The sequence below is a fragment of the Acomys minous genome, assembly GCF_964271855.1.
Source record: "Acomys minous genome assembly, chromosome: 2".
Classification (NCBI taxonomy): domain Eukaryota; kingdom Metazoa; phylum Chordata; class Mammalia; order Rodentia; family Muridae; genus Acomys; species Acomys minous.
Genome location: NC_140484.1, coordinates 132,447,225 through 132,569,120, shown reverse-complemented (window position 1 = coordinate 132,569,120; position 121,896 = coordinate 132,447,225). Strand labels below are relative to the sequence as shown.

General features: G+C 42.6%; 2 protein-coding genes and 1 pseudogene across 6 annotated transcripts; 1 reads left to right on the top strand and 2 right to left on the bottom strand.

The window, feature by feature from the left end:
• Positions 1–486: 486 nt before the first annotated feature.
• P4HA3 (prolyl 4-hydroxylase subunit alpha 3) lies at positions 487–36,450 on the bottom strand. 3 transcript variants are annotated; one of them, XM_084773402.1, is made up of 13 exons: positions 36,145–36,450; positions 29,442–29,584; positions 28,003–28,226; positions 23,477–23,626; positions 20,878–20,929; positions 17,380–17,543; positions 16,828–17,004; positions 11,746–11,810; positions 9,333–9,492; positions 7,312–7,374; positions 3,243–3,311; positions 1,928–2,017; positions 487–1,184 (listed from the first exon to the last, which is right to left on the bottom strand). In XM_084773402.1, the coding sequence occupies exons 1-13, from the start codon at positions 36,342–36,344 to the stop codon at positions 933–935; spliced, it is 1,809 nt and encodes a 602-aa protein (XP_084629528.1). In that variant the 5' UTR covers positions 36,345–36,450; the 3' UTR covers positions 487–932. The 3 variants fall into 3 exon arrangements, with proteins under 3 accessions (XP_084629528.1, XP_084629526.1, XP_084629527.1); XM_084773400.1 differs by having other exon boundaries at positions 972–1,184; positions 1,928–2,024; positions 36,145–36,448; XM_084773401.1 differs by lacking the exon at positions 16,828–17,004 and having other exon boundaries at positions 972–1,184; positions 1,928–2,024; positions 36,145–36,449.
• Positions 36,451–46,839: 10,389 nt separating this feature from the next.
• PGM2L1 (phosphoglucomutase 2 like 1) lies at positions 46,840–92,680 on the bottom strand. 2 transcript variants are annotated; one of them, XM_084772002.1, is made up of 14 exons: positions 92,038–92,679; positions 71,238–71,405; positions 70,356–70,462; positions 69,348–69,432; positions 66,811–66,894; positions 63,539–63,732; positions 61,669–61,858; positions 61,272–61,369; positions 60,200–60,377; positions 58,064–58,157; positions 57,267–57,396; positions 56,858–57,047; positions 54,993–55,126; positions 46,840–52,935 (listed from the first exon to the last, which is right to left on the bottom strand). In XM_084772002.1, exons 1-14 carry the CDS (start codon positions 92,146–92,148, stop codon positions 52,833–52,835), a joined length of 1,866 nt encoding a protein of 621 aa, XP_084628128.1. In that variant the 5' UTR covers positions 92,149–92,679; the 3' UTR covers positions 46,840–52,832. The 2 variants fall into 2 exon arrangements, with proteins under 2 accessions (XP_084628128.1, XP_084628129.1); XM_084772003.1 differs by lacking the exon at positions 71,238–71,405 and having other exon boundaries at positions 92,038–92,680.
• Positions 92,681–100,291: 7,611 nt separating this feature from the next.
• Positions 100,292–105,824, top strand: LOC311578344 (U6 snRNA-associated Sm-like protein LSm3; annotated as a pseudogene). The gene is made up of 2 exons: positions 100,292–100,330; positions 105,209–105,824. The product of its transcript is annotated as a U6 snRNA-associated Sm-like protein LSm3 (transcript).
• The last annotated feature ends 16,072 nt before the right edge of the window (positions 105,825–121,896 follow it).

The window sequence follows — 121,896 nt, the reverse complement described above, 5'->3', positions numbered from 1 at the left end:
CTTCTGCAGGAAGGAGCGCCAGCCTTCGCCTACAAAGGCGGCTGCCCATTTCAAACCAGCCCCTTTGGGGATTCTGAGAGGCCAAGGAAGCCCCTTGGCAAGTGTGGAGATGCAGCGAGATGCGGCTCTAACAGAGGCATCATCGACAGAGAACAGGGGCCGAGGAGGGCAAATGGCCCAGACTAAAAGGGAATGAAGTCTGCTCAACTCACAGGAGCATTGGCAAGGAAATGCTGCGGTGAATACAACAGAGAGGCCGGCAAGAGGTGGTCAGGGAAAGGGTCCTCTAAAGGGACCTCACGTAGGACGAGGCAAGCTCCTCTGAGGATGTGGAGGGGCAATAAATGAGGGCGGCCTGAGAGAAGAACAATGTCAGCAGGTCCAGCACAGGGGGACAGAAGTGGCGAGTCAGGGCTGGGCCACAGGAGTAGCACTACTTTGATTTTTCTCACTCAACATCATAGAAGACTGTTCTGTTACAAGAGGTGATTTTCAAAAACTTTTTAATGACAACAAAAACCATTATAAAAAAGAAATCAAAATTGCTTTCCACTTTAAAAAAAAAAAGGCATCACATGATATACCCACTGGTGATGGGATGGAGACCTCTGAGTCAGGCTCTCTGGCTGGAGCAGCAGGAGTCAGCCAATACGTTGTTAGCACATTTGTGTGTATGTCTGTGTGTATATATGGGCATATATGTATGTATGTGTGTATGTGTGTGCTTGTGTGAATGTGTTATGTATATGTGCGTTGGTGTTAGGCAAATGTGTATGTATGGTTGTATGTGTGTATGTGTGTGTTCAGTGCTAGTGAACAGAACCCAGACATTTGCACATGCTAAAGTAGTGTTCTATACTGAGATCATCCTTTTTAGCCCCAAGGGTGTCTGAGCCCCAGAAACCTGTTAGGCCTCTGTTGTATTGTCCTTTCTACTCTAAGTCTCCCAGCTGGAGTAGAAACAAATGCAAATTCTGGCAAGTTCCTGGTAAAGACCTTTCCTCGACTCCCACCCACAAGGCTTTGGGAGGGCATCCCTCAGGAATCTGCGTTCCCCCTCTGGCCGTGGCTTTGGCTCCTTGCCTCTCTGACCAGCTGCCACCTGCCAGGGCTTCAGTCTTCGGGGCTGGTGCCACAGGGTCTTCGGAACTCCTGTCCATACTCATGTATCCACTTGTTGGCCACTGGAGGAGAGCAGGGAGGGGGAGGAGGCTCAGCAGGGAGATGGCCACCGGGCTCTGCACTGGCTCACAGGATGGGGGCGCAGCCTAGAAGCCTACTGTTCCTTTGCCTACTCTAGTCTCGGCCCAACTCTGCACAATCCGCTACTTGAAGCATAGCAAGTCCGTCCCAGCAGATGTTGCTAATGGAGAGAGAGTACTGGTTTTCCCAAGCGTGACACTCAGGTCTTTCCCTGAAATTGAAGCCATTGCTGGGTAACAGGTGAGAAAGGGTGTGCTGCTCCTGGTGTCCCTGTCAACATGAGTGTCGTTTCCACTTGCCTTTCTAGCTTCCGAGAGAGGTGCCCTTCAACACACAGGCCCGTGAACACATCCATCCGCCATGGGCAGGCCCACCCAGCCCCTGCCTTTCTGCTTCTTGTCTAACCACCACCTTGGGGCATAAATGGCGGCTGCAGGTTTGACAGCGGTTGCCTTGATGAAGAGGGAGGGAGGGAACCCTGCTGCTTACCCAACACAGCCTCCTGGTCAGGTCAGTTAACCTTGGCTGACACTTGCTCTGACCCAGGCCTCCTGCTCTTCATAGGCCCCAGTCTGCTGGGGCCCCTAACTGATAATCTATTCTTGTCACTGGTTCTCGGCAGTGCCACAAAGCCTTCAGAAGGGCAGCTCTGCCCATCTCCACCCACTCCCATCTCACTCTTCTATGCCCCCCCTCACCCCATATTCTCACCCCCAGGCCTTACCCCACTTATCTCCCACCAGGACGGGACAGCCAGCATGAAGTGTGTCACCATCCCCTTCTCCACTCCTGTGCAGGTTCCACCAAAACAGTGCTGCATTCTGAAAACAGAGGGCCCAGCCCCAGGCGGGCAGGGAAGTCAGGCCAGAATCCCAGACTTTTGGTAGGCGTGTGAATAAGGACACTGAATTTATGCCATTAGGTAAGGACACTCTTTTGCCTCCGTGCAGTTTTGAGCAAGCAGGCATTGAAAGACACAGGAGGGTGAAAGTTGCCACTCAGCTGAGGGTCACCGCCTCATGGCCTGCTCTGCTCCAGGCCTGGGCATGTGGAGGCAAGCCACACCCAGCTCTGCTCTTGAGGAGCACAAAAGAAACAGATATGAAAGGACATATGCAGCATAGGACAATGCAGAAAGTGCTGGGAGCCGCATAAACACAGGCTCATAGGGTCAAGACCCACAGGGTGGAAGAAGATATCCCACATACACGACTGGAAGCAAGTGCACCACAGCGCTCCGTCCTTTAGGGCCTTGAGATCAAGCCCCTGTGCTCAGACCCCATAGCCTGTGTTCTCCTCCATGCACTGGGTTCTCATCCACTCCCTAAGACCCCTTCCACCATGGCCATTAGACAAGCAACGCGTGCGGCAAGGAAGGAGCATTGGACGAGCCCAGGCCCTGGGCGCTCATCAGCCGCTTACTCGGTGCTCAGGATGCACCAGGCCCTGGGCGCTCATCAGCTGCTTACTGGGTGCTCAGGATGCACCAGGCCCTGGGCGCTCATCAGCCGCTTACTGGCCCTGTCTCTGTGCTGGAGACGCTCTTTATTTCCTTCCCTGGTTACTAAGGGCACATTTGATCCTTCTAAAACCCAGAGGAAATGGTCACCCATGAACCGACCCTCTCGGCACCGGCTCTCTGGAGAGCCATAGCTGTCACTGCAGTGTCCCAGCTGTTATTCTCTGAGCTCTAGGGGCAGGGTTCTGGGCCTTGCTCTGAATCTCAGGGCCTTAGCTCTGCGGGGGAGCTAGTTATTGTGGAGAATCCGAAGAGGACTCAGAGTTCTAATCTCCAAGGGACCCACAGTGACAAGGAAGACAGCCATCATCACCTACTTAGAACAGACAAGGAAATAAGACAGCAGACGAGACCACAAGGACATGCCGAAGCGATAGATAGGAATTGGAGGCTGTCTTTGGGATTCAGGAAAGATTTCTTTTTACCTATCTCCCCCCAGGCGTCAGCTTGAAGGAGAGGGGTGAGTCCTACACCACTACACACTGTCACAGCCCCATCTTTAGGGCCAGGCCCCACTTACCTTAACCACAGGCACGCTGAAGTTGCCGTAGATGAAGGCCGTGGCTCCACCAGCCTCTACTGAGCTCAGCTATCATGCAAGACGAAGAAGACAGAGTTAATTAAGATAGCTGCTGACAGTCCTTCTGTGTCACGTGCTCATGGACGTAGAGGTCATTTCTACACAGACTGTATGAAAGGGCCCCTAGGGCTTCTCACCACAAGATGAGATTTTTAGAATACCGCCCCCCCCCCTTTTTTTGGTTTTGCTTCCGGCTACCATCTTGATGGCGGGCTATAATAAGTAGACTGAAACATTTTAAATACATTTACTTTTTTAAAAATTACATGTAGGGGTAGGAGAGCTAGCTCAGTGGTTAAGAGCACTTGTTCCTCTTGAGGACTAGGTTTGGTTCCCAGAACCCTCATGGCATCTCACCATCACTTGTAACTCCAGTTCCAAAGGATCCAAAATCCTCTCCTGGACTCCTTGGGTACCAGGGATGCATGTGGCACACAAATGTACATGCAGGCAAAATATTCATACATAGTAAAACAATTTGTGTGTGTACACATGTATGCAGGTGCCCTTGAAGTTCAGTAAAGCTGGAGCCACGGGCAGTTGTGTGGTTTCTGATGTGGCTGTGAGAACAGAACCCTGGTTCTCTTCAAGAGCAGTGCCCGCTCTTAACTGCTGCGACACCTCGCCCGCACCTCAAGTATTTTTGATTGAATCTATTTCTCTCTAAGGATCTAAATTAGGAAAGAGTAGGCATCATAGGAACTGTTCACTTGCCCCACTAAAGTCCTCAGGCCACTCAGATTCCTTCCCGGTTACCTAAGCTGAGTGTGCTGACTAGTTTTATGTCAATTTGACACAAGCTAAAGTCCTCAGAGAGGAGGCAGCCTCAATTAAGAAAATGCCTCTATTAGATGGGGCTATAGACAAGGTCATTTTCTTAATTAGTGATTGATGGAGGAGAGCCCAGCCTGTGGTGAGAGGGCTATCTCTGAGCTAGTGGTCCTGGGTACTATTAGAAAGCAGGCTGAGAGGGCTGGAGAGATGGCTCAGAGGTTAAGGGCACTGACTGCTCCTCCAGAGGTCCTGAGTTCAATTCCCAGCAACTACATGATGGCTCACAACTATCTATAATGTGATCTGATGCCCTATTCTGGCCTGCAGGTGTACATGCAGACAGAGCACTGCATACATAATAATAAACAAACAAACAAACAAATAAATCTTAAAAAAGAAAAAGAAAGAAAGTAAGCAGGCTGAGAAAGCCATGGGGAGCAAGGCAGTAAGCAGAACCCCTCCATGGCCTCTGCATCAGCTCCTGCCTCCAGGTTCCTGCCTTGTGTGAGTTCCTGTGATGTAGAAGAGTAAGCCAAGTAAACTTTTTTCTCCAAGTTGTTTTGGTCCTGGTACTTCATCATAGCAATAGTAGCCCTAAGACACTGAGGAATAATTTGGTATTATACCCCATACGTGTGTGTGTGTGTGTGTGTGTGTGTGTGTGTGTGTGTGTGTGTGTGTGCCCGCACACCCACACGCATACGGCCAAAGGTCAACCTTAGGTGTCAATTCTCAGGCACTGTCAATCTGGTTTTTTAAGACAAGGTCTCTCTCTGGCCTGGAACTTGCCCAGGACCTAGGCTACCTGGCCCCTGAGCCGCATGGTTCTACCTGTCTCTGTCTCTCCAGAGCTAGTCTGGAAGCCTAGATTTTTGACATAGGTTCTGGAGATCAAACAAGGTCCTCATATTATGTGAGGCAAACATTTTTACCGACTGAACAATTTCAGCTCTGGAAGTATTTTCTTAATATAAATCTTTGTATTTTCAGAGAAACAATACAAACATTTTCAACATATGAAAGTATTAAGAAATAGCATCCCCGGCCGTCTTACCATCGAGGAACACACACACAGTCACAGTTCACACTGACCAATAGTTGGCATTTATGGCAGGCATCACACTAACCCTGCACAAATATATTGTCTCACTTGGTCCTGAAAAGGATCCTATGAGTTAAGACTGTTATTATTAGTCACAGTTTACAAATGAGGAAATCAAGTCTCAGTTTTATGAAGGTCACATAACTCTTCCCAGACAGAGGCAGGATTGGAGCTGAGCCAATGCCCTCTGGGCCGAGTCCCCTCATATGCTACGGTTACAAACATGCAGGTCATTTCTGAATGTGACTCTAAACTCTGCTGCCCTGAGCTCCTTGATGTGTAAGACTATCTTTGCATTCTGGTTTGTGTCCCTGGGAAAGAATGCTAGGTGAAAAGCATTTGCATAAATACATTGTTTCTGATAATGCTTTTGCACTGCCCACACAACACAGGAGAGCTGGCCCTGCCCCACCTGCCTGGAACACAATAAGGGTTGTGTTCTTTAACCCTACGGCAGTCAACCCTGCTCCCAACACCACTACCTGTGTTACACAGCAAATACTAGGAACTGGGATGCCAAGACTTAGAGGAAACGGAACCGGCTTGCTGGTTCTAAGTGTCCTTGACTTGCCCATTCGCCTGCCCATGTTCAAGGCCAGTGAGTACACCAATTGGCTTCTGTCTTCAGGAAATGAGAGATACGTTCCTTCTGTCTACTTTCCTCTGGTTCATATCTGGACTGATCTTATGTCCAGTCTGAGCAAAAGATCACTAACTGGTTAGCTTTTTGCTCAGTCCTTTCTGCATTTCTTAAAGACCATTTCCTCCTTCCCACATTGCTTGCACTTCTTGTGAGCCTGAACAACTGTCTGGAGAAGTCTCTGGCATCTCTGCTGGTGTGAAGAAGCCAGCCTTGGGCATAACTGGGCCTATCTTAGGTCCCTACAACACTGACTGGCCTTACGACACTCTTTCCTATACTTGCTTGGAAGGACACAGTGATGGGCACAGAGCTCTGTGACACTTTCTGGGTAGTGTTCTCTTACTACAGGAAGTATGCAACTGGGCCACTGGGAGACACATTGGAAGCATTGCCATGGAGATGACTCTGAACGCCAGCCTCTGAGTGCCTTTCCTGGCTAGGCCTGGAGGCCAGATCCAGCCCTCAGGGAAGAGGACATGCCGAGGGACTGTGTTCTTCCACAGAGCCTGAAGCCAGGCCTTGCACTTGGCATGTTTACCCTTCCGCTGACTCTGAGCCTCATCTACACTTGATCTTAGCCAAAAGACCAAGGCGCATTAATAAATCTCCCCGATAAGCGATGCTTCTAAAAGTCTCTTTAAGAGATGGGGGATTGGGATTAGGGTGGATTTGTGGAGAAGAAAGTAAACCCTCACGGTCTGAAGGATGAGGATAAGGTTGGTAAGGGCTGGGACTGCATCCCGTGGACCAGGCTAGGGACCTAGAGAGGAGGCCAATTGAGCACTGTTTTATTTAAGGGCGTGGACTCTACAGGAGACAGGAGGAGTTTTTTCACTGCATGGCAGAGGTACTTACTGACTTTATATGTCATCACTCTGCCCCCTCGGAGTCCAAACTGCTCCTTTCTCTTTTCTTTCTCCTCCAAGTCCTCAGGCTCACTGATGGGCTTATGCTTTTTTGGTACCAACCAGGCTTTGGGACCTTAAGGTAAGAGACAACTGTATTCTCTTCCTGTGTTATTCAAGTCCTCTGGTCTCCTGCCTCTCTCCATCCTGACCCACAGCCTAGGCAAGGCCATATTTAGATCTTCACACTGCCAACTCTCAGGAGTCTTTCTGCTATCTCCTTATGTCCATGCCTGGCCCCTGCCCCCAATGCTGTCCTGAAGTTTACAAAACTCCTAGAGATCTCTGTGTTCAGTACCAGATAAAACCAATATATGAAGCCAGGTGTGATGGTGCACACCTTTAATACCAGCACTTGGGAGGCAGAGACAGGTGGATAGCTGTGAGTTCAAGGCCAGGCTGGTCTACAAAGTTAGTCCAGGAAAGCCAACGCTACACAGAGAAACCCTGTCTCGAAAAACCCAAACAAAACAAAAAAACAAAAACAAAAACCCAATATATGAAATCCCTTTGAAACCCTATATAATAAAATAGTTTAATTGGCCACTAAGTAAGAAGCCCCAGTTTTCCCAGAGTGAGACTCACGTAAATCATAAATGTTGCAATTCGGTTCCCAGACTTCATCCTGTACAGGGGACTGCTGGGCGACTGCGTCAGAAGCAGAACAGATGGTTAATTTGTATAAAAATGACACCAGAGTGACAGCCATGGCTTACCATTAGTATAGGAAGGGATAAAATGGGGGTGTCGAGGACAGCATAGAACCCCAAGCTACCCTGAGCTACTCCAGGTAGAATGTGTGCCCATCATTGCTGGCGAGCACTCAACATACTGTTTAATTGGACATTAATTTTGGGTCTGCACATGAGTGAGTTCTATATAAGTCAAACAAATGATTTGTCAAGTAAAAAACTAGACAAGGGGTTCTGCACTTTGGGCCCTCTGTAAAATAAAGAAAATATATAATATATTGTAAAAGGTAATTATAGAAATATGAAATCATAAGATTGGTGGTCCAAATTGCCCAAGCCACTCACTCATTCTTTAATCAAGGGACAACCAGAAATATAAATTACATATCATAAAACTGACTCACTGTAAATACTGTTTGCTGAATTTTAGCAAATTTTATGAGTTGCCCAACCTTGACCACAATCTAGTTTTAGAAATTATCATCTGCTCAGCTGGGCGTGGTGGCGCATGCCTTTAATCCCAGCACTTGGGAGGCAGAGGCAGGTGGATCGTGGTGAGTTTGAGGCCAGCCTGGTCTACAAAGCGAGTCCAGGGCAGCCAAGGCTACACAGAGAAACCCTGTCTCAAAAAACCAAAAAAGAAAAAAAAAGAAAAGAAAATTTCATCTGCTAATAAAGGTTTATTATCAATCATGTCCCCACAAACCTGGCTGTCTACTTTCTGTATCTGCATTTTGTCTTTTCTAGAAATTTATGTAAACAGAATTATAAAATATGCAGTATTTTCTGCCTGGCTTCCTTCTTTAATTTGTCGCTCTCTGTCTCTCATTCTCTGTCTCTATTCCTTTCTCTCTGTCTCTGTCTCTCTCTGTCTCTGTCTCTCTGTGTGTGTGCACGTGATGTGTACATGTGTGATGTGTACGTCCCTGATCATAGGCATCACATGATGGAGCACACATGTGGTAGTCAGAGCACAGCCTTGGGTGTAGGTCCTCCTTCTCCACCTTGTTTGAGACAGGGGCTCCTTGCTGTTCGCCTGCTGCAAGTGCAGCTGGACAGAGTCTTCCAGCAGTCGCCTGTCTCCATCTCCGATCTTGCCCCAAAAGTGCTGGGGCTAAGGTGTGTTCTTCTGTGCCCTGACTGCTTTTTAATGTGTATTCTAGGGGTTCAGACACAGGGGTTCATGCCTGCATGGCAAACACTTCACCCTGAGTCATCTCCGCAGCCACTGGAATACTGCTTTGTGAGCGGTGTGGGAGTCTGATAAAGCTGGAGCGGTAGATTACTTGTGGGGAGGTACTTTTCTTTTCGCAGTGGTGTGAACCTTTTCCTGTGCTTATTGGTCACCTGTATATCTAACGTGTCTTGCTCATTTCAAAACTATCAACATATTATTTGTATTCATAGGTTTCATTATGCTATTTCTATGATTTGATCGTGTCTCCCCTCTTGGGGAGATCCTTTTAATCCTCAGACATATTTTGAAGAGAAACAGAGGAGGAGTGGGTCTGAGGAGAGGAGAGGTCGGTGGGCGGGGGTGGGGGTGGGCGGGGGGTGGGCTGGGAGAAATGGAGGGAAGAGGAACTGCAGTTGGCATGTAACATATGAGAGAAGAAGAAAGATGAAGAATAATAAATAACTGCTACTGGGAGTACGGGAGAGCAGCTGAGGTCATGAAGCAAGGCAAGGGATTTGAGGACCATCCTCACTGAAGAGTCCTTAAGGGAAGGAGGAGATAGGATTTTATAACAGGCCACATTCTTCTCCCACTGGAAAATTCTGGAGAAGAGGAAAGTGGTGGCAGATAAGCAGATGAATCCAATAATCAGCAGTACCAAGGCAGAGCTGTGCCTCTGAAGAAGAAGGCACTGCCCCCCCCCACCCCAGAGGACTGGCCATGGACCCCACCATTACCGTAGCATGGTCAAAGTGGGGCTCATAGTGCCCTCCGATCCCATAGTTCACCACCTGGAGATGCTCTGCGTAGGGAGGCTGGATGTCAAGGCCTGTGAGGGCAGCAATGCGCTGCTCAAGGGTCACCAGCATTGGGTCAACCGTGTCCTTCAGCCAGGCACTAAAACACAGCAAGGATTGGGGCATCAGTGATCTGATGTTGGAAATGACTATGTGATGTGAATGGATGGATGGATAGACATGTGGATGGATGAATGAATGAATGAATGAATGAAGTCCCTTACCAGAGGGAGAGAGGGAGGGAGGATGGAAGGAGAGAGGGAGGGAGGGAGGGGACCATGAATGCCTAACCACCCACTCATCCTCCATGTCCGGCCAGCCCAGTCAGCTTGGCCTACAGTCTCATTCCCATAGCTAACATTCTCTGAGGGGATGCTGAGCTGAGCTGGGTGAAAGCTCACAGGTCCCAGGCTTGTGACTCAGAGAGGAAAATGACAAAACCTCATCCTTAATGTCGCTGTACTGTGAAGACGTCTCCCACAGAGGAAGCAGAGTGTGCCGTGAGGAGCAGCCAAGACTTAAAGTGACAACTGCTGGGTGTGGTGGTGTGCACCCAGCACTCGGGAAGCTGAGGTGGGGAAGGTGGCTTGAGGCCAGGAGTGCAAAAGCAGCCCGGGGAACACAGCAAGACACTGATACCCCAACCGAAGGGAGGGATGGAAGGGGAAGACACTACAGCAGCAACATTTCCTCATCTCTGCGTGATGCTGTCAGGGACTTAACCTCTCTAAGAGGCGGCGTACCCCTCTATAAATAGGAGCAACGGTTATATCTACTTCCAGGGTTTTAGAAGACTGAGAGAAACCATTGTGGAGCTGTCTTGTAAGGCATGTTGCTGACTGCTGTGATACCCAGGGCAGTCTCAACTCTGCTTCAACTCTGGACGAACCAGGACAGGCAAAGCCCAGTTCAGGCCTTACTCCTGAATGTCTTGTTGAGGTTCTTACAAAGTAGGAAGTTTGAATTGAGGTCCCTGGACAAAAGAGGCCATGTTCTCTAAGCAAAGGCAGCGACACCCCTGATGGGTTAATTTCTTCCATATCCATGGCACTCAGACTAATAAACTACATGCTCTTGGATTTGCAAAGATACCCAGGACAAAATTAGCCACTGCTTTCAAAGAAGAAAAGCACAGAGGCTAGAGAGATGGCTTAAGAGCACTTGCTGCTCTTTCAGAAGACCTGGGTTCAGTTCTCGGCATCTACAGAACTGTCTGTAACTCCAGTTCTGGGAACTGCAACGCCCCCCTCTGCCTTCTGTGGGCATGCACATGGTGCACATACCAACACGCAGACACTCCGAGGCTCAGAGAACAGCTTTTAATGTAAAATGTCCCTGGTAAGGGATTGGCTGGAAAATGTTCCCCACAGGTGCGTGGGTTTGAACACTTGGTCTCCAGGTGATGATGGAGGTTCTAGAACCTGGGGGTCGGCCTTGGGGATCATAGGCAGGTCCTGCTTCCAGCCCCATCCCTGAATCTGCTCCACAGAGATGGAAGAAGAAGAGGCTCCTCTGCCCATTCCTGCCACCACAGAACCACCAGCCGCCCTGTCCTCCTGCCACCATGGACTGTACACCTCAAACCAGCCACCAAAACCAACCCTCCTCTTCAGTGGCTTCCTGCTAGGTTTTTGCTCACAGCAAGAAGTAGAGCGCGGAGTCCCTAGATGTGCGAAGTAGAGCGCGGAGTCCCTAGATGCGCCAGACAAAATCACTTAAGCTCAAATAATCCTGAGCCAAAGCTCATCTCTCATGCCCCTCTTCCCCCAGAGGACAAGGACACACCCAGGAGGTCTAGCCTTTCTCTAGGACAGTGATGCCGCTTTCTCACGTGCCTGTGACTGCTTCCTCTTGCTCTCTTCCCAGTCCTGTGCTCACTGTACAAAGAAACGGGCGAGGGTAAGGTGGGGGTGCATGATAGGACTGGGCGCCCACATTGGAGCCTGCTTCTCAGAGAAGCCAGAAGGCCCACGAAGTCCGCTCCTGTCTTTTGCCAGCATGGTGCTAGGAATGCTTTGCGTAGGAGTCAGGAGGCAGGAATGGAGTCTGTAAAGTCAAATTACAGATGCGTGTGGGACCGCATTCTCTGAAAAGAAGCACGGATGCGTGTTTTCTGCTTTAAGGCGCAGGAGTTTACCAAGCCTTCTCCTAGTGACCTCTCAGTTAATCTCCAGATAATACTACAATTTGATAAAGGCACTGGCGTGGCAGCCTGGAAGCTTCTCTCATAACAGATTTTGACGTGAACTACAGGCCCCCTAGTGGTCCCAGAAAGCTTGTTGCTGACCTGACCTAGCAGTCAGCTTTACCCTCAGACCCAGGACGGCGTGACTGACCGCAAGGCCCTTCCTACCTCTTGCTGATGCGGTACTCCACTTGAAGCTGCTTTTCCCCGGAAGCCACCACTGACCTCTGGAGCTGGTAAGAAGCACAAGAGAAAGACCAGGTGGTTCTGATGAAAAGGGGCAGCCCATCCTGCCCACAGACACGCCTCCCTCTAAAGTGTAACAATCATCAATTTCTTATTTGTTAGAGGGTACTTTGTGCCGGCACGAATATGTCCTTTGTGTTTAAAGAGCTAGTTCAATGGAAGCATCACGGAATCCCTTTTGGGGGCTGTGACTGAGTTGTAGAAGAGCCTACCAATTACTTTTTCTTTCTTTCTTTCTTTCTTTCTTTCTTTTTTTTTTTTAAAGATTTATTTATTACATATACAATGTTCTGCTCGCATGTGTGCCTGCCCACCAGAAGAAGGCACCAGATCTCCTTACAGATGGTTGTGAGCCACCATGTGGTTGCTGGGAATTGAACTCAGAACCTTTGGAAGAGCAGACAGTGCTCTTAACCTCTGAGCCATCTCTCCAGCCCATCCTACCAATTTCTTATCTCAGTTTGTTATCACAGGGTCAGGCCTGGGGCCTGAGCTAGGGCAAGCACTTCATGTTTGTCAAATTAAATGAACACTTCTAACAACGAAGGTGGTGGCCTGTTCCTTCTTAAGAGTCCTAGCCAAAGCCCTTTCTTACAGAGGACCACTGCTAAGCTGCAACTGCCCATATTATGAGAAAACAAGCAAGCAAACAAACAAACCCGCAGGATTGAGGTCACTAATTTAACTGTTTCTAGTTTGTTCTGGATACATCTGTGTATAGCATTTATGTTCTTTTTTTTTTTTTTTTTTTTAAGTGCATCCTTATTGCAAACTCACTGTTCTAGGGGCAGCACTTGAGGCTGTGTCTGCCTCTGTCTGGTATCTGATTGAGCCTCTGTAGAGGGTAAGGACTTGGCCTGGCAGGGAGCAGATGCTCAGAAATGGTTAAAAGGACAGCCTCGTGCGTGAAGCCAGCTCCCCTAGCTCCCCCAATCTCCCCTATCTCTGAGAAGTGAGAGAATAGGTAAAACAATAAGTTTTACCCAATGGAAGCCCTTCCCTTTGGGAGCAGAGCCCCTCCCCATCTCTAACATGGCCGCCCTCCCTGCTGCTAAACCAGGCAGCCTGTTCCTTTCCCCTGTGTCTGTAGGTCACTAGACCACTCCTCAGAGTTCTGGTTGGCCTGGTGCTCTGCTAGGGTGTCCCCCGGTGGCTGGCAGGGCCTCTGTCCTTTCTAAAACCAGGAGAGGAGAGTTTTTAAAGAGAAATGTCCTCTTCTGTTATTCTAGTGCAAAATCAATGTTTTTTTTTTTTAATTCTACCACCCCACCCCCCATTAGGGAATTACTTTGTACCTAAGTCCTTTCACAGCTCTGTCAATAAGTCATTCATTTTTGAGAGCAAGTATTTATTGTATTTTTGGTGTTAAGCACTGTGATGGACATTAATTATACATATGTATGTATGTTGTATGTATGTATGTATGTATGTATGTATGTATGCATATATGTATATTAAACCAGACAAAGTCCCTGTCCATAGACTGATGGTATTGTAATGGGCAGACATGGGCTGCTTTGGATATACAGAGACAAGCCTCTTTCTCCTTCTTCTGAGGGACCAAGAACCTTCCCAGAATGCCCACATTCATGCTGCAATCATACAGATTGAAAGAAAGCAAGGGGAGAGTGTTTCAGGCATAAAGAAGAGAAGGAAGGACAGAGGGAGGGAGGGAGGGAGGGAGGGAGGGTGGGGAGGAAAGCAGGAGGGAGAGAGGCCCAGTGAAACTTGCCTGGAGGCCCAACACTCAGGAGGCTGAGATGGGAGGATTCCCTGAACCCAGGAGTTTGCAGGCAGTTTAGGCAAGACAGCAAAACCGTTCTCAAAGTATAGCAACAAGGGCTTAGAGAGATAGCTCATTTGATAAAGGGCCTGGTGTGCAAGCAGGAGGACCTGAGTTTGGTCTCCAGCATTCATGTAAAAAGCCAGGTGTAGGGCTGGAGAGATGGTTCAGCGGTTAAGAGCCACTGACTGTTCTACCAAAGGACTCAGGTTCAATTTCCAGCACCATATGGCAGCTCACAACTTCCTGTAATTCCAAAATCTGACACCCTCATACAAACATACATGCAGGCAAAACACCAAGGCATATAAAATAAAAATAAATAAATTATTTTTAAAAACAGCCAGGTGTGGAGATAAGTCTGTAATCCCAGTGGTGATAGAGATGGATCCTTGGAGCTCACTGACTAGCCAGTTTAGCTAGATTGATGAACTCCCAGCTCAAAGAGAGATGCTGCCTTCAAAACATAAGACAGGGAAGTTAATGAAGAAAATCTTCAAATTTAATCTGGCATCATACAAATGGGCATGCACATATGAACAAATACAAGCACCACATACATGCATGCGACAAGTTCACAATATTCTGGCAGCAGTGAGCATAATAGGAGTTGGGGAGACAGGACATTAACCCACAAAATGTCTAGTGTTACCCCAGCCAATACACTATGGCAGAATCGACATAAAAATTAAGTGCTGTGCAGCTGTCATCAAAACCTTTGAGTTCAGAGAAGAGGTGGCTTAGTGCATGTGGCCCCATAAACGTGCCCTGAGAGGTACTCTGAAAATCGATGCAAGCAGGCCAGACCTGCAGCCAGTGCTGGGGAGAGAGGAGGCTTGGGGGGGAGGGGTACATGGTTTCCATTGAGTTTTTGAGGAGGAAGGGCGAGGTAGATGGGCAAGGAAGTGATGGGAGGAGGCTTCAGGAGGGAATAATGAGGAGGAAGAGGCAGATCAGGTACCATGGAAGCTCAGACACCATGGGGACCATCCACCCACAAACCCTCAGTGTATTCCTGGAATAGTCACAGGCCAGACGAACATCAACAACTCCAGGAAGAGGTTGCTGGGAAAGGGGGAGTGGCAAGGTCTGTGCATGCCCAGTAGATGACCCTGCTGTGAGGAAGTCAGTAAACATCTCCCGATGGGTGATGGGTCACCTGCCCCATCACCATGGCAACAGAGCTGTTCTAAGGAAAAGGCTGGTGCTGGCCTGATGCCACTTCTGGCTCCCAGAGTCGCTGATATCACTGACAATGAGTTGTTATCATCCATATCAGAGCTAATCATCTTAAAACAAAACAAACAAACAAAGAAACAAGCAGAACAGACCTAGGCTGGGCTGGAGGACCTTCAGCGTGAACCGAGGACCGCTGTTCTCACTCCCACCCATTTCTGCTCTCAGAATTTTCCTTAAAACCACAGCTCCAGTCAACACACCCTCTATTTACCACTTGCCCCCAGCTCCTCCACAGCCCATGGGATAAAGCCTAAGCTGTGTAATGTGGCCTTTGCTAGTGACATCTCATTGTCTATCCCCCAATGGTCACCTTCTGTCCTGTCCTGTGCACATTAGCCACCAGGCCCCTCCAACCAGGCCCATACAAGTATGTGGCTTTGTCTTCCCAGAATAGCCTGGCCTTCTCTCTCAGTGAAAGAAAACCTGCTCCTCTCCTCCTCCCCAGGGCTCGCCTCAGGTCATCTCAACCCGGCACAGTTGGTCACAGCACCATCTTTTCTTTGCACCAGTGGCTCTCAGCCTTCCTAACACTGTGACCCTTTAACACTGAGCCCCAACCATGAAGTTATTTCCATTGCTACTTCATAACTGTAATTTGCTACTGTTATGAATCGTAATGTAAATATCAGGTATGCAAGACAATTGATATGTGACCCCTGTGAAAGAATCTTTGACCGCCCCCCCCCAAAGGGGTTGAGACTCAGGTTGGGAACTGTTGCCTTAAACAGAGGAAAAAGCTCCTCACCTCTTTGTAAAAGCAAAGGGTCTGGGCAGGCTGTGCTCTGTTGATAGATAACAAAAGGTCGCCCTGGATGGAGAGCATACTAAAGGACATGGTGTCCGGCTGGAAAGAAATAATCCTGCACCAAATGACTAGGATGCCTTTAAAGAAAGTACACAGGATTGTAGAGGTGAGATGGATTCTGTTTTCTGGATATTTGGCACATTTCCTAGTAGGGGCATTGGCACATCCCTTCTCACTGGCACCAGCTTGGCTCTGTCACTTGCTATGCCTTCCTTCCCCCTGGGAAGGATTAGAGATGTCTTCTTGCTTTGACTCTTAGAGACAGGTGTCTTACTATGTAGCCCTGGCTGTCCAGGAAGTCACTATGCAGACCAGGCTGGCTGCATACTCACAGAGATCCTCCTGCCTCTGCCTTTGCTTTTACCAGTCATGTGGGTGGAGGTGATGTTTGCACTTCCAGATGGAAGCTTTAAAGCCAGCTCACCGTTGCCATTTCTGCCTGACTCCCCTCTTCTCTAAGCCTGGTAATGTCCCCAGCAGAGGCTCCACTTCCAGGCTGGGTTTCAGATTGAGACTGTCTGCTGCGGAGCTTCAGGCAACCCAGCACAAACGTGTACTGTGCTAAAAGGTTCAGGGGCCACTTCCTACCCAGCATCCCTTAGCCTGAGTCTACTAATAGAGCAACAGAGTGGCAGTTGGCAACTCTAGACTCAGTCCTGACTCTAGCTACAAGTTTACCTTCAACCAGGTCCCCTTTTCTGGGCCTGTTTCCTCTTTTAACAGAGTCCTGGAAGCTGAATTGGACAGTCCAGATCTACTCTGTCTGTAAATGTGCACTAGTATGCCGCTCCTTATCACTGTCAAGTTCTTTTCTTCTATTAGTTATAAGGAAAAGTTCACAGTTTGGGACGTCTCCTTTGTGTTTTCCGAGATCACTTTGATTTCCAATGATACACCCAGGTCTCTATCGGCTGGATTTTAATGACTGTTTATAGCTCTGCATTCCACATCCGTAAGAAGATATTACCAGCACAAACTGAGCATCCCAATCCCCTGGCACCTCATCTCAATCCTTTTCCACTAGAGGTGAGTACAGCCAAGCTTTTCCCTGCTGGTGACTGACTGGTCTTATGAAATGGTTGGCATTTTCAACTGCTGGGCTAAAAAATTGCCTTGCTATTCGAGCTATCTGTTCTTCAGGCATGAAAGGACACAAAGGGGATTTGGAGATGCTCACCCAAGGCTCTGCAAGCTCTCGGATTTTCTGAGCTTCGGCATCACTGACAAAGTCATGGTAGAGAGCTACAAAGGGTCGCAGGTGGATGACCTCTTTGCGGGCAGGCTGAAGCAGCAGGTAGGGGCTAGAATTGGTCTCGTAGGAGCAGTAGAGGCTGGGGATTTGGTAGTGTGTGGGCTGGAAGGAAAGAGTAGAGTCGATGTAAGAAAAGAAGGGTAAAGGCTCCTGGGAGCCATGGCATCAAAAACCCATACAAGAAGATGGAGCCCCAGGACTGGAGAGATGGCTCAGCGGTTAAGAGCACTGACTGCGCTTCCAGAGGTCCTGAGTTCAATTCCCAGCAACCACATGGTGGCTCACAACCATCTATATATAATGTGATATGATGCATACTGTATACATAATAAATAAATCTTAAAAAAAAAAAAAGAAGATGGAGCCCCTCCGTGTTGTACGGTAAGTTGTATTGTCGTTAAGGCATCAGTTTTACCCTCAATTTATCCCAACTCCAGCCAGTCCTCCTCCCCTTTCTCTCTCCCTGAGGAATCCCACCTGGGAGCCCAGGGTCTGGCATAGCCCCTCGTAGGTGTCCCTGGTCTGCAGGTGGGGCACGTTGGGCCTCTGAACGACCGTCTCAGCTGCCGCCTGGTGAGCATTCTCTGCCAAGAGTCCTTCATATTTCAACACGTTCCTGGCCATCCTCTTATTGTCTGGACCTGTGGGAAAACCCAGACGTGAAATAACACAGTGAACAAATACTGGCCCCAAGGAAGAACTCTCAAGATTTCCTGCAGCTGACCCCAGCTTCCAGGAGGCAGAGGCAAGAGGACCTCTGCAAGTTCTAGGCCAGCCAGGGCTACATTGTGAGACCTGGCCTCATTAACAACAACAACACAACAACAACAAAACAAACACACCAAAACCTTCCAGGAGCTTTCCTATCACCAAGGACTGACACTTGGATACTTTAAGTAACTTCTCATGTCAGTGTCCTTCCTCCTGAAAGAGCATCTTTCATTAAAAGCAATGACTGGCCCGGGGCCTGCTGGACCCGAGCATGGCTGTCCACTTCCTTGGACAGGGGACCATGATGGTCAGTTTGATGTTAGAAAAACAGCGCCACCATTCATGCACCCACTCAGTTCCCAGTCCACTTAGGAGATGTTCAAAAGCAAGTGCGATGGCAGATACTGGGCCGGGCTGGGCCGGGCCGGGCTGGGCTGGGCTGGGCTGGGCTGGGCTGGGCTGGGCTCCGGGAGCGTAGAGTCTAATAGCTGCTTGGAAGAGAACGTGGCAAATATGAGCAGTAGAAGGGAGCTCAGCCATGACCTAAAGTACAGGCCCAACATGTTCTTATTGTTTATTACATTTCTCTCTCTGTCTCTGTCTGTCTGTCTGTCTGTCTCTCTCTCTCCCCGTGTGTGTGTGTGTGTGTGTGTGTGTGTGTGTGTGTGTGTGTGTGTGTGTGCGCGCGCGCGCGCCTGCTTTCAGAGGCCAGAGAGGGGATGTATATAATTAATCTCTTCTAATAAAAGGAGAAGTGAAGCTTTGCAGAACAGAAGTCATGGACCCAAACAGCAGCAAGTTGGGCCTCTGAAAGCCAGAGAGAGACCAGGGTCTTCAGTGGCCACACCCTAGTTACTGCCAATGGTAGCACACAACCGGGGTCACTAAGGGACGGAGATTTGAATGGATCAAGCACAAAGAAACAAAAGGGCGTTGACTTTAAATTTTATCTTCTGTTCTGCGTATGTGTGTGTACGCCTGTTCTTGCACTTTTGTGAAAGCACGTGGAAGGGTGCATGCGCAGGCCTGAGGTTGCTGTTAGGCGGCAGTTTCCACTGCTCTTCTGCCTTATTCACTGAGTCAGGCTCTCTCAGTTGAACCCAGAGCTGCCCATTATGGCTAGCTTTGCTAGCGACCTTGTTTTGGAGATCTCTTGTTTCAGTCTTTGCCTCTGAAGGCTGGAATTACAGGTGGGCCACCACGTACACCTGGCGTTTTATGTTTTTGGTTGTGAGCCTAGCCTTTAACGGCTTAAGCCATCTCTCCAGCCCACACCTGGCGTTTTATGTAGGTTTCTGTTGATCTGAACACAGGTCCTCACACTCACAAGATAAGTGCTTTCATAAGAGCCAACAGCCCAGCCCCTTAATTTTCTTTACTCTACTAATTACTAATACATTTCCAGACCACCACGCCCCGGTCTTTGTCAAAGTAGCAGAAAAGAGCAATGTTCAAGGTCTCCCCCAGAGCCCACAGTGGGCTGGTTCCAGGGTCTCTTTGGATACCATAATCCACTGATGTGCAAGTCTGTTTGTAAAATAATGTGGAGTTTGCAGACAGCTTTACACACCCTCCAACATGCTTTACATCACCTCTGTTTTATTTATAACACCAAACACAATGTAAATGCTATGTACACAAGTAAGGAAATAGCTGTTACATTGCACTGCTTAGGGAATAACGACAAAAGGCTACACTTGTTCTTGACCAACACCACTGTTTACATGTATTTTTTTAAAATACAAAATTGGTTGAATCCATGGATCCAGAACCCAGAGATAGATATGGAGGGCCAAACACACTAGGTGGATACATTTAAAAGTTATAAACAATTTCAATTTAAAAGTACTCCATAGCGGCTGGGCAGATGGCTCAGTGATTAAAAACACTGGCTGCTCTTGCATGTGGGTTCAGTTACTAGCACCTCCGTGGTGGCTCACAACCATCTGTAACCCCAGTGCCAGAGGATCTGACACCCTCTTCTGATCTCCACGGTCACCAGGTATGCGCACAGTGAACAGAGAACATGCAGGGAGAAACACCCGTGCACATAGAATAAAAAATCAAGTATGAAAAAGAAGTCCTCAAATTCTTGGTGACTATTGGTGATTTTACATGTTACTTTAGTAGCTGAATGCTTAAAGCCATCTACTACCAACACTAAGCAAAAATGCCGAGGCTGAGCTCTGCAGCATCTCCTCCTTTGGCTGTTGACACAGGCATTCCCTGAGGGGCTGGAGCTGGACCTGGCCAGGATGCCTGCCTAGCCAAGCGCGGGCTGGTTTTCAGGAAGAACTGATAGCTCTCAGTACACGGTCAAAGACGTGAATGGCCCTCTGAGTCCCTCCCTTCTCTCACACACAGTGCGCATTGATTTTATTCATTCCTGGGTTTCCTTCCAAAACCCGGATCTTCAAGCTGCCTCTCTGCAGAGACTGGCTCTGAGCCTGGACTTGTTCTTCTCGAAAGAACAAGTTGGGAAGGTGCAGGTTGACATGTTCGAAGTATTTTTTCCAACTAACTCATGAATTTCCCCCTTTCAGTGATCTGTGTATAAATAAAATGAAATTAGAATGATTAAAAAAAGGGACATCTGGGACCTGGGGAGGTGGCTCACAGAGTGTTTGCTGTCTTGCAAGTACACCCAGATACACAGGGGGACACGTCCTCCCCCCCATTTGAAATCCCAGCTATTGGGGGTGAAGGCAGGCCGACTGTGGGATCTCAGGAGCTTGCTAGCCAGACAGCTTAGACAAAGCAGTGCACTTCAAGTTCAGTGAAAGACTTTGTCTTTAAACATAAGGTGGAGGGACTGGAGAGATTGCTCAGTGGTTAAGAGCCCCGACTACTCTTCTAGAGGATCTGGGTTCAGTTCTCAGCACCTCCACAGAGGCTCACGACTGTAAGTCCAGTTCCAGAGAACTGGGATGTCTTCTTCTGATTTACCCAGGCACCAAGCACACAAGTGGTGCACAAACATACATACAGATAAAATACTCATACACATAAAGATACTCAAAAAGTAAAAATAAAATTTAAATTAAAAAGTAAGACATCAATCAAGGAAGATACCCAGTACCCTTCTCTGGTCTCCGTGCACAGACGTAGGCAATCACACACACACACACACACACACACACACACACACACACACACACACACACACACACGCACACATGCACACAAGTACACACACTCAAACTATATTTCACTTGCAAGAATTAAAGGTCAGGGCAGAGTGAAATGGATCTTAGCATCGCTTACGGTAGAGAAGGAACTCTCGGGAGAGGTTGAGGGCACACGAAACATTTCCTGCCTTATTTAAAAAAAAGAAAGAGAGAAAATGTCAATAGAAATGAAGATATTTTCTCCAATCGAATCACTTAATAGTTTTTAAAACTATAAAATATTCTTACCACAGTAGATAATAGTGTTCATTGGAAAAAAAAAAAAGCAATGGGCTGGAAATGCAGAGGATTGTTGTGAGTTTTTGCAGCCCTGTTACAAATCAAGTCTCCTCGTTAACAAATGAATTTTTACCACGCTGACCAGCAGAGGTAGAAAGTTTGGTGCATAGCTTGGCGGCGAGTCCTCGCCTGGTATGTGCTATAATGATCACATTGTAAAATACATGAGGGATGAGACTTAAAAAAATCACTGGCCAGGTGTGGTGGCACACACCAGCACTTGGGGAGGGAGGGGCAGGCGGATCTTTGTGAGTTTGAGGCCAGCCTGGTCTACAAAGCCGAGTCCAGGATAGTCAAGGCTACACAGAGAAACCCTGTCTTGAAAAAACAAAAAACAAAAAAACAAAAAAAGAAAGAAAGAAAAGAAGAGAAAGAAAAAGAAAACAACAAACAAATAAACAAAAGCCACTCCATTGAAACCCAGCCATTCAAGCTCTTCTGACTGTATACAGTTTTTGTGTAGGGACAATCATATTTTTTCATATCACTGTGGTTTCCTTCTAATTTTGCATCATGAATACGTTTTAACATTGCATAGTATTCATGGAAATTACTTTAGTGGCTGCATTTTTTCCACCCAGAATCATTACAGATGACCTGCTCTCGGAAACACAAATTGTTCCTCATTATTTATTACTGTGAGTTATTCTGTTCTACACTTAACAGAGGACTGGATAAATAGCCTGAGAGTATTCTTTACTTGCCAAATCCTAACTTAAAGGCGTAGCTTTTTTTAACAGGCTCCACTTGTACTCTCTTTTACCTTTACAGGTAAGGAAACTGAGGCTTGGGGAGATAAAAATCAGTGGCTCAAGTTTTCCACTGAATTTCAACTTTGCCTGTGTGACTCCATGGTGTGTGGATTAATGTCTGACTTAATTGTTACTAATTTTTAAAATTACAAACATAGTTTATACGGTTCGGGGTGGAGGGCCACCTACCAGATTTACTGGGGAGAAGTGGGAGGCATAAATCATTAATAAGGCGAAGTCTCCTCTGTGTTTTGTTACTTTTGCAAATTTCAAGTAGGATGGAATGTGCTGTGAGAGTCCACAAGGCGAGCTGGGGAGCGACGAGAGGCAAGAATGACATCATAACGAAGGCGACTCTTGAGCTGAGCCTCCCTATGAACAGAATCTCACTGGACACATTGGATGTGGTGTGGGGAGAAAAGTGGGAGGAAGGAGAGGCCTGCCACCAGATTTGAAGGAAAATAAAACAAATCCCTGGGCACTGTGTTTGCCATCCCATTTTGGGGATAAGCTTGCTTTAGTCTATTTTTTTGTGAGCCTCTCTATGATGCTGGTTCTCCGTCTTCTTCCTCTCCTAAAACTCAGCCGCTTCTTTCCCTTAGCAACCTCACAGTTAATCATTTAATACATAGCAACTGCCCAGAGCGAGTAGGAGGGGCACACAGAGGTGTAGCTAAGACACAGCATCAAGCAGGACCATGGAAGGAGCAGACTGTTAGCCGCTCCGAGGATAAATCTGTTTTCTCAGCAACTTGTGGGTTTGATCGCCCAGATGCACTTTCTTTCCCCTCCCTCAGGAAAACGCAAAGAAAATGCACAGATAGGGCTGGGGTTGTAGCTTCTATGGTTGAGCACTTGCGTACCACACCCTACGTCCAATTCCCAGAACCCTCAAAAAAAAAAAAAAAAAGAGCAGGGAACAGCCTGGATTATTGACTTTGGAAAACTCTGTGGAACCTGCCAAATGATGTGGTTTTTTTCCCCCACAATTGGTGAGAAATGAGGTTAGTCATCTGGGAAGATGGGAGCTGCTGTAGGCTGGGCAAGGGACGTCTGCGGGCAGCAGGTCAGCAGCTACGGAGGAGAGATGGGAGCTGCAGGAGGCCTTCAGGTTGGTGCGATGGAATGAAGACGTCGCCTCTGTAGCCAACAATGGCCACACTACGGCTGGACTCAGTGTCACGTGGGAGAGAATAGTCACGCTTCGCTCCTTATGGCACCATCATGCTATGTTATCAGCGTTACTGAGAGTGCAAGGAGTGCCCTCCATTGACCGAGGTCCCACCACATACCTATGTGGGTGCTGCGATAGCACGTAAGAGAGAAACCGCGTTACGAGAGGTGAAGACTGCAAAGTGGTCCATGCTCTGGGTAGCACACTAGACTTAGATATGGATGTGGCTTCTAAGTGCACCTCTGTGAGCTTCCTGAGAGGTTAAGATATTTTTTTAAAGCTTGATTTACCTACATTCACCTATGGTGGGGATAAAAATAACAGCCTTACATTTTGTCCCCTGCCCCCAGGAAGATTAAACAAATCCGAAAATTATGTCCAACATTGTACTGACTGTGATAAAACAAAACACAACAAAGCAAAACAAAAACAAACAAACAAAAAAAAAACGAGCTTCATCACTCTTCTACCTGGAAACAGGCGAAGGCCAAATAGTCTAGGGCATCTTCCAGACTGGCCTCATCCTCTGTCTTCCACTCTCCATAAGATCTTCGGAAGAGACTGACAGCTTCCTCCAACCATGGGATGGCGTGGTAGTAATCCCCCATGTCATAGGCTACCTACAGGGAGCACAAGCCACAGATACAGCTTTAGCCCACAGACTAAATAAATAAATAAATAAATAAATAAATAAAAGGAAAGTATCTGATTACTCAGAACAGGAGGCATCTGTACCTTAGAAGGCTGGCTACTCTCAAATTCACTTTCAGTTTAGTATCTACTATCTAATGATAGCATGAGGCACTGCACTTATTGAGAAAAGACAGGATTTTGTATCTGAGGAATTTATGATTTAGGAGACAAGAGAGATGAACTCATGTATATACAGGTCGGGGCAGAACAGGGCGGGACTCTAAGGAACTTGCGTAGTACACTGTGGCGGTGAGGAGAAGGGAAGACACTTGGGGTCTCGGCAGGTTGACAGAGTGGCATCTGAGGCAGACCTTTCTGGAAGAGGGAGAGGGGTTTCAGTGAGTGGAGGTTGTGAAGAAGTGCCTTTTAAGAAGAGAGAATGGCAGCCCGGCATGGTGGCGCATGCCTTTAATCCCCGCACTTGGAGGCAGAGGCACACGGATCACTGTGAGTTCGAGGCTACTCTGGTCTACAAAGCGAGGCTAGAACAGCCAAGACTACACAGAGGAAATCTTGTCTCAAAAATAAAATTAAAAAAAAATTTTTTTAAAAAGAAGAAGAAAAAAGAAAGAAAGAAAGAAAAGAAAAAGAAGAGAGAACAGCAGCATTAACACTCTGTTCACGTGATTCCTTGGGGTCTAGCATGAAGAAAACAAAAGAGTGGGCCTGAGGAGCTGTGCCTACCCTACTGCAGGCCTGTGTGCGTTCTCAGAAGGAGACTGCTGGTAGCTCTGTGACGGTAAATCACATCTAGTTTATTCAATACTCTCAGATGACTATACATACGGTGCTTCTTATCCTTAGAGAAACGAATCAATGCAGGCTCGTGAACGAACCGATCACCATGGCACAGCACAGTCAGCACGTAATGACGGTGGACAGTGGGAATGCTGTGGTGGCTGAGCAGCTCATTTCCGGTTAACGGGTGGAATGCTGGGCCACACGGCAGCATGGAGCAGACCTGGCTCCCTCTCCTAGCAGCTTCCAGTTAAGTAGAATACCAGACCTTTGGGGAGAACTTCCTGGAAGTCAGTATCGAGGCAACGTGAAATCATAAAGTGACTGAGCTGGAACAAATCTTCCAGAATGATCTCACTGAGGTGTAACTGCCAGGCAGGGCAGGACCTGGAGATCTGCTAGTGTGCAGGCAGAATGAAGGAGCAGCCCGCGTCTCAGGTCTGCCTTTAGCCTGTGGCCTTGCCCTGCTGGTCCCTCACACATTTCTTGATTGTAAAAAAACATTGAACTGAGTGATGGAGAATGATGATGATGACAACCTAAACATGTCCTGTAAAATTAACTGTGTGTGCTGTGTGTATATGTACATGTGTGTGGTGTGTGTGGTATGTATGGTGTGTGTATATGTACATGTGTGTGGTGTGTATGGTGTGTGTGGTGTGTGTATATGTACATGTGTGTGGTGTGTATGGTGTGTGTGGTGTGTGTATATGTACATGTGTGTGGTGTGTATGGTGTGTGTGGTGTGTGTATATGTACATGTGTGTGGTGTGTATGGTGTGTGTATATGTACATGTGTGTGGTGTGTATGGTGTGTGTGGTGTGTGTATATGTACATGTGTGTGGTGTGTATGGTGTGTGTGGTGTGTGTATATGTACATGTGTGTGGTGTGTATGGTGTGTGTGGTGTGTGTATATGTACATGTGTGTGGTGTGTATGGTGTGTGTGGTGTGTGTATATGTACATGTGTGTGGTGTGTATGGTGTGTGTGGTGTGTGTATATGTACATGTGTGTGGTGTGTATGGTGTGTGTGGTGTGTGTATATGTACATGTGTGTGGTGTGTATGGTGTGTGTGGTGTGTGTATATGTACATGTGTGTGGTGTGTATGGTGTGTGTATATGTACATGTGTGTGGTGTGTATGGTGTGTGTGCTGTGTGTATATGTACATGTGTGTGGTGTGTATGGTGTGTGTGGCACATGTATAAATGTGTATGTGTGTGGTGTGTGTAGTCATATGTGTGTGGCATTATATGAGTATGTATAGTATGTGTGGCATATATGTGTGCATGTTTGGTGTGTGAATTTGTATGTGTGAGGCATGTATATGTTTCTATATGGTGTTTGTGGTATATGTGTGTGTTATGTGTGCTGTGTGTGTAATATATGTGTGTGTGTGGTGTGTAGGTATGTGGGGAGGCAGTGTATGTGTGTATAGTGTATAGGTGTATGTGTGGTATGTGTGTGGTGTATAGGTATGTGTTTTATGTGTGTGTATGTATGTATGTATGTATGTATGTATGTATGTATGTGTGAGCCCAGAGTTTCATGAATGTTAGGGAGCTACAACCCAGTCCTCATCGTTTATCTGATATTTTCATAGGGAATCCCAAGTCCTAGCAATATGCTAGAGTGACATAACTGGGCTTATTTCAAACACAAATATTTAGACATTTTAAATAAAATACATAAAGCACAAGATCACATGTTTTCAAGGAAAAAAGTTAAATGCCAGGTGGTAGAAACAAAAATTTAGCTGAAAACTTAAGCGGCAAGCGCATTAGCAGATGCTTAAGCTGTGTAGGATGTGGGAGGCTGAGGCCAGCCTGAGCTACAGAGCGAGACAGGAAGAAGAAAAATCAGCCAAGAAGACAAGCAGCCACGGGGCACAGCAAGAGTGCTAATAGCAGCCCTTCCTTCCTCACCGTAGCTGAGCACATAGCAACAGGAGACTAAATAAACCGCTTGTGGTAATAGTCACAACAATAAAAATGAACTACCGAACTGGAGAGGTGGCTCAGTGGTTAGAGCACTGGCTGCTCTTGCAGAGGGCCTGGGTTGAATTCCCATCACTCAGATGGAGGCTCACGAGTGTTTATAAATCCAGTTCCAGGGCATCTGACACTTCCTTCTGACCTCTGAAGGCACCAGGCATGCGCACAGGTACACAGATATACATGTGAGCAAGACACTCATACACATAAGATAAAGTAAGGAGATATTTTAAAAAATGAACTACTAATACATACATAAATGCATTCTATAATATAAGCTCCAGAATGAAAAATCCAGCCTCAGAAGATAATGTCCTGCGTGGCAGAGGACACTGGTGACCTGGGTGGCGATAAGGTGGTAAGAGTGAGAAGGAAAATTTTGTAATTAAATATAGCCAAGTTTGAAAATGTATTTCACTTCATTTATAGAAATAACTGTATATATATGTATATATATATGATAAATAAATAGATAAGGCTACTTTTGATATTTTTCTGTGTACTGCCCTTACATTTGAAATGAATTGTCTTTCAAATAAATACAGAAATAAAGATTTCCAGCAAGACTTTCTGGAAGTTGGCTTACTAACTTTTCAGCATGTGGCTTATGGTTTTCAATACATGGCCAAGAGGCTTCAATAACAAGCATCTCCTGGGACTGCGCACCCAGCCACGTGAACTAGCTGAGTGCATGACAGGACTCTGCTTCTGCTCAAGACTGCAGAGGAGAGAGAGGGAGAGAGAGAGAGAGAGAGAGAGAGAGAGAGAGAGAGAGAGAGAGAGAGAGAGAGAGAGGGAGGGAGGGAAGCAGGAAGCAGAGAGGCTCACTCTGCATAGATCTGGGAGACTGACTCCCCAAGCTTGGAACTAGGGCCCACGAAACCCATTGTTAAGTTTGGTAGTAATGAACACTGGGTAGAGGTGGGAGGGGAAAAAAACCCCAACATTTTCCTGCAGTAAGCATCTTCAAAAGGAAAAGGATTAATAATAATTTACCTCATTTTGAAGGTAAAGACTGGCAAAGAGTATATTAAAAAACAATTCTGTGTGAACAAAAATAAGCAAAATACACCCATACAGGGAGACCCCTGAGGTCTAATGGTTGTGTGGCACTAATTTAACCCACACTTCCAAGTACTTAGGGAACACTGCAAAGTGTCCTAGAGCCTCTCAAGAGGCTGTGTCTGTGATCTTACCGTCACATGACCATCTGGAATCCCTCTTCACCCTTTCCGCTGTTTTCCATCCACCAGATCATATGCCAGCAGGGTCTATAGTTAGAGTTTACATTTTTGCCTGGTTTATGTCTATCAGCCTGGCATGTTTAATGAAATCATTTTGTATGCATAGGGTTTAGAGATAAAAGATGGGGTTCAAATTTGACCCTGTTAATTTGCGTTGTGCAGTCTTAGTGATGTACCCTGTCTGAACCTCAGTTTCCTCCCCTGAAAACAGGAACGACAGCCAATGTCGACAGTTGCCACAAACATAGGGGCTACATAAAGACAGTTGAGACAAGTCCATCCCTAAACCACTAGAACTGAGCAGTTGGCCCTCTTTCCTTGTCACCTTGCCAACTTGGAAGCAGTCATCCGCTGTGAGGGAGAAGAGCTGCCGTGGACTGTACAGGTCAGTGATGGAGGAGCCGGTGACCTTCTGGAAGACACCTCGGGCCAGGCCCTTCACGTTGAGCATGTACACATCCTGCAGCCGCATCAGGGCCCTCGCTGCTCCCTCGAGGTCCTCAAAGGCAGGAAGGTCTCGCTCTACTTTCTCATAACCGTCCTTCAGAGCTGTAAAAGTAGTGGGACTGTGACCCAGCCTCCAAACACAGGCTGTGGGCATTTACCCAGCAGAAAGCTCAGTTCCTGGCATACAGTGGGCTCTTTTTGTTAAAGGTGTGTGTATAGGCGTGCACGCACATGCACGTGCATACACACAACAGGTAACCTCAGAAGCCACAAGAACAACACATGGGATGCCCCTAGAGCTGGAGTTAAAGGGTGCAGTGGTGCATGCCTGTAATCCCAGCACTCTGGTCCATGTCTGTGAGTTCGAGGCCAGCATGGTCTACAAAGTGAGTCCAGGACAGCCAGGGCTACACAGAGAAACCCTGTCTTGAAAAACAACAAACAAAAAAAGGCAGTTGTGAGCTGCTGGGATGTGGGCACTGGTGTCTGAATTGGGTCCTTCTAGAAGAGCAGCAAGTGCTCTTAACCACTGAGCATCTCTCCAGCCACCTGTGTAGATTCTTACTATGACCGGCAAATAAAAGGCATTCAAAAGAGTAGGTAAGAAGAAGTGAGGCACACAGCTTTGTCGTATTGTCCTGTCCTACACGTCTCTAGAAATCTTGCCCTTTAGCAAAAAGCAACTCTTCTTCACCTGCCCCAACCTAGCAAACTTCTAACAGTGCAGGGTAGAATGAATTAGGGAAGGGGCTTGTTAGAGATCACAATGCATTATTCTCATTTCCAAGTTTAAAAACTTTATAGAAGCTACTAGAAGACCATGACTTTCTGCACGTAAATAAATGCCCAGACACATATTTAACTGGGTGGATAGACACTTCTTCACCTGATTGTAGTTGAGATCAAGTGAAGTAATAGATGTGAGGCATTTTTTTAAAAAAAGATTTCTTATTTATTATTATGTATACAGTGTTCTTCCTGCATGTACACCTGCAGGCCAGAAGAGGGAACCAGATCTCATTATGGATGGTTGTGAGCCACCATGTGGTTGCTGGGAATTGAACTCAGGACCTCCAGAAGAGCAGTCAGTGCTCTTAACCTCTGAGCCATCTCTCCAGCCCTGTGAAGGCATTTTGTAATTCAAAACCATAAACCTATTAGTAAGGAGGCTGACTCTATAGACTTAAAAAGGGTGTGGGAGTTCAAGTAGTTCCAGTCTACTCTGCTAACCCTCATCGCGGCTCGACAGACTCTCTCTCCTTACCACCGAGTCAGGGGCTAGAAGCTTCTCCCATATTTGACAACCATCCCCATTACCTCGGATGTTCTCAGTGGCCTCCAGGCTATGTACCACATTCCTCCAGTCAGACTGCAGGCGTTTGATGAGAGTGAAGGCAAGTAAAGGATTCACGACAGGGATGTTCAAGTCCTCGTGCAAAGAAAGGACCTTGTCATAGAATCTGAAAGACACGAGGAAGAATGATCTCACCCCCAGACACAGCTGCTGTACCCCAGGAAGGCTGGCATGATGAGCACGGCTACAGTTAAGAGCCAGGCACAACCTGCTCTTGATAAGGACCTCCCTGTGGGCCTTATTCTCTAGGCGGGGCGTGGTGGTGTAGCAACGGGAGCGCTGGACTTCTCGGAACTCATGTAAACAGCTCAACTAAAGAAGCCGTGCAAGCGTTAAGAAGCATGGAAACTATAAATAACACATAAGGGGGGGGGGAGTCCATTCATTTATTCACCGAATGAGCCAGTGTGGACCGTTTAGTTGCACTATGCCTGGGACCACGATAAACATTAGGGAAGACATGCTCCCCCTCAGTGGGTGTACAGACACAAAGTTTTTTTTCTTCTCTTATACCCAATACTGAGTGTCTGAAAGGGACTCAGAAGCATTCTGGAACAAATGACAATCAGTGTGATGTATGCTAAGAGAGCATTGAGCATGCAAAGCTATGGTAATTAGAAGAGGTGACACCTGACCTGATTCTTTAAGGATCTGTTTAAATATTTTGGTGACTGCTGCCTACTGGATTTTAACCATGCACTGGGAATTCTACTGAATACTTTGAATATATCACCCCTTTTAAGAGTTGTTGCACACAACAGCCCTTAGTGTAGACTTTAAAACTTAGATTTATTTTAATTTTATGTAAATGGTGTTTTGCCCACTTTGTGTCTATGTACCACATGGGTGCAGTTCTGGTGGAGGCTAGAAGAGGGTGCTGTATCCCCCAGAACTGGAGTAAGCCATGAGGGTGCTGGGAACCAAACCTGGATCCTCTGGGAAGCAGCTAGCGCTATTAATTACGGAGCCATCTCTCCTGCCCATTTAATGTGGATTTTATTTTGGCCTACTAGCAGTGGAGGAAACCAAAATAAGGCTGTGCTCTTAGCAAAGCCAGCACTAAGACCAAATATATTCCATTCAGAGCCTGAATTCTGGGTTGATTTTGCCATGAGTCCCATGGAAATAAACAAAGAAGGGAAGGGAAGAAGAGGGGGTTTTGAAATAACGGGAACCAATGTGTACAAAGATGCAAAAGCTTGGCATATAATTACTCATTCAGTGAACTAATATAGAATCATTACTGTCTAGATGCCCAACTGCATGCTGGGCACTGGGATACAAAAGAACGATGGGCCCCACTGCCCACTATGTTCATGGGCTGGGAGGGGTGGAGGTGGTAGTGGCACACTCCTTTAATCTCAACACTTGGGGGGGAAGAGGCAGGCCAGCCTGGTCTACAGAGTGAGTTCCAGGACAGCCAAGGCTACACAGATAAACCATGCCAAAACCAAAACCAAAACCAGAACCAAAACCAACCAACCAGACAACCAAACAGACAAAACGTTCATTGACCAAAGAGTACTTGTTCTCATCATTTTGTACCTGTATTAGTTACTTTTCTATTGCTGTGATAAAACACCATGACCCAGGCAACTTATTAAAGATAGTATTTAATTGGGCTTATGGTTTCAGAGGGTTAGAGTCCAAGATAGCAGAGCCATAGCATGGCAGAAGAACAGCTCAGAGCTTACATCTTGACCCATAATCATGAGGCAGAGAGAGCACACTAAGAATGAGAGGTTTTTGAAACCTCAAAGCCTGCCCCTGAAGATACATCTCCTCAACAAGGCCACACCCCCTCAAATAAGGCCACACCCCCTCAAACAGGGCCACACCCCCTCAAACAAGGCCACACACCCCCAAGCAAGGCCAATCCTTCCCAAACAGTTCTACCAAGTGGGAACAAAGTATTCATAGCTATGAACCTATGAGGGCTATTCTCATCCAAGTCACTGTAGCATCCATATTCAATACTTTTTGTGTGTGTTTATGTGTGATCCTGGGGATTTAACCTAGGACTCAGTGCCTGAGGCAAGTACTTTACCCCTATGTTACATGATTAGATCTCTATTGATTTTGAGATAAGGCCCAGCATGACCATATACTCATTTGGTAGCCAATGCAGGCCTTGAGCTTCTGATCCTCGTGAATTAGCCTCCCATTAAAGGCCTGTGACAACACGTGTCTCTATGAAATAATGAACAAAATCTAGTCTTCTAGAATATAGGGGCCAAAACCCTGAATAAGACAGTGAGATTGGGTCCAGTGCCACAGTCCAGTAGGTGAGCAAGATACAACTATGTTGTAGATGCAGCACTGGGCTGAATAAGACCTGACAGAAAGCAAGGGGTGCTTAATTTGGCCAGGGCAGGAGAGAGTGGAACCATCAGGACTTGTTTCCATGGGTGAATTTGTCAGAAGGTGGGAAAAGAAGATTCAGAAATGGAAGCAACTGAAGCAGAAGGACCAAGGAGGTGGTCAACACGAGACAAGAAGAGTGTAAGCCACCACAGTGACCCTAGGGAAGAGAATGGGATAGAATTCAAGGGAGCAGCCTCGGCATCAGCACAGAAGCTGCTGGTAAGCCTGGCAGGAGCAGGGAGGGAGGCTGTCTGCTCACTTCCACTCTTCCAACATGGTGACACTAGCAGAAAAGGCTGGAAGCGGTGGGATGTGGGGTGATCATCTTTCTAATTAATTTCTTCCCGGGTGTTCTACAAGTGTTCATATAGGCAAAAGATGCCGCTCCCTTTCCTGCTGTACTGTGATTATCCCACGTTTAACACAGTGGTGGCATTTATATCACTGAAATTTATTGATCATGTTGAACAGGGCAGGTTATAGATACTTCTTATCCTCTAAGACAGTAGCTCTCAACCTGTGGATCATGGCCCCTTTTGGGGGTCAAATGACCCTTTCACAGGGGACATCCTAAGTCCATCTGAAAACACAGATATTTACATTACGATTCATAACAGTAGCGGAATTACAGTTATGAAGTAGCAATAAAAATAACTGTATGGTCGGGGGTCACTACAACGTGAGGAACTTTATTGAAGGGGCTCAGCGTTAGGAAGGTTGAGAACTGCTGCCCTAAGTGCTTTATCTCTCCTTATCCAAAAAAATAATAATAATTTCAAAAATCACTATAATAACAACAAATGGAGGTAGAATGTATGAACATGGACATGCGCTCACGAGACACTGAGTCTTGTGGGGAAGGTGGGGGGCTTGGCAGATGGGATGGTGAGAAGAGAAGAGGAGAGGAGAGGAGAGGAGAGGAGAGGAGAGAAGGGAGGGAGGGAGGGAGTGGCAGGGTAGCGTCGGGCAACTTCAGCACCCGATGCAGGGCAGTCTGACGAGTCCCAAACAGTGAGGCTCTCAACTGAGAAAGGAAGCCGGAAACAGACAACCACTGGCTCCTAAGCTCCCAAGAATTCAAGTGTTCAACGAAAATGAAGGAAAGGGACTCTGGGCCTGGGTGCCCGGAGCAGGACACAGAAGCCTGGCAAGACCCATGGTGTCTCCAATCCCAAAGACCGTTTGTGAGCTGTTCTGTTGGGGTTTCAAATGCAGGCCAGGCTCAGGGTGTAGTATCATTTTACTGCCCATTACTTCCTTCTCGGGCTCCATATGGAACCACTTAGTGAGCTGCCAGACAGAAAAGAAAAAAAAATGCACATGCATGGGCCCGAGCCAAGTCCAGCTTAAAAAGCGAAGTGTCTCGGAACAACTGAGGCTGAGCACAGAACGATTTTTATAAGATAGTTGGAAAAGGGGGAGCTGGGAGGAGCCCCGAGATGAATTCTGACCCAGTCACCTACCAACACTCTTCTCTGTGAGGTGAGAAAGTTGGTCTATCTGGAAGGTCTCTTTGGATCTATTCATTTTCTACTCTGATTCTTTCTATCACTTTCCACCGTGGAGGACAACTGTTTAATAGGCATCCAAGCAAACAGAGGCACCGCAGGAAAGAAAGGAGGCTCGGGAGTGAATATGACTCCTAGTTAATCATCACACCACGAGCACTGTGTACATATTATACCCTTGCCTTCTTTGCACCCCACTTCGCACCCTGATTTGTTTCAGACCAGGGGTTTATTCTTTGCTGCAGCCTATCAAGCAATGCAGTGGTCAAATATGACTCCCCCCCCCCTTTCACACAGGAAAGGAAAGGGGGAGGGAATTCTACATACGTTGATATCTGAGGCTGGCTAGGAATGCAAAACTTGGCTGTATGCCCAGCCTCTGAGCAAACAGCCCCTTCCCAGAGACCGAGGTACTGGTTGCTGAAGGCAAACCTCAGGCTTCCCTAAATGGCCTTTTTGCTTTAACAAATGCTGCTGAGAGTGGAAAATCAGATCCTTTCCTTCAGGAATCTGCACATGGCATTTGCAACCCAATCCCTGCAAAAAGCTTCCTGGGTAGATTACTCAACCCCAATACATGGGGCCAATTCAATATGTTTCTCCTTTGAAATTGAGAAATGGCCTCGTCATCACTCTTCTGAGACGTTCTGAGTGCTTCACTCTGAGCCCAGAAACAATTCCACTCTTTGACTGTTGATAGTTTTAAACGGCAGCAGTAGACTAGAGAGGAGCTCCGCAGGCGTGCAGATGTGTGCTCTCCTAGTAAGTGGACAGGGACTCCAGCTGGCTCTCCATTGGCGGCGAGGAGCAGCTTCAGCCGCCAGACCACCGCCTTCCCTGACTTAGAAATCCAAAAGCACACACCGAGGGCCTTAGAAATAACACTTCAAGACATATAAAGTCACCAGATCGAGACTATAGAAAAATGAACCCGAACTGCCCGAATTCTTGGTTTTAAAAGCAAACATTCCAGTTGGAGTGTTTCAGAGCGGGACGGGAGCAGAATCAGAGCCTCTGCAACATCAAACTGAGCTTGATGAGATTAAATGTTTGTAATCACCCAAGGAAAAGAAAAAGAAAAAGAAAAAGAAAAGAAAAAAAGAAAAAAGAAGGAAAAGAAAAAGAAAAAAATAAAGAGTTAATATTTTCCCTAGCAATTTTCTACATGTTACCATGGGAATAGCATTACTTTTTTTAAAAAAATCATCTTGTATAGATTAGTAAACTAAAGCCTAAAGTTGTAACAAAATCAGAGTCACAAATCCAAACAGAAATCTGTTGAGCTCCTGAGTCTAGACGCTGAGCCACTGTGTACTCTGGCCACTGACAAAACCCAACGTACAGTGGAGCTCTATCTGGGTCCTGACATATCAGATAATGCGAGCAGGGGGCACGTCAGAACGTGATGGAATGGACATTGGAAAGTAATCAAAACAACTATGTTCTAGTCCTAGGTCTGCCATCTTTCATTAAAACTGAGTGATAGACCAAATGATTTCTTACTTGCTAAGAGTGTAACGCCAACCTATTTTAAAGCACTATGTGAGAAATGAGGTTGCTGTGAGGCTTCCACTGTGACAAAGCTGTGACAAGACCTCTCTTACACTTCCATACCCAGACTGACCCTTTCCCCCGGACCCACAGTGTCCCACACACCGTTCCCTCTGCAGGACGTGCCTCCTCTTCTTTTTAGTGTAGACAGGTCTCTTTTATTAGCTTTTCCTAAACGTGTCTCCTACTTACGCAGTGATTTTCTTAGTGTAATAATGACCTGGAGTTGTTTGCTTGGTTTTTTTTTTTTTTCTTTTCCTTTTTCCTTTTAAACAAACCAATTTGGATAATGCAACCCAGACAAATGCTTGTTAGCACACAAGTCATCGGTTACCACCAATGGCTATTTGAAGAGCAGACTGCAGGATTAAGCCAACTCTTATGAAACCGACTGTCCTCAGTGACCGTTTCTTATAAACATTTATGTGAGTGGAGCAGGGAGGGTTCGGGTGTTGGCATGGGATGGATTAGAAGGTTAAAGTCAAGCTAGAAATCAAGTGATCTGCTTGTGCGCTGTCTAGACAGCCTGTGAGACCAGTTGGATTTACGTGGAAACAACTGCTTCTTACAGCCCATGGGCTTCTCCGTGTCCAAAGCAAAGAAGACACAAAACATGTGTTCCCACCGCTTACAACAGTTTACCTCCCAGTCTTTAGCACTATGCTGCTGGCTACATAAAATAAATAATGTTGGCTGTGCATTTATGCACACTACCCTCAGTGTTGCCTGACATGAAAAGGCTTTTCAAAGTGTTTTCTTGGAGTCAGGCATTTTAATATACATATAACCTCTCAGCTACTACTTACATTCAGAGAGCTTTTACCCGCGGAAGAGGAATAAGACCTGTAATGGTCACCATACTGTTTGGCTGTGTCTGAGGTAACTTGACCAGAAAACGGGGGGGGGGGGGAGGGGGTCACTTCCAGCATGTCACAGCATTTGTGAGATCGAGATCGAACTAGATTCTAGAATCACCACGCTCTACACGTTTTCATAGTGCACCAACTTGGATTGTGTGAGAGTGGATGTGTGTGTGTGTGTGAGAGAGGGGGGGGAGGGAGGAGAGGGAGAGACAGATACACACACACACACACACACACACACACACACACACACACACACACACATACACACACACACACCACCCCCGCCCACTCCTCAAAATGTCTCAGGGTCCACCAGGACAGTTGGATCTGAAAGTCACACTGGTCCTTCCCGGGGCTCCGTTGCGCGCTGCCCTCACCTGGTCAGGTCCCGCAGCCGAGCCTCCTCGCCGCGCAGGTAGCGCCTCAGTGTCCCCAGCAGCCGGCGCTCGGGTGCCAGGGCGCGCGCCACGCTGGTCAGCGCCGAGAACGTGTCCTCCCGCTCCTTGGCCCCTGCACGGTCCCCTGCTCCGAGCGCCACTAGCACCATCAGTGCCGCCAGCCGCGCCCCTGGGCCCATCGCGGGGTCGCGCGTCCCTCCGTGCACCCGCCCGGCGCGCCGCTGCGGCCGGCCAGCCCGCCCGCCGCTCCCGCCCGCAGCCTCGCGTCCTCCCCCCTCGGCCGCCTCCGGTGCTCAACTCAAGATGCTCCTCAAGGCCGGCCCGCAGCTAACTCCACACTGATTCCAGCGTGCCTATCACACTTGGGGAAACTGAGGCAGAGCGGGTGAGCAGTGAATTCACTAGTTATGGCCGTGCTGCGCCATCAGCGAAATAACCTGGTGGGACAGGGGCGAAAACCACAAAAAACCTCTGGATCGTGAGGGGGAAACGCCAGAGGGTGACAGGTAACAAAGGTGACTGAAGCTCAGGTGGTGGGGGAAAAACGCTTCATAGAGGACAGGACCTCCGGCGATCTTGAAAGATGGCTAGGACCAACAGAAGCTGAAACTGTGGGATCGAGTCACTACACAGTCACACAAAAGTATAATCTGTATATTCTACTAGGCTGCTTGTTGCTTTCACCCCGTTACTCAGTTGCCAGGCAACGTTCATTCATTTACTCATTAAGTGTTCAATAACATCTGTGCTACAGTAAGTGAAGATGCAGCGCGCCGCTCATAACAGGAGACAGAAATATGAAATACCACAAAACACGTCATGAATAATCACCGGCCGTGCAATGGGTGAGGACACCCAAGAGGGGGTCCACTTGGCATGGGATGGTGGGGAGAGGGCTTCATAGAGCTAATGAGTGTAGTTCCTACAGGATCTTGACTTCAGGCCATCCTGGATTATTCTCGTGCGCTCAGTCCTTCTAAAAAGACAAAGAAAGACCCAGGACAATAACAGCAAAGTCAAATTTGAAGCTGCTGCGTTGTTGACTTTGAAAATCGATAAATGGCCTGTGAGTAACAGACTGTGAGCAGCTTCTAGAAGGCTGAGGTTAGAAGACAGCTCTTTCCTAGTCTGCACAAGGAACAAATTCTTGACGGTTCTTTAATTTTAGCTCAGTGACACCCATTTGTTATGGTCTGAATTCGAAATGCACCCCTACCAGTTCGGTTCCTTCTCTTGAATTCTTGCTGGCAAGCAAGCTATGGAGCTTTGGGGAAGTAGGACTTCCATAGTCCACCAGGCTAGGCCTTAAGGTTATAGCCAGGCTTCACTTCTGCTCTGAGCCATCAGGTTCCTGGGTGATGTGAGCACCAGCACTTACTCTAGCCACCACCTTGAAGCAGGTCCCGCCATCACACCCGCCATCACACCTTCCTTTTCACAATGGATCCCATGAGCCAAAATAAATCTTTTCTCCCTTACATTATATCTTTCAGATATTTGTCACAGTGATGAAAATGTATCTAATGCATTACTTCAAAAAATTCTCAACTCTGATTCAGTAGGATAACTGATTTGAGTTATTATAACATACAGAGTTTGTGATAATTCATTTAAACAGTAGAAACCAGGGCTGGTGAGATGGCTCAGCAGTTAATAGTACTCACTGCTATTTTTGAAGACCTGAGTTGGTTTTCCAGTGTCTCCATCTGCCAAAGTCCAGCTTTGACTGGCCAGGGAAAACTGGAAAGGTGTATGCAGGGTCAGCTATGGTAATTACTCCGCAAACTTTTTTTTCTGCAAGGTGCAAAACTTAATTACCAGGAGCTCTTTAATTCAGAAAGAGGCAGCACAGAGCTGCCAGCACCTTAAGGGCTCTTTGCGAGCTGGCTAGAAAGAAGAAAGAAAAAAAAAAGTCCACGCACACATATATTCATACAATAGATGAAGTAAAGAGGCATCAACACCTTTTATTTTTGTACTTGGGTTTATATACGTTCTCATCAAAAACTCTCTATGTAAGCGGAAAAGATTACCTCATAGCCATAAAAGCCATTAATCACAAAAACAGATGGAATCAAAGTTACAGCAAAATAATAGATTACATGTTTTTCCATTAAAACTCATACCTAACCAAACATTACTTACGCCTTCATTCCACAAGCTCATGTTACGTTGAGAACAACAGTTTTTCATGACATAGTTGACAAGGATTAAGGTTAACAGGGTCCAAAGGCTTACAAGAAGATATTGTTTATATGTCTTTCCATTAATACTGTATCTGATGGAGGCGGGAAAGATGGCTTTGAGGTTAAGTACACTGGCTGGTCTTCCAGAGGTCCTGAGTTCAATTCCCAGCAACCACATGGTAGCTCACAACCATCTATAATGTGATCTGATGACCTCTTCTGGCCCGCAGGCAGACCACTGTATACATAATAATAAAGAAATACATCTTTTTAAAAAAATAAAAAAAGAAGTTAAAAAAGACTGCACCTGACTAAACATACTTTAACTATCTCTTGGCTCCATGTATTCATAATAATATTTCTGTCTTTTATTCTACAAGCAGTTTTCCATGTCATAGGTTAACAAAGTTTTTTTTTTTGCCAAGAAACACATGCCAGATTTATTTTTTAAAGTCTTGTATAGCTAAATATTTTCTGTTCATGGCTCGTCTTATCATGGTACACACTGAGACCTGATGATATCATCTCCTAACCTAGGGCAAGTGTTTTTCTTGCATTGTAAATCTGTCTCAAGTCTACCTTCTACCTAGTGCAATTTACATCCCAGTGGCATGTGAAGGTTCACAGACTATGTGGAGCCTTCACTATTCTGCAAGAGGGGCTGGAAGTTACTTGAATCAAATCAATAATTCTATAAAATCATTATCAGGAATTATAAAATTACCAATTCGTCCAAACAGCATTATTTTATCAAAGTATATATTCATATTGGTTCTACCGGAAATCTGCCCAACTAGAGTGGGTAATTACCCAGGAAACCACAGGCACACTCAATTACACCATGCCAGATATATGAGACAAGCATGGAAGCAGCAAAGCAGTCCCGGGACAAAGCCCCTGTGGTCCTTGCCATCCAGGGTACATCCATCATAGACCATGCAAAAATGGTGAACTGTTTCCAGGAAGCTCACTTGCTCACTGCACCCTTGCCTTCCAGACTCTGGCATGTGTCCACATCAGGTGGCTCACAACTACCTGTAACTTCAGCTCCAGGGGACCCGACTAAGATGGCCGTGTGGTTTTTGTTTCTTAGTTTCTTAATAGGGTATGTTATAGAAATTGATTGTTAAACTAACCTTGCATGCCTAAGGTAAATCCTCTTTGCTCACAATGCACACTCTTGTTGACATGCTGCTGGGTTTTGTTTGCTAATATTTTGATATAGATTTTTTGTATCTGTATTATAAGAGAAGTTAGTTTATAGTTTTCTCACATTATTTTTGTCGGGTTTTCATATCAGTGTGAAACCAGTCTCAGAGAATATGCTGGGAAGTGTTCCCTCCCTTCCTACATTTTAGAAGAGTTTGGAAAGGCTTAAAAATTGTTCTTCTTTGAGTATTTAGAAGAATTCACCATTATAGTGAGTTGATTTTAAGCTTTCTTTTGGGAACTTTCTGATTCTCCATTCAGTCCCCATAGCAATTGCTTCAGAGCAAGTTGGAGGCAATTACTCCTCTTACTTTTCTTCCATCAAAGACTTTTATTTCTAAAGTTAGTCTTCACTGGCTATAAAATTCCATGTTAACATTTCTTTTCTTTTGGCACTTTATATTTTTTTCCTGTCCTCTGTGGAAAACACGTAGCCATTTCAATCATTGTTTGCTTAAAGCAGTGCACCATCTTCTCTAGCTAGTTTCAAAATGTTTGCGTTGTTTTATTTTTCAGCAGTTTAATAGATATAGTTTTCTTTGAGTTTATCCTGTTTAGAGGTCACTGAATTTCTTGCTTCTGTAAGCTGTGCCTTTTATCAAATTTGGGACCAGGCCTACATTTCTTTCCCTGAATTTTCTTGACATAAATTTGATATTTTCTATCAGGCTTCTGAGACTCAGATCATTTTTTAGAAAACTATTTTCACTCATCCACATTACATAATTTCTATGAATCTGCATTTAAATTGCCCAGTTCCTCTGTCATTTCTATTTTGCTATCAACCCTAACATGTCCATTTGTTTCTGTTCACTCTTGCCTCTTAGACCATTTCCTAACATTATGTTTCCAATAACTTGTGTTTTGTCTTCATCAACATTTATCAGTTGCCTTTTTTCTTTTTATTGCATTTTTATGCTAATTGAGATTTTCTTCAGTCTTTGTATGCTAAGTAATCCTAGGTTAAACACTAGATAATTAGATTTTTTTTATATATATTTTATGAGCTTTGATCATACTGATTTTGGGTAATGATTCTCAACCTGTGGGGTCAGGACTACTTGGAGGATCTCATATCATATATCTTGCATATTGGTATTTACATTATGACTCATAAGAGTAGCAAAATTACAGTTATGAAGTAGCAATGAAATAATTTTATGGTTGGGGACCACCACAACATGAGGAGCTGTATTTAAGGGTTGCAGCATTAGGAATGCTGAGAACCACTGATTTAGACAGCCCTGTTTTCTTGGTGTTCTCCATGCCCCCTTGCTTTTTTTTTTCCTTTTTTCTTTTTCATTTATTTGATCTCTTTACAGCCTGACCACAGCCCCTCTTTCCTATCCTCCCAGTCGCACCCTCACTTTCCCTCCTCCACCTCCCCTCTCCTTTTTCTCAGAGAAGGGGAGGACCCCTAAGGGGTATCAACCCACCCTGGCATCCCAAGTCACAGCAAAACTTAAGTGCATCCTCTCCCACTGGGGTGTGTAAATGCAGCCCAGGTAGGGGGAAGGGACCCAGGCACAGGCAACAGAGTTGGAGACAGTTCCTGCTCCCATTGTTAGGGGAGCACATGTTCACCATGCTGCACATCTGCTACACGTGTAGGGTGTCTAGGTCCAGCCCATGCATGTTCTTTGGTTGGTTGTTTAGTCTCTGTGAGCCCCCATGGCCCTAGGTTAGTTGACTCTGTAGGTCTTCTTGTGGTGTCCTTGACCCCTCCCGCTCCCTCCATCCTTCCCCCACACTCTTCCACATAACTCCTCAAGCTCAGTCTATTGTTTGGCTGTGGGTCTCTGCATCTGTCTCCATCAGCTGCTGGATGAAGCCTCTTAGAAGACTAGGCTCCTGTCTGCAAGCACAGCAGAGCACCATTAATAGTGTCAGGGGTTGGCTCTCTTCCATGAGATGAGTCTCAAGTTGGGCCAGTCACTGGTTTGCCATTCCCTCAATCTCTGCTACATCTTTACCCTAGACTTCTTGCAGGCAAGGAAAATTTTGGTCAAAGGTTGGGTGGGCTGGTGTCCCCCTCTGTGCACTAGAAGCCCCACCTGGGTACAGGAAGTGACCACTCCAGGCTCCTTAAACCCCCCACCTCCCCACCGCTGCTAGAAGTCTCATCTAGGGTCACCTCCATAGACTCCTGGGAACTGGCCGACAATTGGAATTTTATGTCTGGCTCTTCTTTACATTCTGGCATGCCATTGGTCCAGGTGGACTTGGGTCCAATATACCGACTTGCCTCTGAAGCTGTAACACCAATGCTACTTCAGCTTTGGTGACATTCAGATGCATCTAAATTGTGCACACAGTTGGCTAGTTTGGGATAGGGACAGTGGTGGACCCTGTGCCTCAGTACTCAAACCTATGCCATGCTCTTAAGTATCAAATCTATAACCACACAGTGTAAGATTTCACTCTTGATGCTCTTCCCATGTCAACCTGACATGTCCCAGTCCCTTGAGTCCCCTATTTTGGTTCTCAGGTCAGAAACCTGGAGCTTCCATTAACCTGCACTGCTGTTTATTTCCCAGGACTGAGTACAAGTATTGTACTGAGTCCAGAGTCCTCAAACCCCCCTGCTTCATGCATTTTGTCCAGGTTTTTATAGATGCATGCAGTGGGCAAAGCAGGGTAAGACAGACCCTTCATCTTGCCTACAAGAACATCCCACAGCATAGGAATTTGCTTAATTCTATTATTGGGGAAGATTTTTTTTTTTGGAAGTCTCTAAGTCACAACATAAGCCACAGATCAATTACAGCCAAAGCAAACTCGAACTTAACTAAATTATGCTACAAATACAAATAATTTTATGGTGTTGGCATAGGTTTTCTACTGGGCCTCATGGCACACATCTGTTAATTACAGCAATTGAGAGGTGAGGCCCGAGGATTAATTCAAAGGAGTCTCTGCTACATAAGCGAGCCTGATCTACATGAGACCCTAACTCAAATAAAAATAAAAATAAAATAAAAAGGGTAATTTCTAAGCACAGCTACACTCTCCGGGCTCAAGTTCCGGTTTGGTATTTAGCAAGCTGGTGGGGTTCTTGTTTGGACTCCATTTTGGGAGCCTGTATTATTAAGCCATCCCAGCTTCTGAAGGTCAAAAAATGAGAAGTGTTTTTAGCTTTGAGGAAGTGTTACTATGGTCAGGCTTTTTATTTAAAAAGAAGAGAACAGAAAACTTTTAATAGATATAAAAGGATTGAGGAAAGATCAAGATTTTCAAGTAAGTCTGAAGGAGGAAGAGCGAGCAGCAGCTTAAAAACCAGCCACTCATTCCCCTGAGCTCATCTGCGCCCCTCCCCCGCTCCCTCCCTCCCAGTGTGCTGCTGCTTCTTGGTCTTGTCATTTCTGGCTCTTGCCACACACGCTCTTTCCTGACTCATATGTAATTTCTGACTACCTCCTTTTCATCCTTTGAGTCATTTCCTTGGGGGACATTTTGTCTGCAGGCTCAGTTAAAGTCCCCATATTTTTCCTTAGAAACACACCCTGTATTTTCCATTAGGAGAATTTATCGAAATCATAATTTCTTATTTGTGTGGGAAAGAGACCATAGGCCTCGGGCAGGCAGGGCTTTGCCTAGGGGAATGCCTGACAACAATCAGTATGCATTAGAAAGGAAAGAATAAAGTAGGAAACATTCACAACTATCCATCCACTTCTCGTCATTAAAGGTCCACCACACCAGCCTTCTGCCAAGCATTTTATGATGCTTATCTCCTTTTTTCCCCTCATGACGAATCCACGGTATATATTAGTTAACTATCTCACTGCTGCAACAAAAATACCTGACAAAACCAATGCAGGGAGGAAGAGTTTGGCTTCCAGTTTCGGGGCATACACATAGCCCATCATAGCCAGCCACCACACCTCCTCTGAGGCCTCCAGCATCTACTGCTAGGGCTCAGATCATTTTTTTTTTTTTTAGTCCATGACCACAGGCCATGGAATGGCACTGCCCAGAATTAGGATGGATCTTCCTGACTCTTAACCTAATCTAAATAATCCCTTACAGATCTGAGTTTTGTTTCCATGGTGATTCTAGATTAACCACCACAGGGCTGGAGAGATGGCTCAGCCATGAACAGCACTTGTAGCTGTTGCAGAGGACCTGGGTTTGATTTCCAGTGCCCACATGGCAGCTCACAACCAATGTGTAAGCCCAGTTCTAGAGGCTCTGATGCCCTTTTCTGGTCTCTGTGGGTCCCGGGTACTCATGTAGTGCACATACATACACACAAGCAAAGCATTCATACACATAAAAAAAAAAATAAATCTAAAAACATTTAAGTTAGGCATCATGAAATACGGATTGCACGTTGCAGTTGAGAACACTGGGAGGTGAAGGGGCTCAGCTGCAGGACAGTAAAGTCTGAGCATGGACGACAGAGTCTTTGAGGTTTAGTTGCACGCTCTTTCTACTCCGTAATTTTTATTTTGTGTGTATGGGCTTTTTGCACGCATGTATGTCTGTATATCACATAGGTACCTGGTGCCCAGAAGAGGGCAAGCATCCCCTGGAAGTGGAGTTAGATTGCTATCTGGGTGTGGGAATTGATCCCAGATCCTTTGAAAACGACTGGTGCCGTATCTCCAGCACAGAAACATTTAATTTTATTAGTTTATTTTTATTGTGTTAATGTATGTGGGTGTTTTGCCTGTATGTATGTATATGCATTACATGCATGCTCAGTGTCCATAGAGGCCAAAAAGAGGCTGCAGATGCTCTGGAAGTGTACTCATGGGTAAGTGTGAGCTGCCATTTAGGTGCTGGGAATTAAGCCTAGGCCAGTGCTCTAAACTGCTGAGCCATCAGTTCCTGGGGTAGCCGCTCTTCTATATTCAGGAAGAGTTCTGGGATCTGAGTTCAACTCACTCTCTCTATTAAAAGAGGAAACACTAATCTCTACCCTGGCTCCAGAGGCCAATAAGGAGGAGAGTCAGACATGTTGTGAAGACTCTTAGGGTGATTCCAGGCTGAAGAATTGCTACAGGAGGAAGTGGGTACTGTCAGGGTTTATCTAGTCTTCAGGGCTTTCAGATACAGCTGTCTCCAGGACCCAAACAGCCAGTTTACTAAAACACAACATCAACCAATGCATCAAGTCACATTTCCTTTCAAAGCAGATAGGTTCTTTCCAAAGGTATCTTTTATGAGAACAGAGATGTTCTCACACTGCCCCCTAGTGGGACTTAGAAGCCATACACACCCACCATCCTTGGTAAGCATTTGTTATTGGCTTAGGAAAAAAAAGACTAATTTCTTTTTGTACAGTACAGTCCATGATTTCTACATCTGCTGCTTTAACACAGTATTGGAAACATTGGAAAAATGGTGAATTATTGAACATGTAAAGATGTCATTTATCTTACTTTATTTTGGACACAGGGTCTCATTTTATACCCCAGCATGCCCTGAACTCACGACAATCCTCCTACTCCATCCTCCTAAAGGCTGGGATTACAGGCAGGAGATAACATGCCCAGGACAACAGATTCTAAAATGCATGTAAAATGGTTCAATTCAAATCACAATACCCATAGAAAATATTGTATCCTTTTATATATACAGATGTCATATAAATGTAAAAATCTGGGAGTGAACCCTCACCGATGAGGGTGGCCTCATAGCAGATATGGTAGATTGTAAAAATAGCCACGATCCTCAGTCCTTCCCCACCCAAGCACTTTGTTGTGTCACTTTTTTTTTTTTTTTTTTTTTTTTGTGTTCACACCATTCATGAGGCTAGGGCTGGAGATGGCTCAGTGATTAAGGGTACGTGCTGCTCTTACAGAGGACCTGTCTAAGGTGGGTTGTAGAGATGGCTGAGGTTAAGTGTGCTTGCTCTGAAAGCATGAGGGCCTGAACTGGGTCCACAGCACACATGTGCAAAGCTACCATGAGCGCCTGTAACGGCAGCACTGGAGTGGGGAGACAGAAGGATCACTGGAGCTTGCTGGGTTCTAGTGTGGGAGAGGAGGGTGTTGCCAACAGTGAGCTCCAGGTTCAGTGAGAATTAAGGTAGAGAGTGACAAGGCCACCCAATGACTTCCGACTCTCTTCTTACAAATGTTTGTGGGCGGCCATACATACACACACACACACAGACAGACATGCCAAAATTCTGGGTAGGAGGAAGGGAAAGGATTTGCCCAATTTCAGCGATTTCCCTTTTCCACCCTTACCATTTTATTCTTAGTCTCTTGGTACATTTCTGTTATAATGTGTTCTCATCTTCTTAAGCATTGTGCTACAGATTTATGAACTTATTCACTGTCGTGCTCATAAGTTCTCTCTCTCTCTCTCTCTCTCTCTCTCTCTCTCTCTCTCTCTCTCTCTCTCTCTCTCTCACACACACACGGAAGTTTAGAGGGATCTGAGCATCAGTCCCATGTGTCTCTGTGATCTCTAAGCACTTACTTGCCTGTGTGTTCTTCTATATAGACGTTGGGAGGGATGCGCCATCATTGAGGATATTCTAAATAGCCGTTCTCAGGTCCTAGTGGAGTGTATTACTTTTCCCGTTGTAATAAAGTGCCCTGACAAAAGCAATGTAAGGAAGGAAGGTTTACGCTGGCGTACAGTTCAAGGGGGATATATCACATCATGGTGAAGACGACGTGGTGGTGGGATGGCCATTGGCAGTCAGGATGTGGACTGAACTCAAGTAGCTTGCCCTCTGCCAGTGACCTTTTCCTTCAGCAAGGCTCTACCTCATAAGGGTTCTATAACCTTCTCAAACAGAGCCACTAGACGAGCACCAAGTGTTTAAACACAAGAGCCTGTGTAGTGTATTTCATAATCAAACTGCAAAAGGGAGGAAGCAGCAGAGTAGAAAGATGTCTTGGCTCCACCACTGTGTACTCAAGTGGGTAGGTCCCTGACTATGGGGAGAAATGTTAAGACTAAATTTGGGATCCAACCCCTCACACAGTTCCTAAGGTTTTTGCCACCAGTGGGAGGCATTCACATATGGGAGGAGTGGACAACCCGAAAATCTCCTTCACTCAGTCAAACCTCATCTGCTCTCATCTCCTCCCCACAGGAAAATCAGTTTCCCCTGTAGCCTCAGGCTATTATTTTAATATGAGTTCTCAACCTCTGGATATTCCAGGTGAGCTAATCGAGGAACAATCTACAGAGTGCTGAGCCAAAATATGAATTTAAACTGCAAGCAAATGTGGGTTATGCCCACATTTTAAGAACATCAGTTTAGACAGCACACATAATTTATCTTAGACAATAAAAGTTACATAGACATGTATGACTATGAAGAGACCTGTTTATTACTGAGAAATTTCATTTGGTTAAAACCACAGAAATCCATACACGAATACATAAAGTGCAAATTCTCACAGGCTAACAGTATTTCCCTGTTATTTTTACAGGGGAAGATGGGATATTGACAGAAACTGTTAAAACAAGGGCACAATTCTGAGCTACTGTTAGAAAATTAATTTACTCTTAGTCCTGTGTTTTATGTCATAGTAGATGATGTACACCAACAGCTTATTGTAACCTATAAAAGGTCTCACCATATACAGATGCAGACTCTTCCCACACTTTTTTCCTTCTTTTTTCGCCTGAATGACTCCAATAATACACGTGATGAATCCCAATACTGGACAAAATGCATCAAGCAGTATCAAGTCTGGTGTGATGCACTTGAAAGGTGAGGCTACTGTGCTCAAAGCAGCATCCAGACCAGTGATATTAAACCCACTTAAGATACATTCTTAGCCTTCCTGGCCAAAACCCTGTTTTGTGAGCAAAATACTATATGTTACATAGAGCTCTTATGTAGAAAGATGCTTTGCACCCTTCAAAGGAACTGAGTGTGCTGCATAGGTTTATGTCAAGTTGACACAAGCTTGTCAATTTAGAAGAGGAAACCTCAATTGAGAAAACGCCCCCATCAGACTGGCTTGCGGGGTATTTTCTTGATGATTGATGTGGGAGGGCCCATTTCACTGTGTGTGGTGCCACCCCTGGGCTGGTGGTCCTGGATGATATCAGAAAGCAGGCAAGCCATGGAGAGCAAGTCAGTAAGCAGCACCCCTCCACGGCCTCTGTTTCAGTTCCAGCCCTGAGTGTTTCCTCAGTGATGGACTTATGAGCTCCGAGATGAAACAAACCCTTTTCTTCCCAAGTTGCTTTTGGTCATGGTGTTTATCACAACAATGGAAACCCTAACTAAGACACTGAGTATTTAAAGTTGTGCATACTTAGTAAACATTGCTTACTGGCTAGCTCAGTAATATTTTAAAAACTGAATTGGGAAATTACAGTTTTATTACCTTTTAAATTTTTTCCTTTCTTGCTATTGCCACCAGTTAAATACTGCATAATTGATTTGGATTAAGGAGAGTAGATACTAAAAACAATAAACCATGATCTTTGCTCTCGGGCAGATGACAGCTGTGTTAAGTAGCGCCCGTGAATTAAACAAAACAAACTGGTTTATACATCAGACAATATTATAAGGTTCAAGGGTAATGTAGCTGTTGCCGGTCAATTAATCTGGCATTAATACTTTGGAAGGATAGGTTAGAAAGGCAGAGAATATCCTGGAATGTGTATTTATTATACTAAGGTCATTGTGTGTCCTTCCAGGAAAAAGCAGTGATTGCAAGGCTGGAGGGTCTGAGCCCGAGAATGGAGGGTCACATGATAAACTTGTGTTCCTCTCTGGTGTTTTCCTTTTTCTAATGGTGCTGGGGATATTGCACCTAGGACCTTTGACGTGTTAGGCAGGCACTACCAGAGCTACGTCCACAGCCTGTGTTTCTCTCCTAAAGATTGAAGTTCATCTTTGTATTTCGTGTAGAGAATTGAGAAGTAACGTGTGGCTTAGAGGCTCTCATGGACTCTCATGTCAGTGGTAGGCTTCGTTGGGTTTCATTCTCAAGGCCGTGTTACCCACCCTTTTCACGCTCCTCTGCTTTAGGGCTCTGATGGGAAATTTAGGAAGCAAACTCTGGTCACTCCGCCCCTGTCTTGGCCTCTTAAATTTATAGGTTCTCTTTTTAAAGTAGATAGCCTTCAATTAACCTAGGTGGGAGACTGCTTGCTAGGTGTACCAATACTGTGAATAGTTAAAAATAATAACACTAATTTTATTTTGTTTCTGACTGGCACTAAACCAATGCTTTCTGAAGAGTCAGACCATGTATCATTCTCTTCTATTGTAAGCTTTTTCTTGGGGGGGGGGGGTGTGGGTGTCTATCTCTCCTTAAGCGCAGCTTGAACTCACAGCAATTCTCCAGCCGTAGTCTCTCCAGGGCTGAGATTATACATGTGAGCTACCACAACCAGCTCCCTATTCAGACTTCTTTCAGCTTATGGTAAAATGCTTTGAGGGACAAACATAAAAAAATATTTCCTCTTTGTGCTCTAACTACCCCAAAACACAGGGACCCCAACCCCCATTACATGCTAGATCACTTTGGTCAGTATAACTGTTTCCTCATCCATTTCTAGAACAAATTCAGATAACAAATTCATTGTAAAAGCCCACAGAGGTACCACTTAGTAGTGTCTAGGCAACCAGAAATGGGCTGTGAAAGATATTAAAGTAACTTTATACAGTACATCTCACATTTCTGACAACAGTAAAGAAAACAAGTCTATAAACAAATGATCAGGTCTAAGTTTAAAGCCATCGAATGAACACAGTTAAGGTTCTTATCAGTGAGGTAACAGGGCAGTAGCATTTCACAGTAACAGAAAGTAGAAGGGTGCTAGGGAAGAGGGAGGTAGAGCAAGAAAGGTGAGAAATTAAATGTATCCCAGGGGAATTGTAGTTTTCAAGCTTTACCAGCACCAGTGGACAGTCTGAAAGCAGCAGCAGCTTTCACTGCGCGTCTCCAGGAGACTCTCACTTATGTTCCTCCTGTGTCAATTCCAGAAGCATCACGATGGGGAACTGGGATGGAGGGGTCTGTTTGCTATATGCAGATGCGACCAAGTGCCCAATCCCTGGGAATTGCTCTTAGTTACTGCATCAGATACTGATACAGTGTATTTGCAATAAACCTCAAATATCTTATAAAGCTGTGCGCTCTTCCAGATGAACACAACTGTGTTCAAGTCTTATACAGCTTGCAAATTAAAAAGAACACGCATTACCGCACTCATGCACCTACCATTCAAAACACGTGCAAGCTATTTGTGAGCCAAAATCTAGACAGGAAGTGAAACACAAACACTACCATTAGTGCTGTCTATGTAAGTCTTGTTTCCAGCCTGATTCTTAAAGAAATGTGTTTTAAGGAATCTTCAAATTGCCATTTTGTATATGCCTTAAATTTTCAAATATTATCCCATCAAAAATAAGGTTTCAAACAGGGTTTATGATCACTTCCACCCAAGAAATTCTTACCTCCTTTCTCTGGTTCTCATGTGATTCTGAAACAACATCCTGGCTGGAACTGAATCCATGGTAAGGATGCTCTTTCCTCACCTAGAACTGGGCTTCTTTTCAGGGATCACTACTGTAGGGAAACGGTAGGCCTGCTGCCTGCTCACCCTAACCAACACAAGTGGCCAGCCTGGCATATACTTTACCAAACCCTTACAGTGCTTGGTTTGTGCTTCACAGGCATTTCTCAGGGACACCATTACTGGCTTTTATACATTGTTATTTGCACTTTATGCTTTGCCTTTGCTCCATCAGTAACAACCTTCTATCTCTTTCTTTCTTTCTTTTTTTTCTTTTCTTTTCTTTTTTTTTCATTGCCAGGGATCAGCTGCAAGCTTTGAGACTAAAGTGTTGCTTTGCCACTGGGCTGTATCATCCTAGCCTAATTCTTCTCCTCGGAGCTCCAGAAAATACCCATTTTTATTTATTTGCTCATAGAGAATATATCCATTCCCATTCTATTGCTGGGAAAAGGGAAGAGATAAACAACGGAGTTCATCTCAAGGCTGAGACCCACAATGTGGCACTCCTCCTTTCTTGGGCTATTACTAAATTTATTCTGTTAGGCACCTATGCATTCATTCTGTCAAGTTCATTAAACACACTTGGGCAGATTCAAGAATGGAGACAATTATCAAACAATCTCCTCAACCTATATACTCTGGGAACCTTTATACAGAGTTGAAATTAACTTTTCAAGATAAAGGCTCAAAATGTCAGCAACTTCACTTTAAGATGACTTATCCCTTGCATACACTAAAACATTCAAACAAAAATGTCTTCTTCATAGGCAAATGGCAATCATGATGTGCCTTTTTTGGTTATAAATAGGCCGTCACATCACTTCAGTTTCACTTTGCTCTTGGACCACTAGGCACAGATACTAAAACTGAATATAATGTTTTTCCATATACAGCTTTGATTACACCACTTTGTATACTATATACCATTTCCTAAATTACAATTTACACTCCTAAAAGCCAGTAACATGTCTGATACATTTAAAAAGTAAAACAAAAAATTCTACATACCACTTGTCTAGTGCAAAGCCTTTAAAATAAACCCAAACAGGAGAAATGGGACTCAACATTACCTAGCTATCCTCTACAGTCATATAGGACCCAGCTCTACGACAGTGAGGAAGGAACACATAGCAACAGTGGCAACATAATGTAAAAACCATATTTGGATTACATGAGTTCAACCATTAGCTGAAAGCTGAAACAAACCAAACTATGATTTAATTAACATTCTAATCAGTTTAGGCTTTATATTATTATTTTTAGGAAATACATTATTTTACATTAGTGCTGTCTCCAACAGGCAACTTTTCTTATATGATTACACTCCACAGAATACCGTGTATTCTGTAAACTATGTAGAGAAATATACAACTTGAATAGTTTAGACAATATTTCTCTATTAGGGACTTATAGAAGGCTAGAGATCAACCACAAATGATGTTCCTATTTTCACACTGAAAAAGATGAATATTTATATGATCAGAAATTCCAAAGCCAGCAACATACTAAAACAAATTGATCTTAGTTTTAAATTTCAGTTTCAGTGTTTCATAATACCTAAAATTTCCCATCCAAGCACCAACCATGCTTAGCCTTGTTTAGCTTTTGAGATAAAAATGAGACTGGGTATTTTATAAAGAGGGAATAGTTGTAGAATATACTTAAATCTTGATGTTCCATTTCTTAGTAAAATTAGCATTACATTATCAGATAAAATAAATCTAATCATAAAAATGTAATTCAAAGAGGCTGTCAAATAAATGCCATGCTCATCCCTCAGTGCAGGTTGCTTTCACTCGGAGGTTACAGTAACTGAATCCTAGCATGAAGACTCAACTACAGCTACATTAAGCCAGATTTTATTAAGATTTTTTTCTACAACCATTTTTAGAGTCAACAAATCTGTTTTCCATAAAGGAAGCATCTATATAGTTTGGAAGATTTTCCTTAACTATCTGAAAATGGACTGATGAAATTATATTCAACGCAGGAACATCATTTCAGTTCATGCTAGACCCTGAGAATGGACTGAAAAACCTGACAAGAACAAAGCCACTATGAGTGCTGCCACTATTGTTTTATGTTCAGTAAACATCAGTCTTAAATATATACAGTAAATATATGCCACACCAAGGGCACCTGAAACAGGGGTGCAAAACCACAGACTGTAACATCGGTCCTCAGTCAGAAAACCTAAATTTTTTTAAAAGACAGTCTTACTGTGCAGCCCCGGCTGGCCATATTCTAACTAATGATCTTCCTGTCTCAGCCTCCTGAGGGCTCTAATTACAGGAATGCGCCACCAAGTTGGGTTTCTAATTTGAAAATCAATACCTATAATATAGCAATGACACTTTTCCACACTAGGCAGGACTAGTACCGACAGACAGACAGACAGACAGACAGACACACACACACCTTTTAAGAAATAATTTTCTTAACTAACCCTACAGTTGTATAATGCTTGACTTCTTTTAAACCATGCTATACACAATTACAAGATATGCAACTAAGCTTAACCACAGTTCAATAAGAAAACTCACTTTTGTACTGTTTGTGAAATAGGGAATGGTGTGCCACTGGAACACTTTCAATGTAATGACTGTCACTTAAGATTATGAAAATATTTGACTCATATCCCTCCAAACATTTTCATTTCAAATGTATATAATCTATTTAGCCAGCTGAACACAGAAGAGAAACGGGAAAAGATAACTTGGCAAATGAGAGAATTCTAACACAACGTTCACTGTGTAGAGGTCTTGGATGCTTCATTCCATATGCCAGGGCAAAGTCATAATGTACTGACGTGCCCTACACAGAACGCCAGATCAGTCCATTCTTACTGGGCTCAAGAAAATTCTCTACCAGAGCGTCAATGAGCTTCTTTAATTCTTCCTCCAGTAAGGTTGTGTCACTGAGGGAAAAAGACAAAGAGCTTTAAAATTCTTATTTTCATAGCCTTAACATTTATTTAAATTATTTCCACTTTTACGGGAGGCATGTATCTGATGGGACAACTAAATAATTGGCAAGCAAAATAGAAATCCACCTAGTTAAAATTACACAAAAGAAGAATCTCTCAAAAAAATTTGTACACAAACTGGGCAGTGGTGGTGCATGCCTTTAATCCCCGCACTTGGGAGGCAGAGGCAGGCAGATCTCTGTGAGTTCGAGGATCACCCTGGTCTACAGAGTGAGTTCCAGGACAGCCAGGACTGTTACACAGAGAAACTCTGTCTCAAAAAAAAAAAAAAAAATAATCATACACAAAACAGCAATCATAAGCTAAAATTGGACTGCATTACAGGGTGTCTTCTGGTCCATGATGAAGTGTGAGTTATTATGGCCAATGAGTTATCTTGGGCTAGGCGATTTAAAAGCTCAGAATGCCAATACCAGGTATTATTATGAAATGGCTTCCTGAGGCTGGACAGGTGACACGGAAAAATATTTCCTATCTTTCAAGAACCAGAAAGGACTCCCAGTACTCATGGTGTAGGCACAGGCAGGTGATTTCTGGGAGTTTGAGAACAGCCTGGTTCCAGACCAGCCAGGGCTACATAGCTTATTTAAAAAAAGAAGAAAAAGAATGAATGAGGTGTTTATTAAAAAAAAAAATAACTATACACTTAAAAATGATGCCTCTGAGTCATCACTGAAGTGTTGCTATAGCCCAAAACATTTCTAGAGAAGCTTCTAGTAACTGCCTTCACAGTCATTTGACAAGCTAGATAGATAACATATCAAATTTTTATTACTTTAATAATTCTTCATTATACTTTAAAATTACCTTATTGGGTAACTGTAAACTCTGCTTTGAACATGGAGACATCTTTTTCCTCTCCAGTAAAAATACAGTTTTAGTACATGGGTACAGGAAAATACAACATAACACACTCTAGTTGTGTTCTCAAGATAATTAAAGATAAATCTCCATCTCCAAAATTCACTTATCAATGAAGGCCATAATCAAAAAATACTTCCACATAACTTTTGATATGCTTATTAAATACACTAACAATCTGTGACAAACTGAACTAATATTTTTAGAAAATCAACTGGACTTTGGAAAACCATGGCAGATACAGAAAATAAGATTTACTACATCACTTTCTTATATTAAATCTCAGTCTTTCAAGAATAGAAATTCACTACAATTTTGAAATTTGAAAGTGACATAAGTGTCTTTGGAAAAGAGTCTGGCAGTTTCTCAAAAGGTAAAAACACAGTTATCTTAGGGCCCAGCAACTTTATTCTCTCACATATATATCCAAGAAAAATAAACTCATTTTTGCCACACAAACTCATTCACAATGCTCATAGTTGTACCATTCTTGGAAGCTTAAAGAGTCATAGCTGAATGTCCACTAATGAGTGGACTTAGGAACATGGTATATATCCATACCATGGAATATTTGGGGACCAAGGACGACTGCAGCCACTGAGGACCACATACTGCATTTCATTTATATAAAATGTCCTTTACAGTCCCAGGTGTTATACATGCTCTGTCTTCAGCTATTGGAGCTATTTGGGGTAGAATGTGCCTGAAGGACAGAGGTCACTGGGGCTATGCTTTTGAAAGTTTTACTTGGTCCCTTCCTCCTCTACATGTGACATGTTCATCCTTGCCTTGGGTCCAGACAACTGTTGAACCAAATCTCAAAAGGGATGACCCAAAAAAACCCCTCTTTTCTGTTCAAGTGTTGAAAACAAGAAAAAGTAAGCCATGCCTAAGCAGATCTATAGGAAAGGATGGTGGACGAGTGATTGCTTAGGGCTCTGGTGAATGTTTAACGGGTATGGAAACTTCATTTTGGAGTTATAAAAACGTTCTGGTTGTGATGATCACACAGCTCTAGATATATTAAAAACTACTGAATTTTACATTGCTATGTATGAACTGTACAATATTTAAGTTATATCTTGATATAGCTTCTACATATATGTCAAAAGAGAGTCAAGTCTCACCTCTGGCCAGGGGATGCACACAGCTCTGCATAATACTTTATCTTTGGCTCTGTCCCACTTGTTCGAAGAGTAGCAACACAGCCATTTTGAAAAGTAAATGTAATCATTTGGCTGTTTTTACTCACAGGCAGTACCTATGCAAAAGGCAACAATTTACACCTGCATCTTCATTTTCAAGAACTATAAAAGACACTGCACTTCCACAAAGTAGCTAAGGTGTCTAACTCATAAGAACAAAGCAGCCTGGTGGCTGCCAAGATTTGGGAGATGGGGGTGTAAAGTTGTTTAATGAGTACAGAATTTCAATTCATCAAGGTTAAAAGTTCTGGAAATCCATTGTATATAATATAAACATTACAGAACTGTATGTTTTAAAACTGGTAAGATTAAAAAAGAGGACATAAAGTTCTGAGGGAGTTGGGTTGATGGATCCCAGAGAGAGCTGGAGGGAGGCAGTAGGGGTGGATAAGATCAAAATACATTATACAGATGTATGGAATTTTCTAAGAACAAAAAAATATTTTAAATTGGTAGAATACAAACATGGGTTAAACACGTTATTAGAATATTGAAACAATATCTGGATATTACACATGGGAACTTAAGCTACCAGTTATCATCATAACCACAACAAAATGAATATGATAAGACCTTATCACACTTAAGTGTCTATTAAGTACCTACCACACAGGTAGAAGCTTTGAGAGGCACAGAGGAAATGGACCTGCCACATGTAATGCAACAATGACATAAGTAGATGTCAACAAAGACACCATTATGTAACCCAAGGAAGGTAACTGATTATGGGACCTGGAGGTCCTACGGAGGATGTAACATTTGCCTTAAGTCTTAGGCACTCTAGATAAGGCCCCTATCACCATCACCCCTTGCCTCAAGCCTTAAGTAATGGTGAGGTATGAACCTACAGCAGAAAGGCGAAAAGGGAAAACTAAGGCTAACAACTTAACCCAAAATAAAGAAAAACCTTAAAGAGTATGTGTTTAAGAAATCATTAGTTCCTCTTATTTGCTTAGAGGTATAGGGACTAAGGCTGAAATATGTTAAAATTAGAAAGATGTAGGGCTGTGGAATTAGAAGCTTTTAGAATCCATGCTCCCACATCATCTACCACACTGCACACTTCCTCTCTCACTTCCTCTCCTCCCTTGGTCCCTCTTCACCCAGCCTACGCCCCTTGCACCAGTAGTACAGATGGTTACCTGGGGAGTGTGAGTGTCATAGAGACCAGTTAGTACACTTGAAACCACTCTGGCACAAAACAATGGGTCCTACCCTCAAAACTAGAGGCCACCCTTTACTGCAGCATAAATTATGACAAATAGTTTACAATAAATTTTCTTTTAAAAAGAAATGTTTTTCAGGAGATTCAACTTCTAGATGAACACACAGAATGCTGGGACGGTGGTACCCTGGAGAGTGCTTAGAAAAGCTATTCTCAACCCGTGAGTTTTGACCCCTTCAAGGGTTGCATATCAGATATCCTGCATATCATGTTTTTACATTTACAATTCATAATAGCTGCAAAACTACAGCTATGAGGTGGCAACAAAATAATTTTATGGTTGGAGTCACCCCAACATGAGGAACTGTATGAAAAGGTCGCAGCATTAGGAAGACTGAGAAGTTCTGGCAGGCCTCCACCTGTAGAACCGCACAGTGCAGCTCTTCCGTCTGGCTGCTTCTAAACTGTAGGCACTGTAAAGTAGACACCATGAGCACACTGGCTCGGCTCTTATGTGAAACTTGTTCCAGCTTGAGTTTTTTTGTTTTTTTGTTTGTTTTTTTTTTGGGTGACTTGAGTCATTATATCATCTTTGTTGTTTGAAAAAAGGAGAGGTACTCACGGATTTCTTATTGGGCTGGCTGCTGTCATAGCCAGTGGTTATGTCCCGCACATGCAAGATAGCAAATGGCCCACAAAACTTTGGATATTCCTTTGGAGACTCAAAATTGCGAATCCTTTCAAATATAGTTTTGATGGTAGGTGGATCATAGCACAAGAAATAGGAAGTTTTTGAGATGTGATAACCGTATCTGCACAGAGATTGAAAGCTGATGTCAGATTCTAGGTAACTTTGGGCACATTTACCTATTAAAGATGCAACAGCATAGTATAAAGTGATAGTGATAATTTTAATAATAAAGAAATCTGTTCCTCCAAAATAAACTAAGAAAAGGACCCCAAACCAAAGAACCAAACAAAAAAAAGCAAGCAAGACAGGTCTGCTGTGTGAGACTCATGTGAGAACTCACTTCTCATAGACTTTCGTCAGTTGCTCCGTCAGTGTTACCTTCCTGGTCTCCAGGAAAGAGGCCATTTCAGCAATAACAGCAGCTGCACTCACTCCATCTTTATCCAACACGGAGGTTCCACACAGAAAGCCTGAGGGTTACATGGTGTCTTTAGAAAAGGGGAAAACTTCAGCCCACAATTCCCATGGTTTTGCACTTTTTTGCTGACCAGTGAACTAAAGAGCATAGCATCCGGCCAGGTGTGGTAACATATGACTGTATCTCAGCACTCGATGGGCTGAACTGGGAGTTCAAGGCCAGCCTAGGTTGCAATACCCACGATCTTGTCTCAAAATAAAAACAAAACTCACAAAACACCAATATTAACCATAAAATACAATGACGACAACAACAAAGTCTAACTCCATACGATTCTAGTAATAGAATGTATTCAGGGCCCTTAAATTCTTCTCTAATAAGAAATGTACCTACGTATTGTGATTTAGTCTTCTTAAGTAATCCAAGTCTTTAGCAGTGCAACATAAGCACAACACGTGCTTAACTGTGAGTACCTGTCCATAACACCGTGGCCTAATAAAGCCTTTACTAAGTCCTTCTTTGTAATCAGATTTGAGGATTTTTCATCTGATGAGCTACTGTCCACTTGGAAGACATATATACCGCTAGGCATGCATCTCTTCATTTTTGCAACTCCAAATTACAGCTAGAAGGTAAATATCTCCTTTCTACAGAATTGCCATTTTTTTTTTTACAACACTTTCAATCCAAAGAAAAGATTGTTAGTATTTACTTCATACCAATAGACTCTTCAAATGCAAAAAGGACTTCTTTTCCATGTCCTAGGAGGTCTTTTATCCTACTTCCGATCCATTTAAAGCCTGGTAATGTTTCCTGAAATGTAGAGGAAGATACTCTAGTTAAATGACTCTGATGAACACATATTAAAGAGCTTATCTGTCTCTAAATGCATATAACCCTTGCATAGGGAGCTTCTGTCATGGTCCTTGGTGCATAAAGGTTGATATAGTGTTAGACATATAGTTACTCACTACCATAACTACACACATAGGCACAATTAACAACCCACTTATAAAAACATGTTTATAAGTGATGATGAATACAGATGCAAAATGACAGGTGTGTACAATCATCTATTGCCTACTAAGTACTGTAATGGGTACTTTGCATCATCCTTTCTAATGCTCACAAATATTGTGCTACAGCAGAAGCTCGGAGATTGCACCTAAGAGATGGAGGCAGAGTTTAATTATTCTGCTTTCTGAAACTGTCCTTTAAGAGCATTATAACCTTAGTATGAACACTCATAAAGGATGGGACTTGGTCTTCTTGGGTAATCAGAGCCTTTAAGTTTTTAGTGACGCAACATAAGCACACTACATGCCTGAGCTGTGTACCGTTCCTTTACCAAGCCCTTTTTGTCATTAGATCTGAGGGTTTTTCATCTGATGAGCTACTGTTCACTTGCAAGGCATGCCTTGCCCTGGTGTCAATAGAGAGGGCACGCCATGCACACTAATTCTATGACGACCATCACTAATCTGTTCCCTAACCCATGCTTTTGCTTCAATTTTTTGAAATAGAAATGGAAAAGCCAATGCCGTCTTCTATAAAAACAAACAAATGTATAATATTGTTCTTTACAATCAAGTTTCCTTTTATGCTCAGGATATATATCATAATTCATAATAAAATTTCAGTATCTTCTAATTTCTTTATTTGTTTTGTTGTTGTTTTCAAGACAGGGTTTCTTTGTGTAGCCTTGGCTGTCCTGGACTTTCTTTGTAGACCAGGCTGGCCTTGAACTCACAGCGATCCACCTGCCTTTGCCTCTTGAGTGCTGGAATTAAAGGTGTATGTCACCACTGTCCAGCTTCTAATTTCTTATTTGTGTTTAATAAGCACAATATTCATTTGTTATGTGTGATGGGTGTGTATGTACACACATGCATGTTCATGTGAATGAATGCATATGTGTCCCACAGTCCACATGTGGACTTGAAAGGACAACCTTGGGTGTTGGTCTTCATCATTCAACCTCATTCCAAATATTGTTTTAAACATTTTTTGCCACTGCATTCACTGGGGCAGCAGGTCCATTAGTTCCAGAGGGATTCTCCCATCACCAAGTCCCATTTTGTAATAGGAGGACTATTAGTACATGCATACAGTACTGCACTCAACTCTACATAGGTTCTGGGGACTCAAAATCAATTCCCCAAGAGTCCAAGGCAAAACTTTACCCACTAAGCCATCTCTCCAGCCCATAATATTCTTTTACTTGTCTAACTAGTATTAAGATTTATAGCTTGACGATGACCAAGAGGTCAAAAGAAAGATCACTTAATTGGCCTTAGTCCAAGTGGCTGCAAAAAAGCTCACTAACTGCCTGTCGCTAGTCCAGGGAGCTGTAAAAACGGCCACTAACTGCTTGAGGCTCACAAAAATTAATGATCCAGCCTGAGAGTCACTATTCACTTTCTGGATATAGAGTCACTGAACCTTAAGTTTGCAATTTAATTGCGGTTAAGGTAACAAGGCATAATTCTGTATCTGATGAGCAGAAGCAAAGACTCAATGAGTCTGCATTTTCTCAAGTCTGTGTTACTGATAAGGCAGACTTTCCCAGTCTAAAATGCTATCTGTGCCCACATGATGCTCCCAGACAATAATAGATGGAATAAAAAGTGCTAATGTAACATCTTGAAAAACATCTCATCTTAGCCAGAAATTCACATACGAGATGACTCTGGCTCAGGTGTCTAAATTATTAAATATCAAGCAAGTCTGAACAGTTAGAAAATGGGAGAGTTAGCGATGAGATCAATGAAAGTCAGTCTGGTGCAGCCATGTCTTTGTAGAAATGTGTAGAAAAGTGGCATCAAGACTTCTAATGAAGTCTGCTTTGTTCTTACTTCAAAATGAAATCCTTCTTTAAGTGCAATTGCCTTTAAGATTTTAGAAGAGACAGTGGTGGCCAGCATGTACACGCTCTTCACATCAGCATTTGAGTTGTTTTGCTTCCAACAATCAAACATCCACCACCCAAACAAAGCCGCCAACTCGTTCCCTGTGAAGACTTTCCAACGACCGCTGTAGAAAGAGGGAAAATTCAAAGTCAGAACCTTTTTGATATCATGAAAACCTTCTGACTCGGACCTTCAGATCACCTTCCTTTAGACGGGAAACCCCAAAAGCTTTTTCTGGGACTTTTGGCAAAACATTTATCCCTTCTTTTTGGTGTGTAGTATATACCTGTGTATCTGTGTGTGCACACATGTATGTGCATATGTAGTGAGGCCAGAAGTGAACACTGAGTAACTTCCTATATTACTCTTCACCTTATTTTAAAATATAGTTTAAATTTTATTTATTTATTTATTTAGATTTTTCGAGACAGGGTTTCTCTGTGTAGCCCTGGCTGTTCTGGACTCACTTTGTGGACCAGACTGGCCTCAAACTCATAGCAATCCACCTGCCTCTACCTACCGAGTGCTGGGGTTAAAGGCCATCACTGCCTGGCTCAATTTCATTTATTTTTATTTATGTGTACCTGTGTGTGCTGGCTTTCCTATGTGTGTACATCTCTGTAATGCCCATGGAGACCAGGAGAGGTTGTTGGATGCCCTGGAACTGGAATAGACAGCTGGGAGCCACCTGATGTGGGTGCTGGGAACCAAACCCAGGACTTAGGAAGAGAAGTGCATGCTCTCTTAATCACTAGCAGCACTCCACCTTATTTTTTGAGACAGGGTCTCTCACTGAATCTAGCTAATGAGCTCCATCAACCTCCTTCTCTGTTCCACCAATGTTGTGAGCTCATATGTGCAGCTGACCTGCAGTGTCCTAAAGACACAGTTGTGTTGTGGTCACTTACTGCCTCTGGCTCTTAGGATTTTTACACCCCATTTCTGTGACAACCACTAATTCTTAGGAGGAGGAGGTGATGTAGATGTCCCAGTTAAGGCTGAAGCTCAAACTATTTACTTCTCCTGAAGTTCTGCCACTGCCAGCCGGTCTGCATCAGGATCTGTGGCTAGCACTATCCGGGCATTTTCTTTCTCTGCCAGTCTCAGGGACAGTTCCTAAAACAGTGATCCAAGAAGGCTAGATTAGACTAAAGAAGCTAGAGCCAATGTTCTTGTTTCTAAATGTAGGTATGAAGTCAGTCACATGAATTTCAGAACCCATGCATTCCGGAGAGACAGAACTAAGGCCACTTTCAAACAAAATTCCATAGAGCTCCAATATAATTTACAAGGCGCACACTATGGTGCTTGCTGCAGGGTGCAGGGAACATGTAAGTCATCCTTGACATGCCACTCAGTCCCATATACCCTGATGACTGATAAGTGAAGAATAATTTAAATATTAAAAACAATACCAGCACAGATTCTCCTTCTTCAGGGTTGGGGCATTTAACAGTAGAAAAGTCTGGATCTGGATCTTTCTGTTCGGGGACTGGAATTGGAGGCTTAAAACCAAATGCTTGAAAAGCCAACTGCACGTAGTCATGTCCAACTCCATGAAAGGAGGTGTGTACAAATTTCAAGGTGGTCTTTGAATTTAAGTCCCTGTAAACGAAAATCCCACATACCTTCACTTACCATTTACAAACCACTTATAACAAAACTTATAAAATAAATAACAAATATTTCATAATAGACTTCAAAATACCCATAAAGGGAACACCCAACATACTTGGGTGTTGGTTTCAACATTTGTCAATTCTGTCAGCCTGGCTTTACTTCTTCAAACATCATATTGTTTTGCACAAAATACTTCAGTATCTAAAAACACACTTATACCTTCATTATCACATCTAAAACACTGAACATTAATTTTAAAACGTTGTCTAGTATCTTATCAGTGTTCACATTTTCTCCAAGTGTCTAAAGAATAATCATCTGGTTGCTATGTCGCTCAAGTCTCTTTCAACTTACAAATGTTCGTTCCTTAAGTCTCCAATGTCCCATATATTGCTATGCAAATTATGCATTTTTTTCATAATTTCTTGCCTTTCTTTCCCTCTCCCCCTCCCTTCCTCCCTTTCAGTTTGAAACAAGATCTTTTAAATGTCTCCAGCTGGCTTCAAATTCACTGTGTAGTTGAGGATGACTGTGAGCTTCTGGTCCTCCTGTCTCCAAGCACTGGGATTACATGTATATCACTGTGCCTAGTTTGTGCATCACCAGGGATTCAGCCCAGGGAGGGCTTGGCCCATACAAGACATTTAGTCTGCTAACCAAGTTACACCTCAGCTCTTGTTTATGTTAGTCTATTTCTCTGACCTGTTTCTACTACAAATGAGTCACTGAATCTAGAGGCAACAGTAGATTCTATTCCAATTCCTCTGGTAAGAATAGATGTGTACTTTCTACCGAGTCACAAGAGGAAGCCATAATGTCAGGTTCACAGTTAATATTTATCAGAGTCCTGTCATCCTCATTTAACCATCTGTAATTTTCTAAGCTTTGGGGATGGCTGCTTTGACACACTATAAAGATCACAAAATTGTCAAGTTTTAACTCTACTCTTCTTTCTGCATTTAATAGCTGAATTTGGGAAGTTAAATGAGTGGCAGAGTGCCTGCCTAGTATGTATAAAGCTCTGAGTTCAATCTCTAGCACAGGGGAAAAAAGTAGATTTTTTTCTTTAAAAAATATTCCTCTTTCAGTCAGCTCTTAAACTCTGAAATGGAATTTACACATGGAAAAAATATGAGAATTAATTTTAAAAGTAAAGATTCATAATTCATTAAAAGCACTGAGTTGTTTTTTTTTCAGTCTCGAAATACATAAAAATAACCAATAATGTGCTTTCTTAGTATAACTAACAACCATTGGCTTTCTTTTTTGTGTCCATTAACTACAATGATTCTTCATCTTGATGGTTTTCTAGTCTTTAGTCAGTGACAGCCCCCTCATGTTGGCTCTTCTATGTTTTTAATACAACCTAAGTATCTCCTAGTATGTTAAGAGGGGAGAGAGGGATGTGCAGGGGGAGGTGAGATGAAGGGAGGTTGAGGGATAGGGAGGGAAAGGAGGAGAGAGAGAAGAGGAGGGAAGGGAGAGGAAGAGAGATGGGGGGGAGAGAAGGAGAAAGAAAGAGTGGGGAGGGGAGGAGAGAGATTGAGAAAGAGATACTGAGATACTGACTCATTCTGATACTAAGCTCATTAGGACATCTTCTGTACCAGGCCTTGATATATGTTAACCTTAATTTAAGGGTACCCTACAGTCCCACTTGGATACCTGTGAAAACAGATCTTTCTCAGATCTTCCATGTATTTCTTGCAAATGTCCTGCAGAGGATCTTTCTTCAGTGGGCTGGTGTCCACTAAATTATCATTCCAAGAACCATTCCAGGGTTCCACACACTCTTCTATACATTTCAGAATTTCTTTATCATGTGGAGATGTGATTTGAGCACCAGTCTCCCAATAAACCTATATGGTACATAAGTATAGCCATAATTAGTTAAAATGCTTGTTAGGCCCTTTCTTAGCTATAGTAGAGATATCTGACTTTTAAAAGAAGAGTGTCAAATTAAGCAAATAAAAAATAACAATATTGGGCTAATTTACTAACACTAAAACATATTGATGGTAATGATTCCAGAGAGATTTGTCAAAGACAATCATGTATTATTTCCTATCTTAGAGTCTACTGTAGTAACAATTCAATATAAGGCGTCAGTATAACCACCTCTTAATATATGCACACACTAGTGTCTAATTATACTTAGATTTATAACTATATACTAAAGATAACACAAGAAGTCATGAAATGAGGCTGAAGAGGTGGCTCAGCAGTTAAGAGCACCAGCATCAGCTGCTTGTGCAAAGGACATGGCAGCTCAGAACTACCTGTAACTTCAGCCTCAATCTCAGGGGATCTGATGCCCTCTTCAGCACTGCACTGAGGCTACTACATGCAGGCAAAACATTCATACACTTAAAATAAATTTTAAAACAAGACACTATGAAGCAGCCATAAAAAGTTACACCATTAAATTCAGCATTATATGTTATATGGAACAGAAGAAAGCATTTCCATTGTAAATTAAAGTAGAATTTATATAATATCAAACTATGTATCTGAAAAGACAAAGATAATATGCTTATTATTTATCTACATTTCAACCAGTTTTCAATTTATCAAACAGTGTAACCAATAAGGCATTAGAAGCAAATGCACACACGCACACAAAAGACTTTACAGGGTTTCAGGGCTGGAAGGGACTTTGCTTAGAAATTATGTGTGCTAATTCTATCACTCATATGGCATGGAACCCTACTATACACCCTAAATGAAAAAAAAAAAAGCAAAATACATTTGTCACAAACAATGTGACAAATTATTTGACTTAAAATTCTTCTATCAACATCAGAAACAGCAGTTAGTACAGAAACTCATAAACACTGATTCACTACTGAATTTTAAATGGGTCAAGACAAAAATCAAGAAGAAAATTAAAAACCTTTTAGATTAAATAAAAACAAAGAAACAATATATCCAAACCCATGGAACACAATGAAGGCAGTTCTAAGAGGCAAGTTCATAGCACTAAGTGACTACATTAAAACAAACAAACAAAACAAACCCCAAAACCTGAGAGACCTCATTAGGAACTGAACAATACGCTTAAAAGCTGTAGAGCAAGAAGAGATAATACCCAAAGAGTATATGAGAAAAATAATCAAGGCTGAAAGCAATAAATAGGAACAACAACAAAAACAATGCAAAGCATCAATGAAATGAAGAGTTGGTTTTTTGGATAAAATCAACAAGATAGAGAAACTCTTGGCCAAATTAACTAAAATATGGAGAGAGAAAATCAAAATTAAAGATCAAAGGAGGACATTACAACAGACACCGAGGATATTCAGAGAATACAAACATACTTTAAATATCTAGGTTCTATTAAACTGGAAAAGCTAAACAAATAGATTAACTTCTTGATATATAACCTACCAAAGTTAAGTCAAGATGGAATAAGCAATTTAAACAAATCCATAACCTCTAGTAAAATAGAATCAATAATTAAAAGTCTCCCAAAATTTCCCATATAGCTAGTATATTTGTGTTTAATTTCATGAGAAGGATGTTAAAATGTGTGTACACCCACCACCTGTGTGCCTGCCACCCACAGTGGCTACAAGAGCACATTGGATTCCCGTCTCCATTCCCCACCCTGCCCCCAACAGATTTACAGATGTGGTTTGTGAGCTACTATGTGGTTCCTGAGAGTTGAGCCAGGGTCCTCTGGAGGAGCAGCAGTGCTCTTAACCCTGAACTATTTCTCTAGTCCCTCCGTCCCTCCCAAGCTTATTTTTTGAGACAGGGTCTCTTGCTGAACCTGGACAGAACTCCTTGTCTCAGCTGGACTGGCTGGCCAACAAGCCTCAGTTTCCCTGCCTCTGCCCCACAGCATGGGGTTACAGATACACACTGCCATACCTAGCTTCTGTGTGGGTGCTGAGGAACCAAGCTTGGGTTCCATGCTTTCAGAGCAAACACTTTACCCACTGAGCCATTTCCTCAGCCGCTGCTCTATACGCTCTGATAGATGCGATACCCTAGCGTCTGTAACTTCAGCCCATATTTAATCCTTGAGTTACAGATCTCCACATCCAATTGCTCACAGAACATCTGTTTACCTGATAACTCACAACACCTGAAACCTACATATTCCAGACTGAATTAATTGTGCTTCTTCCCTGCCTCCAGGAATGGGCCAGGCCCCAAATCTCCTCCCCTGACCCCCCCCCCAGGACCCCCAAACATAGGGTTTCTCTGTGTAGCCCTGGCAGGCTGTCCTGGAACTCATTCTGTAGACCAGGCTGGCCTTGAACTCTAAGATCTGCCGGCTTCTGCCTCCCTAGTGCTGGGACTAAAAGCATGTGTTACCACCTCCCAGGGGGCCCCAAATCTTAGACCAATATTAACTCTTTCTCCCACTTAAAACAGAACTCAGTGTGTCTGGAGTCCTCCCAAACAAAAAGAAAAATGTATGAACATGGGTTCATCTCCCAGAAGCCTGAAACGGGGGCTCAGCACCGCGCCATGTGCCTTCCATGTGCACCTCTCAGGCTACTTTTCATCTGTGCCACTCTACTTTTGATGCTTTGTCAGAGAGGTTAATGTAGCAAGTGGGCCTTGTGGCCACTGAGAAGCCTGAGCAGATCTGAAAGAGGGAGAGTGAGGTCAAGGAACTATTTCCCTGACTTTTCTCACTCACTTTTCATTTTCCTGATATGCAATATGACTTGATTTCTGAAATTACAGAGAGGATGGGATGAAGAAATCAAGGAAAACAGAAGCCCCAATGAGGAGGCCATTGTAACACGCACACCCTGGGAACCAGTAAGCGCCATTGGAGGTACACATTCTGTGAGAGCCAGCCTCAAAGATTTATCTGTTTTCAATGCCTGGTATTTGTTCCTCAGTGTAGAAAATATACCTAGCACATATTATTCAAATGGGAGCTATAAAATAGGCAAAGGTTAGGGTCCAAGGCTTACCTTGTATCCATTGTCCTCTTTGCGGTTGTGAGATGCAGTGATCATTACACCTGCAACTGCTTTGAGCTCCTGAACTGCATATGGCTGAGAAAATTTAAAAATGTATCAGAGCAGCATTCTTCCACTTTGCTTGTTAGACATTCATGCAATTTACATGACCAGTACTTGGTTAAATAATAGAGGAGGGCACTTAGATATCAATAATTTAGGATCTCATCAGCTGCAGGTTTAATGGGTAAGATCCTTTTCTAACATATGCAGTTCAACAACCATCCAATTATCACCTTGACTGGACTTTACTCTCAGTTTCCTTTTGCTAACTGGTATAAAAATGTCTTATTCTTTGTTATACAACAATATTTAGTAAATACTACATGTCAGACACTTTATGGAACTGGAGATATGAATGGTAAATACAATTATAATAGTTAGCAGTCAAAATACATTCAGAAGCCATATGATCCATCACACTTTACATGGGTTTTATCTGACATTACAGTCATTAGGTAGAAGACTCAGAGTCTTTTGCTCTCTAGTTTGAAGATCTTTACACAAACTCTGTGGCTTCCATGTTGAGTAAGTGTCAACTCAACTTTCTTTCTCTCTTTAGAAACTATTGTTTGTCTTCCTTGGATGCTTCCACCATGACCCTGACCACTCTCCAAGCCATAAAAGGTGGGGGTGAGAGGAGAGGGGAGGGGACTGGGCAGATGTTCCAGGTCTGAGCATACTAGTCTACTCCCTTGACTCAATTCCAGAAACAGTTTTCAAAACCCACACCCAATCAGAGGTCCCTCCTCCAAGATATTCTGGCTACACTTAGGCAAGGAAGGCAACGTTTGACTTGAAGTCATGGTGATAAAAGGGTGTGAATTTACAATTGCTAAAAAAGACCTTCCTTATTAACTACAGCAAGTCTACCTGTGATAAGACAGGAAAGCCAACACATCAGCACTGATGGTACTTGGAAATGGCACCCCCCCCCAATGCCACAATCTTTTCTGTTTTTGGAATCTTTCCTGCTCTACACATGTGCTCTTGCTCCCCACACGCTCGTTACTGGAGAGGAACAGAGACGGCATCATGCACATGACACAAATGCTCTGTCACCGACCTACAGTCCCAGCTCCTTTCTAGCTTCTATTATTCACTGGACTAATTACTTATTTATTTATTCACATACTTAAAAAAAAGTAATTTCTTCCATTCTTTGAGTTGCTAATTTCCAAAACCTCAATAGAATAATAATGTATAGACATTATTCATTACTTAAATGTCTGATAAACTTATACATAAAATCATCTAGACTTGTTATTTTACATTTGAGACTACTTTAAAATACCAGTTAAATTTATTGAATAATTATAGGTCTTATTTAGGTTATTATTTCTTATTGGCTTTGATGTATCAACTGTTATTCTAGGAAGTTGGCTATTCACCTAAGTCTGCACATCTATTTGAATTAGGATACTATGATTATCTTAGTTTTACTGTATGTATTGTACACTCCTTTTGCTTGTGTCTTGTATCTTCAGCACTCTTTCCACGGTTTTATTAGTGAATCTTAAATTACATTTATTTAGTTATTTTGGGGCACATCCATGCCACAGCACAAGTGTGGGGGTAGAGGACAACTTCCAGGTGTTGGCTCTCTACTTCTACCATGTGAGACCTGGGACTGAACTCAGGTTGCCAGGCTTGGCATCTGGAGACATCTCTTCAGCCTAGTCTTGTCTTTTGTTACTACAAATAGTTTATGTCCTTATTTTTCTCATACTTTTTAGATTTCATTCTTTTTAACCTGCTTTAGCATAAACATTGTTAGAGCACAACCTGAGTATTTTAAAATATTTTCTTTAGCTAATACACTCATTAAATTGACAAATTTCCCTCAAAGTAGGGCTTAGTTCTACTTCATAAGTTTTGCTGTTTGTCATTAAGCTAGTCTTTGTTTTGTACTGTCAACATACTCCCATTTCTACTACATTTTTGTCAAGTAGCACCAGTCTCCTAAACACTTTCACATCTGAGACCACATACACCAGTTGTAACTGTAACACAGTAGCCAGGACATGATCCACTAACTGCACTAAGCATAGATGTGGTTGGTGGATCTTTAGTCCAAATCACTATGTATAGAACAGATCCATCAGGTCAGTGACCAGTCACATCAGTCTTTTAAAAGTCTCTTGGTGTCTGGTCATTATTTGTCTGTTTTTCAACTCTCAGATGGAAATGTACACAAACCTCACCTCAGTCTGTTAATAGTGTCTTCAAGTCTACATGTCATTTTTGTCCTGATAAATCAATTTCTGAAAGAAGACCATTAAAACACCTTGCCATGACTATGGGCTGGTCAACTTGTATAGATGAGGCTCAAAGCAAAAGCATTTTCCTTCCTTTGGTTGGATTGTCGTTGGACGAGACATATATATGGTGGAGATTTGAATTCTAAGATTCAATTGTAAGATTCTAATTGACTTAAGAAATCCCCTGAAGGGCAACCAGCTGAGTGATCACTGTCACAACATACTTACTACGAAAGGTGTGGGAACGTATCTTGAAAAAAGGTAAACAGGGACATCTCTAGCCAGCAGCACTGCAGCAGTGAGTTTAGCGAGCCTATAAATATAAAGAGAGATTTCACTTAGTCCTTCCCATACTTTTAGTAAGCAAGCCTTTTGTATAATAAATGTTTTACAACAGAATTATTCTGAATTTTGAAACAAGATCTTCTGTGGTAGCCAAAGCTGGCTGGAGCTCACTATTACTGAGGTATGCCTCAAACAATCCTGCCTCAGCTTCCCTTATGTGCCACCATGCCCAGTCAACCAATTCTTACCACTGCTAATTATTTGAGCTTGATGCTCCAATTTTAAACTGTTAAGTAAGAGGTTTTTTTCGGTTGTTGTTGCTGCTGTTTTGTTTATTTGTTTGTTTTCCTTCAAGGAGCTAGGGATATAGTTTAGTGGTAACACACTAGCTTAGCATGTACAAGGCCCTAGGTTCATTCCCAGACACACATACACAGACAAACAAACAAACAAAACTCCTAGCCCTCCAAATACAAATAAGAAAACTAAAAGATCTTTAACATTACAGTTCTTTACTTCTCACTCATCTTTTGGTGGTAACTGCTGTTTTAAACTAAGAAATGAAACTTGTAAAAGGCAACAGTGAGGACAATGAAACAAATAAACTCCATTAAAAAGTATCATGATTACCAATTTACAAAAAGGTCCAAGGGACAACAGAAGCTTCCTAATTGCCCCTACTAGATGTCTATACTCCCTGCAATGTAAACACTGACATTATTCTGTGAATTTCCAATATTTTAAGATTTTACACTTATATAAAATCTAAAGCTTATCTCTGAAGTGCTTTTTTACTTCTATTTCAGCTAAAATTGTTCTCAAGATTCAGAAAAACATACATTAAACAATAGCATGGGATCCCATTTCTATATGAAGGTCTCTCGTTTCAGAACCTGTACCACTAGAGGAAAACGTTAAACATTTACAACATAACCTTCGTAGTCACTGTACCTCTGGCTGCTGCAGCTGCTAGTTACTTGACCTCGAGTGTCATAGCCGACAACAAAGCCTCTCTGTTTGAAGTCAGAAAAACATCTCTCCAGGTATTTGTACATCCCCTGAAGCAAACAGACAGAGGATTAGTTCCCAAGCAAGCTTCCACTCTAAGTGCCCCACCTCCCTTTCAGCACTGAGGTTAGGCGAGTGCATGACCACTGAGCTGCGAGCCAGCCTCAGCGTCTGCACTGTACAACCTGAAAGCCTCCTGCTCTTCATGTTGAGTGTGCTGCTTATTGACTCGGAACTGGCTTTAGTGTCTATGACCACACTTATCAATGAGGGAGCAATACAGCTCGACCCACAGATGTGAGATGACAATCATTTCTCTGATTTGCAAACACATTTAGTACTACAGAAGTACCAACGCAGTAACCACAACTCCAGTATAATACATAAAACACAAGAGAGGGGAAAAAAGGGTAGGGGATGAGGGTACAGTATGGGGAAAGGGGCATGTCACAAAGTATATTCAGAAGAACCAGAGAAACTGCTTCTTACTTCAAGGCTCTAGAGGACAGAATTTTCACCATCTCCCTATGTAGCCCTGGCTGGCCTGGAACTTGCTATGTAGACCAGGCTGTCCCCAAACTCACAGTTCCCTCAGCTTCAGTCTCTGCCTTCCGAGTGCTGACTAAAGGTGTGCCCGACACCCAGCCCTTTTTGTTTATGAGACTACCATCCTGAACAAAACAGTTTTTTTTTTAAAAGAAGGGTACTACCAAATTTATAAAGTAAAACAATAGAGTGAGAAAAGTACACGTGCATGCGCGCGCGCGCACACACACACACACACACACACACACACACACACACACACTACTTTGCAATACTTGCCTGTGTTGACTGTATTACTGTAAGGTCATTAATGTAGCAAAACCCTGCCCCCATGGCAGATCTAAGACCTGCAGTTCCAAAAGTCATACGGCAACATAGACGATCACGCAATTCCTTGGTCATCCCATTCCACAAGAGATTTTCAATCTGCTCTTTTGTTTTGGGGTTCTATTTTAAAAAGAAAAAAGAAAAAGGAAAAGCAGATCTAACTGGGAACATAAAGTGCTAATACTAGGCCTGAGGGCCCAAAGTGTAGACTCATAAGCCTGGTTCACTAGATTTCAAAGATACTTATTAAAATGAATATATACTATAAAAAATAGTACTACTTATACATATATACACATACATAAACACATATATATTTTAAATGGTATATATTATTAATTAAAAATACTTCCACTTGCTGAATCATCAAAAGAGCCAGGCCCTACTGAAGGAAATTTATATATATCTATTTTTCTATTATCTTAAATTTAAAAGCTATGGATAAAATGTTCTGTAAGTTAGAGTCGATATTAAGGTTTAAATATACAGGTAAACTATTGAACAAGTGCTATCCAAACACACCTACCAATTACCTACTTCACTAACTCTTCAAATGCAGACAAGCCAGGCATGGTGGCACATACCTATAACCCATTAATGGTATTAGTTCTCATCGATATTGCCAAACAGTAACTCATCTTTAGCTTGGTTCTGACAGAATTCTATAAAGCCAAGTACTAAAGCAGGGGATGGAGGCTAATGGTGACAAGATGGTTGGATGGGTAGAACAAATGCTACTTTCCCTAGCCATTGCTCCCTATCTCCTTCCTAGACTTCAGCAAGACCAAGTATAATTAGTTACTTTGTGTTTCTATTGAATATTTGATAGAGCCAGCAGACTCTCAGCGTCTAAGGGCAGCCTCACTACACTGGAGCCTTGATGCCAGACTGGGCCACATGAGACCCAGTTTCAAAAACTAAAAAAAAAAAAAAAAAAAAAAAGAAAGAAAGAAAGAAAAAAAGAAAGAAAGAAAACAACAACAACAACAAACAAACCAACAACCCACTTCACTATTTTTTAAAAAACCACATTACACTAATCTATAGCACTAGTTGACCATAAGATTTTAGGTGTCAAGTGTGTCATGTTAGATTTTCATTAAAATGTAAAAATGGCTTGAAAGATAAGGCATGTCAACATCCACATTTAGAATTTTAATATGTACAGGGCTCTGGATTCAATTCCCAGCATAAAGAAATAAATAGGCAAACAAACAAAAAGACCAGTAGATCCCAAATTAAAATAAAAATTTGAGAATGCCTAAATGGAATTTTTAGATTCTTTATGGGAGGACTAAATATTTTTTTAAAAAAGTGAAACATAGTTTCTCTCTTCAAAGTTACTATGAGTTGAATCTGTACTACTTTTATTTTCTACATCGATAGCTTATATAATGTTAATGAATACTCAGCACTACAAACAAAGGCACCTGAAAGTGTTCAATGTTAAGAAAACTTTGTACTTGTGCATAAAAATATCATCAAATCATAATTTAAACCAAACAGTTTCTGGCGATAGTAGAAATTAGAGTTAACTAGAGTCTGTGGGCAAACTAATATGATATGGTAAACCTATTAACTGAATTTTCTTACTTTTTGAGAGAGGGTCTCATGTAGCTCAGGCTGGGCTTGAACTCACTATGTAGGCAAGGCTGGCTTTGGACTCTTGATTCTCCTGCCTCTCAGGTGCTGGGATTACAGGTAAGTGCCACCATACCTGGCTATGAGATTCTAATCTGTTTAACACTGAAGGGTATGTATGTGTAAAACCTAGATTCAAGCATTTTCTGTTTTTTATAAATGACATACACTAACATTTACAAAGCCTGTATAAAAATATGAATAGCTATTAGGAGAAAAACCTAAACAAACGAATATCTATCTACGCTACTATCAAACTAAGGTACCAAGGGTATCATAAGATTTGAAAGAAGTAAAAATGACCTGAAGACAGTTAACATTCGGAGATTACAGCAAAACCTGAGTGGCCTTTCTTATGTGCAGAGGCTAAGTACTGGCTTAGAATTAGTGAGACTGAAGTTGATATGGTCTTTTCAGAGTAACTGCAGTGAAGCATCAAACTTTAGATTGCATATGTTTTTGAGCCACAGATTTTTGGGCTGAAGCAACACTTTCCCTTTACACAATTATGGACACCAGAATGTTCGATGCTGCGTTCTTGCTGGCAGCATTATTATAACTACCACATAGATGAGGAAAGTAAGATTCACAGAAGGAGCCAGGAGCACTGAGCCAGCATTTAAGTAGGATTTGAACACATTTGGTTGAACATTTGGCCTAATTCTAAGTATAATTGTACAGAACAGGTTAATAACAAAAAACCATTCAACTCCAGGTACAAAAGTGAAATGGCATCCTTTTTGTTACAGCTATACAAAAATACAAATGACCCACCAATACCTATGAGCTGACTGAATATACTTCCTGATGTTAAACGGCTCACAAAATCAGAGTAGGACCGACCTAAAACTTCTCCTCTGTATTACAAACTTCAGATCCAGTACTAATGCAATTCCTGTTTCTTTAAAAGCTGTTAAGTTTGAGGAAAAGAAAAATCGATAAGGAATCATGATGTATTAAACACAGTAAAGCTGTATGCGAAAATTAAATAATTATGGTAATAGGCATTAAAGGTCTATTTTAATTTTTTAAAGATTTATTTACTTATTACATATGCAGTATTTTGCCTGCATGCCAGAAGAGGGCACCAGATTTCATTACAGATGGTTATGAGCCACCATGTGGTTGCTGGGAATTGAACTCAGGACCTTTGGAAGAGCAGACAGTGCTCTTAACTGCTGAGCCATTTTTCCTGCCCTAAGGTCTATTTTAAATTCTGAGGTCTCTATTACTTAATAGCTAGATACAAAATCACATGGTGTTACAAACTTGGAAAAAACTTAAAAGCTATGTAGTCATAAATAGTTTCTATTTTTCAGATAATGAAATTGAAATAGTTTTTCTGGGTAGCCTTGGCTGTCCAGGCTGTCCTTGAATTCAGAGATCTGCCTGCCTCTGCCTCTGCCTCACAAGTGCAGGGATTAAAAGTGTGTACCACCACCACCACCAGGGCTTGAAATTGTGTTTTGTTGCTGAAAAATTTTCCAATAACCATGATGTCAATAAATGTAATAAGGACCCAAAGTAATACAGGTAAATTATTTTAAAATATAACTTCCATGTATATCTCAGATATAATAAATGAAAATGAAAAGGCAGGCAGAAACATAATAAAGTATTTTAATTAGAAGCTTACATGTATACCATGCAGACATATTCCATCCAAAAAAAGAGAAAAGATTAAAAATACCCATTTTCTCTGAAGGGAATATCAGAAGTGGAAACTGAGATGAGAAAGTGATATTTATGTTTTGTAGTCCTGACTGTCTGGATATCTCATTTATATAGAACCTATCTTTTATTACCAATACTAGTTTTGTATTCATAATGGGTGAGTCTATTATTGTGAGTTTATATGAGTATTTTTCATCTCACAAACTGCCCTTATTGCATCATTTCCTGAGAAGTCTATTTCTATTCAGCCCAGATAGGGAGAGAAATGGTAGACCAAAGAAATGATTCCACCCACGTCCAGGTTGATGACTTTAACTTGGGTTACTTATAGGAGCACAGGCAAGTTCTAGGAACCACACTAAGAAGACTCTCCCCCCTGGCAACTGTTAAGCACAAGCATACCCTCGGGGGTGCGGGGGTTGTTTGTTTTAAAACAGAGTCTCATCGTGTAGCTCTGATTGGCCTAAAGCTCACTATGCAGATCAATCAGACTGGCCTTGAATTCACAGAGATCCACTCGCCTCTGCCTCCCAAGTGCTGGGATTAAAGTCATTTACCACCATCCCCAGTTTGATTGTTGCATCTTTATATGGCTAAAATGAAGAAAAGGAAGGGATTATTTATATAATACTTGTAGAACCTTTAGGTCCAAATGCAAATATGAAGAAAGTGATCTTTTGTAGGTATTAGTTTTCTATGTTTTATTAGCATATATTAATTATATAATGCATATCACTATGACATTTTCATGCATGCACATATTTCCACAGTATTCTCCCCTCACCCCCATTACTCTCACCCCTCTATTCTACTCGCACTGATCCTTCAGCCTGTCTCCTACTTTCAGTCTACACTTATGTTTTTAATTTACTTTTGGTGACACAATGAGTTTCATTAGGACTCCTTCCTTATAGGTACATAAGTGAGGATTTGTTTCCTGCAGCATAGGCACCTTACTAGTTGCTATACCACTGGGGGGGGGAGGGAGAGGCTCTTCCAAGATAGTTTAAGTGCATGGAAGTGTTTATTTTAACATGTAACTTAACAAACTTGCATAGGTATGAAGAAAGCTCATATCAACTCTGCCAACAAATGAAGGTATTTATATTCACTTACATATGAAAAGCCATTTGAACTTGTCTAAGCTTTTCTGAACCTATTATGACCATAATTAGGGCTTTTTGCACTGTTCATATGTAATAAATATAAATGGATATAAAGTACATTAAATAAAGTAAACAAGTTTGTCCCTGGGTTTACCTGTAAGTCTTGTTCCACACCTGTGATGGATAATACTTACTGCAAACCTGATTGACCTTAGAATCATTATGGAAGCACACCTCTGGCTGTATCTAAGAGGGGGCTCAGGAAGGTTTACTTGTGGAAATACCTAGCCGGATGTAGACTGCAGAATCCCATGGGTTGAAGCCCTAAAAAGGAGAAAGAAGCTGAGCACCTCCCCCCCACCCCCTCCCCTTCCTGTTTGTGGATACAATACAATCCTTCACCTGCTGCCATGCCTTCTCTACCATGAGAGGTGTGATTGCCTCAAACTGTAAGACAAAATAAAAGTCTTCTTGTCAGGTATTTGGTCACTTAAATCTACTTAAGGATATTTGAGTATTAGATCTAAGAGTTTGAGAACAACCTAAACCATGCACTGTGTCATTTAGAAGATTAGAAAAGATACTGGAGAACACAGCATCAATTAACAATCCCAAGTCTTGAAATTGTTATCATTAAAGGGAGCCTATGTACAAAACCCCTTTATAATTCAGGATGTCTAAAATTATAAAACTTTAAATGCTATCCTTAAATATCTCTGTCAGAGATTTGTGTTTGAACAACAAATACCAGGTCAATAAAATAACAAGGAATTTTCAAAGTTTATGTCTAGAGAGAAGTTGAAACAGAAGCTGCAGTCTGAAAACCTGAAGGGTGAACACGGCTGACATTTACTTGTGAGGGTCAGCCAGCTTAGAGATCCATTTCCAGAGCCCTGGAGAAGAGCAGGGATCCAGTCACATGACTGCTTATTAGCTTCAAAACAGTCATGTTTCCCCCAACTGAAGCAAGCTTTACAAAAAACACTGGCCAGGTCCACACCCAGGATTCCCAGAGAAGTGGCCCCAAATATAATCCTGTGAAAGAAGTGTTTCCCCACGTAAAGAATCTGTGTATAATTCTAAATTTAATTCCCCTATCTTTAAAAAAAAACTGCTCAAATTAGCATTACTAAATTGTCCTAGATACAAAGCTTGGATGGCTATAGTCATCATATAAAACAAAATTTACTTGAAAAATCATTTACTGGGAAAAATGAAATCCAGGAAATGAAAATGTTAACTAGACCAAGACTGAAAAGTAAGTTTTAAAAAACAACTTTGTTACCACTTAAGCATAATATTGGGTAGGGAAAGATTAGTGTGAAAAGTTAAAAACGTCATTTATTGTATTTTAAAGCCTTCCTGGGGATGTAGCTCACTGGCAGAGTGCCTGCTTAGTGTACATACACACCCCAAATTTGATCACCAGCAGTATGAAAAACAGGAACAGGGCTAGAGAGATGGCTCGGTGGTTAAGAGCACTGGCTGCTCTTGCAGAGGGCCCAGATTTGATTCCCAGCATCCACAAGGTCGTTCACACCTCCAGTTCCAGGGGACACGATATCCTCTTCTGACCTTCTTGGACATTAGGGTTGCTTGTGGTACATAGACATATATGCAGGCAAAACACCCACACACATGAAATAGTAAGATGGTTAAAACTAAGTGAAAATACTTATTTACCACACACATACTATGTGCTACACATAGAAGATACCATTGGAAGTAAGAGGACCTTACAAAGCTTAATATGTAGTGAGGTAGAAAGACAAGTAAAAGGGCAGTTTCCACAGACTAAGCATAGGCACTGGGTGACATATCAGTATTTAGTCTGAGTTTTAAAGCTGAAGGAAGCAATGTCTGACCTGGTAGAGGGAAAGTGAGTATGAACGGAATGTTGGCGGAGGCGGGGGAATACGCTGGAAGTGGAAGGATAATGATTTCAGTATTAGGTTTTCTGAGTTTGGAATGATAGCCACTCTCACACCAGCCACTTTCTCCCTGCTCGACTGTCTCTTTACAGTAACTCAGAAAATGCAATTAAATCAAGATACCATGTTCATCTGATTTTAATTTTTAGATGAAAATGATTTCTTGATTTAATTTTAAGAGTTTTAAAGAACAGTGCTATGGAGGAAGGAATTTACTTTGGCTGGAAAATCAATCTTTCCAATGTAAAGGCCTAAATCAATAATCACTTACCACTTTCACAGTTTCTGTGGGCAGGAAATGTTTGAGGTCTCTGTTGAAAGACAAAAGATCTGGCTACCGAGACAACTCCAGGCTCGCCTGCCGTGTATCTGGCAGTGATGGCTGGTGGCTAGGATAGGCTGTCAGATGGAGCATCTGCAGAAGACACTCCTGAGCCTGGGCTTCCTCACCATGCTGGGTTCTAAGGGTAAGTGTCCTAAGAGCAAGCCAGCCAGGGAGCAGCTGCACTATCTTTCCCAGCCTAGGCCTGGAAGGCAAGCAACTCCCACTGCTCCTGTTATTTCTTGAGACTGTGACAAAGACTCACCCAGGTTCTGAGAGAACATAGATCCTGACTTTCAACTGAGGCTTGTCAAAGTCATCAGAGATACAAAGAATGTGAGATAATGCAAGTAAATAGCCCCAGCTATTTTTGAAAGATACAACTTGCACAAAGTGCCTATAAAACCCCAAACTGTTGCCTGCTTTTTGATCACTTCCGTTGGTGGGGTTGCCTCCCGTGGAGGGGGGAATTCCCTTTTCTGAGAAATGGGGGGTGGGGGGGGGTTGGAGGAAGAGGCAGGGAGGATGGAACCAGGAGGAGAGGAAAGAGGGGGCTACAGTCAGTACGTAAAATGAATAAATAAATTAATTTTTAAAAAGGAATAACATATCTAAAATACTGCTTATCCCATGGGGTAAAGGATACTTAGCCTTTACCAGTTTTGATCAAGTTGTTCTATTTCTAGAAACTTATCCCTAGAGAGAAGTATGATTAATCAGGGATGTATGTAAGAGTTATGTGTCCTCAGTGGCATAGCTGGTCTGGTTCAGGGCCAGCTTAGTCTACATGTGACTGTCTCAAAAACCATACAAAACAAAAGCAAACACACCAAAGATTTGGTTATAAGGATACTCACTAAAATAGTGCTAACTTGGTTAAATAAAAAGTGTAAGACAAGGGGCTAGGGACATGGCTCAGTTGGTAAAGTGCTTTCCTCCCAAGCACCAGGAGCTGCGTTTGATCCCAGGCATCAGTGCAAAAAGCTGGTCTTGCTAGCATGCACTTTTAATCTTCGTAATGGGAGGGAGACAGGAGGCTACCTGGGGCTCAATGGGCAACCAGCCAGCCTGACAGGGCAGCAGGAGACCCTGATTCATAGGTAGTGGATAACATTACTGAAGACAATGCTTAAGGTCATCGTCTGGCCACCAAACTCAGATGTATCCATAACATCCAAAAATACACATGTACTAATAAATGTCAACAAGCATACATATGCACACACATAAATAAAAAGCACAATAGTACATTCAAATATCATATCCAAACTCTTATTAAATTTTAATGATATATGAGACACTCAGGACATCTTAGGAATGTTTGTAAATCATACATGTAATGACTCCAGATTTGTAAAATAGATATACATATATGCATGAAATACAACTAAAATATAACTGTGCTTTATTGATGGTCTTATTCTTCTTTCCCCCTTGTTTAGTGTAACATAATTAGGTATAATTAGAGAGAAGCTTAGAAAATACACCAATACCAGAGTTAATCCATAGACTGGTGCTATGCATCAGTTTAAGAAGTCTCCCTGCTACAAACCGCTGCCGGTCTATTCTCTTTCCTCTCCTTGGGTGACTTCAAATGGATCTGAGAACTTTTCGCTCTGTTCTTGTCTCAGACCTGAAACCCATACTTTCTCTTTAGTCATGTCATCCTATTGCTACATGCTTCATCCTGAATACGTGCAGCTGCCCTATCTTGCAGGTTACTAATAGTCTCTTTAACTCTGAATTTTACTAAATCTGTTCACTGAAGCCTTAGTTTTGGTATTATTTTCTATATTATTTCAAAATCAGACCTTACATTAAAAAAATATAAGCATCTGCATTATTTTCACTTCTCTGCCTAACTTTCAATTTTCTCTTTTTGACCTCTTAGATTTGGCAATAACAGTTATTATTTTTAAGCCTGTATATCATAATCTAGCATAAAGCACCTCTACAAGTCAGTTTATAGCACATTTGTTCCTGTGGGTGATTCTTTATGTTGACCTGTTTCTTTATGGGTCTGGTTGACTCTACACTGGATATTATATTTGCAATGTTATTAATAGGAACAAATTGAGGCCTGCAATGAAGGTATTTGCTACTGAAGCCAAGCCCTGCAGCTGCAGTCCAAGCACATGAGAGACTGAAGGCAGAATGGTCAGCAATTCAAGGTCAATTTTGGCTACAGAGTAAGTTTAAGGCTACCCTGGGCTACCTAAGGTCCTTTCTTAAAACAACAAGAACAAAGATAAATGCACTTCCCCCTATATAGATTTTTCTTTTCTTGGACATCTGAAATCAACAGCAATCTAAGTTCATTTTAGCCCAATTTTCAGGCTACTCGAATGACTCAGGTCTGGGATTTAGTCTGTGTTAGTGCTGACACTGAATCCATGAGAAATTACTTGGCAACCCTTTGAACTATCATACGTATGTAGCAGTACTAGACCCTAAATTCAATTTTTGCCAGTTTATAAACCTTTTAAAGTCCAGTGCCAGGAATGGGTTACATTTAGAGTTGTTGGCCACTGAAGTCTTAACAGACCCCAAAACATTATAGGCTATTATCACTGCTCTTGTTTAAGCCCTAGTCCTTGATTTATTTATAGACTTTATTACTGAAGACATATTTGAGTCATAGAATATGGAGAAATAAAGCTAGTATTGAGATGGAAGCTTCATCCCTATTGGCTAATTTTCACAATGTCATGAACTTCAAAGAACTAATAAAACATTTTAAAAAAATAAGAGAAATGGGGGAAGCCTAATTAAAAGCTATTATTAAATGATGTGTTCAGTATTAATAAGTTAGGGTTATTGCTCATAGTTTTTTTTGGGAGTTGGGTACCAGTACTAGGGATTAAACCAAATTTTCTACTATTAAGCTCCACCTGTCCCTCCTTAAAATCTTTTATTTTAAGGAGGATCCCACTAGAGTGTCCTAGCTGGCCGTGAACTTCAGCTCCTCTGTCTCAGCCTCCTAAGTACCTGAGAGTACAGGTCTTAACCACCAGGCCTAATATCAAAATAGGTTTTTTGGGGGTTTTAAATAAGAAGTATTTTTAAGATGTTCAATGAAAAATGGTGCTTTACCAAGTAAAATATTACATTCTGGGTTAAGTTAGAATTATATTCTTCATGAAAAAAATTGTATGAATAAATTTAAAAGATGATTTGAAAGGAAAAATGTGGACTAAATAAAATGAGTTTTCTTTTCTTTTCTTGTTTGAGACCAGAGTTTCACTGTGCTCCTTAGGCTGATACCAAAAACTTCTGAGTTCAACTGATCCTCTTGTCTCTGTCTACAAGCAGTTTTGGCTATGCTTGCTGGAATTCAGACAAGTCCTTAGTACACACCTTTAATCCTAAACAATGAAGGTAACGTTAGTTTATAGAAGTGAGCAGCCCTCCAATATCCCAATGAGTACTGCTAACTCTGATCATGGTGAAATACAACTTCCTTTTGCAGATGAACACTATGACCTGACTGCAAAGACAGCGGAGTACTAAGCTCTATCATGAAAGTTTGGATTACAGAAATGAAATTCATGTTCAGTGTGACCAGTTTCAAAATTTCTATACTCAGGTAGGACCACTTATAGAATCGCAGATCTTTGACTATACGTAGCTCGTTTTTTTTTTTAATGTACAGTTTTAACATTCATTTAAATATTAAACATAAGGGATAAAAATCTAGAAGCATTTGTTTACTGAGATTCTTAATCAAATAATGGGTTTATGACAGCATTATGAAGTTAGCTGTCTACTTGTTCTAACTCACAACTCGTGAAAAACTTAAAATATAAACTAATGACCTTAAAGACAAAATAAAATCACTCATTATGTAAAAATTTTTGTGGATTTTTTCTTCAGATAGCAAATATATGGTGTTATAACAGACACTTAGAAGCTGCTTTTGCTACAAACTACCTGACCACACCCTGACCAGAGTGCTTCATTATGCTTATTTTTCCTTACGCATAATTCTTCACATACTTAAACCTAGAGCTATTAGTTCCTTGATTTTATCTGTTCCTTTTGTACGTTGACCCCAAATTAAACACTTTCTTTTAAAAGTTACTTTGGTCATGATGTTTACCACAGCTATAGAAAAGCAACTAAAACAACATGAATTGACTAAATCTCTGTTTTCCAGCATCATTTGTCTCTTTAATTGGTGAACTGGGTCAGGTAGAAGTTTAGTTTGTGAGGGACTGCCTGAGCTGGTTTAGTGTCTTTCCCAACCACAATCAATTTTCCACTTCTCTGGTTATAAACTGAGTATACATGACTTAATTTAATTCTGCCACTACCTCTCCTGCATCAGATCAGATCTTAAAGGTTAAAGGATTTAAAATATAAAAAATATTTAATAAAAAAATAAATCAAAATTTTAAAAGGTTAAAGGGTTTAGTCCATAGTACTGCCCCCACTTTGTAATGCCAATGCAAATTCTGTGCTATTCACACTTCTAAACAAAGGACTACAGAACCACAAGAGGGAGTTCTCATGACCAGCTCCTCATGCTCCAAACTTTTCTAGAATGCCTCATAAAACTCAAGAGAATAGTTTACTAGCTTATTATAAGAATACAACTCAGGAACAATCAACTGGAGAAAAGGATGAGTGAGGCAAGATGTGGGGGAGGAGAATGAGGCACCCCTTCTCTAGCTAGTAGTCCTCCCAGCACACTGAATTCAGCGGTTCAAGAGCCCAATTTTTAGCCCCCTGACCTTCCTTCACCAGAGGTCCGCAGTTAGTGAGAGGCAGAAAGGTCCACTGGTCATTCTGGTCACCAGTCTATTCTAAGGCTGTCCTGATCATAAACTCAGATGTAATCAAAGGGAGTTGTTATGAATAATACAGGGCACTTCAATAACTCAGGAAATTCCAAAGGTTTTAGGAACACTGTGCTAAGAACCCATGACAAAAACAGATGTATTTCTCATAACGTAATACCATATCACAGTAAATATGGAGCCAATGAAATGTTTTTGTCTATGTACATATATTACATGTTTCTTAGACTACAAAGAATAGAAAGAAAGGAACTTCCTGGTTCTATAATGGATGGCTATAATTAAAAACAGAAAAGAAAAAACAAGCAAACAAAACCAGCCTTAGTTAATTAAGGTATAAAGAAAAAAAAAGACACAAAGTATATTAAAAATAGCATATTTTGGGGCTAGAGAGATGGCTGAGCCGTTAAAGGCCAGGCTCACAACCAAAAATATAAAAATAGCGTATTTTTAAGATGAAATTATTTATCACACATATAACTGCAGAAATTTTGGGATTAGTGTTGGGCTTTTGAATATATGATCAATAAAAGCTAATCACATTTCTGTATTTTCAGCAAAACGAATTTTAAATAGCATAAAAAAAAATCATGTACCATTAGCTTCCTATAAGGCCAAGTAAAGTCCAGTCACGTATCTGATTAGCTCAGCCTAGTCTCAGACTTGCTACACAGTTGAGGATGGCCTTCAACTCCTGATCCTCATACCCCTTTCTCCCAAATGCTGGGATTACAGACATACACCTGTATGCTCTACAAACTTCAAGGCTGCTCAGGGAGACTCCCAACCAGTCACAGATGCCTCAAATAGACATCATTCTAAAAGCAGGAACCACTGATACTGCATGGCAGCTACCATAACTGAGGCTTTTTCTTTAGGAGACTTCCTTTCAGCCATAATGGCTTTAGATAAGTTTCTACAGTCACTTTACATAACCTTACCCGTAGTTGTCCCACCTCCTTCCAGATGTCTTAAATTTCGTATGAAAGCGCCCCCATGGCAGGTAAGGCCTGCACACTTGTGAATGGCACAGGATAAGCGATGCTCCTCTCATTCATACCCACTGCTACTTTGGCTCTGGCTCCAATAAAGCCTCACCTGACTAGTGCTGCCTGCTTGTGATCTGAACCACAGGCTGAGCTTGTAATAGGAAAAGCAGACAACGCTTGGGCTCTCAGTCCCAGACATACTCAGAGCAACAACTAGAAGGTGCCTGAACAAATCCCAAGAGTTTTGAGAGCTGAGGCTGTGACTACAGACGCGCTATGAAAGCAAGAGACAGTGAAGAGCTAAGACTGCAGGTCAAGGACTGTGAAGAACCTGCTTGGAGAAGAACGGCAAGACCCAAACTCTAGAAAAGTTGTACAGTTACTGGCTCTGGATGCAACGGAGCTAAGCACTGGGGCACTGAGAATGCCACTGCAGGAAGTTCAAAGTTAAGGCACCAACTGCTGGGTTCTGGGCTAGTAGCACTTAAGAGTCTAGAGCTATCACCCTGAGAGCAAATGATCCAAGGGTAGCAACACTCTAGCTCAGGGTTGCTAGCATTAAGGGAACTAATCACACGTTGCCTATTCATGGTTTCCATCTGAAACAAAATAACCCTCAGCTGACTGGCAGCAATACAGTCTACAACCAAGATAACCAAGAGTGGCCAATACCAAGATATTCAAATGCTAGTGTTAGCATTCAAGGACTTTATGCAGCTTATATTATCGCTCAATGACATAAGAAGAGGAGCCATCTTAGAAGAGAAATAGATAAAACAAACAAACAAACAAAAACAACAAAATAACCAAAACCCTCAGTGCTAATTTTCCAAGTTTTAAACCACCCAAGGGTTGTTCGAGGTAGTTACTCTCATTTTTAAAAATTCTCTTTTTAACCTATATACAAACTGAGGTTCAGAGTACAGCCAGTACTTAAATCTAAAATAGGCTTGACTGCTGTGCCCTTTAGGATCCAACCTCCGTTCTCTAACCTTGAGCTAGCTGGAATCACACTTGATTTAGTGTTAGATTTAGTGTTGATTCTAGGCTGAGGTGTGGGCTTATGATGAAGAAGACTGAGCTGTGGCGGTGGCCTAGGGACTCAGGTGGTTATCAAACTTGTAGTTAAGATTCTCACAGACCTTTTTAGGAAACTTTAATTACAAATTTATTTCTCTCTGCTTTTAAAAGAAGACAGGAAATGCTAAATGGTTTCTATCTCATTGAATGATAAGAGCCTGTTAAATTTAAATCAGATTTTTAAAATGACAAATTACAGATGCATTTTAGAGTCCTCTGCTCCTATTCTCCGCTCTTCCTTCAGTACATACCTAGGAAGAGGAGGCGTTTCTCTGAATGTCTTTACTTAAAATTTTATTGTTGTTAACTTAAATGTAATCCAATTCCTTTTATAAAAAAAATAATTTTAAATTATCTCAATGTCAGAAAACAAGTCAAAACAAAATATTACATGTCTAATGTAAAAGGATCATACATAATTTTTGAAAATAGTGCCTATTATCTGAACTCTAAATAGCATACAAGATTTTCAGAAGTTATAATTTCTTCACAAAACACAAATCAATAGTAAATTATAGCAAATACAGCCTTATCATGTGTTGCTGTGCTGTGTAAAGGTTGTCTTTATATATTCAAATGCTGATTTCTGTACCAGCAGAGCGCTGAGGACAGACCAGCCTTTGGTATTGTTAAGCATCACCTGTCTTGATGTTTTGCAAACACTGTTCTCCATCACCTTCTAATTGCTTGAATGAAGACCTGTAGCAAAGGTAGGAGAGAACAGACAGGACTTCCAGAGAATTAGGAACGCTGGGAAAGAAAGCGGCACAAAAAGATTCGCCTACGAGACAGGGAGGAAGTTGGAGAGGTAAAGGACCACGTGGCAGAACACGGATTAAACACAGGTTATAAGAGCTGGTTGAGAAAAAGAGAAAGCTAAGGCTTAAAGCTATTAAAATTAATGTAAGTCTCTGTGCCATTATTCAGAGCTGGGGCGGACATAGAAAGCCCGTATGGTTTTACTCATGCTCTGTAAGTAGTTATCCCATACTTTACGAGAGTTGCTACAGCGGTAATCTGTACAAAAATTTTATTCATATTTATGCCTAATAAGTGATCTGATCTTATCTCCCCAAATATCAAAGAACATTTACAAAATTGTAAAGAAAAATTTTAAATAAGAAGGCTAATAGTGTTCCACAATCCAGGTAAACATGAGTCCACTGTTGGCCCTTGGACTGAATCTGTGTCCTGTGCATGCTAAACTAATGGGCTCTGCACTGAGCTGCACTCTGAGCACTCTATCTTGGTAATTTGCATGCCATGAAAATAGCCATGCTATAAAGCCACTAAGAACACAGGTGTTTTCTAAGTACTGACTCTTTAACATTGTTTTACTTTTCAAATGTTTCATAAAGAGAAAGTAAGAACACTACCAGGCATTTTTTTTTTTACCACAAACTCATATGTAATAAGGCAAAACACTATCCACCTGGATTTATCCATGTTTCAATATTAGTTTCAGAAATTTTATGTATACTTTTTTTTAAAAGTTGGGCTTACTGAGATATACTTTACACTTACATAACTAACAGTCAATTCTGTTCTTTTAAGGGTTCAATTTAGTCAACTAAAACAAGTATATAAAGTCATACTATACAACACTACAATATAATAATGTATCATCACAAAATTACAACTACCACAGACCTCACATTAAAAGTCTTTGGTACAACAAAGTAATATATATATATATATATATATATATATATATATATATATATATATATATATACCAATGTATTTATACCTTTCTGCAGAGGTCCTTTTAATAGATATAAATTTGTGCTATTTTCACTTTAGAGTGTCAAATTTAGCCAACTACCTTATTGATGGGTATTGAAAGTATAGAACTTGAATGCCGTCCAAAGGTCTGTGTGTTCAAGGCTTGGTCTCCAATGTGACTCTTTTGAGAGGCTGTACAAACTTTAAGAGGTGGAGCCTGGTGAGAGGTCTTTGGGTCACTGAGGTTTTCCCTTAAAGAGGGATTCTGACCCCTCTCTCTTTTGCTTCTTGCCTATGAGGTAAGCAACTTTGCTCCACCTGCTGCCTTGACACAGGCCCAAAGAAGCAAGGCCAGCTAATTGGAAACTAGATCTCCAAAACTGTGAGCCCAAGTAAATCCCTTTTTCTTTATGAGATGAGCATTTTTGTAATTTGTTATAGTGATGTAAAACTAACACAATGGGCATTCAAAGTTTTAATTTTTTTTTTTACTGCATAAAAACGAAATATTTCAAAGAGAATAATGACATGAGAAAACTCTGCAACAGAAAACCACTTACATCAAAGAGATTTTCCAACAAGATAAGCTCTGGTTAGCTAAAAGCTAAAATGCTTTTTTGTCTGAGAAAATACTGTTCATTTGCAATATTATGGTATTTTTACTATTTGGGGCATTAAAATATGACCATTTCATACTTTGGTAAGATACAGTACTGTGCTGTCTAACTTGTCAGCTTGATGGGGTTTGGGGTCAGCTGGGAAACACACCTTTAGTTTATGTCAGCAAGGACATTTCCTGAGAGATTTAACTAGGATGGGAAGACCCTGCACTCTGAATGTGGGCATCGTTCCACAGGCTGGAGTCTAAAACTAAAAAGGAAGAGGCAAGTTAAGCACTAGCATCCATCTCTGTTTCCTGGTGCATCATAATGTGCCAGTTGCCTCATGTTCCTGCTGCCATGCCTTCCTTGTCCTGATGAACCATAACCCTCAGAGAAACATCAAAATAAGAACTGCCTCCCTTAAGTTCTTTCTCTCACATATCTTGTCACTAAGTAACTAAAACAAGTGCTTGTTCAATTATTTAGTGGAAATGATCCTATACAGGACAGGACTGTTGACAACAGCTCATGCTGAATCTCTGCCTCCTTTGCACCAGAATAAATCACTTTCTATTAACTCCCAACACCAGAGGGCAGCAGCCTCAGTATTAACTCCCAACTTCACTAGTCACTAAGAAGGCAGAAAGCATCGTGGAACAAAGCATAGAAGCCCAAACCCCAATCACTGTACCACCTCTTGTGTAAGTTTCCCCAAGACTCACACACTGCAGCCTCCAGGGGAGACCCTAAAGCAGCAGAGTACAAAATTAAAAAACAGTCCCTGAAGCTAGCCAGAGTCTCTAGGCCCCTCCCTGCTACAGTAAGCACATTACCCAGGCTCAGGTACTTACAATAGCAATGTAAGACTGACTAATAAAGGAGGCACGGGCAATTAATTCATAGCCTTTTTATTAAATGTCTGAAAAAAAAATCACTGGCTTAGACTGATACCTTTTATTTCATTTTCCAGGCTCTTTATGAGCCTAATCCATCTTCAACTTCATATTCTACTCCTTTTTAATACAGATCTACATTCTGAGACCAAAATGTTTTACTTATTATTTCTTAAATTGCCATGGCAAATTCCTGCCTCCTCATTGTTGTTAGCATACAGGACCTTTGCTGTTGCCGTAGCAATCAGCAGAGCAGATCTGCCCGCTGTCCCGGGGCTCCTCCCTACCCACCCATGCTTTACCAGCACTTAATTAACATCTTAGATATATAATTGCTTACAGGGAGTTAAAGTTCACACTGGAACAAAATCAACAGACAGTTGTGATGCTAAAGAACCTGGCTTTTAGGCCAGGACTGCTTGCCTGTAACTTGGCAATGCATGAAAGCCCCAAATGAAAGAAACAGAAAGGAGATCCGAGCCTTACCCTAGAGCAGAGAAGAGCATATTGGTGGCGGAGTTCTCTGTGCAAAGCTGAGGAATTCTTTGACCCCTGGACTTGTGCGGTTATAGTAGTAGCATAGGCCCACACAGAAATGGATGCATTTACTTGTTACAAGCTGATGCTGTTAAATGCTATGTCTGACTTCCCGTAATTTGGCTTCATGATCATTCAAACTCTTTGGATTATTTGGCTTTCCCTGTGGTCTATCTACCAAATGATTAAATTAGAAACAAATCCTCTTGGCTATTGCATCTATATAAAAAGCTGCAAGTTAATGAAACAGTATTCTTCAGTCAGTCATCAGTTTCTATGACCTTGAGTTGATGACGTCATTTTGAGACCGGGGAAGCTAACATACCAAACCAAAGTCTGGACGCAAGTAGGAGGTCGGATCAAAGTCTGGTAAATCTGCCTACAGAAAGTTGCCCTACCACAGCTACACAAGCGTACCCCAGCCCCAGAAAATCTGATTAAAACAAACAAAATAAAATCAAGAGTCTCACCCTGTTTAGGTTGGCATGGAACTCACTATGTAGCCCAGGCTGGCCTCAAACTCTAATTGCTTCTAATGTGTCAGCCTCCCAAGTGCTGAGATTATAGGCAAGAGCCACTATGCGAGGACAATCTTCTCGCACTATTTTTTGTTGTTGTTGTTGTTGTTGTTGTTGTTAGCACTTAACATACACTCTTACTTGCTAAAGGCCACTAAAGCTCATCTACAATCTGGTTTTCACATACCTTTGCAAAGATTTTTCCATGTACCCTAAGCTCCAGCAGACACAAATATATTAATTACACACATTCAATTTTCCATCTTTCTGACTCTCAGTCTTTCTTCTCCATCTTAGCAAATCTGAATATTAACTAATTGAGAAAGTTCAACACAAACAACATCTTTTTTTTTTTTTCATGAAGACTTTTCAATGTATAACAAGCCACGACAGCTTAGTAATGCTGGCAAACAGCAGAGTACCCTGAGACCAACTTATTACATATTACATGCCTCATCAATATTCAAGAAATTAGCAGTATCATCGGGGTTCCTTAATTGGTATTAATCAGGAGTTGAGCTCAGAATGTCTGTATTAAATGACTATATGTATGCCAGATGGGCAGTGGTGGCACATGCCTTTAATCCCAGCACTCAGGAGGCAGAGACAAATGGATCTTGGTGAGTTCGAGGTCAGCCTGGTCTATAGAGTAAGTTCCAGGACAGCCAAGGCTACACAGAAAAAAAAACAAACTTGTCTTGGAGAAAAGAAAAGACAGGACTATATGTACTGTCAATGTATAGTAATAAAATACTTAAACTTTAGTCTTCACTCTAAATTCTAGTGGCCAAGGACTTAGCCTAGTTTACTTAAGTATCAATCTACAGTAGATTAACCTTTGTTTTTCAAATAAAAGCATTATCTTCCATTAAGAGATCAATAATATATAATAAAATTATTTAATCTTTTCTTCTGTTAAGGCACTTCTTACTTGTTCCCTGTATTTTATTTGGGAGCCTTTGCTTTATCCTCTTTATGTTCATTGCAGTCTACATTTATTTCATCTTTCTCCTTCCTGTAGGCTTTCCTGTTCTTTTTATGTGCATTCCATGTCCTCATAAAGTCTTCTTTGACCATCCCACTCCACAGATCACTCTCACTTTTGAACTCCCATTAAGACCTGAATGCCTGCAACCTCCTGTATTGCTGCTGTAACATTATTATTTTTTAAAAATATTTTTTATTGTATATGAGTGCTCTATTTTGCATGTACACCTTTATGCCAGAAGAGTCATTAGATCACATTATAGATGGTTGTGAGCCACCATGTGGTTACTGGGAATTGTACTCAGGACCTCTGGAAGAGCAGCCAGTGCTCTCAATCGCTGAGCCATCTCTCCAGCTCCTGTAACATTATTTTTATATGCATTTTACAGTCCTTAAACATTTCAGTATATCTCAGCAGTATTTGGGCATAACACAAGCAATAAGTATTAATTCACTCAACTGCAACATTTCTTAGGAAAAACATAGTCAAAGCTGATACTGAAGGAGAAAAGAGTCTCTTATTTGTAGCATGGCCCACAGATCAGCACCGCTTGTGTCAATCACCTGGAAGCTCACTAAGGCTGGCGGCCAGGCCCCACCCTAGCTGTCTGGTCAGAAACTGCCTTTTAAGATTCTCAGATGATCTGTTAACACTTTTAGGTTCCAGAAACACTGGTTCAGACTCTAGAAGAATAATTAGAACATGTAAGACACATATGACCCAGGAAGACCAGAGACTTTATTGTAATTGCTGATTTGTTGGGTTTCCTTATCTACTAACTGAAGGCTTTCTGAGGGCAAGAAGAGCTCTATCTTTCTGACCACCGGTATTTCCTGGCTGACCTGGATCATTCAGTATTGGGTCCCCCGCCACCCTTCTTGAATGCAAAAATGGCTGGGAAAAAATTTAAAATAAATTGTTTCAGAAAGCTAATCAGGTGGGTTTTGTATAACATTAATCTCACATACTGCCACACAAATCTCTTAATTGGGTATTAATCGGTTTCAGATGTGCTGCCTTCTCTGTTTTAGCAGCTATATCATTTGCACTTGACAAAACAAACAATTATCTTGTCCTCTGACAGTGAAAAGGGTGCATTTTAATTCTAACGTTCACCAATCCACCCTACATGCTTGCACAAGGAGAGGTAGAGAGCAGAAAAGATGGCACGGCCAGGCCAACAGCAATTCTGAATTTCCTAAGAAATTCCTAAATAGCTGGTCAAATTTGCCTTTTAAGATTCCCAGATGAATCTGCTGGAACGTCATGATTTGAGAAGTACTGGTGCAGACTCTAGGAGGATAATTAGACTATTCAAGATGTCTATGACCATAAACCTTTGAACAGGATACTTCCAGAAAATAACTGCCAAAAGAGGAATGAAAGAGGGCAGCCCTTGTCATTTCCAATAGCAAAAGGCGATACCAGAAAATAGAGTGAAACAGACCAGCGAATGCCTAACCAGCGATCATTCAGCGACAGAGGGCGGAAACACGCCACACTAACACCAAAGACCAAAGCAGAGAGTGGTTAGTAACGTCCGAGAAATGTACCAGAAGCCGCTTTCAGGTTCTGCAGAGAAGGAAGCAAAGGGAGAAGGCGGGGAAGGAAATGGATGCAGAGTCTAACTTACAATGATGGAGATAATGAGGATGAAAGTATTTTTAATAACGAAAGGTGATACACACTGGAAGGGAGGGAGTAACAGGGGAGGAAGACAGGCTGCGGTGTAGCCCTACTGCAGACGTCCCCGCCCAGCCCAGCCCGCCTGAGGGAGGCAGCCCCTGCATAAGGTGAGCGGCATCGCCGAGGAACACCAGCCCTGCGGTGGCCTGAGCCATCTCCCTGGGAGCCTCCCTGCCGAGCCCTGGGTGGGTACCGGAAAGAGCGGACTGAGAGAGGGTGGGTAGGAAGAGGGAACAGATGCCGGGATGATTAGGTACCCACCTTGTCCCAACGCAGCCACTGCTCGATGGCCTTGTCTAGCTGGGGGTCCCCGGTGAGGTAGGGGGCGTGGAGCAGGTTAGAGTTGAGGTCACCATCTGTGTTCTCAGCCATGGCAGACACGCCGGCTTGAGGGCCCGAGGGGCGGGCGAAGACAACCGAGTCCGGGCGCTCTAGGTGTGCTGCTCACCAAGGTCCAGACGCCCCCACCTTGCCGAAGGGCATCGGAGACCAACAAGCGCGGGGCGTTCAGTGAGCGCCACCTCCGGCCGCAGCTTCAGAACTGGGAAGAGAGGGCGGAGACAGCCGCCCGCCTCCCAGCAGACCAGCTACGCTCGAACTGACTGAGGCGGCGGGCGTGAGGCGAGAGAACAACAACAGTGCCAGATGTCTGGGTCGCCGCCTTCGCCCGCGCCGCCTTAGGCTCCGCCCCCGCCCCCACCCGCCTTGGCCGTTCCCAGTGCCCGAGGCGTGCGACGCGAGCCCCGGGAGCGCGCGCCCGGCGTCTCCGCAGCGGCGTTTACGGTCCGCTGAGGCAACGGTGCAGCACAGCTGGCTTTCCCTTGTCACCCGCCCCACACTCGCACGTGTGTCTCCGCCTGGTGTCCCAGTCGCCTTAAGCAGCCCGCCACGGCACTCACTCAGGAGAGTCCCCGGCGCGCGCAGGCCCCACCCTCTTCGCCTCCGGGCTCCTTCTAGCCTGGGAGCCGAATTTGGCGCGGGTGAAGCCTCACGGGAGTTGTAGTTTTTCCCCTTTGCTCTGAACACGGGTTGCTGTCCCTTTGCTCAGAGGGGAAAAGCACCACCCCAAGGCGGTTCCCTGACGCCTTCCCTTTGCTTGTCACTTATGTTGCACTGTGGTGGTCTCCTGCATTAATGTAAACAAGAAATGTCGTAAGGAACAACTTGTATGGTGCTTGGCAGTTTACGAGTCGTTTTCTGTCATTTCATCCATCCTGCGAGGTAGGTGGTACATATATTCCGTTCCCACTTTACACAGAGGGAACTGCAAGGCAAATCGAATTTTCAAAGCAGTAGTGTACCTGAGAAACGAATGTGGGTTCCAACCTGCCAAATCATCTCAGCAGGCAGTTGTTTTTGCTCGGCTGCAAACGGCAGAATAGAGGTAAGGAGAACATAAGGTCTGAAAAATAGGTAAGAATGTTGTCAGAGGCTGGGCCAACATTTAGCCCCATTTTTAAAAATACAAACACCCTAAAATACATAGAACTATTCAATAGAAGTAGGAATACAGAGGAAAAAATAAATGTTCTCCGCCCCCCCTCCCCCATATAGAAATAATTTCTTCCCCTCTTGGCTTTCTTTCCTCTATAGAATATGCACCTTTCAGGTCACATAACTTAAGCCCCAAGAGATACTGTGAGGTCTTACCTATGGGCCACTCAGCTTTGTTTGTTTTTGAGACAGGGTCTCCCACTGTAGCTCTGGCTAGCCTTGAACTTGCTATACACCAGGCTAGAATTGCACTCACGGAGATCACCTGCCTCTGCCTCTCCAGTGCTCGAGGGATTAAACATGTGCACCGCCTCATCCTGCCAATTACTCTGACTTTCTTCATGCTGCGTTCTTAGGATGTCTGTGATTGGACCAAATAGGTTACAACTCTCCCTCATCAGCTTTTTGCTCTTGTAAGGAGTATATAATATTTATAGCCGGACAGTACAGTAATTTAAGAGATGCTATAGAGTGTTTTGAGGCTCACAGACAAAAGACATAATAAATCCAAAGTATTCCTTTCATTCTTTTAAAATGTCATTTGCTATAATAAAATCCAAACTACTAGCAAAAAACTTATACTTCCAATATCTGAAAAGTAATATGCCATTGTTTTAAGTTGCAGTTTTTGCCTTAAAATTTGAGTGCTTTTTTTAAACATGAAAGGGGGTTCTTTTAACCTCATAAGACTGAGGAGCAACCATGTACCCACGAAAGAAATTAATCATCCACTATAATCAAAATTATTATCTTAACAAATATTAAACACTCACCATGTGTGAAGAATTATGCTAGTTGGGCTCAAAAGATGGCTCAGCTGTTACAGGCTAGGCTCACAATCAACAAGACAGGAATTGTGCTAGGAACTGATGCTACAAGAAGGCAATAATTATTTGCTTTAAAAAATAAAGTCTGAGGCTGGAGTGGTGTTTTGGCTGTTAAGCTAGGATCACAACCAAAATGCCCCGAAGGAAAATCTGGAGAGATAGGTTATATGCAAGAGTGTTTAGCTCATAATAAAGAGCTTGCTGCAAACAGCGGGAAAGAATTTGTCTAAAGGGATCAATAAAAGCACCAAGCAGGAGGGACCTGTGCTGGGATTTCAAGAACAGAAAATAAACGAGCGGAGAAAAAAAAAGTAGAGGGCATTTCAAACCCATTGATCAGCAGTTCTCAAGTCCCTCCAGAAGATTGCTTAAAATATATATTTATACTAGTGAATACAATTTCCAGAGATCCTGAATTTGGATAAGGCCTCAGTACCTCCATAAGAATATCTATTGATTGTGACCTAGATAGCCATAATAAAAGTATACATAAGGACCAGTGTTGGCATCCTCTGGGAGCATATTAAGAGGTGCAGATATTCAGTACTTAATAAAGTTCTACTGGAGCAGACTTACATTTTAACAAGCCTGGTAATTTCTACTTAAGTATTGTAAGTAGTGGTTTTTAATGAGACAAATCTTCTTAAATATCAAGTAATAGTAACAAATCAACAGCTTGTAGTGAAGAAAGGAAGAATATGTTCTTCAGTTTCGTGCCTCTTTCAACCAGCCTTTCCTTACTTTTATCAGCAAAATCCTAACAGATATTAACTGGTTACCTGAGTCTCGCCCAGCAGGTTAGGCTCATTGTTTAGACATTGAAAGGTAACCAAGGAGACCCTCGGCTCATTAAATCTAAGAGCATTAGGTGTGTCCAGAAGGCAGAGCCTGGAAAAGCTCAGAAGCTTTCTGTTTCATCTGGGCTTTGTCCAAAGCATCCTGTGGTTTTACCATATTTTTATTTGGCAAGTTTTTCAATTCTGTGATTATAAAAGTGAGCTCTTGATTCTCAGAATGGAAATGCATTCTGAGAACTGAATTACTAGGCAATTTTATCATTGGGTGAACATCACAGGGTGGCTATAGATTCACAATGTGAGGAAAATATTATGGGCCCACTGTTATATAGACAGTCCCAATTTGGCACAAATGTGGCATTGTACATAATTGTGTAATATTACCAATATGTATGCATTTTTATTATGTTATATGCATATGTCAATTATATATGTTATCATCTATAATTATGGTTGTGTTACTGTGTCAGTCAGCTTTCCATTACTGTGACAAAAATGCCTAAAAGAAATCAACTTAACAGAAAGAAAGGCTAATTTATGACTAAGACTTCATGAACTTCAGTCTGTGGTCCTTCGGCTCTGTCGTCTTTTAGCCATGTGGGAAGGCAGTGTGCTACAGCAGGAAGTACAAAGTAGAGCAGTGCTGCTCACCTCATGGTGGCCAGGGAGTGAGAGTTAGGAAGAGGCTTGGGGAGCTTAATACGCCCTTCAAGGACATGACCCAATGGCTGGTCTTTAGTTTACAATGGAAGCACAAAGAGGTTGGTTCTGATGTACAAGCTATAAGATAGATGAACTTGCCAGCAAGAGTGAGAGCCAATGGGGGGAAAGCCTCTTTCTTCCACGTCTTTTATCTGGGCTGGCCATATTTAGCCTGAGTCTTCCCCTTTCAGATAATCTAATTAAGAAAAGTTCTCACAGAAGTGCCCAGTAGCTTACACTTTATTTGACTCCAGGTGCAGTCAAGTTGACAGCCAAGATTAGCCATCACAGCCATCCCCTCTAAAACCTGGCCAGGCCCTGGAGGTGGTACTACTAAATGCAACTCAAGAACAAGACATTACATCCTTTTTAAATGTAAAATATGTGCTTATTGGTGTGTGTGTGTGTGTGTGTGTGTGTGTGTGTGTGTGTGTGTGGTGCAACAGCATATATGCAAAGGTCAGCATACAAGGGTGGGAGTCATCTGTCTCCTTCCGTTCACCATGTGGGTCCTTGGGATGGAACTCGGATCATCAGGCTAAGTTACAAGTACCTTTACTTGCTGAGCCATCTTGCCGACCAACCAAGACATTAAATCTTGAAGAAATCTGTCATTTTGTTCTGTTACCACTATGAAAAGAGTGCATTCCCTTCTCATTACTTACAGAGATATTTGTTATAAGCCCTAGTTAGCTTTGTATTAATGAAGGGTGTGTGTGTGTGTGTGTGTGTGTGTGTGTGTGTGTGTGTGTGTGTGTGTATGAAGGATTATATGAGCAATGTTCTCCTTTTAGACTTCTTCTGATGCAAGGCGATATAATAATAACAACAAATAAAAGCGGGTCTTTGTGCAAGGGAGAATGGATGCGAGCACAGCAGGGCTACAGGGAAGCAAAGGGACAGCCCTGGGTGCAAATTGTAAGGAGGCGCTTGCTCTCATGTTTGTGGAAGTGTAGGGTTGGTGCCTGTGTGTGAGCACCTCATTCCATTTTCACATTCTATATTTAGATATGATTCACATAGCTATAGTATATTTGTTTAAAGTATATAATTAAATTGTTTTAAAAATTTATTCACAGATACATATATACACACACATATTATTATACATAAAAATTTTAGAACAATTTAAAAACATTTTTACCATCCCATGAACCCTGTGCCCTTCACTGTCAGTCCTCTTATCACTCAAGCCTTTTGACCCCCCAGGTCTACGCCACCACAGTCTATTTTCTATCTTTATAGATATTGCCCCAATTCTAATAAACACTTCCTCTAAATGGAATCATTTCATGCACAGGCTACTGTTTTTGGTTTCTTTTAATTAGCATATTTTTTTCTACGATTTGCTCGTCTTAGCTGGCCATGGTGGCTCGTGCCTGTAATCCCAGCATTTTGGAAGCTAAAGTAAGAGGATTTCTAGCCTGTGTCACTCACTGGGTTCCAGGCCAGCGTGGGCTACATTATGAATCCCTGTTTCAAGAAAAGAGAGGTCTGTCCATCTCGCTGCATGACAGGCCTTTCTTTTTCATTTGGTATAGCAATAATACAGAAAAGAATTTGATACAATCTAGCATTCTTTTATCATAAAAACACGCAATATGCTAAGAGCATAGAGGAACTTTGCCAATTTGCTATAGCACATCTATGAGAAATCTGCAATCAACAAACAGTGTACTTAATAATGCAGTACTGGGTGCAGTTCCCAGTAGGAGGCTAAGGAAGAAGAAATGACCTAGTGCTATAATTTTCATTCAGTGCTATAGCAGGATCTAACCAGGGCAACCGACAACAACAAAAAAGCTGTCAAATGCATTCATACTCGAAAAGAAGAAATAAATTATTTCTTCAGAGGTGACATTTTATATATATATACATACACACACACACACACATATATATAATCAATAAATAGGTTCTGTAGGGTTTCAGGATATAATACCAACATAAAATCAAGTCTATACACTTGAGTTATGTGGAAATAAAGCTAACAAAACAATCTTCAATAGCATCAAAAAGAATGAGATATTTAGTAACACATCAAGTTTTAGAAGTTATGTCATGCTTTCCTTTCACTTCGTCATGGTGTTTTGTTTTATTTGTTTGCTTTTTAAGATGTTTTTCCTGGTCTGTGAGGTTCTACTAAACCTTAGGCTTTTTTAAAAGTATTTTTTATTATTTATTTTTTTATCTTACAATATTCTGCCTGCATGCCAGAAGGGGGCACTGGATGTCATTATAGATGGTTATGAGCCACCATGTGGTTGCTGGGAATTGAACTCAGGACCTTTGGAAAAACGGCCATCAGAAGCTCTCTTAATCTCTGAGCCATCTCTCTGGCCCCATCATGAATTTTTTTTTATGTTTTTGTTTGCTAGTTATTATTGACTTATGTGGCCATATTCATGAGATTTAAAAATATTTTTTCTTGTAACATATTTGTGATGCCCTCATGTGCCCTCCTCTTTTGACTTTTGAAACAATTTGCAAAGAGTTGATGTTAATCTTTTAGTTAGATGGAAAATGTGACATCATGCTTCTGTGACTTCTCAGGACATTATTCATAATGCCCTGACATAGTCACCAACCCAGAAGCTCCACCTTTAGGTTTTTAATTTTAGTTACTGTCTCTGTTAATAAATTTACTTTAGACTCTTACAAACTTGGGATCATATCTTCCCTGCCTTTTGAATCTCTGCAGAGATATTCAAACTTTAAAAATATACATCTAAAATCTGTATAGTTGCTTGTCATCTAAAATGCATATGCTTTAAGTTTTTCCTGTTTATAGTTTTTCCTAGATCTTTAGTCCTAACACTTAGTTTGTATGTAGGTGAGTTTTGTTTTTGTATAGGTGTATATTTTGGACACTATATTTGAAAAATCATTTGCAGAATAAATTTAGACTTTCAGTTAATGTTTTCCACTATCAGGAGGATTTGCCACGCTCCTGAGAGTTCAGCCATGTTAAGGCTTGGAATATTCTGGAATTCTTGTGAGTTTCTAGAACCACGCAGCACCTTCTTCCTCTTCTAGGTTCTCCTCAATGTGTTGGGGTCCCAATGCTTTTCCTGTCAGACCATCAGCTTTGTAAGAAAACCATGGTTTTTCTTGCCTGTCCTATTTGCTCACTAGAATTTTAAAATTAAAGTCACAGTTTTCAAGACTGGCAAATGCTTTCAGATCAAAAGCCACATTTTATTCATTTTCTTCTCTGGTGTAATATTTTCCCTTCACTTTTGGCATGGTCTTTTCATACTGGCCTATCATTTCTCCTTTATAACTTTAAAGAAAGTTAAAAAGTATCATTCTGTTTATTATTAGCAATATGATTAATACAAATAACCTCACTTGGGGGGTTTACTATATTTTTATAATTATCTAATGGCTGCAAAATGTCAAGTTGATCTGTATTTTTTATGGTTCTCAATTTGTAGGAATCTTCACTGATCTCCATTTTTCTCTTATAATAAATAATAAATATATAATAAATAAAAACAACAATAAAGTATAAAGCTGTTTTTGTTTTCTGCATTATTACATTTATCTAAATTATTGCGGGCTTAATCACAGGGCAGTATACTACAAATATTTAAGAAACTTGACTTCAAACAATTGTTTGAAATCAAGTTTCTTGGGAATTAAATTTCATAGATTTAATCTTTTTTATTAGTTTATTTTTTTATTTTTTATTTTTTGCAAAGGGGGCATTGAGACAGGGTTTCTCTGTAGCTTTGGCTGTCCTGGATCATTTTGTAGACTAGGCTGGTCTCGAACTCACAGTGATCTGCCTGCTTCTGACTAGGATTACAGGCATGTGCCAACATGCCCAACTTTTATTAGTTCTTTGAGAATTTCAAACAATATATTTTGAGATCATATTTATTTTGATCATATTTACCCTCCCCCATCTACTCCCACATCCACCCCCTTCATTACCCACCCAACTCTGTCCATGTATCCATGTATCTGTGTGTGTTTATATATGTATGTATATATATGAACACACAGCCATCAAGTCCAGTTTGTGCTGTTCATATATTCCTGGATGTATGGCCTTTCACTGAATCTTCTTAGTCCTGTCACAAAAGTAATTAATCAGTCAATTAATCAGTGGAGCGTGGTGGCACATGCCTTTAATCTCAGCACTTGGGAGACAGAGGCAGGCAGATCATTGTAAGGTCTAGGCTAGCCTGGTCTACAAAGAAAGTTCAGGACAGCCAAGATAACACAGAGAAACCCTGTCTCAAAAAAAAAAAAAAAATCAATTAATCTTGGCTCCCTGACTAAGTAGTTCTCAGGCAGAAGATGGTTCTTTCAGAGTTTCCTTTTAAAATGCTAATTATTACATAAATTACTTAAGTTTAACTTAATGTGATGTATTTTAACTTTACAACACTTTTTCTAGGCATTCTGGACTTAGGGATAAACAAGATAGACACACTTGGGCTCTGCACTTATGAAGTCTTAGGTAGTTGACTTCACTGAAGTCCTTTGATGACAGTGGTCAAATTATAAAACTACAGGGGATGGGCAATTATCCCAAACTACAAAGGGCCATAGAAGGCATCCTGGAAGAGTAAACAGCTGACCTCGAAAAGTCTTTGAAGTCAAGTCATCCAACTATGTCTCAAGATTGCTTGGCTTTCTAGGTCTTTTGAAAGGTTAGAATTTGGGGAGGGCACTGCTGGAGTTATGATTAAAGTTATGTTAAATCTTCAGATCTATTTAGAGGTAAGTGACATCTTAAAAATTCCCAGCTGGGGCTAGGGAGATGCCTCAGTCCCTAAAGTGCCTGCCTTAGTAAACTGAGGACCTGATTCAGTCTCCAGCACCATGTAAAATCTAACCACAGCAGTGTATATAGGCAATCCTGGTGAGAGGGCTGTGAAGACAGAAGGACCCTGGGGGTCTCTGGCCAGCCAGGTTATCTGAATTGCTGAGTTCCAGATTCAGTGATGTTAACCTCTGGCCTCCACACACACATGCACATGTATGTACCCTCCCACATGATCATACACGTATATAAATACACATACATGCACAAATACTGAGTTTTCCCATTCATAACAATGGCGTATTTGTTTTTTAAAGACTTCCTTTAATTTCTCACAGCAAAGCTTTGCAGCTTTCAGTGTATAGGTCTTATAAGTGTTAATGTATTCTTCAGTATTTTACACTTTTTATGCATATGTAAATGGTTTGATTTTCTAGCCTAGCTAAAGAATGGATTGACAAAAGGAGGTAAGGCATTCTAGACGGAGGAAGCAAAATAGGCAGGATATGGATGTGGAGAGATGTGCGAGCCGCTCCATGCTGATATGGATGAAATGCTGCTGAGTGGATAAGTGTAAAGAAAAAAATACCGTCTTCTCTTTAGTTCCAATATATAATTACATGCTTAGTAACTTTAGCATACATTAGCAATATCTTGTTGGGTAGAGGTAGTCTTATCTAATAATAGGAAAATAAAACCTGATAAGATGCTGAGTTAGCTTAAGCTCTTTGCAAGGGCCAGGGGCAGTGAGCCATCTGTAAGCTACACCAATCAAAAGAATATGTGGTGCCAACATCAGTGTAGATTAATGTATCAATAGAACAAAAGGCACAGGGTCTTTGATTCTCAACAAAAGCAGCAAAGGAAGCCAGTGAAAAATGGGGGATATCTTTACCACAGACCACCACCATATTTTATCAGAGTTTGGGGTCCACCTCAATCCCTTACCTCACAGCATATATAAAAATTAATTTTAGATAGATCACAGAAGATGGGTCTAGATAGATCTAGAAGCTAAGTTCTTCTAGAAGAAAACAGAGTATCTTTGCAATGTGGGAACAGGTAAAGGCTTCTTAGCATAGAGAATGAGTTGAGGATGGGAATGTAAAACTGAACAATTATAGGCTGGGTATGATGTCACATGTCTTTAATCCCAGCATTCAGGAGGCAAAGACAGGCAGACCTCTGAGTTCAAAGCCAATCTGGTCTAAATAGCAAGTTCTAGGCCAGCCAAAACTACATAGAGAGACCCTGTGTAAAACAAACAACACTCATCAATTATGTCATTAAAATTAGCAAATCGGTATTAAGAAAAGTATTTGGCCAACATCAGCTTATAGAGCATTTCCTGAGAACATGTGAGGCCCCAGGTTTAGTTCTCAGCATAGATGAAGGAAAGAAGGAAAGTGGTGATGCGCACCTGTAATCTCAGCACTCAGAGAGGGAGAGGCAGGCGGATCTCTGTGAATTCGTGGCCAACCTGGTCTACAAATCGAGTTCAGTGCAGTCAGGGTATACAGAGTAACCCTGTCATGAAAAATAGAAGAAGAAGAAGAAGAAGAAGAAGAAGAAGAAGAAGAAGAAGAAGAAAGCAACTTGGTAAACTATTAATAGATCAAGAGAAATGCTTTCAAAATATATATCTGATGATGAAATGGTATCTCAAATATCTACAGGATTCCTATACCATAATAAAAAATGAAATACTAGTAATAAAAATAAAACAGTCCTACCACATCTTTTATTGTAAATGACAAAATCAAGCACCCTAGCTTAAACAGAAAACTGAGTTTCTTACCATAGTGCAAATGTACTTAAATGCCATTGAATTACATACTTAAAACATCTGATAAATGTTGTCACATTTGTTTGTACAGTAACTATTTTTTTATATTGCTCCACATTTCTTTAGTTGAATGGATTTGCTCAAGTGCTTGAGAAGGGCAGGGCTAGAACTAGCTGCAGACACCCTGTGTCCTGAAGGATGGAGAAGACTCTTCCTTTCTTCCCTACTTAATTTTCAGAATAAGACACAAACAGCTACACCCATCTCTAGGAAATGCCATCATCCTAACTAGCAGCCATAAAGTAAGGAGCATTGTCTCTGCTTCTGAAAATAAAATTTGTGCTCACTACTCCTGCTGTGATGGAGCGTGACTCATGCTGCAAGACTCACATAACGTGGAAAGTGAAAGAGGAGCTGTTTCTCAAGGAAGTCCAGAGTTCCGTTATTGGGAAAAAGGAGACAGGGAAAACAAGCTGATAAAAAATACAAAAACAAAACAAATGCCTTCCTTCCATACTGGTTTAATTCATCTTCCTGGACTTTACACCTCTCTCTCTCTCTCTCTCTCTCTCTCTCTCTCTCTCTCTCCCCAACCTCCCTCCCCTCTCCTTTCTTTCTTTTTTCTTCCTTTTTCCTTCCTTTCTTTCTAATCACCTGTCAGTCATCTTTCTCAGTTCTTTCCAAAAAACCTCAATTTATGTATTCATGCTCTTTGCACTGTGTACCTAATTCTGTGCCATATAGTCCTCTAGACATTAAGAACACAGCAATAAACTAAAATACCTCCTCTTACTTCAGGGAGTACTTACCAGCCTCATATTATGACAGTTCTAAATACCACCAGTAAATAAAGCTTTGTGGTTAGCGAGAGAGAGTGTTCAAGAAGTCTGTTGTATTTGACTCAAAAATAAGCTTCCTTACTTCACTCCATTCATACTTCACTAGCGTTCTTCACCTCGAACATTCTAACATATCTGTCATTCTGAACTTTAAAATCCAGGAAGTTAATTTTCTAGCCCTAACAATGGTTCCTTTTCCAATGAGATATGAGATCCAGCTTCTAATATAATATGTGCACGGGGCAGTGCATGAACACAAGGAGAACCTGAGTCTGCCTGAGCCAGCTTTCATTCAGAGACTATCATTTTATGTTGATAGTTCCTCAGTCTGATAGATCTTGGACAAATGGCTAATTTTTTAACAGAAAAAAAAATTGTATTAATGTTAAGATGAAGAATAAAAGCTATAATTTCCTATTGATTTTATCGTTTGAAAATGTCTATGTAAACCAATAAATTATATACATGATTATAACTTTGTAAAGTTTTTAAGTTATGCATACATACAAAATTATAAGTTTTAAGAAGTTATATGCACATATCAAACATTATTATTATAAGTGCATCTATATTATATACTTGGAGGTTTATCTTTTTGTAGGTATGTGTTTTTGTGTGTGCATGGGGTGAGGGAGTACAGGCGCATGTGGAGGCCAGAGGTTGACATTAGGTGCTTTCCTCGGCTTTTCTCCACTTTATTTTTTGAGGCAGAGTCTCTTGCTGAATCCAGAGCTCACTGGTTTAGCTAGAATGGATGGTCAGCAAGCTCCATGGAGCCTCCTGCCTCCACCTCTGCAGCACAGGGATTACAGCTGCACACCACACACCTGGCTTTTACACGGGCGCTAGAGAGGGTGCACATGCTTGTGACGTGAGCATCTTACCAACTGAGCCGTCTCTCCAACCTCATGAGTTTTACTTTTACTTTTTCTATCCATCTGCTAGTTACAAATTATCAGAGAGTCTAGAACTGTTTATCATCAATAACTGCATTTGGCTGCAAAACAAAGCCTAAGTGGGCTACCCAAAAGAGGCCCATTTGCTTTTCCAAGCCACACAAGAGGTCTCTGGAAAGGCCTGCCACATGTAAATGGTAAGAGAAGCTGGGTTCTTCTTTTGGATCTATCTGGCATGTTGTCCTCATCCTCACAGTCAAAAGATGACCATCACTTTTGGCGTTATGTAGACTTTGTAGTCAAGAAAGTAAAGAGCAAAAGGTTCATATCAGCCACATCTGCCTGCTGACCCACTTTAAACTGTTTTCCCATGAGTCCTTGAGGCCCCAGGGGAATGGACCAGGCTCCTAGCTGACTGGTTCCCAGGGAACTCAACTGGCTGAGACTCTCAGGTCAGGTTGCTTAGCTGATACTTGCTTAATTTTAGATAACAGTTTTGTTCTAGTGTTAATTATCTCTACCAATTTTGTTCGTTACAAATTAGATGGAAAGCCGATCATCTGTATTAATTCCTCAGCCATCTGTGAGAAATTTTTTTAAGGCTGTCTTGGCAACAAATAATGAACCGTACCCCCAGTGCCTTGTAACCACAGGAGTACACAATATTTCCAGAGACATGAAGTTTTGCGTTGAGCCCACTCCAGGGTTAGGTTAGTGAGTGGCTCAGAACTCTTTGCTACCTCTGTCCCCATAGATGCAAGTAGCTATGCCAGTTCTGGCATCATTTCTAAGCCCAAACATTTCCAAGGGCAGAAACGAGTCATGTGTGGTTTTTATTAGCCTGAGAAACTTTTTCCAGACGTCTTTGGCAAACGTATACACACACATAATGACTCCGTGGCAAGGTACATGAGGCTACATGAGTGCCTTAGATTAAACATGATTGCTTCTTGGCTAGGGAGCTGGAGAGCCGTGGGCAGGAAGATGGAACCTATGCAAAATGGAGTTGTGCCAGCATGAGAAAGGAACAAGTGGTATATGGCAACACTCCAGCAGATTCTATTAAGGACCAGGAATGACACGACAAAGAGAAAGCAGAGAAAGGCATATCAGAGGCAGAGTTGGAGACAAAAAGGCCAAACTCCCCTAAGCTCTTGAATGCACAGCAGCATCAACCCCCCCCCCCCCCGCCCCCGAGAAGCTGGGCAGGGCAAAATGTTTGCAACCCTAGCTGTATTTTTACCTGTAGCAGGAAGATTGCAAATTCAATGCCAGCTTGAGCAACATGATGAGGTGTAGCCTCAAAATAAAAAGGGGCCAAAGAGGTGGAAAGGGCGCGTAGATCAGCAACAGACTACCAATACCGTAGAGGAGCCCCTGGATCTCATCAGGCTCCATTTGGACAAGCGAATTTGTGTGAAGATGAGAAACGACCGAGAGCTTCGAGGCAGATTACATGCTTAAGGTCAACATTTAAATGTGGTCCTGGGAGATGTAGAAGAAACTGTGACAACGATAGAGATTGATGAAGAGACATATGAAGAGATAGATAAATCAACAAAACGGAACATCCCCACGCTCTTCATCCGGGGAGATGGTGTTGTTCTCGTTGCCCCTGCGCTGAGAGTTGGCTGAGACAGGAGATGGATCCTGTGTGGGGAAGTGGAGACTTTACCTCTTGAGATGTACGGGACACTCACCGAGAGAAGCTCACGTGCGTTCTGACAGTCAGAAATGACCCACCGATCCCTCCACCCTCAAGGAAGTTCGCTTGCAAGTAACTTACAACCTTTCCCGCTAACTGACATGCTCCTTTTCTCCAGCCCTCTGGAAGTGTAACCATCTTGCTCCCTTCAGGAGTTCCTTGCCCATTGTTATTATAGTTACTTTCAGGTTGTTTTTCTTTAAATTAAATTTGATGTTTCCTTAAAAAAAAAGGGGGGGGGGCATGGTTGTAGTGGAGTGGTAGGATGCTTAGCAACCATGTGCAAGATGGTAGATTCAGTCTCCATTACTACCAAAGCAAAGAAAAGAGAACCCTCGGGAAGCATCAAAATGTCACATACCGTCCCCACAGGAAACTCAAGAAGTGAGTTCATGAAAAAGGCTAACAGGTGCCTACTTCTTTTGGTTAAGTACATAGACCCTTACATTAGAGGAAGTAATAATTTAGCCTCCTGCAATACCTATTCAAATTATTGATATAAGCTTTGTCCCAAGAATAGCCCACTCCTTCGATGTTTGGCCTCAGTCAGGGCAGAGGAAGCCAGGGCAGTTCTTTGGACTACCTACTTATATTTAAGCTATTCTCTGTGGTCCAAAAATGTGATATTAGTTGTCTAGAGCATTTGATATTTTCTTTAAAACTTTCATAAGTCGTTTTGGAAATAGTTTTCATGAGCTCTTTAAAAACCTGAAGCAATGAAAGAAAATGACCCTAAAAACGGGCAATAAGCCTTTTAAAACAGGTTGAGCCAGTCCTCTCCCCACACACTTCCCCTTGTAAACTGAAGTATTAAGTAGTTAAAACCAACCACAAATATTGTGGCTTATTTATTACGTGTATTCAAGATGAAAGGGGATATGGTCTCGGCAAGTCGGCTAGGGATAGTTCAGATTCTGTAGCTGGCCTTGCTATGTTTTTTTTTTCCCCTTCGTACATGTCTTTTGGTTACCATGGAAACTAGAGGCCTTAGGGAAAAGAGATTGCTTTGAATACTGGACTGAGCAAGAGCAAGAGCAAGGTCTGGGTACAGGTGTAGAAACATAGCGTGGCTTTAGGCAAGGTAACAATGAGCTAGAGTCTGTGTGGATGCATCTGTCTTAAGAATTTCACATTATTTTGTAGAAAAGACTGCCGTTATTCTAAGTAATATAACATGGCATGGAGAACCTAATGCTCACTGGAGCAGGTAAGGTCTGTGGAGCCACAGTGTTGTTTTCCTCACACCACAGTTTTGGCGTCTTTAGCCCTCTGAATAGGAGTGGTGGGACTCAGTGCAGCCTTCCTCGTGCCCTGTTTCAGAGGGTCTCGGATGCAGGGACATGATTGCTTCAGCATTTTCCCTCCTGGGAGTGAAGTTGCAGTCTCCAACTTGCACAGTAGTCATGGGATATTAAGCTAGTTTAACTCCTCCATCCTGGGAGGCAGGCAGTAACTGCCAGCTGAGGCTGACTTAGATGAGGGCTGTGGTGGGGCTGGAGAGATGGCTCGGTGGAACAGTAGTTAAGAGCACTGGCTGTTCTTCCAGATGACCTGGGTTCAATTCCTAGCACCCACATGGCAGCTCACGACTGTCCAGAGAGATCCGACACTCTCAGATAGACAAACATACAGACAAAACACCCACTTAGCAATTTATTCTGTTCAGTTCAGCCTTGTGCACAGCCACCTCCTGGGATCCAGCTGCCCCATTGGCACAGGTGCAGTTTTAGAAATGATTCTGGCTTGTACCCTTTGCAGAGAGAGAGCCAGCCTTCACTTATATTTTGACAACGATTTTTAACTTTTTATTAGGTGTATTTGTTTGTGGAAGTAGAGAGCAGCATGTCATAGTGTGTGTGTGGAAGTCAGAGGACAACTGTCGTGAGTCAGCTCTCACTGTCCACCAGCGAACTCAGCCTGTCAGCTTGGCAGCAAACACCATTACTCACTGAGCCATCTTGCCATCCTGTAGTTTTCTTTTCTTTTTCATCCTGTAGTTTTCAAAATACGTTTTGGTACACTTTATTAAGTAAGTGGTGGACATTTCTGCTCCTTAAAGCTGGAGCTGACTCACTGTAGCTCAGGAGCTGTTTCCTAATGAATCACTGACTTGCATCATGTCACTTATTTATTATAAACCTGCCCTTTTGTCTTGTTCCCTTTATCTCTCTAATCTCATATTGGCGGAAAGGGGATGTGGTGATGCGGAACCCTTGGAAAGTGCTCTAGTTCCTTGGCCCCAGCAGTATGTAATTTGAGCAGGGTGACACTTGACTTTTATTTTTTTTTTCTACTTGTTCTCAGAGTTTCTTTTGACTGTTCCGTAAGCTCTCTGTAGAATGCTTAAATTGCAAGGATACACAAAGGAAGCTGTTTGTATGACATACTAAAGGAAGGATGTTGTGTTCCCACTTATAATAGTAGCCCTGGAGATAAGTGTTTTATTTCAAAAAAGACTGAACGTGTTCCACTTAGAAGCAGCTTCAAATAATTAAATTTAGGGCATCAAAAACCCAATGAGTAATTTTTGACTCTACAGTATTTTTATTTAGTTACTAATTAGATACGTTTCTATTGTGTTGATGGCTTTACCTATTACTATTTTGTTTTTATTTGGTCAAGCAAAAATGGACTGTCTTCATGATTATTTCATTGTTTCTTTTTACCATATTATGGCCTATTTAAAATCATTTCATATTTGATGAATTAGTAATGATGACTCACTTTCGTTGCAGCTGATATGCAAATATTTAAGTTTTGGAGCAGCAACTGGGTCATCTGTTGCCCTCCCCCTCTCCCATTGCCCATCTGTCTTATTTCGCAGAAATGCCTTCTTATTTTGCAGAAATGCCGTCACATAATCTACATGCTCCCTTTAACAGAAACTCGCTTATTGACCAAACATCTGCTATGCCCAAGGTAAAGCTGTACAGTATACATTGTAAAAAATAACATACCATATGATGTTTTATAATTTGAAAACATTTTGTACCATATGAAGGAGTACAAATAGAGGAGATGGACCCTGGAAATAACGGACAAGGTTACTGTGAGACGACTGGGATGTCTCTTGGGTAAAGTCCATCCTTGTTTCCCACATGCTGTCGTCACTTCATCCAAGGCCTTTTATATCTCCATCCCTATTGCTCCCAAGTGACAGTGAGCTTCGTAATCACCTGGGAGGGTTTGTGTCTCGCGGCTCCAGTCGCTTGGCTCATCCTTCCTTGGCCAGTACAGTTTTGCTGCCAAGTGTTTGTTTATGGGGCTAGAGATGCAGCTCAGCTGGTTCAGAGCATGTCCGGCTCTTAGAGAGGATCCGAATTCGGTCCCCAGCAGCCACAACCAGGCAGCTCACAGCCATCTATAACCCTAGCTCCTGAGGGATCAGATGCCTCATGCCCCTGCGGGCACCCTCGCTCACGTGCAGAGACCCTGCCCCACCACCCACGGCTGCATAGACGCACACATGTACAAGATTAAAAATAAGCCCTTTTTAAAAAAGTTTTTCAGCTTAAATTGTATCTTTTTTTAAAATTATGAATGAACCAGAGCAGTGGGGGCAAACTACAATCCCAGAAACTTGAGAAGCAGAGGCAGAAGGACCGTGAGATCGAGACCAGCCTTGGCAAAGTAGGAAGAGCTTGCTTCAGAAAGTCATGAGGTCACCCGCGGCTGCACCGTGTGTTGTGCTTTGCTGCCAGGCTTTTAGTTCAGACCAGACGCGTAGTTCAGACTAGACGCGTGTGCTTTGGGCGCTTTGTTTCTTTCTATTTGGCTGCAAGACATCTAAGGACCATTCCCCATTAGGTCAAGCACTGAAGTATCCAAGCAGAGGCTTCACTGACCATGCGTAGTAATGAAAACAGTCTGCAAAAACAGCTTGAAAATGTCACTGAATGAACAGATGGCTACAGTTCTCCACAATTAGCCACAGAAAATCTCCAGAAAAGGGGGGGGGGCGGGGTGAAGGGAATTGCATCTCCAAAGGTTCTGCACTATAATATTCAAGTGCTCAGTTTTTATTTAAGATATAGTAAAATAATTACATAATCTCATATTTATTACAATAAGGGACTTATAATTTAATTTTAAAAAAACAAAATATGTGCATTGTAACACTGCCCCACCGACCTCTTGTGCTTTTTTGTTGGTAGCCCTGGTGCTGTAAGTTAAAAGAGTCAGTGGAAAACTAGGTAACATCTAAATATTTAGCCCGTTCTTTGATGGCATTCGTGTGTCATAATAAGCCTCCATGCAGCAGACACTTCGCAGATCAATCCTGTAGACTATTGGTTGAGAATAAGAAGTTGCTCGTATGTGTGTAGTGTTGGGCTAAGAAGTGATCCACTGCTCCAGATAGGGCCGGAATCCTTTCATGAGTCGACACGTCAATTGTTCTGGAAAAGAAATACTCTCATTCTCCAGAGGTGGCTAGTCATAGTGGCTAACTAGCTGCCTTCCACCTGCTCCTTTAAACCCACTCTCTCCATGTCTCAGAGGGTTGGCCTGTATAGAATTCCTCCACAGGCTTCCTTGCCTTCAGGCATCCAGTGGTGGTGGAGCATGGAGAAGACCAGCAGCAACAGGAGTGAGGCTGCGTTGTCACCTCCTTTATGCCTTGTCTGGTACAGCCTCGGCCATCGGTAGTTTCAGCTACTGCTCATCCTTCATCCCTTTGGGTTCATAAACGGTCACATCTCCCCACCAGGCTCGTTGTAGCCCTAGTACACCGCCCTGATCTTTAGGGTACCCTTGCTTTTCTCTATCAAGATAGCGTCCTTATTAGCCGCTCCTCATGCTCTCCAGCCTGAAAGGCTTTTCTTTCCTAGCGAGACCCACATCAATATTCTGAGAGGCAGACAATCAAACTCATTCAGATAATAAAAAGGGTTGAGGAGAACGCCAAGAACACAAGATGGAAAGAGTAAGCAGGTCCTTTTTCGAGGAGACCCCGCCCCAATGCCAGCTGCCCCCAGGGGCCTGGTTTCTGTAACCTTTCCTTCCCACTCCAGGGAGTTATGATTAGACTGTGGCATCATTTTTACCACTGGCACACAGGCAAATAGCAGGAGGCCCGTGAATGTTCGAGTTGACGCGTCTGCACGTTGACGGAAGACTGCACTAGAGTCACTTCGTGCCTTATAAAACTGCATAAGATAGATGGTGGCTAGCTATAGAGATGGTGAGTAGGGTTTTGGTTGGCATTGGCTGAGACCATTGAACTGTGCAGAACTCACTCCCCAGACCCCAGACTAATTCCCGCCGTCCCCACTGGAAGGCTGAAGGAAAAGAAGCCTGCGGCGCTCTCCAGAAACAGGCTGACTTCAGAGTTCGTTCAGACAGTGCCATCAAAGACCTCACTATAAGGGTGTTTTCTATCATGGTATTAAAAAAAGCAGTTGTATAGGTTTAATGGAAAACAAATACTTATTTCCAGGCACCCAGTCAGGATGTTCTTTCGCAGCACCCTTGGCCAAACTTCCCTTGCCTTTCATTGGCATAGCTCATGCCACATGCCTATTCTTGAGCTGGTAGCCAAGGCAAGGAGGTAGAATTAAGCTAATTGATATAAGTCTGAGCCCTAAGCTCTGGCGTTCTGCTCAGGGGTGAAGCCGCCATGTCCAGAAGCATCTGGGCTCCACCGTAAGGGTGTAACTGGGGGAGGGGTGTGATAAAGGAAACCAGAACTACCAACAGGAAATGGAACGGATGTTAGGGAGTTGACCGTGTCTTTTATAGCTTACCAGCTACAGAAGCCAGTAGACAATTTCCTGCTTAAACTGGTTATGTAATTTTTCCTTCTTCTCTAGGAGGATCATGGGACTAATCATAGCTCTGCACTGATTATCTGTGTGATCCTGGACATGGATATAACTCTGATTACTGAAAGCTATTCTTATGAAACTGAACCCAATTGCCATTCAGCTTCTATAAAATTAGTGCTAATACTATTTGTCTGCCTGGCAAAGTTACTGGGAGGCTCAAGTCAGATGAGAGACCGGAAAAGATTTTGTAAACCATAAAGAGTAGCATAAATGAAAATGGTCCTTTTTGGTTTATGTGCATGTGTACACATGTGTGTGTGTGTGTGTGTGTGTGTGTGTGTGTGTGTGTGTGTTCATGCGTACTTGGGTGCTTATGTGTGCAGGTGCTTGTGTGGAGGTCAAAGGGAAGCCTCTGGTATTGTTCCTCAGGAGCTGTACAGTTTGGTTTTGAGACAGAGTCTCCTATCAGCCGGGAGCTCACCAAGTAAGGTAGGCTGGCTGCAGGCAGCAAACCCCAGAAATCTGCCTAGCTGTGCCTCTCCAGCACTGGGAGTACACACATGAGCCAGCACACCCAGATTTTTTTTTTTTTTTTTTTTTTTTTTTTTTTTTTTTGCGGATCTAGGGAAAAAAACCAATATCCTCATCATTGGCTGGTAGACACCTTACTGACTGGACCATCTCCCCTGCTCTCAGATGCTCTTTCTAGAGCACGTATTTTACTGTGCTAAGAACACTTTAGATTTTAGGTGTCCAATAAGTATTGTTGCCTATAGGCACCACATTGTTCGACCATACTCTGGAGACTGTTGCTCCTTTTAGTGAACAAATTAAACAGCCCCAGCTGGTTTGAAAATACTAGATTGTTAACAACCTCCCTAAGGTTGCTTTTCTTAAGGGATTTCCCTCTGAGTTGCTAAGAGCCAGATTTACAGTGGCTTGAAGCCTTTATTCGCTCCCCTGGCAAAGAACCAGAAGCGCAATAATTCCAACGAAGTTAGTCAAAAGGATTTGGTAAGTACCTTTTGGTGGGCACTTTTTGATTCTAGACACAAATAAACCATGAGTGTGAAGTATCACAGGATATGGGCTTCTGTGCAACCAGAGGTTGTAACATTTATCATGCTATCTTTAAGGCATCGTACACATACCTACCAATGTGAAGGACTTCTGTCAGTTGGCTGGCTACCATAAGAATAGAAATCTTGAAGCAGATGCTAGTACTGTTAGCAAGCTGGTGACGTGGGATTTGTAATAGACTGGAGAGTTTAGGACATGTTTGAATTCTGATGTCGCCTGGAGAGGAATGCTCCACTTTGGGAAAATGCTAAGCAGGTTTGATTTAATAAAAAATAAGCTTCCAGCAAGCAGAATAGAGTGGACACATGGCCAATGATGCTTCCTCACTGAGGCTGTACACAGTCAGGATGTGGTGATTCCAGATACTTCTCCCTTAGCCCTGTGCCATTCTGTAGCTGACCAATGAGTAAGGAAAGGTAGGGACCCAGCCTACATATTTTGATTAAAAAAAAAATCACACACACACACACACACACACACACACACACACACTTTTTGACTTATTATCCTAGGCTAACATGCTTTTGAGTCCCAGTGGCTCCCTTATTCTTATGTAATGTCTTACTCCATGGAGCCAAAACATTTCAGGGGCAAGTATATCTTCTTCATCTACAGCATCAGAACCAGGAAACAAGCTTGGATCCTGCAATTCCAAAGAAAAAAAGCATTCTTGCAAAGGACCCAGGCTCAGTTCCTAGCACCCATATGGTGGCTCACAACCTTGTTATTGCCTTCTGCTAAATGGTAATAAAACAGATTCTTCCAAGTCAGGCAGTGCTGGCACAGGCCTTTAATCCCAGAATTTAGGAGGGAAGGGCAGGCAGACCTCTGAGTTTGAGATCAGCCCTGTCTAAAGAGTGAGTTCCAGGGCTGCCACAGCTACACAGAGAAACCCTGGCTCAAAAAAGAACCTTCCACAAAGACTGGTTATAGATGAGGTAATGCAAATAAGAGTTAGCATAGAGGCTGATAAGGAATTACTCAAGACATGGGCTCCAGATAGACTAGGCAAGAGCAGGGTAGAAAATCTAGCCTGCCATACAGGAAGCAACATCCCAAGTCATCACTCAATTTTTTAGAGGATGTTTACTTGTAGCAGAAGCACAAAAATTGCTAATATTTAACAGTGTGGCAAGCCTTTGTGGATAGACCGCTAAGTTGCATCCGTGTATGGCCTCTAGTGACTCAGCCTGACTAAGGTGGTGAGAAAATAAAGAAAAGACAGACAGGTGGACACACGGGCACACAGAAGGAACTAGGGTCAGCTGCTGGAGAAGCCGAAGCACTCTTTAAGAGCAGTGTGTTTATTATACGGAGTTGAGCAGGGAGGCAGGAGTAGGGCACACAGCTAAACAAGGCGGTGGATCATTACACGCAGCTAAAGCAAGGAGGCAGGATTATGGGATGCAGCTGGATTGAGGAGGCAGGGTCATCTAATCTGGATGGGAGCTCTCTCTGCAGCGGAGCAGTCTTCAGACTATAAACATGCTGATGGTAGAGGGGAGAAAGCTATGGCGGACATTTCTGCATATACACACTATCAGCATCCACACAAGGAGCAGAGGAAGGCTTTGTCATTCCCCTCTGAGCCGTACCCCAGGGGGGAGGGCATTGCCATCCCTCACAGGGCCTGAGGTTTGGGGTCCTTAACATGGCAGTGCCCCTGTCTAAGAGTACACACTCACTCAGGACTCCCTCATGGCTCCCTTCTCCTGACACTACAGCATTTTCTTTCATCTTTGTGTCAGAAGCAGAGAAGGCTTAGCTTACAGGGCTTTTAGGTTAAGATGTCTTTAACACGTTATTTGTTCACCAATAAAATGGTTCTCATTTTTACTGTTATTTGAGTACCTCTGTGATCTACTATTGTAAATAAGCAAAGGCCAGGAGTCAAAGGCCTTGCTATTTGTTCAACAATTAGTTATGCAACATTTTCCATGTGCTGGGCTCTTTGCTGGGCCCTGGAGGAAATGATGGTAAGAGGAAATAGAAATCACAGTAGTAAGACAATACATGCAGTAAACATCGAACCCCTACTTTGATCTAGCCAATGGACAGGACATTCTCCACAGTTATGTGGAGAGCAGGGACTGACTCTGACATGAACTCTGGTGCACCATATTTGACCACTTCACCTTGGTGGGGAGGCCTGGTGGCACTCAGAGAAAGAATAAGCAGGCTACCAAGATGAGACTTGATAGCCTATGACCGTATAGTGGGGGAGGAGGTCCCCCTTGGTCATAGACCTAGGGGAGGGGAATAGGGTGAAAGCGGGAGGGAGGGAGGAATGGGAGGATACAAGTGATGGGATAACAATTGAGATGTAATCTGAATAAATTAATAAAAGAAAATAAAAAGAAATCACAGTAGTGTGAAGAAAAGAGACAAAGCAAATGGGCAGGAACTGGAAAGCATGGGCAATCTTTTGTTGGGGGATTATAGAGCACGGTAGGCTTATGGACAGGAAATATTCTTGACCCAAACTCAGGAACCAGACCAAAGCAAATATCGTTTTCCTCCTGAAACGAAGTACTGTAGAGTATCTAAGGATTAAGTAGGAGTTAGCCAGGGCGATGCCGGAAATGATTGACAAGTCAAGACTAGTCTTCTAAAATAGTGAGCCCTGGCTGCAGCAGCGTAGTGATGATAGTTAACGCTGCAGAAGTAGGATGGGGCCTCCGGTATTGGAATTTCATTCCTGTCGACAGAAAATAAGACAAAGGCCAGTGGACCAGAGGCTCAGGGTGCATGAATAGTAACATTGTGAAATGGCCCAGAGAGGCAAAGGAACGGCGAGGTGTGAGGCTAAGGGGTTGCTCATCCCTCACTTCATAAAACTGCAGAAGAACAAAGGGAAGGCTGATGGGAAAATCAAGTTCCCTGTAACCTACCATCTGATCTTGGCTTAGCCACAAGCTCCTTTTTATTATGTGATTTGGAATAAGAATTTCCCTCTCAGAGACTCTGGGGCCAGAGTTAAGAATGCAGGTCGCTCCCCCAGAGATTCAGGCCTGGTTCCCAGCACCTACAATGATTGGTTCCCAGTCACTGTCACTCCAGTTCCAGGGGATCTGATGACTTCTTCTGGCTTCTGTGGACACTGTGGTGCACACCCATAGAGTACAGGCACACATGTGGCAAAGCACTCATACTCATAACATTGAAAAGATGTTAAATGTAAAAATCTGTTGCAACCATGGTGTGCACATCTTCAGAGCGTGCATCCTGTAGCCAGGATAATTGTGTGCTTTTTCACTCTGCCTTCCAGAAGAAATAACATCTAGATTGAGATCCGAGAGCCACTGTGAGTTAGCAGACTGCAACCTGCAGGCTCCAGGTTGATCAAGACACAGCCCTCCTGTGGCTGCTCTGGTGACCTCCGCTGCACCACCATCTCTTTTCCCTTCTCTCCAGTCTGGTGTCCCATGGAACTCAGGTCACTCTCCATGCTGGTCTTTTACTCTCTTTGACATTTGTCTATCGAGGACTGGATCAGGAGGTTGTGTTTTCAACTGTAGCCCTCAATGTTTAATTCAAGAGGGGAGAAAACCTGATCCTCTCTGGGCGGGTCTCGTCTAGAAGGCTGAGCATCTGAAACCTGAGGATCGAATGGCCTTTTCATGATTGGCTACTAATTATTTTATGCTCTTGACTGCAGTCTTTTGTCCTGTGGCTCTTCTTTTTTCCTCCCCTCAATGAGAGAAATAAGAGAGAATAAACTCCTTTTTTTTTTTTTTTTTTTTTTAGCTTCTAAAATATTAAGCCTCAGAGGGACCTATGGCAATGTTCCACTCCCAGCATTCTTATCTAGGTGAGGATAAACAGCAGATGAATATTTGAAGGGGAATATATAAATGATTTGCTTTTCTGAGGGAAAGTTGGACCATGATTTGGTAAAGATGGGGGCAGTTTCATCTTCTTTAAGAAGCCATAGTCACATTGCCGGCACACGCCCTTGTCATAGCAGACTTCTCAGAACCGACTCTCTACAAAAAGACAGGACAGGGTCATGGTTCAGTGGGTGTGTGTCTGGATCACAAAATCAGTTCCCCTTTAGCGATGTTACTGTCCCTCGTTCCCTCCAGCTGTCCCTCCAGCACCTACCACAATGCCTGTCAGGTTAGGAGCCTTGTTGATGATGATTCTGTGCTAAGTGTGTTATCTTGTGATGTGACATGATACGGTGAATATGACATAGTGCTCTGGCTTCACAGGGTATTCTTTATTTCTCTCTCTCTCTCTCTCTCTCTCTCTCTCTCTCTCTCTCTCTCTCTCTCTGCCCCCCCCAAACTCTTCAGTCTTACACTGTTTGTGAGGCATGGTGGCACGTATCTATAATCCCACCACTAAGGAGGTAGAGGCAGGAAGATCAGGAGTTCAAGGCCAGTCTGGGCTACATGAGACTCTGTTTCAAAACAAGCAAACAAACAAGCAAGCAAACAAACAAAACCCTAGGCTTCTCAATGGAAGAACTGTAAAGGATGTTTGGTGTAGTGCTGCAGGTTATAACCAAGAGGCACAGACAGCCCTGTAGAGACACCGGGTGACATAAGGCAGGCCGGGAATAAGAAGTGGGGCTTAGAAATCGTACACCGTGCTCTTTCTGCCACCGGTGTTTTCTTTCCGGCCAGATGATCATTCTGAGTTTGGGTATGGATCAGGAAAGATGGCCTTCTCCCCTCTTCTAGCCACAACCACGCCCCCCTTCCAGTTTCTTCCTCTTTCTTCCCTTCTCCCTCTCAAAATTTGGATCTAATCCAGGAGCCACAACAGGTGTTGGATTTGCCTCTCAGCAAATCCTGCCTCTTGGCCGACAGGGCCCTGCATCACACGGTTGGCTGTCAGAGCAATTTCGAGATTTCTCTGGTGCCTCCCGGGACAGTTCTAATAAGATTTGGTACATCCACCGGTGGCATAAAGTCTTTAGAAGTCTACTCCAGGCTTCCCCAAGCTGAGGGGTATTTTATCTAAAACTACTTTGGTTTCCTACGGATTCTTTTGATTTTTTTTTTTTTTTTTTTTTTTTACCAAGCCTGACCATAGCCTTGATATACATGGAAGTCAAGGCAGGCTCAAAGCCTCTCCTCAGTATCTGAAGCTGCCCCAAATGAGCTTCACCTCTTCCACTGGAGAGGGGGCAGGGCATGCTGCTATAGTGCCTAACACAGTCCTCGGCACACTCAATAACTGCTTGTGATAAATATGCACAAGAAGCCTCGGTTTGAGTTCAGTTGTGTCCGCTTTGGGGAGTCACATCATGTAGGTGTGCGCAACATGGCCATCACCCACATGACAACCACAGCTACTCTCTGGCTGCTGACAGGAGTATGGTTAGCTGCTGGCCTCTGGTTGCAGTACCTTCTGGAATCTGCTGCAGTGTTACCCCAACCTTGCTCCACCCTTATCCCAGTCTCCTAGGCCCTTTCCCGGCTGACTGAGCAACACACACACACACACACACACACACACACACACACACACACACACACAATCTGGGGCTCCTCATATGGGCAGTCTCTGATCCTCATCAGCATAGCTAAGACTTTCTTAGAACTGAATGGAAGACTTAGGCTCCACTACCCAGTTTTCCTTCCCCTGCCTTTTTAAATGGAGGTCAAGGCTGCATTATAAGCTTAAGCTCTCCCACCTCCTCAGGACACCTTATCCTTGGATCCTTCCCAATTTTCCCCCTCCATATGATTTCTTGCATTTGTCACTCCATCTGGGCGTCTGCTTCCTGCAGGATCCAAATAAACACTCTGATACAGTCGGCTCAACTCACACCTCTGCTGGGTGGCGGGACTCGTTCTAAGGGAAGTGAGGACTTAAGCAATGTGGGTCCAATAACAGAATCTTCAGGATCAAAGAGTGAGTTCAAATTCAGCGTTATGTTTAGCACGCAAGTTTGGTTTTTTTTGGTTTCATCGAGACTCTATAGCTGTGTCACTGATGACTCACGTTTAGTAATTTATGGAGGGGAACTGCAGCTGAGTCTGGCATCATCGAAATATAGAAGAGCTGTTTTACTGAAAACTGTGTGTCAAAAGGCATAGAGGTAGGCATGGTGGGTTGGAGAAATGGGCTTAAGAGCACAGGCTGCTCTTCCAGAGGACCAGAGTTCAATTCCCCAGGACCAGGGCTCAATTGCACCCACATGCAACTCTTAACTCTCTGTAACTCCAGTTCCAGGGAATCTAACACCCTCACAGAGACATAAATGCAGGTAAAACATCAATCCACATGAAGTAAAAGTTAAATAATAGCCGAGCAGTGGTGGCACATGCCTTTAATCCCAGCACTTGGGAGGCAGAGGCAGGCGGATCGATGTGAGTTCAAGGCCAACCGGGTCTACAAAGTGAGTCCAGGACAGCCAAAGCTACACACAGACGACATGTCTCAAAAAACCTAAATAAATAAGTAAGTAAAAATTAAAAATTAAAAATAGCAGGTTTGAGAGATGGCCCAGCAGCTAAGAGAATGTGCTAGTCTTTGCAGAGGATTGGAGTTTGGTTTTCAGCATGTTTTACACACACACACACACACACACACACACACACACACACATACACACACATACACATGCATGTATGTATTCTGTGTGCACACAAAAACAAAAGCCACAGCAAGAAGATGTTTTGAACCACAGACCACTGGAGCTACAAAGATCATCCAATCTACTCCTTTCCAAACTCTGTTTATAATATAGAGATTTTCATGAACCTGGGGCAAAGGGTTACGTGTGAAACCTAAATGTATGGTAGTTGAAAGAAGGCGGAGGGTGATGATTCAGGTTAAAGAGGTGAGCAGATGAATTAACACTGGGCAAATGGGCCATAAATTGAAGAACTAAGATAAAAATCCCAATTTTCTGGCTCGTGTAGCTTTATTTTGGACTTTAGTTTTACTTCTGTAGTGTGTTGACTGTGAGCAATCCAGAATGGAAAGAATTTGGGGGTCACGATGCGTGTTTTGTTTCTGTAGTCGTACTCCTGGGGGAATGGCATATTAGATTTGTCTTTTGGATGCAACTGGGTGACTCTAAACAAATACGCTTTTCCCAGAATCTGGCTTTCATTATTTTTATATCCTCAGGCTTACAAGTCAGCTGGGACGAGGCTACCAAGAGAACTGCCTAATGGAAGGAATCTGTTTGTTTCTAACTTATAATAGGAGCAACCTCAGCATACAGATCAAAGCCCATGGAAATGTCTACTGCCCTAAAGCAAGCTACAATGTTTTTTGAGAGACATTTAAGGAATATTTAGTACCCTTCTTTAAAAAGTCCATATCAAATACGTTTAGGCAGTGTTTTGTATTACATCTGTCTTTGGGATTCATGTTACAGAGGAAAAAAAATCTCAAAATCTTGTCTGTTTCACCCACCCAGTGTTTAGACATTTGATTGTTGATAGAAACTTACGTTCAAAGATTATCTATTTTCATCATCTATAACACACTTGGGAAATGCCGGGAACAAAAAGCAGGTCTCAGTTGTGGCCCTGACTCTTCCAAAATTTGTAGTTTTGTTTTTCTTTGAAGCCCAATATTCTCATGTGCTAAATAAATCTAAATAAAAGATTTAGAATCAATGATTCGCAGAGGAAAGTGACTATAATTTATACACTCCTGCTCCATGTAAGGCATGGTTAAGCCACCAGGTCTCCACACTTATAAAAGATCACACTTTATTTATCTAGTCACTTGTTTATCTACTTTATCTGTGTGGGGGTGCTATGCTTGTATATGTGGGTGCACCTGCCTGGAATCTGCATGTAGATGCCAGAGATCAACTTTGGGTGTCTTCCTTTATTGGTCCCTTTTCTTTTTCTTTTTCTTTTTTTTAAGATTTAATTTATTCATTATGTATACTGTGCTCTGCCTGCATGACAGAAGAGGGCATTAGATCCCATCGTAGATGGTTGAGAGCCACCATGTGGGTGCTGGGAATTAAACTCAGGAACTCTGGAAGAGCAGTCAGTGCTCCCAACCTCTGAGCTATCTCTCCAGCCCTGGTCCTTTATTTCTATGCCCCCTCTGCTGGGAGACAGGGTCAGCTAGGATACCCAACCATTGAGTCCCTGGGATCTGCCTGTCTTTGACCTCAGAGTCACAGGGGCACACCGCCTCACACAGCTCTTATGTGGGTGCTGAGAATCTGCACTTGAGTCCCCTTGATTTTGTAGCAAGAACTTTACCCTTTGAGCTATCCATACAGTACTTACCTTTTTCTTTTTTCTTTTCTTTTCTTTTCTTTTCTTTTTTTTTTAAGATAAGGTCTTGCTCTATAACCCAGGCTGGCCTCCACCTCTCTCCTCCTGCTGCACTTTAGAATGTTGGTATTATAGACACACTCCAGTACACTTAATTGCCTACAGTTGGCTTAGCACTTTGCTGTAATCATCTTCTTAATGATTTTCAATAAAGGGTCCCACATTTTTATTTCATAATGGCCATGAAAATTTATTACATAGTTTGTCTATATGTCAATATATCTAATATTTATACCAGTTTAACAAAAAATATATGTGTATATTTGTGGCCTATGGATACGGAAGTTAAGGATCTGGCTGGTTAAATAAATTGCTCAGGGTGACGTAAGAAATGATTAGCAGGGCCTGGACTCTACTCTTGTCCATTTGTCTCTGAAGCCTTTGTTCTTCCACGATGCCAGCTGCCAGTGAAAATATTCTAGAATTCTAAGAATCTTCTGTTCTGTTCAACTGCTAGATCTGTCTCACTGTTGGACAAAATAGCCTTATTGATCCCATTTATGTACGCTATATTGGAGTACATAGTGGTGGAGTGAGTTAGTGAGTAATAGACTGAACGTCAGAGAGTGGCAAGTGTAGAAGTTAGGCATAGAGTCCAGCGCACATGATTCGGCCATTTACCCACATGTAACCTTGGTCAGCACAATTAGTGCCTTTGAATCCTGGTGTTTCCTCATAGGTACGTTGTGAAGATTAAACAAAACAACACATCACCCTAAACGTTTTAATCCCTTAATAGACCACTGCTTGCTTTATTGATGTAAACCAAGCAGACGTGCTATTATGATCTCAGAACTTCAACTACTGTCAAGTGTTTGATTCGTTAGTGACCAGGGTGAGAACATTACATTTATTCACTTAAAACAAACAAACAAACAAACTGGCTCCAGCCAGGGCAGCAGGCAGGCTAACCACAGATCCTTCTCTCTCTCTCTCTCTCTCTCTCTGTCTCTCTGTCTCTCTGTCTCTCTGACTCTCTGTCTCTGTCTCTGTCTCTCTCTCTCTCTCTCTCTCTCTCTCTCTCTCTCTCTCTCCCTCTCTCTCTCTCCATCCCTCTAAATCCAATCCTCTAGTCTCATCCTCAGCTCCGTAGCTGACTACCTGCTGAGGCCTCTCCTTACTCTGCTACCATTCCCAGGGGACCAAGCAGATCCTGGGGAAACCGCCTGCTTTCTTCCCTCT

Coding starts and splice junctions, on each gene's coding strand:
- PGM2L1 (XM_084772002.1), bottom strand. CDS start 92,148: ATGGCTGAGAACACAGATGGTGACCTCAACTCTAACCTGCTCCACGCC. Junction 71,406..92,037: donor AGTGGCTGCGTTGGGACAAG/GTGGGTACCTAA, acceptor TTTTTAAAATAG/AACCCCAAAACAAAAGAGCA. Junction 61,370..61,668: donor AAGAAGGAGAATCTGTGCTG/GTATTGTTTTTA, acceptor TCACTGTTTTAG/GAACTGTCCCTGAGACTGGC.
- P4HA3 (XM_084773402.1), bottom strand. CDS start 36,344: ATGGGCCCAGGGGCGCGGCTGGCGGCACTGATGGTGCTAGTGGCGCTC. Junction 17,005..17,379: donor GCCAGACCCTGGGCTCCCAG/GTGGGATTCCTC, acceptor CTTTCCTTCCAG/CCCACACACTACCAAATCCC. Junction 7,375..9,332: donor CCCACTTTGACCATGCTACG/GTAATGGTGGGG, acceptor CTTCTGACGCAG/TCGCCCAGCAGTCCCCTGTA.